Raw genomic sequence first — 144,179 nt, forward strand, 5'->3', positions numbered from 1 at the left:
GTATATACAGTCGCGAAGCTCAATACGTAGTAAGTATGCAAACATTAGATAGTTGCTCACCACTAGGATCGCTAATATTGCCTCATTACAGGCAATGCAAAATAGTACCGTCACAGTCTATTGTTTCTAGCACCCTCAAAACTCAAGCTTCGTGACTGTATATAGTAGACTGCGATATTATTAGCTACATCCTCCCTTTGCTTTCTGCAGTATGTGCATACTATAGTGCAGGGATTCACAATGCTCAAAAATGTACACGCACAAATAGCCATGCAATGGCGCAACGAGGTAAAGAGTACTGCTGTGAGGTATGCAAATATATATTCCACAATTATTGCAGCAAGTCTGGGGGGGGGGGGGGGAACTAGACTGCAGAGACTGAGTCGAAAGGTTACTCAGTTTAGCGATCGATTTTTTTTTTTTTTTTTTTTTTTTTTTCAGAATAATGTTGCTCAGATAAATTAAATATAGGTTTGTTATGTTTGGTTAGGCTACATTAGATAAATAAAATCTTAGGTTGGCATAACATGCAAAGATAGTTTATCAATCACTGAACTGAGCTTAACTTTGTTTACTTTGTTCTACTCAACTTTTGTATGTGAACAATTTTTTTGTCCTCAATTGTACAAAAACAAAATTGCGGTCGAGTATTTCAGATACTAATTTAAACCATATTCTCAGGATTTATGTCAGTCATATTACTGCTCCTGATATAACTGGTATCGAAAAGAAAGAAAAAAAAAAACTTAATAGGCTATATTTTATGTTAAGTGTTATGTTTCTGTTAATTAAAAAAAAAAAAAAAAAAAAAACATTGCAAGTTACCTCAAGACACTTTCTCAGATATTACTTAATAAAAACAAAAATTGTAAATAAATATGTAACATATTTATTTCACCGTCAGATATACAGTTTGCACTGACACCCCCTCAGTATTGTCTTGTTAATGCACATGCAAAGTGCATTGCTCAGTGCAGTCTTTGAAGCACTGCTATAGTGTATAAAATTATTGCAATATACCAAAATTATATTTTCATGCAGGAATTCTACGTTATCATACAACGCACAATTCCTGCATGGAAATATCATATGTACTTCAGCACATTGCAATATATGCTTATATAATCACTTAGTGATTTAAGATAGCGCTCATTCCGTCGAATCCTGGCCACTTAGTCACTCGTAATGAGTGCACCTCTGCACATCAGTGTGTTGGACATTGTGCCACTGTCACACATCTGTGACACAGTGCATGAGGGTAGGGAAACTAAGAGGTGGAGCTTAAACCGAGAGGATTCAATCCGGCTTCGGAATTGGAATCTGGTGTGGCTTAGTAAAGCATCAGCACATAGTGCTGAAAACCCAGGTTCGAATCCTGGTGCCAGAGAGAATTTTCCTCCACTCCACCTATCCTTCAGTATAAAGTGTATAAAGATGTCAGACCTGTGATAAAGATATACCCACCATCATGTAGCATACCTTTTATGACGAGTAAGACGAGTAAACTTTCTTCCTCTTCTCATTCTTGTATCAGGCCCCATTCCATATCAGAAACTTCGAAATAGTTCTAATTTTCACCCTCCAACTTGTAAACTTGTCTCTATGTTTTGTTCATGCTCATTAGCTTTCGTCATTAATTAAAAAATATATATTTATTTGAAAAAACAAAGTCTGTTACATAACTGAAGCTTCCTTTACTTCTCTACATAATCACCACCTACATTTAAACATTTGTCGTATCTGTTCACTAGCTTTAGAATTCCCATGTTATACTCCTCTGCCGCCAGTTCATTAAGCCAGGTGTTCACTGTCTTCTTCAACTCTTCATCACTTCCAAAACGCGTACCACCCAGAAAGTCTTTCAGCTTAGTGAAAAGGTGAAAATCGCTAGGAGCAAGGTCTGGACTATAGGGCGGATGATCAAAGATTTCCCAACCGAATTGATCCAGCAATTCTCGAGTTGAAGCAGCAGTGTGCGGGCAGGCACAGATTTTGTGGTAGCCAAGATGTTGCGACACAATTTCACCAAGCAAAGAACGAGAAATGTCAGGAAAGGCAATATGCAATTCGTCGAGTGATGTGCGCTTGTCTTGCAAGATTCTGTCGTTCACTTTAGTCTTCAGGTCTTCTGTGATGAGTGATGGGCGTCCGGGTCGAGTTTCATCGTGGACATTTGTTCGCCCATTGTTGAACATTTCGCACCATTTTCTCACATTTCTTTCATTCATTACAGTATCACCATACACTTCTTTCAATTGCCGGTAAATTTCTGCAGGTTTCAAATGTCGGGCATTCAAAAATCGAATCACACTCCTCACCTCACAGTCGGTGGGATTATCAATCACGTCGTTCATTTTGAAGTAACACAAAATGCACAATGGCGACTTGTTGCAACCAGTACTCACAACATTATGAGAACACATGTTAAGGAAGCCAGTTGACCTTCAAACAAGGAAGGGGAGTCAGCTGCGCGGCGGGTATGCACGAACGGTCGTTATTCCCTGGATCCCCCTCGTAAATTGGAAACTTACCACTGCAATTTCACCTAAATTGCACTGTAAATTATTGTTTTTAAATATTTGCAAAAATTAAGTAAACTCTACAACTCCACTAAAGTTACTGCATTCGTGATGCAAGTAACATTAAGGAAGCCGTGAAAAAATCAACAAGATTCTAGACTCATCATAGACTGGGGGAAAAAAAAAGACAGACGTATATCACGAACTGCTGGAGTATAGTAAACACAGAAAACATTTTAAAGCAATGTTGAAGATAGATATTTTCGTTTTGCAAATTTGCCGTCATTGAACAGAAACCAAGATGGAGATTTCATTGCAACTAATTAGAAATTCCTCTTTCAGCTATGTAATAAACGATCTTCGCACAAAATAAAGTACGATACACGAGTGGTATGTTTTCTTTAAATTCTCGGAAATTAAAAAAGCTCAACTACGTTTCGCTTTTTCAAACTTTTCCTCGAACATGAAAACTTCAACATACCGCTCTTGTAACGCATATTACTATTACAGTCATTTTATGCAGAAATCAGAGGCTTAAAAATTTGTGGGTTAGGCAACTGTGGCACTGAGTCATTAAATTGAATTTTCATTATTATATCATGAACAGTTTTCGTTGAGCATCAGACTCTACATGTATCTATGTAATGTAGCTCTGACTGCATTCCAGTTTCAATGACAAAGTAAATGTCTCGTTAATTTCTATACCAATGGTCCGATCTATTATGAAGAATAATAAAATTAAAGGAAATATAACTATTGACAAACCAGTCCTTAAACCATGGGAAGACTCATCATATCATGTTTGCAGTTTAGGATTTAGTGAACTGTTTTCAGAACATGTGCGGGGTGATAGGAGGAAGAAGAATAAAGTGCATAAGATTTGCTGATGATATGGTGTTGTTAGCAGAAGAGATGATACTAAGGGATATGCTACTGGAGCTAAATGACAACTGTGAGCAGTATGGGATGAAGATAAATGTAAACAAGACGAAGACCATGGTCATAGGAAGAAAAATAAATAACGTAAACTTACGAATTCTAACATGAGCTGCTGCCAGGAAGCTAAAAGGTAAACAGCAATGGGTAAGGAAGCTTTTAATAGAAAAAGGAGCATCTGCGACCTTCTGGAAAAAGAACTCCACACAAAGCACTTCACTACTCTCTCCAGTGTTGCCACGATCTACTCACGAAAATCAGGAGATTATCATAGAAAAAAACAGGAGATTACAGTAGATTAATTAAACATGAATTTCCTCTTTGTATTATAATATTAATTACAAAACACTGCACTGTAAGAAAGATGATACTGTTGTATTACTATATAGCACATCCCTAACCAATGAAATGGAACAATTTTGTTAAATATAATTACTGTCATCTGTACTCAGTGTATGTAACTAAGTCGTGCAATTTTGTTTTTACACATTAATGTCTTATTGACAATGTTTCGAATTAAAATGCATTAATCAGGAATTTTTCGTGTATTCACAAAAGATTTTCGACACGAGATTTATTTTAAAGGTGGTATTAAATACAGTACTGCATTAGCTGCGACTATAACAGACGAAAAATTATCCCCTTTCTTGCTTTTACATAACTATCCTTTAAACTGTTCATCATTTTCCCACTCTGATTTATAATATTCTGAGAGTAGTTTACTTTTCTTTCTTGCTGGGACACTTTCACTCATTTTGAAAGATCACTGTGCAAGATATGCAACACAAAAATGCCATTACCTACACTTCACTCTCTCACTGTTTCACGTGCACACAATCAGAGACAAACTTCACTACTGAAAACGTTTCGTTCTTCCTCTGTTCCCCTAGTCCCCAAAACAATAATGAAATAACTTAATTCTGTCGTCGATTTGCAAAAGGGGATACGTCCAAAATAACAAAGTGTTGGAAAATCGAAACAAAAAAATCATAACAGACTTAGAATATTAAAATGTTCATGGATCCTGAATGTATGTACCTATCCATAGTGATATGATTAAAAAAAATATATATATATATATATATATATATATATATATATATATATATATATATATATATACATGAACATTTTAATTTAACTTATAGTTTTTGCGATTTTCCAACACTTTGCTATTTTCGACATGTCTTCTTTTGCAAATTGACGACAGTTATCACATGCTTACGTTGCATGAAAAAAAGAGAGAGGGGGGGGGGGGAGGGAGAGAGAGAGAGAGAGAGAGAGGGCATGCATCCTTTCCTGGTAAGGTTTGAAACATTTTGTTCTCTATCATTCTGTAATTATGCTTAGACTATCGAGGGGATTGGAGAGACCCATAACTCTGAGCCATGTGTATAAAACACTGTCTTTATCTGCTGTGTGCAGATATCATAGTCCGCCGCTGGACTCCAGGCGAGAGACGACTCCTTGCTTCTTGTAAGCATCATTGTGGCGACGCATTATGAGCTGGGAGACAAATGAAAACATTGACATGTGTATAAGATGCAAAAATAAGACATGGTGACATAATATAGGTATGTGTGCTAAAGTAATGAGTTGAAAATCAGGGATAGAACTAGGTGACTGGAGCATGCCAAAAAGACAGGAGAAATTCCGACTTTTGACAAAAAATCAGTAGAGCAGTAGATTCAATGGAAAAACAGGAAATCTCCTGTTAAATCAGTAGAGATGGCAACACTGATGTGCACTACAATAGACTGCTACATTCTCTAGCTAAGAGGTTTGGCAACATTGGATCGTAAGGAATCTGCTTCAGCTGATCCAACCCTTATTACTGCTAACATCCAAGGGAGGGGAAAATGTCTGATCTGTTAATGATTTAATTGAAATGGAGAAAAACCCACAGTAATTATGAAAATGAATTTATCTGGTAAAACTATAAAATAGATCACAATGAAACCATATTTATTGTTTCATCATTGTATGACAAATAACATTTTTTTTTATCCAGATGCAGCTTTTGCAGCAAGCCTCTTGTCTCTCTCTTCTGCGATACTCAACTTCACACCCTTGCCACGTGGCAGTGACACGTACGGCTTCGTAGTTTTGCCAATTATGAACACGTTGTTCAACCTGTGATAGAAACAGAAAAATTAGTTTCCTCAAATAATATTAGATAGAAGAACATATATTGAACACACACATTCATTTCAGAGTCTTCTAAGGTAGAACTCAGATCAGATATAAAACATACAGGGTTTTCATTTCAAAACTTCCCAGTCTAAATAACTATGTAATTGAATTCAATTTAAACAAAAAACACGCCAATTTAGTTATTGAGAAGGAAGTCTGAAACCAGGCTTAATTGCATTTTAGATTTCGCCTCCCAACCCCAGCCACCACCACTTTGAAATCTCAAATAATGGCATCCATATATTTTTATACTTAGGCTAAATATGAAAGAGAATTCAATTGTTCATACACCTCATTCATTTGTTTTCACTTCTTTTGTTTTCTATCATCGCCTGGCAACTTGTATTTTTGTTTATCAGTTGATTGTAGAATGAAAACACAGCTTATTTTGTGTAATTTCCTAAATTTAATCAATAAGGATGATTTATGTTCTCTCTTAAAGGGTATACACCATTTTAAAATAATTTAATACACAAACACAATTATTACATGAAATGCTCAAGAAGTTTTTGTAGCTATATTTTCTTCAGCTCTAATCAACAATAACAAAAATACAGGTTTCCACGCGACAACAGAAAACAAAAAATGCGAAAACAAATGAATGAGCTGTATAAACAATTAAATGCTCTTTCATATTTAAGTACTAGCCGTACCCGTGCGCTCCGCTGCACCCGTTAGAAATAAATATAAAGTAATTACATAATTGAGGGGCTTAGAACAAAAAGCAGGTAAGTGACAGAAACCTAGTTTTGAGTAAATTACAGTTAAAGTTCTACATGCAATGGAATATTATACACTAGCTTGGTGAAATGATGCCCATATAGCAGCACTGCACAGTGTGATCTCTTACCTGATTTTATCCCAAAGAAACATCCTTTTGGGCTATCACAACACGCACTTAACTCATTTTTTTAATGTCACTTACTTGCTTTTTGTTCTAAGCCCCTCAATTAAAATAGGACATTTGATCCAGGGAACATTCGTGTTTGATAGAAGGATAAATCGTTTATTATGTTACTTAATTTAAATTGTATTAAAATTTTAAAATGCGATCACTTTGATCCAGAGACCACTCATTTGGTCATAAAAATTATTTTAGGAAATACAGAAATGTACAGAATAGCCTATCAAGTTTTCTGTGCATAAGAAGCTATTTTAATCTTACCTGTCCTCGATTCACTCAGAAGTTACTGTAATAACATTATAGCATTATGTCCATCTAGAGAAACTACACTTTCCAATGGTGAATTAATAATTAATTATACAAATCGGTTAATTTTGCTTCCGATATTACTTCATACAGACACAGAAACATTCTCTGTAGGCTATGATTCATAGCTTTCGATTGTTGTTGTCCAAGGCCCCTTATAGATGAAGTCATTTGTTTTTTATTTCATTACACCGCCTTAGATGGCGTTGTTATTGTAATTTTGAAACTCATTTATCTCATTAAATATCAGTTCTATCAAAATTTTGCATAGAATAAAACTTATCGGAAATTATTTTTAAAGAAACTTTTGTCATGTAATATTTTCCATGAAAATTAATAATAAGGGAGATATTTCGATTTAATTCAAGCCCCCTTATAGCCCCCTTTTTAAATAAAATATTTTGAATGCCATATAGCTTAAATTCTAAGTTACAACGAACTTAATTTATATTCCAATTTTCATATAAATCGGTCCAGCCATTATTGCGTGAAAAGGTAACAAACATCCAGACAGACAGACATACAAACAAAAATTTCAAAAAAGCTATTTTCGGTTTCAGGGCGGTTAATTATGTATGTTAGGACCAATCATTTTTGGAAAATCGAAAATTACCAGAAATATTTCGGCTACAGATTTATTATTAGTATAGATAAAAATATAGCGATGCCATTTGAAATTGGGGGATGAAATCTAAAATGCAATTAAGCCTAGTTTCAGACTTTCCCTTCAATATCTAAAGTGACAAGTTTTTTGTTTAAATTGAATTCAATTTAAGTAATTAGTTATTTAGACTGGGAAGTTTTGAAATGAAAATCTTTTATATAGTGCAACCAAGCATTTAACTGTAGGCCTATTGGTGAAATACAATGTCATGTCATTCTCGACAATCGCAGAGCACATGTAACATCAGACCTGCCAACCTACAAGTAATGAAATGCAGATGAGATGAGATTTAGTAATGGACAGCCTTTTAATAATAATAATAAATGGAACCAAAACATAACACTAAACTCGAAAGTTATGCGATCACCTCTAAAATGGAATGTTTCCACATGAATTCATTAACTGTTTCCTTGGGAGTTTAAAATCGCAAATTTCTTGCACACTCTACATATTGCCATCTTACCTTGTGGCGAATGTGTGACCTTGGGTATCTTTAATGTGAACGATGTCAAACGATCCAGGATGGCGTTCCCTATTCACAACTGTGCCAACACGCCCCAAGTTACGGCCTCCGGTGATCATGCACAAGTTGCCTGCAAAGAAAACAAAGTGTGGTGTTCAGAGTAAGATCATCCAACATAAACTGTAGACAACTTTTAAATAAATTGGTTGCTAACACTGCATTAATACAGTTCACGGACTAAACCTACCACCAATAAAACAGGACTATTGCTATCAACTGCTTTCGATGTCTGACCTTTCCATTCCATTCCTTCTTGTGAACAAACACTACATAATCCCATGCTTTTAAGACAAGACATGATATGAAAGGGAGCCAGCTCTATTTTGGAGACTGAACAAGATCTAAGGCTTAATTCTTGCTGCTAAAGGAGAAAAATTTTCTTACCAGAGTCGAACTTGATGCTATCCATTATTTTCGAGTTTGCAATGTCCAGCTGAACTGTATCATTTACTTTGATGACTGGATCAGGGTAGCGAATGGTTCTTCCATCATGAGTAACCAAGAAGGGAATTCCCTTTGGACCAGTCTGCACTCTCTTCACCTTGCAGAGCTTGTACTGGAATCAGAAAGAGTTACACAATAATGTAAGCGCACCAATAGTCTACAGAGTAACGCTTTCCATAGACAGAAGACAATTAAGAACGTAATATCTCGAAACAAATCCCCAAAAAATCCATCTGTATACCAGCCAGTTTTATTTTACCGAAAAAAAAAGTGGGAATCGATCCCAGAAGACAGATTTATAAACAAAATTATCGGTAATTTCATAGAAGACGGGCACCTGGTTGGATGTACTAAGTATTACCAACTTTTTTACTTTAGAGTTAAATGTTAGTGATTTTTAGTGACTTTTATATGTTAGTTCTAGGTTTTTATACGAGGTGTCGCATTGATGATGTTTCAATTTGATTGGTTATAGTTGTCATTTGTTCTAGAATTTTCGTTAATTTTGAATGGGTAATGACGTTGTTAATTGTTCTTGGTTGTTTGAAGTGAGTGGTGTTATACGGTTTTGCTGGCTAAAGCTATTGGAAGTTTGTCATTTTATGATTTTCCTTCGATTTGATTGGTTATAGTTGTCATGTGTTCTAGAATTTTCGTTAATTTTGAATGGATAATGACGTCAGTAAGTTGTTCTTGGTTGTTTGACGTGAGTGGTGTTATATTGTGTCTGATGGGTAAACATGATATTTGTGAAAGATGTGTGAACATAGAACAGAGCATTAAATTTTATGTCGATTTTGGTTCAGTTCTTTCGCTGGTGAATAAAAATTGTATCGATTGTTGACGAGAAAACTGTTCCTGTGATTCCAAGGAATTGTTCATTGAATTCTCCGTACAAGTTAAGGTGTAATAAGAGTTCAAAGAGAATTTCATTTTGTGTAAATACATGGTTTAGTTATGTGAACTTGACTGTACGACAAAGTGGTGGTTTAGTTCTTTGTTGGCTGCATGCTTTAAGTTTAGATTGCCTTGAAGCCTGTGTCATAATGCAAGTGAAGTGGTTGTCTTTGAAGACGTCAATGAGGATTAAATTTTGTTTGATTAGGTGATAAATTATTGTTTTGTTTTGTGTTTTAGTGATTTGTAGGGGTAAAGTGCGGACGAAAACTGCCAGAAAAGTACTACCAACTATGAAGTTCAAATGCCACCAAACACCATAAAAATCAGAGGTGAAAAATTAAACATATTTTCATTTTTTGAAAGGCTTTTTCTTCCTTAAAAATATGAATATATGTTTGATTTTCCATGTTTGATTTTGTAATGTTTGGTGACATTTGAACTTCATAGTTGGCAGAACGTTTTGGTAGTTTTCGTCAGCCATGTTTGATTTTGCCCGTCTTCCAGGAAATTACCAAATTATCATAGGCTGATTTCATTATGAATGGAAGATGTAAAATAAAGGAATGTAAAAAGAGTCGAGAACCAGCTTGCACACCTTCACACACAATTAATGCTTCCTCAGATGAGTAAGAAATCATTCACATTATCAGCAGTTATTTGTGCCTTAAAACTCACTTATCATCAATGAAAGCAAATATCCTTCCCCACCCCTTATGTTTTGGTATTTTAAGAGAAGAAAATGTGTTAATCTGGGAAAGCTCTGTATTTCATGTTGCAATCCTATCCAAAAAGTACAATTATTGGTTTTAATACTGTACTAAATTATTGTGAAGTTCTTTCAGAATCCTCCAGCAAGTAACTCGTAACTAGATGTTCTATAATATTGACATCAAAACATTTCTTGCCTGTGCCAAATGAGTCATGTGATGTGACAAACCAACACTTTGCATTAAACGTAACTGTACACTACACGCTTTCCTTTCTTTCTAAAGCATATGCAATCTTTGACACATTAAAAACCTAATAGAAGATCTTAATACATAACAGGCAGAGCTTAATTTAGGAGTAATATATTTAGCTATGTGTGTTTTCCAGTTCCGTAATTCCGGAGGAAAGCCTCTCCATAGATTTTAGAAGTTCTGAGCATGTACAATAATTATTCTGTATTAAATTTTCATCATAAAAACATATGCGTAGATTGTTGTGGGGAACTATGGTTTTATATAATAATAATAATAATAATAATAATAATAATAATAATAATAATAATAATAATAATTTATTGCTAGAACAGAGATAGGCCTATATAATTACGAGTTTTTAGGCTTTCATGGTGACTGATTGGAATAAGGCTTTTGAGTAATCCACCATGTCCTGGAACTTGACATGTGAACATGATAGATTACCCGAACACCTAATTCAACTCAAAATATTCCACAATGAATAGCATTTAAAACCGCAAAGCAAGCTTAAGAGTTTGTATATATTTCCACAACACAAAACACGAATTTCACTTACCTTGGCCTCTTCAGGAGTAATTCTATGAATAGTGAAACGTCCCTTAACGTCATAGATCAGCCTAAAGTACTCTCCAGTTTTCTCAATTGTTACAACATCTGCAACAATAACACGCATGAATAATGACACAAAATAACTTACTCGCACTGAAAAGTGCCTTTTCGTAAGCATGATGATCCACATTCGACAAACACAGCTACTTTTTTTTTTTGTAATTTCAGATAAATTGTTGACAGTGAGGTAACCGTATACTACAGTTTTTCCACAGAATCCACATCAGCACCAAAGTTTAATTATTCTTAAAATTATTAATATGCACTCGAAAACAATATTACGTACCCATAAAACCAGCTGGATAGTTTGGATCCGTACGCACTTTACCATCAACTTTAATTAGTCGCTGCATTACAATCTTCTTTACTTCGCAATTGGTGAGAGCATATTTCAGCCTGTTGCGAAGAAAAATAACCAGCGGAAGAGACTCCCTTAGTTTATGTGGGCCCGTGCTTGGACGTGGAGCATACACTCCACCCAGCTTGTCCAACATCCATGCTTTTGGAGCATTCAAACGCTTCAAATGCTTCTTTGGCCCACGAGCCTATGAAATTGAAAAACGAAGTTCAAAATTCGTATATAGTAAACAGAACATCTTACATCCAGCAAATCTAATGGCAGCTAAAACACACACATTCGTTATTCTTTCATAGTATATATCACAAACATACCAGAGGCTACTATGCATACCGAAGGGGCAGGTTGTTTTCATTTCATTATTATACGACATGCTTCAATTCCTCTAAACTAGAAACTACAGAGAGTTAAAGATAATATGTAGAAGTTTTCTTGCGAACGTAAGGCACATCGTTATTAACAAAACAACAAAGGATGAATACAGATACTAAATTTAGTATATAAAACACTCACCATGTTGGCAGATTAACCGGAAAAAGAAATTTCCACGACCGACAGCAGAGCACGCGTAGAAATACCAAACAGTTCTACCAACAGTTATACACATGAAGAGACCCAATCATACCAACAGCACCTCAACACGTCACAAAGTACGCATGCGTGGCCACGGTACGCATGACCGTGACAAATTTGATGTTTTCTTTTCATAATAGGTTTTTGTTTCCCCTGTTTGGCCATACAAAATGTTGATAATTTTGTGCCGCAGAATATCATAAATTAAAAATGTTTGCTAAAAATCCCGGAAACGTTTTCTTCTATAGCGTGTTCATGAAACACAAATCCCACGTAAGTCCGACGAACTCAAACCTTGGTCTTCTGCATGCAAAAACTGTTCAAGTTAATGTCGTATTTTCAGAGTACTTTGTCTCAGTAAAACATAATAATTTTGAACATTAATTATTCTTATAATTATATTGTTCTGTGTTGTTTTAAGCGAGCATCCTTGTTCCTTGCATTACTTTGACTGTTCCACTATTCGTGAACAACCTAGATCATATATGTAACAGATATGTCGGGCTTATAGGGTTTGAGGTTAACAACTTTTGTCAGGTTTACTACCCTGCCATCTAGTTGTTACATAAGGAGTCACGTCATAACTCCCATTTGAATTGCATTAGCGACTGTGCTGCCATCTCGTGTTCGTTTACGGCGGACGGGTGGCGATCCTGGTGGTTGTTCTCTTCAAAGTGCTGCCGATTTTAACGTAGCGAGGAGTTATCTGTTACATATATGATCTAGGGTGAACAATAAAATTATTCAAAGACGTTATGTTTATTGTTGGTCAAAAATCTTGTTAAATGTGAGATGAAACAGCAGTGAGCATATTACAAAGGACTCAATCCCTGAATAATGGTCATTAATGCTAAAAACGTTCAGAATATAATTATTTAAATAATATGAAGTTGTATATTTATTTTCAGCGACGATATTCTGCACTGTGAGGATATTATATAAATGTTTAAATTGTGTACTATAAACACACGATTATGAAATAAATAAATATAAATATGATTAAAGTATGATACAAAAATTAGTTATCTGTACTTCGTAACCTTCGTAACAATGAAAGGGATACTACAATTTTATAAGTTGGATTAAGGAAGAGAATTTTTGTTAATGCAATGGGATATATATTAGCGAAATTCTGGTAGCTCTGAATATGTCTTAATCAATTTATACCAGGTCCATCTTCGTATATAAATGGCTCTGATTTATACCCAGAAATTACTTACAAGCATTTTATGAATGTTTTTAATTTAATGTAATATATTATCCAATTTTTTTAAATGTTCAAATTTGTAATGTTGGTAATATTGCTACATGTAACAACTAACAAATATGGCGACATGGACAGAAGCAAAATTTCAACTTGGAAACGAAGAAGAACGAAATGACACATCGTTAGATAATATTTTACAAGAATGTATCGATGAGAACTTTGATATACCAACATTTGGACGTGTATTTGAACAGTTGCCAGTATATACAACCTCTAGGTTGTCCGATGAGAGTAATCCTGAATCATCTAGTTATATTGGGAAACTTGAAGGGCATGATGAAAATGCTGGGTAAAATCCACTATAAAATAATGTTAATGTATTAATTTTCTGTTCATTTACAGAAGAAAGAAAGACACCTTTTGGATATGGTAGTTTTGTGGAGAATCACCACTGCTTCTAACCTTGATTAAATTTTCATATAACGTTACGCCCCCTTTGTGGGCGTTTAATTTCTTATAAGTATAATCATTGTATATAGAAATGTAAAAGGGTGCATTTTGTACGATGAAAGGGTAATGTGCAAAGTGTCGTAGGTTCTTGATATAATTTTGCTACGTAATAAAATAATCTCAACTCAGGACGTAAATTATTTGTGCAAAATGGTGGGGTTAAGATTTTGTTGCAAAAAAAAATAATTACGCAAAATATTTATTTGTTTACTGCTTTTTATTTGCTAAAACATTGTTGGTAGAAAGTACAATTTTCAAATGGTGTGAAAGATGATATTTTTGTATTATTATTGTGTTGTCTTTTTAAGAAGCACATTAAAATTTTTAGTAAGTGGATATGTTTTTGTGTTTTGCAGTTACATACATCATACAATTAGTTCAGATCAGATTTACATGCATATCAATCCCGGTAAATCAAGATCTATGCCGGAAAACCCATCTCATGCCACCATAACAATCGAGACTACTGACCCGGCAACAAATACAAGAGAAATTAAAAGATATAGATGTGAATATGATGGTTGCAGTCGCACATACAGTACAGTGGGTAATTTGAGGACGCACATGAAGACACACAAGGGTATGTTACATTTTCACGCGATAATGGCTGAACCGATTTATATGAAACTATTGAATAAGTTACAAAGTATTCACGATGATGTACGAGGAAGTTTATTAATGAAAAAATATACTGACAAGCCATGGGCATTATTTTGTAGTTTTTTAAAAGTGGTCCTACACGATTTCCTAGATTTGGCACCTACTATTATTCTAACTATTACTTTTTTTGTAGCGAGAATATACTTTACTATCTGTTCGTGAATACTTGCAATATGAGAATATCCAGTTTAAGAATTACTCTATTAGTAATTTTAAAGTTATTTTACTTATTGTGAATATTTTCTTTCAGGCGAGTATAGATTTAAATGCACTGAACCTGGATGTGGAAAAGCCTTCCTTACATCATACAGTTTAAAGATACACATAAGAGTTCATACGAAGGTCAAACCTTTCGAGTGTCTGCATGAAGGATGTGAAAAAGCTTTCAGCACATTGTACAGGTAAAAATGAAAGAAACTAATTTTATTTAATAATTTGAATTGAATTGATTTAATTCAGTTGGTTTAATTCGGCAAATGACACTACAGCATAATATGGCACCGTCATAATTTAAAATAGGATAAAAATATAAAACCACCACATAATTACCATAAAATTCATTCACATTATAAGCAGTAACATGAGCTGCTGCCAGAAAGTCAAAAGGAGAATAGCAATGGCAAAGGAACCTTTTAATAGGAAAAGGAGCATCTTCTACTGACCTCTGGAAAAAGAACTAAGAGACTAGTGAAGTGGTGAAGTGCTTTGTGTGGAGTGTGGTATAGTATGGGGCAGAAACATGGACATTACGACGAAGTGAAGAGAAGCGAATAGAAGTACTTGAAATGTGAATATGGAGAAAAATGGAGTGTGTGAAGTGGACAGACAGAATAAGAAATGAGGCTGTGTTGGAAAAGTGGATGAAGAAAGAATGATGCTGAAACTGATCAGAAAGAGAAAAAGGGATTGATTGAGTCACTCACTGAGAAGAAACTGCCTACTGAAGATGCACTGGAACAGGAGAACAGTTCAGGACAGAAGAAGATATCAGATGATAGACGACATTAATATATATGGATCATATGCGGAGACAAAGAGAAAAGCGGAAAATAGGAAAGATTTGGAGAAAGCTGGGTTTGCAGTGAAAGACCTGCCATTTGGCAGAACAGAGAGAGAGAGCGTGCGTGTTGTTTTGTTTGTTTGTTTGTTTGTTTTCATCCTTTTTCAAAAGAAACCATAGGATCTGGAAATGTACAAAAACTTGCTCAGACATGTTCAAACATTTTTAACAAGAGCCAGAACAGATGAGGTCACATTGTCCCACAATTGTACCTACACCAATTTCACCTTTCTGATACTCCTACTTGTCTGTGATGTAATAATCATGATGAAGATCTGGAACACATTATTCTATACTGTCCATCCATAAACCACAAAAGAAATAAGTTAAAATCATCAGTATCAGTTGCAGAAGAGACAGCCCTGCAGTATATATTGACTACACCCCAACTCTGGCTACTAGCAGCAGGCATCTATAATGAACACCAATCAAAATACCCCTCATTTCTTGTGAAAAACAAGAACTGAAAAGACTACAGTGGACTGTAGTGGACTTTATGTTGTCAACAGACATCTGGTTACATTAAGAAGATTGATTGATTACTTTATAGTGGAACTTATTAATGATGTGGCTTAAGAAGATTGATTGATTACTTTATAGTGGAACTTATTAATGATGTGGCTTATTTCTCAAGATATACATATTAATTTTAGTAATGTAGTGTAATCTGACCGAAAATATGTCGAAACATGTTAACAAGGTACGTTAAAATTTAACACAAGAAAGTTCTTATCATACATATTCCGAAGTGATACAGTGTTAAAAATTGTGTAATCAAGATGTATAATGTAGTGTGATTTGTTCAGGTTACGAGCCCACCAGCGTCTTCACAACGGAAACACCTTCAACTGCGAATCACAAGGCTGTGTCAAGTTCTTCACAACACTCAGTGACTTGAAGAAACATGTGAGAACTCACACACAAGAAAGGCCATACAAGTAAGTAATGTCTTCTGTAACGTAATTGAAATAAATGAATCGCACTTTTTAGAAAGGAACTAAGTCAAAATTTGCTACTTTTCAGGAGAGCATAAAAACATTTTTTCATGCACATATAACAGAATAAAATATTTAAGACTTAAATTATATAAAGATAATATGGGATTGAATTTAATGATAACAGACTTTTGAAGAAAATTTTGTGCTACAATGGTATACATAAATTTCTAAATTTGAGACTTAGTTCCTTTCTTCACTGGAAATTGTTTTTGAAAGAACAAAATAAATAGATTAAGTTAACAACATTTATTCAACGCAGATCTACATGTATTTTGATTAAATTGTCTTGTTAGAAATTTTAAAATAATATTCTGAATCAAAAAATTAATTCAAAATGGACATGTTTCATAAAAAAATTAACACATGTGAAATGACTAGTGGGTCTCATTCATGGTGCGCCAGGACCTGCGTCGTAGAATATGAAAATATTTCTTCGTAAAATGCTTCAGCATTTTCATCACTGACGTCCTTCATTAGTTTCTTAAGGTTTTCAATCTTTTGGGCATTGATGGGAACTTTTTCTTCTGATATGCCTTTATTAGTTCCAGTGTCAAACTCGTAAATTCCCCTTCCCAAGGTGAAACCTATTGCTTATATAACTCTTGATGTATGGGCGAGCTTCTACAATGCCAGGACTTTCTGAGCCGTATGTGAATTCCTTTCATATAGAGGGTGTGAAATGAACCTTTCTCTCACGAGGATTCTTTGAAATTTTCTCCAATATGGTATTATTATTTTTTTTAAATTTGGGCCACCACATATCAAAGTTACTGATCAGTATTTCAGAGTCCATTTTGTAAGCTTATTTCGATTCCCGGTTAGAGCACAGGAATTTTTCCTTAAAGGGAATTATTCCTGTCTTCGTCCATGGTCTGGAATTTAGGTTAAGTTTAGATTTAAGACCTCTCCTGGCACCACATTATCATAATCATCCTATCACATCATCGGGGTAATGTAACTCCGCCTTCCAGGCACCCCAACCTCAGAAGTGGGTTACAACTAAGCCACGGCCAGGAGAGAAGACCAGAAATGTCGAAAAGACAACCTGGTGGCATTGGATTAAAAATATATATATATATATATATATATATATATATATATATATATTCTTTTATTGTATACACCCTATCGGCCCCTGTCATTGCTTTTCTGAAAATCCTAAAATCCCTATCACAAGGGAGAAAGGAGTGGCCTCGCTCAGGAAAATAATGTTTTATAGTTTTGAATCTTCCAGAAGCTGCCAGACCAAGACAAAACCTAACTATTGCATGATTTTTGTTTTGGCCGGGGCAGCTATCTGAGAACATGTGTATGTTTTCATCAAAATAGTATTTAAAAAACGAACAAACATCATTGGCTCCCTTTTGAACCTGTCCTTCGTAATACATGTGCAGCACACATTGGTTGGACTTAAGATCATGAATGCAAAATATATTAACCTATAATTGCCTCATATAGAAGACTTCTTTGAACTGGTAATTGGGGGAAGGGCAGGTTTATAATATGCTGATAACGTTCATCATGTCTTTGAATTTTAGGGGTCATCTTAGTGAAATTACTGACTCATGTATTGAGGCACACAATTTTCTCTGTTATGAAAACACTTCAAGAATAAAATAATAATGATTATTTAAACAACTTATTACCGGTACTTTATAATTACCTATACAAACATTGATTGTTGTCTGTTTAAACATGTTTCGTTCGCAAGTCTAACATTATACCAAAAATTAATGTACTATAACAGAGTTGCAAACGATATGTTGTCATATTTTCGATGTCCAAATGGTAAAGAAACGCACTAACTTCCTGACTTAGGCCTAGTTCTTTTCTTTACCGTAGCACAAACATCACAGTGATGTTAGCGACACATGGAAAGATCTGAGTAAGTTCCTTTCTTCTACAATCAATGTATCTTGGAAGTAGTAATCATTTGGCTAATAAAAACAAAAATGGCAAATTTTGACTTAGTTCGTTTCTAAAAAGTGCGATTCAAATATATTTTTATTTTCTCAGCATATTTTTTAGGATGTCAGCATATACCATTGCCTTTTAACTTTCTTTACTACAATTCCTGTGGGCACAGATATATAGGACGACCACATCGGAGATGGACTGACCAGTTCCGAATGGGAAAAATACCCAAACTGCAGTTTGGAAGATGAAGAAGAAGATGATTTTAATTTTTTTTCGCTTATACTAAATATAGCGAAAATATTGTGATATTGTAAAATAGATCTGGATTGTGATGAGCTTAGTGATGTGGCACTGCATCCTTAGAAAACATATTCACAGGCTGGGACTTTGGGTATACCACGTGTCTGGCTTATAGATTCAACATTACAAACATTTATAACTTTCGTTGCATTAGATACTGTTTGGAAATCCTTGATGATGATATCTATGGTAATTTATAAAAAATACGATCTGTGGTGCACATGATCAGGATGCGTGAAGATGATGTGGACACCTCAACAGAAAGTGTGTGCATTCTTTCATTGGTGGAAATGAAATCTGTGAAGCATACCTTAGATGTCATAATGATGTCCTTACCTGTGTGAAGATATTTTTCTACTACTAATTTAAATTGTCTGTGAAAATTAAGCCATTTACAAATAAATTTCGATTTACAAGTATTTGACCATGTCCTATATGCCTGAATTCTCTGATAATTTCTTTGATATATTGAGTTGGTGCATAAGTTTTGCGTGTTGGTACTCTTGTTGCTATGGCTTTATTTATCATTGTCATTTTTTATTTGAAGTTCAATTGTTTTGCATGAGTTTACATATCGAAGTTTTCATTTTTGTAGATAGTGAGTAGAACCCTGGATGCTAGAAAATGGAGTGTCAAGTGGAGAAAATGGAACATTTCCGACATATTCTTCTTTTTGAGTTCAATAGAGGGGTGAAAGCAGCAGAGGTGACCAGAAACATTTCCGCCATTTATGGGGACAATGCTATCGGAGAGAGCACGGCAAGAAAATGGTTTTCTCGTTTTAAGGAGGGTCTTTCGACATTAGTGACACTCCACGTTCAGAAAGACCTTCAGGTTTGATGAAGACTGTTTAAACACATTAATCCACAATGTTTCATGTCAGTGTACACAAGAACTGGCAAATGTGATGAACTGTGACCATTCCACCATCGTAAGACAAGTCCACACCTGTGGAGTAATGGTCAGCCCGTCTGGTCACGAAACTAGGTGGCCCAGGTTCGAATCCCGGTCGGGGCAAGTTACTTGGTTGAGGTTTTTTCCGGGGTTTTCCCTCAACCCAATACGAGCATATGCTGGGTAACTTTCGGTGCTGGACCCCGGACTTATTTCACCGGCATTATCACCTTCATTTCATTCAGACACTAAATAACCTGAGATGTTGATACAGTGTCGTAAAATAACCCAATAAAATAAAATAAATCGTACGACATTTGCATTCAGTGGGCAAGGTTAAAAGATCAGGTGTGTGGTTACTGCATGCTCTAAGCCAAAACCACAAAAAATCAGCGAGTGGCCATATGTGCATCTTTGCTTGCTCGTCATCTATTGGCTCGTGAACAGCATCGAACATTTCTATCCAATATCGTTACTTGTGACGAGAAAAGGTGTCTTAAGGAAAAGAAAGGAATGGTTGAGCCCGAACAAAAAAGCAACTCCCTGTACAAATGTCAGCGCGCATCCACAAAAGATAATGTTATGCATCTGGTTGAACTGCAAGGGTGTGCTGTACTACGAATTGCTTCCCCGAGTTGTGACCATCACTGCAGACATTTATTGCCACCAACTGAGACGTCTTCCATATACAATCCAAGAAAAACGACCAATAAAACTGTGTGAAGTGATGCTACTCCACGATAATGCCTATCCACACTCTGCTAACCTGACACAAAACATTATTCAGAAGTTGGGTTGGGAAATCATTCCGCACCCACCTTATTCACCTGATCTTGTGCCCTCAGATATTCACCTTTTACGCTCTCTTTCGAACTACTGTCAAGGAATGTCCTTTCCAGATGAAAATTCTCTCTGAACATGGCTTGACGACTTCTTTGACTCAAAACCACGCGATTTCTACAGGCGTGGAATCGAAAAACTACTCCAGCGTTGGCAGACTGTTGTAAATAGTGAAGGAGAATGTATTGTTGATGATTAACTTCTCTCTTATGTGTATCTGATGGGTTAATAAACTTGAAAAATCGCTACGGAATTATGCACCAACCTAATATTATACTGTATATTGAATATAAGAGGTGAAAGTGCTTATCCTTGTCTTGACACCAGTGAATATTTCATTCCAAGTTGGTAACTTCTCACCAATTTTAACTGCAATTAAGTTTCTTTGTACGAGTTATATTTACTTTCTTGTGGTAAGTGGTGTCAGTATATTTAACAGTTTATTAGGATTTACTCATAAATCTGTGACAAAGAATAATATGGAAAAGATTGTAAAATTGTTGACTCCTTCCATAGATTGACTTAGTAATCCTCCTATAACTACAGTCTGTATTATAATATATGGAACTTAAAACTGAGACGATTCTGTCCGACGCCAGGGTGGAATCCGGTGTGGCTTAGTGGATAAAGCGTCAGCACATAGAGCTGAAAACCCGGGTTCAAATCCCGGCGCCGGAGGGAATTTTTCCTCCGTTCCATTACTCTTTCATCGTTCACTGTATTATAATGTCATGTACCTAAAATAGTCTGTGCTTTATTGTGCAGATGCCAGGAGGAAGGTTGTGGCAAAGCATTCACAGCCAGTCACCACCTGAAGACACACAGTCGTACTCACACTGGAGAGCGGCCTTATCCTTGCTCTCATTCAGACTGTGAGAGGGCATTCGCAACTTCACACAGCCTCAAATCTCACTCTAAGCTTCATCATCACGAGTCTGCTGGCAACAGTGAAAATGTAAGACAAAATACGAGGGAAAGTAAAAAAGTAACCTTAATAATTGTTTTATTAATTGAATATGTACGGTAAGACTACAAACACTTCACCACTTTTAACATAGTATAACAGGAACATTTGCATTGAACATAGTTGGGACTATGTTGAAAAGTGATGAAGTGTTTGTAGTCAAAAGGTACGATCACACGTCGCTACTTTTGCAGCGCTGCAGTACAAAAAACTGCGCAACTCTTGTACTGCGACGTGTGAACAACAGTGCAACCCGAAAAGTAGCGGCTGCCGAACCTGCTGCCCGCTACTTTTCCATGCTGCGCGCAACTTAAAAGTAGCGACGTGTGAACAGGGTTCTCAGGGTTGCAGCCGCAGCATTTTTGATATCGGTTTTGTTGAAACTTTTGCTGCGGTTGCAACCAGTGTTGCCATCCAAATGTGTCAATGATACTTTCATTGTTTGGATATATTTTAATGTTAAATGTGATGAAAATAAATTATTTGTAACAGTTATTAAATACACAACACAGTCTGAGCATAATTGATGACGATATAATTCATTTTTTAAATTTTCCGTAGCATAGTTCCAAACAGGAGGGTTGCCAACATTGATTACGTGAATATACTGTTGGTTATCATTTAAGTATATAGGCGTTTTTAAAAGCTTTATAGTAAAAATAATGTCAATTTCTGAATACTAGATACGACAGAAAAGCAAATAATAGAGAAGGAAGCTTTTTGCATGGGTTTCTTAATAATGCGAACATAACCACAAAATGTATATTGAGAAGTCAACACGGAGATGGGAACCTGCAGCATGACTGCGGCTGCAAAAGTAGCGCCTTGCGTGTGAACAGACTCGCAACCTCCAGTTGCAACTTTTGCTGCACTCGGGTTGTGCAGCACGAAAAGTAGCGTGCAGCGCGCTACTTTTGGCTTACGTGTGAACACGACACGCAACTTTTGCAGCTGCAGTATAAAAGTAGTGCTGCAAAAGTAGCGACGTGTGACCGTATCTTTATTGTACATATGCAATTAATAAAACAGTTATTAAGGTTACTTTTTGACTGTCTCTCGTATTTTACAATTACCGGTACTACAGTTGGGTCGGGGTAATTTGAGTATAAAACAGTCTTTTTAAATTTAGAGACCCATAGTTTATTACCATGATAACATTTCCTAATCAGTTTTTGTTAGCACTGTGACTTTCTAGAAAGATTCTATTTTATTTTCAAGTATGTTGATCTTTTCTTGTCATAATAAGAACTCCTGGAAGAAGAAATTTGATTATAATGTGTATTATTGGAGTAAAACATGCATTAAAATCCTTATAAAATCAAATTACCCCAAATGTAGGTGAGTGTATGTAGCTTATGACAGAATACAGGTTAGGTAGGTATTGTTACGGTATGCTTGTCTTTTATTGTTATCCGACAGAATGAAAAAATTAGTCATTGTTTCCTCTATATATATTTTCTAACATCGTTCCCGGTGTATCAGAAACTTTAGTTACTGTCGTGCGCATGTGTCGATCCACCTCCACCTCTTACTTGAATGATCGAGGGGAGGGGAATAGGAGAGTGATCGTGATTCGAACGTGAAGGGAGTGTTTTGACTGGCTCGAGACGGACAATGAAGAAGGCAGAATTAGCGCAGCTGGACAGATCAGGCAACTTAAATTGACGATCCTATCCGATAAGTATACACCGGAACTACAGGCTGTGGCTGTGAGTTATGAGACAGGAATGGTTTAGGAGTTTCTTTAAAGTTATGTAAAAGGGGTTGCTGTCCAATGAAATAGTTTTGGTTATTTGTTCTTTCTCCTTAAGGTTTGTTGTGAGTCTACCTTGAGAGACATTATAATGTTAGGAGATGTTGTAACTGTTGGTTGGAAGTTTTTGGTTAATTCCCTTTTAAGATAGAGATTGTAATTAAAGAGAATATTCCTTTTGTTGAATGTTTTTCCTGTTAATTCTTATCTAAGAGATAATGGTAATAAAGGGAGGTTTTTGTTAATTTTTGGAATTTTTCCTTTTTTGGAATTCATTCTCGTTTTTTCTAGTTCCTTATTTTTTTGGATTTTTGGTGTAGCTGAAGAACCGTCACAGTATTTAAAAAAAGTTTAATTAACAAGGTAAAAAAAATGCCATCAGTACTCAAGTTCGTGATAAGGCTTATTTTGTAAATTAAAAATATCTCTCATTAAAATCAGGCAGAAAAAACACGGAATATTTATTTGTCCATCAGTCCACTATGTGTATACTATGGGGGACATAATTGTTGAGTGACTCACTATTTTCTAAGTCGAAGAATGCCACACTGAGCATGCTCTTGGCCAAAAGCCTGGTTCATACCATGAAGAAATATTCTTTTCTCTTTTCTGTTTAAATATTATATATTATGTATGTTGAGGAGAAATGAAAACATGAGAGGTTACTGTTTAGAATAAGAATAAAAATGTACAGACGTAAAATGCTGTAGTTTTTGAGAAAAAACTAACCTGAAATATGCAGAAGAACCAGGAGAATTGCCATGTTATAAAAAGCAGCTGATGTATGAAGTGAAGCAAAGCGGTCAAATGGTTAAGGTGTGTATATCTAAAGTATGGGGTTGAAGGTTCAAATTCCGACAAGATCACTTGTATTTTATGTTTTTAAACATATAAAATATAATAAAACCTAGCTTTATAAATAAATCCTTTTCATGTGGCTTAATATTAATTTGAGTTTCTAAATATTATGGTCTATTAATATTATTTACAGCATTTGTCTTAAATTCCTTCATATGAATTCTGAAACACCCAGTATATTAAATTGGCATGTTTATGAGGATTAGGCGAAGTTTCGTTAAATAAATTTTAACATATACCTAAATTATCCTACTATAGCAAAATTACCCTGACCCATCTACTGACTAGTCATACAACAGTCTTTGTTTAGTCTTTACTTGTTATTAAGAAAAAGGCTGCATTACAGCTGTCAAGATAAGAGAGGAGAGTTGTAACATAGAATGAAAGTTGCTATGGAAACATGAATAGATTTTACCACATGTAACTTAATCAGTGTTACCAACTCATTGAAGAACATTGTAGATTAACCACTGGCATAGCGTAAGAAGTAGCATATTTACCCATTGATCCAAGTCTACATTTGGGCATGGGTTCGAATCCTGATTGTGTTGATTATCTGGTTCGGTTTTTCCGAGGTTTTCCTCAACTGTAAATTGAATGTCAGGTCATCCCATGGCGAGTCCAACTCGTCTGTCACGAGTTTTATCGATGCTAAACATTATGCATGATGAATTAGGAACATTTGTATACTTCATGGCGCTTAAAAATGGTAAAATGGCTAAAAGCAACAGAGAAAACATTTTAATTTGTTCCTTTTTCTAGGTTTATGAAGAGGCAATAATATCTGACAATGAAGGTGATGGAGATCCGTTGGAAGGAGCAGATCCTTTACAAGGCAGTGAAGATAATAGTGAACCTAATAGAGTGGAATCAGGTCGTATAAAGGAGCAGAATACCTTATCTGTTACTGCAGTGTCTTCAGAAGAAAATGTTCAAGGTAAATTTATGCTTACTGTAAATCTAAAATTTCCATAGTATTTCTCTTTCCCTTCAGAAGTAGAGGCGGACAAATAGAATTTCAGACAAGTGGATTAAAGGTTGATGACTTTTATTTTGTGTATACATTTATTTTTGATTCTTGGTAGCAGAGGAAACCTCGCTACTCTTACTTAAGAATGAAACAAATTTACATCAGAATATACCAGAACCATTGCTTCCACTGTTATATTTTTAAACTGTATACAAAAGACTTACATGAATGAAATCATTTAGTATACACCCAAACAAAAAGAGAAACGTTCATTTTCTGAATTCCACACAAAAAGTTTTCTTTATAATGCCAAAGAGTAAAATATATGACGTCATTTATAAATTTCACTGTTTAAAGGAGATGTATGTAATCAGTTTTACACAAGTTAAAAAATAGTAAGCATTTGTATTTAGCTCTAGTCTGTCTTTGTATAGCAATTTCTACTAAATTATTGGATGGGTTTTCTTCGTATTCAGTATCTATGAGTCATTTTATCAGGGAACAAAAAGTTGTGCCAAGCACCTAACCTTAATTACATGTTGAAACTTTTAAATGTATGCTAATTACTAAGTATTATTTTAACCAATCTTGTATGGAATTTTGTAAGAACATTCAGGAAAACGAAGTATTATTAAAATCTATCTGCTCTTCAAAAAAAAAAAAAAATTAAGTTCTAAGAAGCAAAATTAGGAATGAAGACTGTAGAGTGAGTACGTTTAGCTTTTTCATTAAACCCATGTTGTTTTATTGCTACACTTATTTTTTTTATTTTAAATATTCTGGTTTTGAATTTGTGGTAATGTGCAACGAATAACAAGATATGTTACATGAATACCATGTGAGCTAAGTAGTAACCTTTTCCCAAACTTACAGTGCCTTTTCCATGTTTTAATTGCGTTTTTTGCCTGCGTGTTTTTCCTTTTATAATGTTTTAATTGTCTTTTTTTGCCTGCCTATTTTAAGTATTATAAATGCCTAATCATTGAGGGTCTAGTTATGCTACTTCTGAAATGTATACAGTAATTAGAAGGTGTCATTTTGTGACACTATTTTAACAGTGGATGTGCAAATAAGGACACTCCAAATTGGTATGTACCATTACATCTACAGCTTGCTGATAGAGATGCTATGAAAGTCGAAATAAGAAAATTGGTAATTTTATTAACTATCTACATACATTCGGTGGCCGGGTAGCTCAGTTGGTAGAGTGGCTGGCTACGGACTGGAAGGTCCGGGGTTCGATCCCAGGTGGCGACAGGATTTTTTCTCGTTGCCAAACTTTCAGAACGGCCCCGAGGTTCACTCAGCCTCCTATAAAATTGAGTACTGGGTCTGTCCCGGGGGTAAAAGGCGGTCAGAGCGTGGTGCCGACCACACCACCTCATTCTAGTGCCGAGGTCATGGAAAGCATGGGGCTCTACCTCCATGCCCCCCAAGTGCCTTCATGGCATGTTACGGGGATACCTTTACCTTTACCTTCTACATACATTCATTCTTATTTGCATATATGTTCAACCACATTTCTCTTTCTTTTCACAGCATTTTTCATTCCTTTTACTGAAATTAATATAAGTTCAGTACCTGATGGAAGAGATGTCATGGAAATTGAAGGCCTATCAGGAAGCAGTGTACCTGCTACAGTAGATTGCAACAGTGCTGAACCATCATCAAATTCTACAGGAATTCCTTTATCTTCAGACCTGGCACAGACGTCTGAATGTGTTCTTGGATCTGCAGTGATAGACACTGCAGATGCAATAGTGATAAGTCCAGAAATATCAGACATATCGTACTCAACACCGGGAGATGTAGTACAGGGTGTGCTTGAGTGTAATGAAAGTATCATTCACAGCATGACATCTACTGGTCCAGATGTTATATCTATTAGTAAGATGAAACAAGAAGTCCAAATGACTTCATTAGAGTCAAATCGCCCTGTTGTGAATGATTCTTCAGTTCCTAGCATTATTGGTTTCAGCAATCAAAGTACTGCAAGCTGTACAGTTGTTAGTAATGCAGAGTCGTCATCTAGTATGTCTTTTGAAGGCTTTGATGAAGCAGGCAACCAGGGAGTGGAGTCTGGTAAACAAGTAGCAGATATTTTGAGACTTTTGTCAGCAAGTGGTCAGCTACAGGGTATACAATTGACAGCGTCAATGGCTAGCGAAACAAATCCGTCATCATCAAATATTTTTGAAGCTTCTGGCGCTAGAGCTGTGGAGATTTTAAGTCTCCTTTCTGCTTCTGGACAAATACAAGATATCCAGTTTTCATCCTCGGTAGAAACAGGATCGTCAGAAAACCAATCTGATTGTTCTAGAACATCTGGAAACGTTTTGTATCTCACTTCTCCATCTTTGAGTACTAATAATATACCAAATGACGTAATGTCTTACCTTAATTCTTCAGTTGTAGATTGTAGTCAAATTGAAGATAGTGATCCAAATGTTGTAGAAATGAGAAATTCAAAAATTGTTTTACACGTCCAAGATGCTCCTGTCGTGCTTGATCCTGATAAAACTGATAAAAATGTAGGTACTGTTGCTGTTACTGATACTGCTGATTCGTCCAGTTTTGAAGCATGTAAATCTGTTGAAACGTCGTCTTGGATGAACGGTATGGATTACTCATGCACCCAGTCTTCTGTTGAAGTATTCCCCATAACTGAAGACAAACAGGAGAAAACTTGGTCAATAGCTGCTCATACTGCTACTATACCTGATTTAAATCTAGTCACACCTACTAATCAGATCATTTTTGCAATTCCTAATACAGAAAATGTCCAAGTAGCAGAAAAGGGAGATGAGATGAGAAATGTTTTGAAGGATATTACAGCAGATGCAGATATTTGCAGGTGTAATCCTTGTAAATGTGATCCGTCTCACCAAGACTGCCAAGGTTGTGTGTTACCAGAGACTGAAAAATCACCAGAAATCTTATCCAACAACAGTAAACCCAGAAAACGGAAAAAAGTTCTTCCTAAAGAGAGGAGGTTAAGTTCAGAAACAAGTTCACAATCTTCTGTTCGTGAAGAAGATTCCACAGAAATTGAAACACATTGTAATGAAAAATTAAATTCACATCATTGTAAGAAACTGTTGATGGAAAGAAGTGCTAACAAACCAGGTGCTGAGCTGTATTCGTTGACTGTACCTTCAGCAGTTGAATCATCTACAGGTGCTATACATGATGCTACAGATGATCTGGTACAGACCACAAATAATATAACATTAACTGAATCAGTTGGTGTGACACAGTCCAATTACCCCTACGAAACAAGTTCTGAGCCAAGGAAAAACAGAGAGGGGTGCAATTCGGATAGTAGTATAGCTTCCTGTAGTTCATCATTCGGTAATGATCATAACGAAAGTGCAGCTAAAAATGTTGAAAATAGTAATTTGTTAGAAACAAATAGAATATCTGGCAGCTGTAATTGCTGTGGTAAAAACACCAAGAAATGTAGGGACACAGAAGTTGAAAACAACAATAATGAAACAAGTAACAGGGAACCATGTTGTGTTGTTGTGTGCCTTAAAACTCTGGAACAGTTAAGACGATTAATAGAGAAAGGATGCTGTTCTGGAGCCGAGAACTCATTAAAAGCTCTTGCACTGCAAGTTTCAGGAAAATCTTGCTGTTCTGAGAAACACAAGTAAATTGTTTAATATCCAATCAAGTCTGATATGCACAAAAGAAAACAAACGAATATGTTTATTAGTATATGATCAACCCTTTTGGAGTTCTGTTAAAAGCTAGATGACTTGTTTTGGTACCAGATTTATGCTACACATTTCAAAGCTATGTCTGACAAAAGGGTTGATGTATAAGCCAGTATTTATACAGGGTGTCTGAAACTTCTTGCATCAAAATAATACAGGTGATAGAGGAGTCTAAATAGAGTATTTTGAGATGGGGAACCAATGGTTGAAAATGCCTGTTTCAGACATCAGAAGATTTTGAATAAGAATTATGTTTGAGGAAAGTTTGTAGTCTGTTTTGATTTTCATAACAAACAATGCCTATCATATCAGCATTTGGTGGCACTTGTTTGCAAAATATTAATACAAAACAGGTAACGGAGTGGCAAGAGATAAGGTCTTATTAGATGATTCTGTACAATACCAGGCTGCAAGTTAGAGAATTGTTGTTGGTGACCAGACAGGAGGATGGCAAATGGATTTTCGTCACTACAGACATGGTTTTTACAGCTGTTGAAAACAATATCATGGTTGTAATAGGCCTCATGTGTGAATAGTACGAACCAGAGTGCTGCATTGGAGTTAAATCGCTCACTTGAACTCGGTCGAATGTCGCACGCTCGAGTGAGATAAGATCGGTCGTGATTCGCTCATAATAAATAGAAGCACAGTACAAGGTCATCTCACCAACATGTCTTATCTTGTATGGAAGGCGACATTTAATATACACGTATGTTTTGCTCACACGGTAAAAATAAGGCTTTAAATTCTGCGTTTATGACAAACGTCTAATGGAACATACCAAAACTGTAACATGAAGTTATAAATAAAATAGTATGAAAAACTTCGATATACAGTTATTATTCCTAATTAATAATTATTCAATATTTGATTTACCACTTATATAATATGATAGGTCCATACATAGTGTTCTGCCTATATACTGCGACAATGTAGAAACGTTTTACAAAATATTATTATATAGCAGTAAATTAATAACAATATTAGTACAGAGATAACGTCACAGAAAATATAATAAAACGAATAATCATGCTGCACAACTATTACAGACGCAAAGATTGATACACTAATTTTATTAGAGATTATTATTATTATTATTATTATTATTACTAGAAAACTTGATACATTCCTTGCATTATTGTGATTGTGTTCTCCGTTTATAATAATTACATTTACATCCAATAACATCTATCAGATATGGCAAAAACAAAATCACTCCTGTGGGAGGGGGGGGGGGACATTTACCTACAACATTTATATTACATTTTAAAGCAAGTTTTATAGTTGTACTGTGGAGAGGTTAGTTAAACACTGCAAAGTTTTGAAATGATAAACATCTATGATGTTACTACACAGTTCATCACTGTAACAAGAACAAATGTCTAATGCTCGGCTTATACTGTTCGAGGATTTATTGCTCGCGACAGTTTTACCCATCATGCATGTGCGCTACCTATCGGATTATGCTATGAACTACTTGGTGCTCGAGCGAAAACGTCCGATGCAGACCTCTGGTACGAACTATAGGAAGTTCAGTACAGTAGCACAGAACTGGATAAACCATTGACAGAACTGAACTCTGATTTCGAAATAATTTAGCCTCATTGCTTGCAACCGTAGTAGTTGATAAGGAAGTAATTGCTGCCCCCTCAGTACTCTCCACACAATATTCCTCAAAGCATACATTTCATGGGTAAGTTGATCCACTTGAAAGGTCCACGTTACCTGCTGTTGTGTTAGTGTTTTGCAAGCTAGTACGACCAAATGTTGGCATGGTAGGCAGTTATTTCTTATGAGAATCAAAGCAGCTAACAAAAACATTCCTCAAATATGTTTCCCTTTGAAGATATCGTAGTATCTGAAATAAGCATTTCTGACCATTGAGTCCCTATCTAAAAATGTTCAATTTAGAATCCTCTGTGATCTTTATTATTTTGGCCCAAGACATTTCAAACATCCTGTATTTTTTTAAGATTTTTTCCTATTAATATTACAGTTACCTAACAAATATATGTAGTTTGAAGTTTACGGATGATAATATATTTTTAAAGCTGTTTTACTCATAATCATATTTTAATGGGTATATATTAAAAGTTTTCTCAACTGGGTTAGCTTCAAGTGTAAAAGAAAGGTTGACAACCTTTTAAAACAAATAACACTGTCTTATTACACTATATGGTACACTTCTTTTTTGTGGAAAAGAAAATCCCAATTTCGAAATTAACTTCTTATGATCTAGTACATTAGAAGAAAAGTTAGTGTCATTGAACGACAAAGTTTTATATTCTGCTGGGCCATGCAAAAGTAAATATAATTTTGTTGGGAGCATTTATAAACTGAGAGAAATGGAATGTGTCTGTGGATCTGCAAAATACGGTTGCACCATCGAGCATGCAACAGTCTGCAAATCTAATCATTGCAATAAGAGAAAGAAGTAGTTCATACATCAATCCCACTTAGATCCTGTGCTGCTTCAGTTGATTGGAGATGTTATTATAGTCCCGTTGCTCTAATTTCCGGCAACCAATCATGTTGCAGGTCGACTACATTTAAACATGTGCATCTTGTGATTCGCTGATGAAGACGTTATAGGCTCGATAAATACTTAACATAATCGCCCGCCATTTTGGCTCTTTCGTTTGTGTTTGCAGAAAGGACACGAGGACATTATTTGCCGCTCAATTATTGGCTAGATTACAGTGCGTTTGATTTATTATTATCATAGAGCTACGACATGATAATATTTAACGGTGTGGCAAATAGATCCCTTGTCTGGTAGCTCGGCAACAAAAGAAAAAAAATAGCGAACGATACTACCTACCTAGACTTTATAGAGCCTTCACTTCCTAAGACGTAAGCAAAGAGAAGGAGTCACGCCGGGAACAACAGCGTCGCGACTATAGTGAATCAATAAGAGTTACACACTCTAGGTGAATTACTATAGTCTGGTTGTTCTTATTTCTGGCAACAAATCACAAAATATTTCTGATCAGCTGACACAGTTTACTTGCATTGGCTGCAGATGACATTATGCCTGTGAAAAATGTACCTGCGTTGTCAGGTATAGTACATCTACTGTGAACTACTATTTACGATGAATTATTTAAACTAATGCTGTTCAAACAGCAGAAATTACAAGGGCTGTTTATAAAGTAACTTCAATTTTATTGTAATATGGTTAACAGGATTTGTTTACAGCAGTTTGTAACTACAAATTTTGATTTATCATTCTACATAGTTTTCACCTAAATTGAGACACATCATAAGTTTTTAGGCTTTCACAGTGACTGTGATTGGAATTAGGGTTTTGGGTAATGCACCCAAAATTCTAATTTCAAACTTATCATAACATTTAACAAGATTTTGAATACCACAATCATAAAAGTCTCCCTGCCTGTGACTGAAGCCAACCTTTGACACTGGACTGCAACTCTTCATCATCGTCAAAGCCCTACAATGCAAGCCACGTCTTCATATGCATGAAAAGATGATAATCACTAGGCGTCAAATCAGGGCTGTATGGAGGATGACCAAACACTTCTCAGTTGAAATTTTGCAATTCAAACATAGTATGTGGGCAGGCGTTGTCATGCAGAGAAATCACCCCAGAGCGCAACAAGATTGATTTCAGCTGCTTTTTGTCACAAGAAATTGTACCTCATAGCTGGTGGGATTTTCAATTACAGCACACATTTTGAACATGTGTAGCACTAGAAGTAATAACCGCACAATCCTCTCTGTATCACTGTTCGAAGTGAACTGAATCACACAACATTCATTGCAAAGACGGTGTCACTGTGCTAATTACTGCACACCTTGTATAAAACAGAAGTTACTTTATGAATAGCCCTCGTATTTAAGATTTGTAAAAATGATATATTTAATTGTTATAATAAATTTTTAATCAGCATGTTAAACGTGATCTCGTAATCTATTTTTAATTTCATTCTTTCTTGATTACATTTGTTTTCATTTGTGTTTAAAGAAGTATTGCCCAGTTAAAGGCTAATGGATACTTTTCTGTTGAAGTCTCTTTTCTTTTTACATGCTACAGGCATAGCTCAAGCAGTAGGCACTTTAGCCTGCTGATGGAGAGATACACTCGAGCATGGGTTCGATTCTCACTTGGATTATCTGATCAGGTTCTTTCCCAAGGCTTTCCCCAACTGTGAGGCAAATGTCATAATTAGATAGCGAATTCTCACTACATCTCGCCAAATAACATTTCACTATCACCAATTTCATTGACGCTAAACGACCTAGTAGTATGGTACAGCATCATTAAATAACCGACTAAAACATTAAGGGGACACTTCACTAAAAGTGACAATTTTTTTCCGACTCATTTTTTTTTTCAACCAAATTTTGAGAGCATGTTAAGTAAACTTTGAAGTCACAAATGTTTTTGGGTTTTGATTTTTTTTAAATTATTTTTAGAAGTATTTTCAAACCCAAGTTTTTAGTAGAAGATCTCAATTTTTAAGCTTCATTTCTTTTGGTTACATTCACAAGACACAGAGAAACATTTGTATGCATTTATTTTATGAAATAGCTCATTTATTCACTTTCAAAAATTGTTTTGAGGTTTTGAAAATGCTATTTTTTCTATAGTTAATGAAAAAAAAGTAATAAAATAAATAGCAGTCTTTCTTACAAAATAAATGCATAGAAACATGCAGATATCTCATAAATACTTGCAGTAAAAATTTTATCCAGATTGATTAATATTTGGCATAAAAATTTGATATTGAATCAAGGAAAGTAAACTTACGGAAAAATGTATTTGAAAGTAAAATGATTTATATAACACATATCTATTAAAATTCTCCTCTGCTACATTCATGTAGTAACTTCAGGGAGCCAACTTTAGAATAAAAAGTTACTAGATTTGTAATCAGAAATTTGTTTTTGACAGCTCTTTAAATGTCACGTCTCCCCACAGTCTTAATTAAAAACAATGTTGAACGTATTTGTAATCAGAATTGAAATAAATCTATTTGGGGTGTGAATATACATTCTAAAGAAGTGAAATAGTCAATAAAAATATTTTGGAAATTTTTCATGATTTTCAGTGAAGTCTCCCTTTAAGTTTGCCCTGTTTGAAGTATTAGGAATACTATACACTATATAAAAATATGAGGGTAGTGACGCTATTTAACACCAATTAATTCGTTTATTATTGAAGTCTTACTAAAATTGTTGTCTTTCCTAGGCCACCTACACTGGCTTGCAAAAGAAATGCCAATACATAATTATGTCATTTTCCGAAGACATTAGCAAACATGGCGAGGTGGAAAGCTATTTTTCTGAAATTAGTTTTTTTTAAACATGTAAATACGACTTTATAACATGTTTTGTTATTATTTAATATGAATTGATTTTAAATTATTCATATACTTTTATTTTACAACATTAATAAGAATACTACACGAAAATAGTGAAACTGCAGTTTATATGCTATTCCACAGCCTTCCTTATTATCCATGGATGCTGTCATTGTTACAATCGATATGTACGGCCAGTTATGTTTCATATTGTATTAACAAAAAATGTATCAATTTTATTATCAATATAAACATAAAATTTTATTATAAATACAGATACAGAACTGAAAATTAAATCTAATTGAAACATTTAACTACACATTTCTCCTTTACATGGAACAAGAACTCTTTAGAAAATTCAGGCCATAATTATTTTATTCCAATGCCTTCTGTGTATCTCTTTTTCTATTGTTTCCTAAGCTAAGTTCTCGTTAATATTTCAAATCGATTGCGACTTCGACTCCGCATTTCTTTTGCAGCCCAGTGTAGCAGTACATCTATCTCCCTCTGGTGACTAACATTCACACAATCTCGAGCATCCAATCACGTGTCTGAGTGTATTATAATCTGTAACTTACACAGTCTAGCTTTGTACTGCATTAGCCAAATCATGTGGAAATGCCATTATCATTGTCAGCTCCTTAAATCTTTGTGATCTCTGGATCTCTTCAGAAACGTTCTCCATTTTAACCATTTTTTTTCCAGTTCATTTACAGTTATATTATCGGTTCTGTATGGTTGTGAAACTTGGACTTTCACTTTGAGAGAGGAACAGAGGCTAAGTGTGTTCGAGAATAAGGTGGTTAGGAAAGTATTTGGGGCTAAGAGGGATGAAGTTACAGGAGACTGGAGAAAGTTACACAACGCAGAACTGCACACATTGTATAGTCTTCACCTGACATAATTAGGAATATTAAATCCAGATGTTTGAGATTAGCAGGGCATGTAGCACATATGGTGAATCCAGAAATGCATATAGAATGTTAGTTGGGAGGCCGGAAGGAAAAAGATCTTTGGGGAGCCGAGATGTAGATAGGAGGGGAATATAAAAATAAATTTGAGGGAGGTGGGATATGATGGCAGAGACTGGATTAATCTTGCTCAGGATAGAGACCTATGGCGGGCTTATGTGAGGCAGGCAATGAACCTTCGGGTTCCTTAAAAACAATTTTTAAGTAAGTAAGTTCATTTACCTAAGAAATTCAGCGTCCTGATCCAAATGATCCCTCCATCTCACCTGGAAGTCCCAATAGTTCTGTACGTCCATTAAAATTTCTTCCAAGATTGAGGACAGAATTAGTAAAAAAATGTAGTTGATTGGTTGAAGATGACAATTTGTAAGTTACATTTTCAAGACTAGACAGGGTTCTGAAAACCACGATAACCCATCCCCAAAGATTTGACTTTCATGTTTGGGTCGTGGCCCATAGGTTAATAAATGGCAGTATGATGATGATAACGATAATAATAATAATAATAATAATAATAATAATAATAATAATAATAATAATACGGAAATCAAGATGAAACGTGCATAGATAATGTATGTGATTTGAAAACATGGTTATATTGTCATCTCTAGTATTATGAATGCTGAGGGTTGTGATCTCGGTAGTAATTTCTGTTCATAATACCTAAAAGTCGTGTTAATGTAACACAAATATATAGTAGTATTAATTTTATTGCCACGATGATACCATTCATTATAACTGCTACTAAATTTAAGCATGAAATAAATAATATCCCCACTCTTCTCAATTACCTTGAGCAATGATTGCATGTATAGGCCTACCACAGTCTAGATATACAATCACGAAGCTCAGTATGTAAGGAATATGCACCCATAGATAGTTGTTAACCATCAGTATCTCTACTATCGCCTCATCACAGACAATGCGAAATAGTACCGGCACAGTCTATTGTTCCTAGTACCCTCAGCAACTCAAGCTTGGTGACTGTATATACTAGACTGTGGCCCTACTGTTTGCTTTTCTGAGTAGAGATCATAGGGATTTAACATTGCCTGAGAAACCAATGTATAAAAACAATGAAGAAATGATTTAATCAGTGGACCATGTTTAGAAATTAGCAGGCTTTGATAATATTTTATTTGTAAAACCAGGCTCCGTCATGCATTACAACAAAAGACTATACAGACAAGTAAATTCCTGAACTGTGCATGTGTGACAGGTTTTAGTAATCATAAATGACGTTCTCTTGTTTTAGAAATTGTTAAAGCCTGTTAATTTCTAAACATGGTCCACTGATTGTCATTTCTTCATTGTTTTTATACATAGGTTTCTTATATGGCAACGTTAAATCTTTATGTACTACCCAGAAAAATACATGGTTTTGGAATTATGTTCCTCTATAATAATAAGTTCAGTAAATGTTCACTTTACTCTTGGTCATTCTGTAGTCTGTTCCTAGCTATTCCATCTGCAATGGTACAACAGTGTATATAATACTATAAAGTACAAAGAAAACATTATTTACATTTTGTTTATAAATAAACTGTCACATATATGGCACAATTTATTAATAATTTTTTTTTTTTTCCAAAATATGGAGTCTTCAAAATTTCACGGCCTTCCTATTTCATAACAATGTATGAAGTGCTAGTCATGCAATAAGATTTTATAATATGTAACACTATACTGTATACGAAATATTATATTGATCTTTAATTCTAGTTTTTATGTTCCTAGAATATGTAACTTCAGAGTGTATAGTATACTACGATTTCTTTCTTCAACAAGTGAGTTATATTTACATAATTATTTTTGTAGATAATTGTACGGGATTCGCGTGATAGATGACCAACTTGACATTACCTACATTGTCTGAGTTGAGTTTGTTACTAGTCAGATGCCTTTGCAATATTCTCACTTTTGGTTCTACACATATATAAAATGCATAATTCTTTCGACAACTTCATATTTATTTCAGAAAAATTAATAATTATTATTTGAAAGAGAACAGTTTTTTTATTATACGAAATGTAAGTATTGTAATAATAAAATATCTGATATTTTGACTGAAATACTCGTTTCAAACGTCTTTGATATTGAAAAAGAGACATGGTGTATCCTTTTACAACCTTCTGTTAAAAAAAATGTTGAATGAAATGTATTTGTATTCTGTATGTAAATGCTCATTTGCTCACTCCAGAATGTTTAGTATACAACTTACACATTGTGTTTGAAGTCCTTATAAAAAAAAAACAACAAAATGGAAATGTACACAAAATCAGCTTTAAAAGCCTTTCTTTTTTCAACAGTTAGTACCAATTAAGAAATGTATTTATATAATATGATAAAAACAGACTCAAAATAATGGCGGTTATTCAAATTAAATGTGCATTTCGAAAGGGTTGAGGGATGTGCAATATAATGTTGATGTAGATTGTTTTCTACAGCACAGAGGTGAAACTAATTCGACGAACCTTCAGCTGTTGCAATTTCCAGGTATTTTTCTAGACAATTCAAACTTTAATTATTTTGTATTATGTTAAATGAATTTAATTAAAAACATAAAATGACTCAACTCTAAGTGCATCTTTTATAATTATAGAAACGAAGATAAGCAAAAGAAAGGAACATAGGCTGTGTTATCTAGTGCCATTAAACAGTAGAAATCACAGACGACATTCGTTTGTTATAAAGAATGGAGAAAAATGAAGTTTATTATACATTGTTGACCTCCATTTTGTGATGAGATGGATAACATTTAGATCATAATGTGATTACATTCAGAGCTTGTTGCTGAATTTGTCATGGATTAAAACTACGTCTGTTGAAATACGGTTTATTGTGGGAGTAGCATAGTCTGTAACATATAAAGGTAAAACTGTTTTGTTAAAATAAAGTGTTAGTAGATTATAATCTAGTATCCTTCAGTGCTCAAATTAATATAGATAATACAAAAATGTTAATATTTAAGTTATTACTTTTATTATATTGCTTTCATTATGAAATTTCAGAAAATACTCTTGCTTATTGTTTAGGATTATCTTAAACCAGGGTATTTTTCAGAAGTGGTGTTGTTATTGAATTCTTTAAGTTTTTGGTTCAGAATGGGAAACTTGATAAAATAATTTTTATCCTTTCCTTTCTACATTTTATAATGCAGTATTTCTTGTCTTTGCTAACTTCCTCTCTCTTATATAATATTAGTATTCTTTTGTATGCAATCTTCAGTGACATCTCTTAACTTTCTCAAGAATGAAGCAATAACTTGACAATTTCCAACCGAAGAGAGTTTTCTTCTGTTCACGATGTAAATATTTCTGCTTTTTATATTGTCATCTTTCTTCTTTTTTATTGGTCTGCTGTGAAACTTATTAAGCCCTGAAAGAATTAAGCAATAAATACGAAAAATTGAAATATAAATTTCTGAACTACACATGGTTGGATCTCATTAAATGTTACTACTTTAAGAAGGATAAAATGGCTATCAAAACTAGAATTAATATGAAATTTGTTTGTCACATTGTGATGTAATAATTTCTGCTATTCATTTGAATTTGAAGTTAGTAAATAATAGCGAAATGTAAAGTCTTAAAAGTTCATAGTAATGATTTCAGTGAATAAACTTACCCAGTACAAGAAAATGATATTTTAATGTTTGGGTGTAGGTAGGTTATACATATTTCCAGCTCGTTTATTTCATAAACTCATTCTTAAATTTAGCATTTATTACTAACCCATCGGAACAGTATTCATTGATTAAAAATCTCGGTGAATTAGACCTGAATTAAAAAAACGAGCCCTTTGATACATGAAATGTAAATGTTCTGTTTTGTTTAACGACGCTCGAAACTGCCGAGGTTATATCAGAGTCGCCAGTTGCTGGAATTTGTCCCGCAGGAGTTCTTATACATGCCAGTAAACCTGCTGACATGAGACTTCGCATTTAAGCACACTTAAATATCATCGACCTGGCCCGGAATCGAACCGCAATCTCGGGCATAGAAGGTCAGCGCTATACCAACTTTGATACATGAATAAATGATTGTAAAAGGAAACTCTAATTTCATGGTTATTCCATGTAACTGCATGGAAAAAAGCTTATTTCCAGAATCCCAATCAGAGATGTCCCAAAAACAATGTTGAGATGACGAGACCAATAATTTTTCAGTGCCTTAAATTTTTTTGGAGGGGGGTTTCATTTTACGTTAATTTTAGCATTTTTAAATCGAGGTTAATAGTTTAGCATATGAGTGGAGAATAAAGTAACGACTTTTATTTAAATTATAACACTGTGTCACTATTAATGCCACTTTCCGACAGGAGATATTTAGTATCGTAAGTGTTTTTGGTAAGCTTTTGTTTTCATAAATTGAAAGTTATGATATTGTTACTATTATTAAGTTTGCAATCTCCAGTGATGAGTTAAAAGCTGAAGTAACCTCTTTATCAGTAAGATGAATGAATTCCTAATGATTTCTTCCCATGTCCCGCCATAGAACAAAATAATTGGCTTAAGGAATTGGGGAAGCACATTTTGTTTGAAGCTGTGTACAAGACAAAAATTTTATAGTTATCTCTGTCACAGTCTGCACAAGCGAAAGAGGCTACTCAAATTTTACACATTTGATCTCAGAGCTTAAGAGTACAATGTTGCAACATCATTTATATTCTCTAATGGTGCTGTATATTGAAAAGAATTAGCTTTTATCGTTAATTTTAACAGTGAGGTAGAGAAATTACTCTGTATTTCATATTTACATTCTGTTTAACAAGTGAATTAACATATTGAATGGAAAAATGGCCGATTTTTAAACCAATATTTAATTCATTTTCTTCTTCTTCTTCTTCTTCTTCTTCTTATTATTATTATTATTATTATTATTATTATTATTATTATTATTATTATTATTATTATTATTATTGTTGTATGTGTGCCTGTGTTTTAAATGTAAGTCAACATTATTATTCTAGGAATACAGCATTGTATTCAACTTGTTTTTTTTTTTTAATCGATGTACAAATTTTCCTTCTAAGAGATTTTATCAGATGCCATTCCCTAAAAATATGTTTGCATATGCCGATGATAGTCCAGGAATTTAAGAACTTAGGACGACAAATATTAGAATTTAGGAACACCTCCTACAGAAATCCAAAAATAACTATCTCCAATCGCAGAAAAACAAAAGCATGCCATCCCATCTTCAAGGACACCGGGAAGTGATTAAGGACCCCCCATCCAAAAAAAAAAAATCATTTTTCGTTTTAAAAATTCCAGAATCATAAGCTTAACATGTATTGCTATTTTCTTGATTTCGGACATTTAAATGCTTGAAAATGAGGTTTTAAAAGTGACCCCTGGCTGCCATACCCATACTCATCGTTTTTTTTTTTTTGCCTGTCTTCATAACTCTTGCGGTTTTTCAATTTCATACACACTTTTGTCAGAAACTGTTTAACATAAGAAGGCTGATTTTTTGTGCATATGCATTTTATGTAGGAGTTCATAGGAGGTTCAGAATTTTTAGCCAAATTTTATTATTAATTTCAATAAAAAAAATTACATACGAACGAATTCATTAAATCAGTTCGTATAAATTAATGTTTTTCAAGAATCATATTTGAGTGAGTAACTTGCAAAATGTTTGACCTCCAATGACAAGTAAGGTTTAGAAGAACAGAATAAAAATTTTAACAGGTTGTGGTTGCTAGGTGTTTTTTTAAGTGTGCCTTTTTAAATCGATATGTGTTCTATGATTTTGCATATCATGAAATAATTAGCAATAAAAGCTATGATAATTACACTACATTACTCTTTTTAATAAGAAATTGGAGATGAATGAGTGATACAATTTTCATGATCCTAGCTCAAAATCTATTGGAGGTATAGTTAATATTGAAATTCTTGTATCTTAACATGAGAAAGGTATGTGCAAACAATGCCCAGTGCTCTTAAGAAAGTGTCGACACTACTGTATTACTTCGGAGTTAAAAAAACTAATATCATTGTTAATCTGAAGACAAGTTATTTTATTGTAACATTTTCTAGCCTGTTCGCTGTTTCAGTTTACAGGAATTGGATAAATCAGATTTGAGTGATAATGCCCTGAGTTTGAGCCTGCAAATAGTTTCAAAATATAGGAGAAATTAAATTTTAACATACGATTACTAAAACCAAAATTGCTTTAACAAATAGCTCACATTTTCCATTCTTTGCCACTCTTGATTAATAGCAAGCAGTTTGCATTAAAGAAAATATATTTAATTGAAATGAATATAAGACCTATTTTTGTAACCCTCACGTAAGGAAGAGATAGTGCCTTTGTGTAATAATTTATAATATATTGCCATCTGCAATGAGTAATATATAGATTTACTCTTTGAAGAGAAACATTCTTCTGACAGCACCACGGCCTTGTAATACACTGTGCAATATGTATTTTTATATTGTTAAACAAAGAGGTTAATATATTAATATAATCATATATTAAAATGTTAAGATTTATATTAATGTAAATCATTGAGATTAATTGACCTTCAGTTAGTTAATTGACTGAAGAATAATTTTAAGTTACCAGCAATCATGTTCATATAACAGTTTTGAACAAAATAATTTGTTTTGAATATGTGAACTTTAAATGTAGGTCTGTGCATTTTATTAAAATACTTGGATGTTGTGTTACATGTGAATTTTTATTTTGAAATATATTTTATCCTGTTAAATATTGCTCAGCTTTGGTTGTACTGTATGTGAATATACTTGGTATTTGTATAGCAGTGGCGAACCTTGTCATAGAAATCAAACATGTGGTTCAAGATGGGATGCGATTAATGCATGGTTATTCTATTGGAGGATTAATTATGCTGTTAGCAAGATGTATAGTCTGGATCAGCTTACTTAATACCTTAGGGTGCTATTCATAGACATTTCGCTAGCCCACGCTACGAGCCTGCTAAACAGGATTCATATCATATCATATCGCTAACACTGATTTATGAATACGAAAAACGTTAGTTCGCTAATCATCCACCGAAAGTCCGCACTAAGAATGTCTATGAATACGACCCTCAAGGGTGAAACCTAACCATTTTTCCCCCTTCACTACATATGTTATTGGATTATAGTGATTTTCTAGTTTGAAGGTTGAATTTTCTTTTGCTAACTTCGTTTCGAGTTTCGGTACTGAGAAATACAACTGATAGTGATTTTCTAACTGTTAGCGTGGTCATAGGAAGAAAAATATAGAAGATAAACTTGCAAATTCTAAATGAAGCAGTAGAACAAGTGGACAGCTTCAAATACTTGGGATGTACTACTGTATAAGCAGTAACATGAGCTGCTGCCAGGAAGTGAAAAGGAGGATAGCAATGGCCAAGGAAGCTTTTAATACTAAAAGGAGTATCATCTGCGGACCTCTGAAAAAAAAAACTAAAGAAGAGACTAGTGAAGTGCTTTGTGTGGAGTGTGGCATTGGATGGGGCAGAAACATGAACATTACGACGAAGTGAAGAGAAGCGAATATAAGCATTTGAAATGTGGATATGGAGAAGAATGGAACGTATAAAGTGGACAGACAGACTAAGAAATGAAGCTGTGTTGGAAAGAGTGGATGAAGAAAGAAGGATGCTGAAATTGATCAGGAAAAGGAATTGGTTGGATCACTGGCTGAGAAGGAATTGCGTACTGAAGGATGCACTGGAGGGAATGGTGAACGGGAGAAGAGTTCAGGGTAGAAGAAGATATCAGATGATAGACGACATTAAGATAAATGGATCATATGAGGAAACAAAGAGGAAGGCAGAAAACAGGAAAGACTGGAGAAAGTTGGCTTTGCAGTGAAAGATCTGCCCTTGAGCAGAATACTAAATGAATGAACTTTGGCAGCAGTAAGAGCCATTGGCAGTTGTGAAATTTTATAAAATTAAAATTGTTTTAGGTTTTTCAGCCTATTCCTGCAAGATAGTGAAATTTGAACATACTAATAATTAATATCAGTATTAATATTAATACATAACAGTTGTGTTGCGTTGTGGTTACAATTCAAGATTATAGTCAGATAAGTGTAAATATAACATATGGTGTGATACATGCACTTGGGTGATTGATAAAAATGCCATTTCACATTTTAATTAACTTCTTTCGTGTTTAGATTTTTATTACAATAATGTCAAAGAGAGCAATTAGCATGGCAGTGACTTCTTCACGAAAGAAAGCGTGTGCCATTCAGAGTACGCTTCAGAAATCTATAGTTCATATGTATAATGAACTGAAAAAAGAATATAATGAAGAAGGAATTATGCGCACGGAGACAGCAATTATAACTAGAATAGAAAAATTATTAGGAGTAAGTGTTCATAAGCATACATTTCAAAATGCCATTCGGTTTTCGGAGTTTGTACTAATAATTTCATGTGATCAAACAAAATACATTTTTAGGTTAGGTCTCGTGAATCGTAAACTGTTTAGTCAAAGCAATGAATTTCATGTTGTCAGACAAAATACATTTCAATTTTAGATCCTACTAATTTACTAATTACCAACATAATGTGTGTGCGAAAGGTCTAGGAGGATAATATAGGCCTACTCTTTTACAACTGGTTGCCCTCATGAGTGATGCCTTGTTGGTGTCACTTGTTGGGTCGGACAGTTGATTAAACAACAAACACTCTAATAAGTTTAAAAAAAAAACCTTTGTCATACCTAGACTTACTTTGTTAACCAGTAGACTGAAGTTAGTTCATGAATTATAGCTGTACTGGACCTACTTCACATGTTTTAGGAGACAGAAAATGGGGCCGAACACACGCATTTATTCTTCGAAATTGCAGAAAGAAAAAAAAATAAAAGAGAAAGAGAACTTATGTTGAACTCCATTACATTATAAAATATTGAAAATGCGTCTGCATGTAGCATTTAAAATGCAAATTATTTGTATTTTGAAATAATTGTGCATGCCTGCAATATTCGCCACTGTTGTATGGTACAATATTGACATACAAGAATTATCTATGTTATCTGGTACTTGAATATCCAGTGCATGTAATTTTACTGTATGTAGTGTAAAAGAAGACATAGCCTACCGATAATTACGTTAAAAAAGGAAAAGTCTGCGTCAGTATTTTGAGACGATTAACGTAATATAGTCATTGTTGCCATTTTGTTATTGAGATTGGAATACATTTGGGAGTTCCTGGGTTCGATCCCCGGTGCCGACAATCTTGTTGAGGATTTTTTCCTGGTTTTCCGCGATTGAATGTAACTAATTTTCAGTTAAATAAAGGCGAATGCATGGTTGAACCCCAATTACCACGGAATAATAGGCTACAGGGTGTCCAAAAAGTCTCCATACATAGGAAAGTAGGTTATTTTTATGACGTTTTATCAACATCTTAGGTTATTTAGCGTCTGAATGAGATGAAGGTGATAATGCTGGTGAAATAAATACGGGGTCCAGCACCGAAAGTTACCCAGCATTTGCTCACATTTGGTTGAGGGAAAACCCCGGAAAAACCTCAACCAGGTAACTTGTCCCGACCGGGAATCGAACCCGGCCACCTGTTTTCGCGGCCAGACGCGCTGACCGTTACTCCACAGATGTGGACTACATAGGAAATGTAAGTTCAAAATAAGAAAGTCACATAGTGTGCTCAATGTGGCCAATCCGATCTCCAGATCTCACATCCCGTGAATTTTACCTCTGGTGTCACCTTAAGTTGCAGGTCTGCCAGGAGAAAGTTCCGAACTTGCAACATCTTAAAGATGTCGGAAGAAAACGGAATGTCACGACACATCATTAAGGAGAAAAACAAGTTTTAATACCTGAACATTCCTGGTTTTTAATCAGTGTACCAAACGTTTAACGTTACCTTACATGAACATTTCCACTTTTAATTATTTTTTTCTGTGAATGGACAGTTCTGTAGTTCCAGTTGCCACCTATAGAATGAGCTGTATATCATGAAATAGCTAAAAATTGACATTTCTTGATTTCTCCCAACACTTTTCGTCTACAAGCCCTTATCGTCGATGCCTGCCATGTGACGATGGACATGTTGCAGCTTTTGCATCGGAACAGGTTAGAACATATTCACTGACCTGTGCCTGATCCTCGAAAGCCGTTATATTGAGCACATTATGTGACATTTCTATTTTGAACTGATATTCCCTATGTATGGAGACTTTTGGGACACTCTGTAGACAAAATACAACAGCACATCCTCAACAGTAAACTACAGACAGTTGCAGTATGACCTAGGAGTTAAAGCGACTATAAAATAGATACGATTGGAATTAAGACTTTGTGTAATACGAACTGAACAAGTCAAATAATTTCCTGTTGTCCAAGCCGAACACATTCTTTGGATGCAGAAATCTTTAGCTTTCAGTGGCACATTTCATTCTTTTGTATGTACAGTTCCAGAAAAAAAATGGCCCGCTTGAATTTTCTAGGTTACAGATTCAACACACTGCGCATGCTTTGTGCTCTAAAACTGTGGTACAGACGAGATCTTAAAGAATTGATATTGGGCTAATATTACTGTGTGAAAATTTATTTTATGCTCGACCATGCCGAAATGTAGTAATTATACACCTGGTAGCAGTCCTTTAATGGACCTCATTAAAGTACACCTACTCATTAAAGTACAGGCGTTTTCAGCCAATGACAACTCAGCTTACAGGTGTTCAGCCAATGAAAAGTCAGCTTTGTACCGTTATAAAACCGCAAGTATCGATTATTCTCGGATATGCAATCGAAAGAGAATTAGCGAAAAGTCACGGAGGCTGGAACTGTCGCAGAAGGTTATGTTCTGTTACTATAATAATTAGCGTTAATTGTAAATAATATTCAAATAAATTCAATTTGTCATCTCGTTTTTCAATGTCGAATTCAATAATCAAGGTTATACCAAGTTTAACGGGATTACATCAAGGTCAGTGACATTATTGTTCCTCGGAAAAAATCAATACTTTCGCGTCTGCGCACATCTCACAATTCACGACCTAGAACAAGGTCATTTCCGATCTTGTCAGATACAAATAAAATGTATACACCTGAATCATTTCAAGTTAGAAATATGGTCGAGCATAAAAAGTCATATGAAACTCGCCTATAATGGTAATTAAGAAGCTCGTATGAAAATTATGAAACTCGCTTGCGCTCGTTGCATAAACATCCATACTCGCTTCTTAATTACTATCATTATAGGCTCGTTGCATAATGTACTATTTTATTCGTTAATACTTGAGCGTAAAATATATGGTTATGATTTGAATTATATTTTGTAGGTAGATCCTAATATATCTTACTAAAATCAGCTTAGAGTTTTGTCAGTTTCGCATGGTTGCAGTATTGTTTTTTGCTGGTTGAAAAATCATTAAAAGTTCTTAATTCTATTTTATCATACATGAAGTTAATTTCCATTGAGTAAACTGTTGACTTACCAGATTTAGATACTTGCCCATCTGTCATATTTCTGCAGTGCTTGGGAAAAGTGACGTAAGTCAGTTTCCACAAATCTTTTTTGATAATTTATTGACAACTTACACTGGTTTATGTCGATTTTTTTTTCTGTATGAATTATTGTATTGGGAGAAATACGTATTTTTTTCCAAGCGAGCAGATGTTCCGTAAGTTGTCAATAAATTATCAAAAAAGGTTTGTGGAAACTGACTTGTGTCACTTTTCCCGTGCACTGCAGATTTCATCGATTAAGTCTATATGGTGTTGAAAGTATGGCCTAGAACAATGTTACTAAAAGTTGCATGAAAATAATTCAAGTTATTCTTGACACATACGTAGCCATGGTGATCTCATACGAGTCTTTCTTTTGTCAGAAGAGCAGTAGTCCGATGTAATTATTTGAAAACAATTTTATGCTGTTTATATTTCAGAACCTTAATTCCCATATTAGTGTTCTGAAAAATTATTCTCATTTAATTGGAATAAAAATAATTTCTTGCTCATGTTGAAGTCTTAGATTTTTCACTACTAACTAGAGAAAGTGCAAATCTGAGTTTGCTCATATTGCAATAAAATATTTACTCTTAATAACATTTATATTGTGAGTTAATACCGGTGAGTTATGATCTTATGAACTGTATCTGTGTGCGTGTATTGCTGTTTGTGTGTTTAATTGCGATGTTAAAAAAATATGAGAAATGTCAATAAATATGTGCCTACCAGCAGTGCCTCATATGTGTTTACAAAGAAGAATACTTTTTTTCGTATTATTGCGATATATGACTAACATTTTTCTGAAAATTTGCTGGATAATTGAAATACATGGTAACGTAGGTCAAAAGTCGCTTTCCCCAATATTCGTTCTTAGGTTCCATACTTGTACACATATACAGATGTCATAACTTGAATAAACAAATAGCTGGTGTAATAAGTGGTGGGTTGACAACCATATTCGAGCATCATCTGTTTTTCCGATGCCATGTCTCATTTTATTGTTGTTTTGTTTTATTGTGTTGGGTTGCGTCTTTGTGCAATAACTGCTAGTGTTTGGGGAAAGCGACTTTTACCCATTCTGTAGTTCAGAAGTGTACGGAATGACTGATTGTTGATAGATAATGTTGAATGGTTTGAGATATGTAATGAAATTAAATTTTATATGCCATAATGAATAAATAATTATTGAATCTTGATATATGTGTAGTCATTTGTTTCTTTCTGTCACTTGGACCCTTGAAGGACTTTCATTCACTCTCTTTTTTTCCCCTGTATAAATTATTAGTTTTGTTATTCAAGGTTTCTATACAAGATCGGCAGACAGACGCAGCATGAGAAAGTCTCTCTTTCCATATAAGAAATTTTGAATATTTGTATTTCCATGATAATCTCAAAATCTAGTAGACATATTTATTTCGAAATCTAGTAGACATAGAGTACGTCTTTCCCTGCGCCGATTACCCATTCTGGAATCCATGGTGAAACAAAAAATTACAAAATTTCAAATTCTTACTATAACAACACTGGCCACAACTGAATGTTAATATTATTAGTAGTTAGACCATGAACCAATGTAACTTGTGTGATCTCACCCAATGATGCTACCTACCTTCACTACAGGTCTGAGAGTACCGAAGTTGAGTATAAAATTAGCTGTGTTGTGAAGACTCTCTCAGTAATATCTCGGCATCTGGAACAGCTACTGACCTGTGCTACCTCTCGTTTGATTTGTAATCGCGAGTTCTGCAATATTAAAGTGTTAATAGACTTACAACAAACGGTATTTCTAACAGTGAAGTTAGTGGACAGGGGTAGGTGCGGAGAGCGAGGTAGGGATTGAGTTTAATCGTGTTTGAGGATATGACCGCGTATCCTAATACTACGACCCTTCTTTCTGGGTGATGGAGACCCTATCAGAGACTACAATAAGAATTTTTAAATACCCTTATAGCCTCCTTAAATGCAGTTCATTGACCATTTTAAAAGAATAGAATAAACGAAATAATTTAAAATGATATAATATAAAAAATAAAATGAATAAAAAACAAAATTATATAAAAATAAAATAAGCTATAATAAATGCAAGAACTAACAGGACTTTCAGATGACAGGACAGCCGAAAGAATATCTGAAGTTATATTTTATCATTTAGAAGAATTTAACTGTAGCAAGAATTTAATTGCACAGACGTACGACGGAACATGAGCCATCTTCGCAACTAAAATGGAGAGGAGAATAGAACTTCTCTACCAATAAATTGTCAGTTACAGAATGGCCAGTCAAAGACTAACATAGGCCTACTTGTATTGATTTTGCATGCTCTATTATTAATATTATATTATTTTTAATATTAGTTTCTGTCTTGATCAGCAGTCGTCAATCTCATATCCTACATACAAAAAATATCACGAGTCGCCACTGCTATAAGGGGTGTCCAGTTTCCAGGATTGAGGGGTGTCCAACATAGATGATAATATGTTGAACATGTAAAAGCATAGAAATTTGTCTGGCTGCAAGAAAATACGTCCTATATACAGAGGTGTCCAAATACAGAGGTTTCATTGTAACAACAAGAAATTAAGTACACTGTATGTTGAGGAATTGTTTTTATTGATATATATTTTTTACTTTAATTCACATCATTTACTATTATTTGATCGGCAGCCACACTTCAGACGTAAGTCCTAGCGACTGTCTCATAAAGGCACTGAACGACTCATCTGACGATGTTGGGTGTCGTTTAAAGATCTCCCTGGCTGTTTTAGAATACTTATGGACGGCTGAAACCACGTTTTTCACTTCCCTGTCGCCTTGCGTAGTTGTTGGCAGTTCTTGTTCTTGTGAACTGTACTGTGTCGTGGGCCCCAGAGGGTACACCCTCACCCAGTTGCCCTCTCCAGCTGGAGGAGACCGCCAGTCTCTTCCGTTACCCCACAGCATCGGGGGCGGGTACTTATTCTGCCCTCGAAACCCGCGGGCTTGATTCCTACTGCGATCGATTAGCAATGGGTTGTATCGAGCCCATGCATCTGCAGAGTCTTGCGGATTCCTACTGTTTATCGTTCTATGGGTATTGTCTTCTTCTTCACCGTACGCTATTGACGTCATTGAGTACGAACTGTGAGCAATATTTTGGTTTGTGGAAGAACACTTAACGGGAGTTTTTGTTCCGGTAGTTCTAGCCCTAGACTTCCTTCCACTCGATGCCTGATTGCAGGGTCCAGCAGTCCCTGAGCACCCAGGAAGACTGTGGTGACTGGCAGCTTGTAGGTTTGCGCTCTTCCTCCTCGTCCTCTGTGCGGATGTACTCTGCGTGGAACTGTGGTTCTTCTGCTGATGCCTCCTCTTCCACCTGCTTGCAGCCGCTATCACACTGAGCGTTGCAGAACTGGCTTCCTTCCTTCCAGACGAGGCGATCACTCCGCCATTCTCGTTTTCGTATTCCTCATTTTCAGAAGAACTTAGGTCGTCGGGATGCTTCTGACTGGTTGCGTTAGACCAGATTGTGAAAAGGGACAGGCCAGTGTTACAAACAGGAAGACCAAGCAGGTCAAACATATCGTGTAACATTGGCTTTTTCACAATCGGATCTATATCGCAGTCATTTCCAAGCGCAGGACTTAGATTTACCTGAAATGCAAATTGAAACCATGATGACTTACAGTTCTTTGCATAATTTTGACTTAAAGTATTTTATGGTGAAATTGTATCAAAACTTCTCTATCAGTAATAGTACATTAACATCATGAGTTATAGATAAATCTCAAAGAAGATTCGATTTTCTGGAAAATGTGTAATTTGTCAATTTTGGCTTATGTTTTGGATTTTCGTTATTCTTATACCAAATTTAATGCGTAATAAACATACCTGGGATAATTATTTATTGAAGGTAAATATCTGATAGACCTACATCGTGTTGTACTATGCATACTCCACTTTTTTGTAGAGATATCTTCCTACGGCTTTTATTATCCTCTTTATCTTCCTATTAATTTTTTTTATTTCGCATTATTTTTACTATTTTATTTATTGCTATTTTCTTGTTTGTATTATTTTTTGTATTATTTCATTGTATATAGTTACTATAATAAAATTAGAATATATCTCTGTTGTACCACATATTTTTAATAAATAAATAAACAAATAAATAAATAAACAAATAAATAAAAATAAATACATAAATAAATATTTAAAAATGGCTTTTAAGAAACCCGGAGATTCATTGCTGCCCTCACATATGCCCGTCATCGATCCCTATCCTGTGCAAGATTAATCCAGTCTCTATCATCATACCCTCAAATACATTTTTATATTATCCTCCCACCTACGTCTCGGCCTCCCCAAAGGTCTTTTTCCCTCCGGTCTCCCAACTAACACTCTATATGCATTTCTGGATTCGCCCATACGTGCTACATGCCCTGCCCATCTCAAACGTCTGGATTTAATGTTCCTAATTATGTCAGGTGAAGAATACAATGCGTGCAGTTCTGTGTTGTGTAACTTTCTCCATTCTCCTGTAACTTCATTCCTCTTAGCCCCAAATATTTTCCTAAGAACCTTATTCTCAAAAACCCTCAATCTCTGTTCCTCTCTCAAAGTGAGAGTCCAAGTTTCACAACCATACAGAACTACAGGTAATAGAACTATTTTATAAATTCTAACTTTAAGATTTTTGACAGCAGACTGGATAACAATAAAAAATAAATAAATACATTTAAATTAAATTTAAATAAATAAATAATATATTTAATAAAAGCATGAACAATTTACGATTGAAATTATAGTAAATAAAAATAGTATGCAAAACTATTAAATGGACTAAACATACTGAGTTACTAAATTAATATTAAACATAGAATTATATAAAATAAATTCAGTGAGTACAACTTACCTCTAATAGCCACGGTCTAAGACTAGAGTCAATGAGGACGTCGAACCCGTAGAACTCGAAGCAGTTGGCAGTGCTGGGGATACCAGAGAGCTGGCTGACGACAGTCAGCACTATAAGGGAAGATACTCGTTGCCATAGCAACCAGTCTGAGATCTTAGCCTGATGAAAATAACGACGTAGCTGCTTCAGGGACCATTTGCAACCTGCAACAAACATGTCATTCAAATTATATTTTACAACAGCATTAGACAGAAAAATAATTTGTGTGACAGTTGGCATTCTGTTGTATTACATGCAGAAATTCAAATTTGCGTGTAATTAGTGTGTGATGTTTCAAGTAATAAAACAGCATAGCGCTACAATAATAGGGTGAATGGTTTGGTGTCAGAGTGAGGTTTTCCATCATCTGTAACAGCTTTAAGACTATGGATCGGTGAAAATAACGAAAAAAAAAAAAACATTAACAAATGGAAATTCTGTTTTTAACTCTAAAAAATAAAATAATGTTTCTGTTTTCTAATTCTGTGCTTATTTTGGATTTATGACAATTTGAAGCCCCTCGGGACGAATTTAAAGGGACCAGCGCGTGAGTGGAGCTGCAGCCCTTTAAACTGACACTCAGCTGTCATTCTGACAGACTTTGTTCTTCATTCTAACTAATTTTACTTTTCATTCAGTTCATATTTCGTGCTGTTCTGTGGGAGAAAAATGTGATGGAAGGATATCGATACTATATATCATATACATGCTGTACTTCGATACTCGTTTTCTCGATTTGCGAATGTTCAACATTTTGTAACATTCAAAATGCTCTAATGAATGCAGCTTTTCTCCAACCTCAGTGAAATTTTACACAGAAGTCCACAAAAGCATGTGAAGCAAACTGGCACATGTGTTTTCTTCTGCTGTTGAAAATATTCAAATCACCATGTGTTGAGGATGTGATAAGTTTTAAAAGATTGAAAAATTAATAACTAAAAGAGTAACTATTTCTTTCCTCAGAAAGTAATTATAAAAATATGAGAAGCAACTGTAATATTTTACGTACATCTATCAGGAATAAATTAAATATAAATTTAAAGAAAAATTATATAAACTTTGAAAATTGGGACAATTATAGTTCGGTATTAAAAAAAGGCAACAAAAATTAATTACACGTAAACTAATTGGAATATCAAAGTGAAAATTTGTGTATTGCATTTCCACATTGTAAGAAACATGTGGTAAAAGTTTCAGATTAATTGGTGTAAAATTGTTGAAGTTAGAAATTTCATATATCCATAACCTTAAGAAGAGCAAGCGTGGTTACATGCGATAATTTTACCTTTTTATACAATTTTATAATGTTGTTTATTTTCCACAAACCTGAATAGGTCTATCTTTTACATTATCAGTGGGGATGCCTCCCCTTGACAAAATTCTGCGTATGCCACTACGCCTCTGACATTCTAATAATTTTCCATCACCACCACCACCACTACCACCACCACCACCATCATCAATAATTAGGAGTGTTATGTAGATCCACTGCTTGTGGTGTACTCTAGGTAGTTTTTGGAGAACTAAGTGGTCTGTGCTTCTCAGCACTAGCAACATCTATGAGCCTCCTAGAATAGTCTGGATCACTTTATTTAATACTCTAAGGGTGAAACCTAACCATTCTTCCCCTATTACTGCATATGCTAGTGGATTATAGTGATTTTCTAGCTCTCAGGTTGAATTTTCTTTTACCAACTTCGTTTCGAATTTTGGGTACTGACAAACACTACAACTGGCAGTTATTTTCTAACTGTTATGTTGGCAGCAACAATTTCTGTTTGCAGTAAAGGAAACGGATGAAAATGCAAACAAGTAAATATATTTTTAGGTTAGGTCTCATGAATCGTAAACTGTTTAGTTAAAGTAATGAATTTCATGTTGCTAGACAAAATAGATTTTAATTTAGATCATACTAATCCTAATTACCAACATAATATGCGAGAAGTCCAGGAGGAAAATATGCTATATCATAAATTATTGAACCATGTAGGAAACACCTCGCAACATAAAGATGAGATGTGGTCAATAGGCAAGACATTGTTATTGTTAATACTGTATTATTATTATTATTATTATTATTATTATTATTATTATTATTATTATTATTATTATTATTATTTCAGTACGTAGCATTGTGATTTTACCCTCTTTGGTGATATCTGGTATTAGTTGGCAACACTGAAGAGACGGCCAAATTAGATTTTTAGGAACTACACTTACGTGACCCTCACTATAGATTCAGGGAAATCAACGGCAAGTTAAGGGCCCTGGCATTCGACAAAGAAAGAAACAAAACTGCGTTTCTCAACCAAAAATAGAGGAGGAAACTGGGAAACAGTGAAGACAAAGGAAGAAAGGTGGAACAAAGGAGAGATTTCGAGACAGAGAGCGAGAGAGAATAGCCATTCTATTAAGGAAAATAAGAAATCGCCCATAATACCTAATTACAGCGAGGTAGTATATGTTACTATACTTTAAAATTGTGACTGTCGAGCAGTTTTGAAAAGGATCCTTCGATCTATTGACAAACTAGTAAATAAACCTTATTTTTCTTTCATTTAGGCACAAAACTGATTTCCTTAATTTTTAACAATTCCTATGTGGAATTATATATTCGATTTCAAGAAACAAAATATTGGCGTGATGGCACTGGATAAAAGTGGGGTTGAATTTTTATATGGAAGGGAAACACAAATTTTTCTTGGAGCTCTAAGTTATTTTATGTGATGCAAATCTTTTTTACTTTCCTTCTAAAATCGCGCGATCTTCTTACCTGCACCAACTCTCTCCTTCTTCTCGTTGTAGCCTGGCCCCCACTTGTTGAGAGAGCTGTTGGTCAGATGGCAGAACGGATTGGTCAAGTCGGCCATCGAGAACTTGTCCGTGCTGAATCTGGCCAGACCTTCCCTGTACAGGTACACTGTTAAGGGGTGGTACGACGGTATGCACACGTACAGTCTGAGGTCAAATTTGTATCCGCCGATGAGCAAGGGATTCTGAATGTAGCGTTGCACGATTGCATTGCTGTCGTAACACAAGTCCCCAAGTTCCTGCAAAAATAAAGATTAAAAAAAAAATCTGTATCATGAAGATGACTCAGATGATGGCAGGTAGAATTCCGAAAAGGCACTTCTTTACTATCAAAATGTGTATTTCAGGTAAATCTGGGGTAGTAGGTTATCCAGCAGAAACATCGATAAAGTAAGAGCCAAAATGTGTAAAAAAATTTCTAGGAATACCGGAGAATGCTTCTAACCTGGCAGCTTTACCAGAGATGGGAACCGATTCGAGTCTGGGAATTATTCTAGAAAGAAAAATCAAATATTTAGGTAATATTCTGTGTAGGAATGATTCGGCAGTTGTGAAAACGTGTATCTTTTGTATGAAAGCCGCTAATTGGAAATCGAATTGGCTGAATGAGCTGGAAAGTGAAATAAGCAGATTAGGTCTAAATTGGCTATGGAGAGAACTAGAGTCTATAAACACGAAAACTATTGGAAGAATAGTAAAAGAGAGAGCAAACGAAATTTCAAGACAAGATATTTTTAGTAATATGAAAGACCTAGGATCGGATCACTAAAATACTATAGGGAGGTGAAGCAGTTTTGGGAACAGGAAGAATATGTTAGATTAAATTCAAGGGAAGAGAGAACGGGAATGACATGGTGGAGATTAGGTATCTGGAGACTCAAGAATAGGCGAGGGAACGTAGAGAAGGATAAATGTCCTTTGTGTGGACTAGCTGAAGACGCAATGCATATTGCGTTAAGGTGTCAGGCAATGAATGATTTGAGAAACAGTTGGGTGGATAAAAATATTTCTACAAATAAACGCTATAGAAGCTTATAAAAAAATGTATGGTCACCTAAACGCAAGCAATCTGCATAAATTAGGAAAATTTCTATTTAGAGTTAAAATTAGATGGGAAGAGAAAGTCAAAGCTCTAACGGAGATGGAATTATAAATGTTGAGTAGTCACACGATAACAAACTAAAGAGTAGTCAATGAAGTAATAGAATAATTCTTTAGAGAGTAGGAGTTTTAAATAAAAGAGGTATAATTATTAGTTGATTATTATTATTATTTTTATTATTAGTAGTATTATTATTGTAAACAGAGGATACTTATAAGTTCAAATGTATTAATTTTTTATATACTGTATCTGTATAGAGAGTGATGGCGGATTAAGAACTGGAATGCATCTAATCCGTCATGACGTGAACAATGATTGATGAAATAAAATAAATTTCAGATAAAATACATTAAAACCTCTGGGGCCTGATTCCATTTCCAATAATAAATGTATACCCTTTACAAGAGTTATAAGATCAGGAATTGACTCACAAATTAGTTCACGCTATGGAGTAATGGTTAGCATGTCTGACTGTAAATCAAGCTGACCTGATACAAATCCTCGTTGGGACAAGTTACTTCGTTGAGGTTTTTTTCCGAGGTTTTCCTTCAACGTAGAATTTGTGGGTAACTTTCGGCATTGGACCATTGTAATTTTCTGCAGTGCCGTGTTGGAGACTTTGTCTCTCAATGAAACGCCAACTATCTTCCTCTCCATTTTCCTTTGGCATATTTCGATGTTCATCTTTTGCCTCTCTGTGAGAGCCCAGGTTTGGCAACCGTATGTTAGCATCGGAAATACACAGGAGTTAAGAGCCTCTAGTCTGAGTCTGCGGTTTACAGTGATGTAATAATAATCTAAAAAATAGCTTTAAAATTTAAAGCTGCGGTTTGTTTACGGCGATCATCGCCGGGCGCGTAATCATTGGACGCGACGCAGATCGCTGGAGGTTCCTTCTGAAGCAAATTCAGGACGCACATCGCCGCATACATGTTCAGTAATCGGTATTTAGAGAAGGCCATGTAGAAATATTGAGTTATGGCAGTAAAACAAATGAGAATTGACAGCGATGTACGCTAATAAAGAAACCACTTCTTGACGATCATTTCCAGCGTTTATAATCGCCGGCGATGTGCGTCCGGCGATGATCGCCGTAAATAAACCGTAGCTTAAAATTTAAAAATTAATTTGTAGCTTATAATTCAGTAGATGGAAACCATTCTAGGTTAATTCAACAGCCGAAAGTTTCTTTATTTGGCACAAAAAGTTAAAACAAAAAAATTGCGAACATTAGGACCAAATCAGCAGTCTCATTCAAGGCTTTTTTCCCCCCCCCCCCTAATTTTTCATATGCCACAACAGCCATCTTTCCTTAAAGTTTTATGATATTGGTGATTGAGGCGGTGATGAATCATAGTATGTAAATTTATAATCCGGAATTTGCCTTTATGTCTATGGGAAAGCATGAAAAACTCCAGTCAGATTGGTTTGAACCCGGAACTTTCCGAATCCGAGTCTGAAAGCTATCGTCTGAGCCAACTCGCTCGGTTACAGTTTTTTTAAGCTCCGATAATGACAAAACTTCAAGAATGTATTTACAAAGTGATGTAAGGTGATTTTCTACAGGGACATCATTTTATTTGTACTTCAATTTTTATTGTACCTGAGTTTTTTTAATGTACTTCTCTCCCGCCCCCTCTACTAGTAAACTTCCAACCATCCTCCACACAGAACCAAGGCCGCATATGCAGTCAAAGTCGCCTTACGGTCATAGTAAACAGTACTGAGTTAGTGAGTATGGTACCTTCCAGAAATATGTTCGCGTTTTCCAGTGACGAAAGAGCTTTCAATATTGAATCATATTTTCGCACAGGTACTGTCGTCCGTTTGCCTACGTCGCATCCCGGTTTCTCCTACCCGCTTCTACTCGCATCTCTATAAAGGCTAGTGGCTGGGCTGTCTTAGCTCTTTTCTGAAAACATTAATTTCTGTTAGGAATTGGACGTTTACGTAATATTATACAACTGTTTAAAATAACTTAAATAAAAGGGCCTCGTTAAGTAATCAACTGTCACGTGATTTCCCTCCTTTCTACGACCCTGCGACAAAACCACTTGGACGGACAGTAGATAGCATGTCTGAGTAATTTTATCATTTCGGATCGAGCAGAAGTGAAGATTAAATTTACAGTACGTAAGGTACTATTTTATAGAGTAGGTACAGAATTATTTCAACAGGAGTTACTAGTACGAAGGACGAAACTGGTAATTGGAATTAGGTACAATAGTCTATAGTGTGATAATATGCACAAAAGAACTGAAGTCTATATCGAAATGAACGGCCACCATTTTCAAAAATGTGTTTAAATATCCATATTATGATTATTTTTCAATTTAACTTCATTCTCTATATTGTACGCTGATAGACAGTATAATATGCACTGCATAATGAATACGTCCGAATGGACAGCTCAGTTCGTGAGTAAAAACACTTACTGTTAATACTGTACTGTATTTTGATTAAACAAAAACCTAATGAAAATCATCAAACTCAAAATCGCGATATTTCCTAGTTTACGTAAATGGATGTACCTAGTAAAGTGATTTGTTTGTATTTTACTCCAGTATCATCGAACTCCAGTCGTGGAAGGGGGTAGCAAACGGTGTTTTCGGTTCTCAGCCGTTAATTCAAAGGTATAGCCAGGTTAATATTAGAAATGTTAGTAAAAATAAAATGATGTCCCTGTATATCTTACATAGTTCTGACCCAATATTGAAGTTGCCTATTTATTTTTAGTCACTCTGTATTTCTTAACCTTGTTTACTCTGCTAATTTTCTTAAGAATTTCACTTTATTTACTACAGGTATTTCTCTGTTACTGATACGAATGGTCCCATCCTAACCACTTATGTCAACATAGGTGCGGCAAGAGTTTACAGCTCTTTCCCTGGCGTAAAGTCCTTGTAACGAAAGTTGAAATGCGTTAGCAAGTAAATAGGAATAGAATTGCGTGCTTCGCAACTTGTGATAGTTTGAGCGTTGCGTGCAATTCGAAACAGGGTTAAGGAATCACTGGCTGGAGCAGCCTACAGCTAAGGCGAACTTTGAGTATACATTGGACAACCCTTACCTTCTATCGACTCTGTTTAACGAACAAAATCAAGGTCTGCGTTACTATGCGGTCAACCGATAACGAGACATGAACACTCTACTTCACACGTCAAATATCTTACTCGGTTTGTAGGTCAAGAAGTTACAAGTACTGTATTTCCATAGTGAAGAAGAAATATTTGTTTGCCCCGCTATAATCGTTATGGACATGTTTTAGAAAAGGATCATCAATTTGGCGACAGTATTGTAATATAATATAATATAATATAATATAATATAATATAATATAATATAATATAATGTAATGTAATGTAATGTATGTATTTATTCACACTGCAATGGGTATATACCCGGTGGCAGTGGTAACTAATTACACTCAATAATGACAATAATAAACTTGCAAATCAAGATTTCAGGTATAACTCCCTGTAAAGTTGATTTGAATAATTTCGAGGGAAAAATTGTTCCGGAGCCGGGTGTCGGTGTCGGTTAGAGTTCCCGGGTAGCTCAGTGGTAGAGCGTTGGTCCGTTAAACCAAAGGTCCTGGGTTCGATACCCGGCTCCGGAACAATTTTTCCCTCGAAATTATTCAAATCAACTTTACAGGGAGTTATACCTGAAATCTTGATTTGCATAATACACGTCACTGTTCGTTAACAGAAAACCACAATTTAAGTCACACGGAGTTAGTGTGCACTCGAAGTTGGTTGCTTGACGGTTGTCAGCCCACTTTGAGGTGTGTGGATATAGAGGGAAAAATTGGATCGGTGTCGGTTAGAGTTCTCGGTTAGCTCAATGGTAGAGCGTTGGTACGTTGAACCAAAGGTCCCGGGTTCGATACCCGGCTCCGGAACAATTTTTCCCTCGAAATTATTCAATAATAAACTTATTACTTAAAAATACAATTAATAATAATACTAATAATTAATACTAACAATAATAATAATAATAATAACAGGAAATATCCTAAATTAAATGAAACGATCACTTAAATGTAACGTAAATATAATATAATATAATATAATATAATATAATATAATATAATATAATATAATATAATATAATATAATATAAGGGATGAAGTTACAGGAGAATAGAGAAAGTTACATAACGCAGAACTACACACATTGTATTCTTCACCTGACATAATTAGGAATATTAAATCCAGACGTTTGAGATGGGCAGGACATGTAGCACGTACGTGCGAATTCAGACATGGATATAGAGTGTTAGTTGGGAGACCGGAGGACAAAAAGACTTTTGGGGAGGCCGAGACGTAGATGGGAGGATAATATTAAAATGGATTTGAGGGAGGTGGGATATGATGATAGAGACTGGATTAATTTTGCTCAGGACAGGGACCGATGGCGGGCTTATGTGAGGGCGGCAATGAACCTCCGGATTCCTTAAAAGCCATAAGTAAGTATAATATAATATAATAGTGGATTGGAATAAACTGATGAGGATCCTAAAGAAAATTGATATGGATTGGAAAGATAGAAGGCTGTTCAGTAACCTTTATATGAAACAACGAGTCAAAGTCAGGATAGGAGAAGAAATGTCAGAAGAAGTGAAATTGGGATAGAAGTACGACAAGGATGTCCTTTATCACCTACCCTGTTCAACTGTTTTCAGAACATGGGAGGAGTGATAGTAGGAGAAAGAAGAATAAAGTGCATAAGATTTGCTGACGATATGGCGTTGTTAGCAGAAGAGGAAATGATACTAAGGGATATGGTGCTGGAGCTAAATGACAGCCGTGAGCAATATGGGATGAAGGTAAATGCAAACAAGACGAAGACCATGGTCACAGGAAGAAAGATAAAGAAGGTAAACTTGCGAATTCTAAATGAGGCAGTAGAGTAAGTGGACAGCTTCAAATATTTGGGGTGTACTATAAGCAGTAACATGAGCTGCTGCCAGGAAGTCAAAAGGAGGATAGCAATGGCAAAGGAAGCTTTTAATAGAAAAAGGAGCATCTTCTGCGGACCTCTGGAAAAAGAACTGAGGAAGAGACTAGTGAAGTGCTTTGTATGGAGTGTGCATTGTATGGGACAGAAACATGGACATTACGACGAAGTGAAAAAAAGCGAATAGAAACATTTGAAATGTGGATATGGAGAAGAATGAAACGTATGATATGGGTAGACAGAATAAGAAATGAAATTGTGTTGAAAGAGTGGGTGAAGAAAGAATGATGTTGAAACTGATCAGGAAGAGGAAAAAGGAATTGGCTGGGTCACTGGCTGAGTAGAAACTACCTACTGAAGGATGTACTGGAAGGAATGGTGAACGGGAGAAGAGTTCGGTGTAGTAGAAGATATCAGATGATAGACAACATTAAGATATATGGATCATATGAGGAAACAAATAGGAAGGCAGAAAATAGGAAAAATTGGAGAAATCTGGGTTTGCAGTGAAAGACCTGCCCTTGGGCAGAACGCTAAATGAATGAAATGAGGAATAATGTAATATAATATATTGGTGACTATTACTGGAGATCCTCGCTGCAAAGAATAGGAATAGCCATCCAACGTGAAAACGCAGCCAGCATTTTGGGAACCTTTCCAGACTCCAATATTGTTATTTAGATGTAATATAATATAATACCGGCCTATTTGTCCTTCACCTGTTAATCTCTTCATGGCAACAGAAGGAAGTTATATAATCTGTTGCTAAGAAGCGATTGCAAGAGACACTTTCGAAACTGAAGTCCTGAAGATGATTGTTAAAGTATGTTAACGAAGATAGTATAGACTAGCTACGAGTAGAAACGTTGAGTATTCGATGGAACTTGCTCCAGTATTCTCTTTACTCACAAAAAATTACACTTTGACTGGCCATGATAATGACCTTAAAGAGTGGCCTTACGAAATCGGCTTACCTTGAACAGGAATATCCCCCTTCCTTGACTCTGTCCGACGGGTTTGCATATCCATACGGCGTTGCTGTCGCTTTTTCCTTGCCGGCTGAATTCTGCAACGAGCTTCGTGTACTCCAGCGGCAGATTGTAGCCCACTGGACTGCAACACATGTTAACACACTGCATTTTATTATGCAGGAGCTTTACCTTTAATACGAAATGCATATTCTATGATCGAGTGTAAAATGTTACAACAATTAAACTTCTGACGTCTGTTGCTTAGGAACGGCAGTAAGTTACGTCACACTATTCGGCACGAATCGGAGTCACGTGGTTATCATGGTCTAGTCATGGCCATCTTGACAATAGCCTAATATAAATACATGTTCAAAATTCTAAAAAACAACAGAATTGCTGTATTAAACTTATGTTAAACATGCATTTATATATAAACTAGTGGCTTGTGCAGCAAATACTGCTGCAAACTAAGTTCGTTAGACGTTCAAATAAAAAATTTTCAGGTTTATTTTCAATGAAGAATACTTGTCTTTTTTATAGTTATTTGCTTCCATAATAATGAAACATACTCCCTCTGAATGGGTTTTTTCAGGCCAAATACTTTTTCTTGAACCTATCCAACTTCAGTTTTTGGGTTTCAACGCGAAAACGCAAGTATCAATGTCAGGACGATAGCAGTAGCTATTTCAGGTCATTGTGGATTGTAGGCAAAAGTTAAAAAAATGTCAGGTTTGCTAAGCTTTCGAACAATAGCATTTTAGTATAGCTGCTGCATGTAGAACTTGAAATGTAGAGCGTAAAATCATTTTATCCTACTAAGAGATCTTGCTGAAATGATCTGGAGACTACAACATTTTCTAGGCCTGTTATTTTATCAGTAAGTAATATCTTTTGATCTTTCCTTAGGAACTGTAATTTTTGCGCTCTCTCGAGCCAATACTGAAGACAATGACACATATCAGTATCTACACTACACCGCCATTAAGTATATGAAAAAGACCCAACCCCACTGGGTTAATAAGTATAAAAATATTTGATTTTTAATAACAATATTATTATCTTACTTAAGTTTTGTAGTTAAATATAGCAGCCACTCAGTAAATAATAGAACTGAAGATCTTAATTAAGATATTCTCTACATTTAGTTACATAACCACAAAACGTTTCACTTTCATGTCATCAATATAGCATCAATATTATGTAGGTACAATTAATGAAAAAATAGATGCATCATGATATTAACTATAATAATATTTAATTTCTAATGGTAATAATGTCATCAAACCACCTCAAGTTTCGTAGATTTGAATATCCAATACACAGCTGTACTCAGAAAATTATACACTGCAGAATCAGTTTTTAGTAACAAATTGAATTAAGCTCTAAATATGTCGGCAATCTGCAGGTCATGGCCTTCGTGTAATAGCCTATTGTTTATTGTAGTGTGTGTTTTGTTCTGAAATTCAATCAGGTCGGCCGTGATTGAATAAAATTAGTCTCAAAACTGACAACAGATGGATTTTGGAAAATAGGAAAATTATGTAGGAAAATTGACATTTCACTGAAAACTACTACTTTTCCGAAAAACTTTAGGTTCCAAGCTTCAAAATGAGGGGACATTTATTAAAATCCGTTCAGCCGTTTTCCCGTAATTTCCATTACCAGTTCAAATTATATATATAGATTGTTCAGTGTTGGCCATGTTAAGACTAAGAATGTGACCTCGCGCCGTAGCACGCTTAGTAACGAATCATTCAGGTGACCCACGATAATTGCACTGTAAACAGTTGTACAAATGTACTGTATATATCCAATAAAGAAATAAAACAAAATAAGATTTAATAATAGAACAAGTAAATTGTATTAAATTGATTTAACTCTCAATCATATTCAGAGTCCTTATAAATAAGAACAGTTGCTTAAAACTATTACCCAACTGAAAGCATAAACGTCTGACGCAATTAGTATCGTGTATTTCTTTTATTGAATATATACCTACCATATATCTGTACAATTATTTACAATGCACTTTATTTATCTATGTTTAAGTTTAAGTTCTTGTATAATTGTGTCCTTCTGCTCTATAACAATGTCTTTTGTATAAAAATACATTTGTATTTGTAAACAAATTATCTATTTCATCTCAATTCGAGAGGCGTTGGTCTGGGTCTGTGATAAGAGAAATAAGAAATTTGATTCATACAAGAAAGTAAGTCTTTCTAGCAAACACATAATATCAATGTTGCTAAGCAACTGACGTCAGATGTTGGAATTTTCGTTAACATTTTATTCATTTGCCACTCGAGCATAAACATTTTACTCTGATCCGTTGCTAAGCAAGTAACGTGAGATTCGTCTACGGCACGACGTCACATTCTTAGTCATAACATGACCAACATTGAACAAGTTTATCTATAAATATACGTTTAACATGAGTTTAATATAGCAATTCCTTTGTTTTTTAGAACTTTGAACATGTATTTATATTAGGCTATTGTCAAGATGGCCATGACTGGACCATGATAATCACGTGATTCCGATTCGTGCCAAAGCCTCAGATTAGTATGATTTAACTCATTGTCGTTGCTAAGCAAATGACGTCAGATGACATTTTCGTAACTTTTAATTCATTTGACGTTTATTTTATTTATTTGTATATTTATTACAAGATCCTTGAGCAGCGTTCATAATTAGGGAAGTATATATAATTTACAGCAGCTACACAATTTGAGTATATTACATAGTAGGCTTATATAAAATCAATAAATCACTCTAATATCACAAAAAATTAATTACTACTAATTTACCATGCATAAACAATATAACTTTCAATAAAACATTAAACCAAATTATCATCTGTATCAATTATTTTGTGACACTCGGGAGAAAATTAAACGCAAAATAAATATGGGAAATGCCTGTTATTATTCGGTTGAGAAGCTTTTGTCATCTAGTCTTCTGTCAAAAAATCTGAAAGTCAGAATTTATAAAACAGTTATATTACCGGTTGTTCTGTATGGCTGTGAAACTTGGACTCTCACTTTGAGAGAGAAACAGAGTTTGAGGGTTTTTGAGAATAAGGTTCTTAGGAAAATATTTGGGGCTAAGAGGGATGAAGTTACAGGAGAATGGAGAAAGTTACACAACGCAGAACTGCACGCATTGTATTCTTCACCTGACATAATTAGGAACATAAAATCCAGACGTTTGAGATGGGCAGGGTATGTAGCACGTATGGGCGAATCTAGAAATGCATATAGTGTTAGTTGGGAGGCCAGAGGGGAAAAGACCTTTGGAGAGGCCGAGACGTAGATGGGAAGATAATATTAAAATGGATTTGAGGGAGGTGGGATACGATGGTAGGGACTGGATTAATCTTGCTTAGGATAGGGACCAATGGCGGACTTATGCGAGGGCTGCAATGAACCTCCGGGTTCCTTAAAAGCCAGTAAGTAAGTAAGTAGGTAAGTAAGTAAGTAATCAATTATTTTGTTCATATTGCTTCCAGCAATAGGCCTACTTAACAAGCTGTTATTTAAATTTATCATTTGTATTCATCAATCTCATGCAATTTGGTAATGAATATATATATAAATATATACATATATATATATATATATATATAACATAAAAGTGATTTAATTCCAAATTTTGTTGTATTTGATGTTTTCAACCTCAATTGTTTGTTTGATCTTGTTTCATACCCATGAATTTCTACATTGATCATCCACGCTTCCTATAATTTTTTTGATATCTTGTTGGTGGTCCTTATATTATGAAAAGAATGTTATTATTGAAATCAGCATAAAATAAAGATGATTGAATGACTTAGCATAGAGAGTGTTTTACTTGTACGTACTGTATGTGCAACTCTACCTGCATCCCTTTGCAAGGTGTTGCTATCCACAGTTTGAAAACTGCTGTCCAAACGAATACACGTAATGTATATCAAAGTTTAGCCATTATTCTCATAATGTTACTCCGGTGACGTTCTCCACAATAGACTCGGTTGTGTAAATTTGTGGCCGCTCCTAGGTGTCACGTACATGTTTATGGACTAACTGAGCGGCGGAAGAGGCGGGGCGGACTATAAACAGCTCGGCTATGTATATTAAAAGGGCAGCTTTCTTTTTGACCTCCTAAGACAATTTTGGAGCCTTTACTCTGAGCTTGCGTGACTGCATTTCTTTTATGTGCCTCGATAATTTACCGTCGTAAACTCTTTTATGCACAATTTCTTTCTTTTATGCGCACGCATTGTAAGGTACTCAAAGAATTGTCACAATGACTTAAAATTTTATAAGAAACTACTGCAAGACCTCCTTCATGTCACCCAATTTCCTTGTTTGCTTCTTTTCATTCCCTTTTTTTCTCTTCTCCATCTCGATTCAATAGTTTTATCTCCTTTTTCGTTTTATCAACAGTAATCTCATTAGAGGTTTTGATTTTATCGATAAATCAAAACTCGAGTGGGATTTAATTGACTGTTACACGATTAGAAGAAAGTATATAAGGATTAGAAGTAACGAAGTACTCCAATACAATAAAATATTAACTGATTTACGAAAATATAACTGTCTTCAAATGTATTATTGTACCATCTCAACATTACAAATATTACGCTAGATGCATGCTAGATGGCAGTAGTGAGTTATGATTACTAGCAATGCCTTCTCGTCAAGAAGTTATCGATCTATATCACGATGGCAGTGTTACTAGTCAAGAAGGCTTTGTTGATTCAGTTTCATTTTTATTAAAACAGTTGCATTCCACTTCATTTATCCGAATCCCAGTAATCAACGTCACTTGACAGATGATTTTCAATAAATCTTAATATTAAACAATCTCTGATACGTGACTATCCATAATATCATATAGCAGAAGCTATAACATAATCTAAATAATATATACAAGTGTTAGAAAAGTTTTAATTAACGACGATGACATAAAAAAATAAACATGAATAATTTTAAAAGGAATAATTATTGAATGTACAATTTTCAAATTTGAATATGGTTGGTGGTTCAATTTATGTTATATTGGAGGTGTGCGTAATAGAAGTGGAACTCGTTGATGTAGGCCTACATGGTGTATTCAACTTATTCAGGATTTCCGAATGGTGCTCTTCATTTATTTGTAAATAGGATTTCAGAAGATGCATAGGTATGATCAGTGATTTTTATTAATTCTTGTTCTTGAATGCCAATGCGAGTCATATTTGAAACTGCTGTGCATCGACTGGAGTGGTTTGTAATTTTCTATTTTTTTTTGTTTTTTTTTTTTTTGTTTTTTTTTTTTTTTTTTTTTTGACGTCCAGACCAGCGCAGTGTGAAATGTTGGCAAACAAAGAAACAAATGCTAGGGACGCGATAAAATTAAACAAATGCTAGGGACGCGATAAAATTGTGCGATAAGCAGCCATGATTGGTTGAAAGACGTCATTTCGTACCGTTTTATTGGTCGAAAGTAGTGTGACGTAGTAAAAGTGTAATAGTCATGTTAAATTCCTGATATTTTTCGTCTTTTACTCTCTTTTTTAATCGATGTTTAATCTTTCGTACACTACTTTTAACACTTGAATATAAAATAATTGATTAAATGGCGATCTTACTTGTGTTAATTATGTAAGCATGTGCGGCTTACAGCTGTTTCGGTGCTACTTGACACCATCCTCAGAGCCTTCTGTGTCCCGGCGTCATCTCAACTTCGCTGCCTGTTGTGTGGGTGCGTTCGTGTGATGAAGAGTTCAGTCTTTTTTAATTTTTCTTCCACTTTCTTCTTTTTTCTGATGGTCTTCTTCCGTGTGCTTATAATTTTCCGTTTTGTTTTCCTCCATTTCACCTTCGTATTTTCCTCTTCTTCTCTTGTTTCTTCTCATCCGCTGTTTTCATTCTTATCTTCTTCTCCTCTTCCTTATTTTTATCTTCTTTCTTCAATCAGTAACTCTCGTTCTTCAACTGTTTACCAGGTCTGCCAATAAGAGACTCATCCTTAACATTCCTTATATTATGCTACCGTTACAATATTTTATATACTTGAAAATACAAATCTTTTCAACAAATTTTAACCTCAGAGCTGATGAATGGAATGTATTAAATAATACAGCATTTCCTATCGCTGATGAAATATCTAATTTCTCCGCCATTTTAGAATTATTTTATTAAAATGATAGCTTATTTGTAGCAATCGAAAAACAAACGAACAATGTAATTACATGTGCTACTATATTAATGTTTTAATCTTTAATTCTCATACGGCCAGTACGCTATTTTTTTTAATATCTACGTACGTGGGTTGCAAGGGCGCCCACAGGGGGTAGCCAGTGGTAGCAATTGCTACCACCGAGATTTTTATTTTTTACGCGTTTTTTTTTTATTTTTCTCTACGTGCACGATACATGTTTTGTCAGTCCCTCGGTAAACAATTAAAAAAAAAGTGCTTTAAACTATGAATGCGTGAACAAGGTAATTTAGATTTCAGAACTGGCTATTTTCATGTTCAATTTTATCTCTCCTCGTCCATTCATTTCCTATAATTTTCTAACCATCTTCCTACCACTGAGATTGGATTCTGCGGACGCCCTGGGTCATCCAACAAGTAATGGCCCGCTCCTACTTAGTGGAATTCAATCCAACATACTGTAATTTCTCCTCACAATGTATTTAAGAGTATATGTACGTGAAAGATCACAAATATTATCAGAAAATGCAGGCTCTAAATTTCTAAAATTTCATAACAAAATGAACTCATAATTGGACAAAAATTACAAGGTACCACAACAAGACTTATTAGAACTTAAATATCTGATAAAAGTATAAAAAAGGTTACTAATAATATATTTTAGAATTCACATTTTACTTTAAATTAAATTTTCCAAAATTTGACAATTTTCACACATTATTTCATAACTCCACAACCATTAGAGACAGAATTCTGAAATTTTGCACACAGAATTAACATGCATTTATGCAAAAGGCAGACTACAATAATGCCCATTTCTTTGAAAACAGAAAAATTAGGTCACAAAACATTATGTAAATTTTAGTATACTTTAGATAGGACAAATAAAAAATTAACTGTATTAATAAACAACTCTACATGTCTGAGAGTAGTCTACTTTTCAGAAATAAGTGTTTATTACATGCAGGAAAAATATTAAAGATGTCAGAGAGACCATAACAATGTTATGGTTACCAAATGATGTAACTACAGAATTTTTTTGTTTTGTTTTTTTTCATACTTAGATAAAAATAGTTTGAAAAACATTATTAGTAATCTTTTTTTATACTTTTATCAGATATTTAAGTTATAATAAGTCTTGTTGTGGTACCTTGCAATTTTTGTCCAATTGTGAGTTCATTTTCTTATAAAATTTTAGAAATTTAGAGCCTGCATTTTCTGATATTTGTGGTCGTTCACGTACATATACCCTTAAATGGAAGATAGCAGAAAGCAACGCGTCAAATCCAACAGAATCGAATAGAATTCATGATTTAGAATATAGTATTTATTCCGCTGTCAGAACAGAACTTCTTGTTTCAGGTATGAACGTATGTTCTCGTGAAGCCTTCGTGAAAAAACAAATGAGCCATATCCATTTTTAGCACCAATAATTGTCGCTGCAGCAGGTGATGTTCTAGGTCAAGCACGTGAAGTGTTCTTCAATGTCCAATGGTCCGTGGTCCGACGGTTTGAGTTGTGTAATCAAGGCAATAGAGGACAATTTGAAACCTTACTGTGAGAAACTCTCCAGTTAATCAGAATAAAAACTGATTTTTTTCTTTTACTCTCTTCTATTCTTTACACTTCAGACCTCATACCACCACAGTATTTTTAAATTCATCTGTCTTGTTATCCCACAGTCACTTATCACAGCACAACCGGCTGTTTATCTTCCAGGTTACGGAATAACGCCTTTCTCTTCACGTACTGCCAAAATAACTCATCGAGAACACCATGTTCCTGTCTTTAAAATGATCGCCTGGACCAAACTTATCACGCTAAAAAATTCTACGCTTATTTCTGAAACACCCTCTATATCTAGAGGGAGTATTTGGAGACTATTGTACAATAATATAAAATTTAATTTATATAGCTAAAATAATAATAGTAATAATAATAATAATAATAATAATAATAATAATAATAATAATAATAATAGGCCTAATAATAATTTTCCCAATTTGTTTCCAGCTTTGTTCGTTGGAGATATTTCCATTATCACGAGACTATGTTCTGAAGGTACTTGTGGTCTCAATATAGACAACTACACATAGAGACATTTCTGCAAAAGAAACTGACTTCTCGGGATGAGAAGAATTTAGTTAATTTCGTCTTCGTCAGAATGCAAAGTGGAACCTCAAATTTTAATTTACTTCCGTAGAAAGCTACGAAAAGAACTGCTGTATCCTTTAGTTGAGTAGTTGAATAAAATATGTTCAAAAGTTAATTTTTGCACACCACAAGCCTCGTCGAGACTCCCCTAGATCGAACTCCGGCCCATTTGGTGAGAAGTAGCCAGCTGACTTGTCGTAGCACGTATCACTCGACTGAAGTAATTGCAGTGATCATGCTCGCGAGGTGGTTCTCCAGGCCATTCCGGGTGAAAAATGTTACGCGGACACGATATACAGGAGGCCGCTAATGGTGCAACAACATGGAGTGAGAGCGAGTTGCTTGCGGTACTAACATTGGACTGGTTGGATCAGTGTTTGATGAGTATGTACTATGAATGTGAGAAATATGTACATAATAACTAAACAAGGCAAAATATGTAGATAAATATTATGTAGGGCTAGCCAAAATTAAATAAATAAATAAACAAAAACAAACAAATAAATAAGTAAATAAATAAATAAATAAATAAATAAATAAATAAATAAATAAATAAATAAATAAATAAATAAATAAATACTGAATTAATGTGAGTAACAGCTTAATGCATACCGTATAGATGTCTGGCTTCTTTGTAACTGTTTGTCAATCACCCGTTACATTTTTCTTCTAAGTTTGCCTCCTTTCAATCAACTGTAGCCTACGTACTAGCGAGCTTCTGCTGAACATTATTAAGGTCAATACTGCAGCATTCCATGCTGGGAAGAATGATTACCCAAGTGCTTACCTAAAATCATAGATAGTCCCATATATCTTCTTCATGCATCGTAGATATCTGGCTAAATTATCCTTCCTGCAAATCGATGATCCTTTCGGGATATGATTTGTAAACTGAAAGAAATAACAACAGAGGTTTTAACAAACGCAGTCTAGGATTGCAATCACATCTCTATACCATGTACTTACTTGTTCGTAAGTACAATAATATAATATACTGGTCTGCAAAAATATAATAAAATATGACAAATGTAATGTAATGTAACATAACATAGCATAAAACAATATGACATATCTGTCGTCGATTTGCAGAAGGGGACACGTCCAAAATGGCAAAGTGTTGGGAAATCGCAAAAAAAAAAAAAAAAAAAAAAAAAACATAACAGACTTAAAAATTAAAATGTTCATGGATCCTGAATGTATGTATCCATAGTGATCTAATTAGAAAAAAAAAATATATGAATATTTTAATTTATGAACTTAATTATAGTTTTTGCGATTTTCCAACACTTTTTTTTTATTTTGGACATGTCCTCATTTGCAAATCGACGACAGATATTATATGATGTAATGCACTGTAAAAACATCACAGATGAGTTGTTGAATCAGGAACATTTAATGGCTAATAGACGCTTTCTTCTTCTTCTTCTTCTTATTCTTATTATTATTATTATTATTATTATTATTATTATTATTATTATTATTATTATATACACTTGGAGCTCAGGGCTCCTAGGTCTTATCAGGTACTCCAGGTACTCGTTTGAGGATGGGACCTTGCTCTGTCAGGACTCAGGCAGAATGATCCACCTGTCAGCATTGGATTCACGAATACCACCCGGGTCATCTGTCGGACTTGGACAATCACGGCATAATTAGGGTGCAAAATGAAACAAAGCAAATGCCATCACCATTACAACAAGGGTTAGGCTCTTTAAGACCTATTCGGTCTTCAACATTTGATTTCAAAGCTGCCAACTCCATCTTTCAAATGATAATCTAGTTGATATTTTTACCTTAGTCGGTAATTAAGAATTTTAAGTGGCATTCCACTTAGTATGCGTTCCTGTTACGTGTGTGAACCGCCTATGATGCTACGTATTTATAACATACAAGTGTTAATGAACTACAAAGCAGTGTTTTCCCTCAGAGGAGGGTGACCTTGAACGGGTAGTTTGAGATTACTTTGGTACCAACATCTCAATAGTTACAATTTGTATTAGAATGACTTCACGACTTCTTAGTAATCGAGAGAATACGGACTGCTAATGGCTCATCAACAGCGTTATCATAATCTGCGAAATTTACAGACAAATCACATGATTGTACGCCACTGCATTAGTGTTGTAATCAGAACTCACTTTCTAACAAATGTTGGGCTTCTACTTTTTTTCTAGTGTTGCTAGATATCATATCTGAAAACTTCCATATGTAATAACATGGAAATTTAAATACATAGACCATGAGTTTCGTATGTCAAGTTGGTTGTCCTGGACTCCTCTACACTCAGTGAAAATATTGTGGCGTTGTTTATTAACACCTTCTATGTAATATTTTCTATTTTTAGTTCTTGTTAATTTCCTCGTCGTATTTGTGGTCTAAGAGTTAGTAGGCCTATCCAGCCAGAGGTCTTAGCAATTGAATCGGTTTTTTTAAAGGACGTAAGTCAGGGAGAGTAAATTTGTGGAAAATTGAAAAAAAAATATGGTAGAGGAAAACTATTTGGAAATACTGTATATAATTCCGGACATGTGGGCTGATAGTCTAGGTTACAGTTGTTGGTTTTTAAAGTAATTATACGCATTTTGCGGGTACTTAAGGTTTTATTGAAATTTAAATTATGAAGAAAGCAGCCTCTTTAAGGGGAGAGGATGTTATTTTTAAAATCTTTTTTCCTATTTGGTGTAAAATATTAATTTTTTGTATGTAGCCTACAGAGCTCATAGCTGTGGCAACTCAACCAAATAAAAACAAATTAAAAAAAATATTTGGGTGCCCAAATTTGAAAAAAAAAAAAAAAAAATATGCCCAATGCAGGATTGTACTAAAACCGATATATCTAAACCGTTTTTAAAGATAGATTCAAACAGTTTTTTGAAATGTATTTGCAAAAGCATGTTCTACAAATCATTTGTAACAGAATTTTGATATTAGTCCATACGTTTGTAAAATAAACAATTAAAATTTAATAACAATTTTATGATTTCCTTTCTTGCAAACAAACGGACGTATTTTTAAAATGAAATCAATTTACAAAATTCTGTTACAGAGAAAAGTTTCCTAATAGTCTAAAGAATGTGTGTTCTAAATTTCATGCATGTATCTTTAATAGTTCAGAAATTATATCCATTTTTCTGGCAATGTAGCAAAAAAATATGAAGTTACTGAAAACCGATAAAAGTGAGCGTGTGATTTAAAAATCCATAGCGCAGGAAGTTTAAAAATGACGTCTCAACATCCGATAAGGGCACAAATACCCACAAAATGTTATGCAATGCATTCCACACATATCAAAGGTTATTTTAAAGAAAACATTTTTTTTTTAATTTAATTTACCGGAAACTACAATAAAAGTGGGCGAGTGATTTAAAAATCCATAACGCAGCAAGTTTAAAAATGGCGACTCAACATCCGATAAGGGCACAAATACCCACAAAATGTTATGCTATGCATTCCACTTATATCACAGGGTATTTTAAAGAATTTTTTTTTTGAAAATTTACTCACTTTTCTCCAAAAAATAGCATCCTCTCCCCTTAAAAAAGAACAATTTTATAACAAGCAAAATCAAATACGATACAGATACTTTTGTGCTATTCTTCAATTACTTTACTGGAAATCATACACAATCAATAAACAGAATGTATAATACTTATAAATTTAAAAAAGGAACATATCATGAATTATAAAGAGAAATCAGTCTTATCACTTGGGATATACTGTTTTCCAGTCATCGTACATTGCATTACAGTCTGTAGGCCAGCTGAAAAGTTCTTCATAAATTGCCGTATGCTCACTTGAGATGTAGGGCCTACTGCTTTATTTTTTCCAAGTCTTGCACTTCTTTCTGTTTTATTGGCACTTTTCCTGTTGGGTAGACTGGACTTGTTGGTGGAGGAACAGATTCTCGCAGAAGTGCCATGAAGAATGCGTGGCTTACTAATTCATTGATACAACTAGATACTTTGATATATCTAACTCTGTCTTGTGTATACTCAAGGTGGAATAAGGTACACATTGCCAAATTGATTACCTCATTTCTTCGTTAGTGCCTTCTTTCTTCAGAAACAACAGTCTTTTTGTAATGTTTTTTTTTTCTGTTTTCAACTGTTCGCACTCAGTCACCACTGCCAATTGAATAGTTTTAAAACAATGCACGTCATTAACTACTGACCAATTAAAACACATGAGTTTTTAACTTGCTTCTATGTAGCAAACCAACGAACAATGTTATTAGCACCATTTCAAGTAAAAACGATGGGTTTATCAATGTACTTCCGAAACTACGATAAAAATGAAAATGTCAAAAATGATGACTTACGTCCTTTTAAAAAAATTAATTTCAGTTTGATATGCTGGATTCCATTCTTCTTTTTTTGTTGTTTTGTTAGTGTCCACTCTGATCAATATAACAAAACTGGTAATTCATTTCTTTACTTACTTTGTTGAGCAGGGTGCGCCTAAATGCATATCTATCGTAAAGTTGTTAAACTCTATACAATTTTTATATTACCTAATATATTATTAATGAGGTGAAATATATACATTATTTATTTATTTATATCTTATGATGTGTTATTTAGTCGTTCAACGTCCCTTGTTACAGATTTTACATATCACTGCCTTTAGGGAAGGAGACAATTCTTTGGACACACACTCTAGATATCAACACATATATGGGCCTCCACTATTCCGGGGTCAACAAAGCTAGAGCCTCCACTGAGACACAGGACAGGACATTCTCCATGCCCGAGGTGGGATTCGAACCCACGAACCTTTGTTTTGTTGTCTCACGTAGTAGGCACAATGCTCTGTAACCTGTCTTCACTTTCGGCAAATCGCTATCAAAGTGCAAAAACTCGTAAGTTCTGAGAACCAAAATTTTTAGAAATGTTTTGTGTTAAACGTGTTTGATATATGAAGAAAAGTATGATTCATAAAATTGTGTGAAAAAATTTTTGAGATAATTTTATGAAACTCATTTTTGTTCATATATCAAGCAAATTGTGAAATAATTTTGAGATAATTTTATGAATCATACATTTATTCATATGTCAAGGAAATTGTGAAATAATTTGGAAATAATTCTATGGATCATACTTCTGTTCATATGTCAAACAAATTGTGAAATAATTTTGAGATAATTTTATGAATCATACTCATGTTCATATGTAAAATAAATTATGAAATAATTTGGAGGTCAAATAAATTATGAAATAATTTGAAGGTAATTTTATGAATCATACTCCTGTTCATATGTCAAATAAATTATGAAATAATTTGGAGGTCAAATAAATTATGAAATAATTTGGAGGTAATTTTATGAATCATACTTCTGTTCATATGTCAAATAAATTGTGAAATAATTTGGATGTCAAATAAATTATGAAATAATTTGGAGGTAATTTTATGAATTATACTTCTGTTCATATGTCAAATAAATTATGAAATAATTTGGATGTCAAATAAATTATGAAATAATTTGGAGGTAATTTTATGAATCATACTTCTGTTCATATGTCAAACTAATTATGAAATAATTTGTAGATAATTTTATGAATCATACTTCTGTTCATATGTCAAATAAATTATGAAATAATTTGGATGTCAAATAAATTATGAAATAATTTGGAGGTAATTTTATGAATCATACTTCTGTTCATATGTCAAATAAATTATGAAATAATTTGGATGTCAAATAAATTATGAAACAATTTGGAGGTAATTTTATGAATCATACTTCTGTTCATATATCAAATAAATTATGAAATAATTTGGATGTCAAATAAATTATGAAATAATTTGGAGGTAATTTTATGAATCATACTTATGTTCATGTCAAACAAATTATGAAAGAATTAAACACATAAAATAAAATGGGCGACAATGGGCACCTTCTCTGACTCATTGTGATATGTTGCTATATTCATCTGTTATTTTTGAACGTGAGATCTTAAGATGTTTACGACCGTATGTCTCACGTGCACTGTGTGCAATTCTAAATATAGCCCCTTATTTGTGGAGAGGTATTATTAACACACCAGTTAGTCCCCTGTTTACGAATGATGAGAAATACAAACACTAGGTGGCTATGCACATGTAAACCGTGGCGTAGAAAGATGCAGCTGTTTGTGCTGTATTGCAGAGCGCAATCTTTTCGGTTAAAATGCTTTGTGTGGGGTATCCAGGGTGCGAATTAACGGGGGAGGGATGGGAGGATTCCCCTCTGTTGGAAAGTTATCCCTCTCTCATAAATACGTAATAATAACCCTGCCAGGGATAACTTCTATGCCCCCCACACTAAATATAATTTTGTTGTTTTAATACGAGTATACTTTATAAAATATAAAGTAAGCAAAGAAAATAATATTGATGTATTATCAACACCGGCAAGCTGACAGCAATCAATAACTTAGGAATTACACATCTTATCTTAAGCCTGCTCATGGATATAATTATTATTATGATCAAGATGCAAGATAAGCAACTCAGTGCGACCAAGCGTTGACCCGTATCGAATAAGGTTAATAATAATAATAATAATAATAATAATAATAATAATAATAATAATAATTTTATGTGTGATATTCTCTGTCTAGGATTCTATCCTCCCTCATTAGAAATCTTAATTCGCATCGTGGGGATATCCAATTTATGTTCTTTTTAATCGGTTATCTATTTACGTTGAATTAACTGTAAGATAATCTGGCGTCGATAGAATTGGTGACAGCGAAATTACATTTGTTGTCATAGGAATCAAAGGATTCCCCAATTAGATTACCTGAGATTGGCATCAAATACATCACATATTCATTATATGAGGTATCGCCACCCTCATTGAATATTATCACGACTGCTATGAAGTAGTCAATGTGTATTATCACCTTTACTTCGAGAAAAATTCGTTCTGGCACCGGGAATAGAATCCGGGACCTCTCAGCTCTGCGCGCTGAGCGCTCTTTCCAACTGAGCTATGCCGGGACACGATCCACGGTGCCGGTTGAACTCTTCTCATTGTAATGAGGATGGCGAGACCTCACATAATGAATATGTGATGTATTAAATGTTAACAGTTTTCACAAACTGTTGTTAAATATGGCCATAAAGTCATTTAAATATGCGCTCCTGCATATATGACTTACATATGTCTAAAACGCAGGTAGTAGGCCGTAAAAATTACAATGAGAAGAGTTCAACCGGCACCGTGGATCGTGTCCCGGCATAGCTCAGTTGGAACGAGCGCTCAGCGCGCAGAGCTAAGAGGTTCCGGGTTCGATTCCCGGTGCCGGAACGAATTTTTCTCGAATTAAAGGTGATTGGCATCAAAGTTGAGGAAAACCTCGGACAAACCGAACCAGGTAATCACCCAAGCGGGAATCGAACCCATGCTCGATTGCAACCTCGCGCCACATGTCTCTTTCACTAACTGTTACATCATGTCGGTGTCCCATAGTTGTTATTGCTTTATGTGGGCCTAACATTTAAAAGTACACATATTCTGTAAGAAATCTTCGCTGCTTACCGACAGAAGTCATATTAGGCTACGGTTAAAAAACGGCTTGAAAACTATAGAGTGATCAGTTTGGTAGGACTTAAAATAAAAACCTGTGGCATCGTACAAAACAATATTGATTGACAGAAGGTGTAATCTTTTGCTATAAAATATAGGAAAGTGTACCGGTACTTTTGTTATAACCAGTCTTGAATCTAGCTAATGTAAGAACTCTTTTTTTGTTCTTCTCAGTGTAAAAAAATTGACTTGCCTAGTTCTTGTATTCAGGTAAGGATTTGATGATGCTGACAAAATGTTTAATTATGTAAATTTATTGTATTTTATTTTGTAGCAAATTAAATATAAACAAAACTGTTATTCTCTAAAGGCTTATTTTGTAAATAAATTACGTAAACCTACTCCAAATCGTCGTGGAATGAAGATATTGTGACATTGAAGTATTGTATTCATTGAATATTTTCATATTTTGACAAAATTTTCTTCAATATTACACCGATCTGTATTCACAACACAACTAAGGGAATAGGTCCCACTTAACGGCAAGGAAATAAAAAGGGCGCAGCGTATTTTTCGTTACATAGGACTTCCCATTCAACAACAACGAAATAAGAAACACAGTCTTGTATCAGGTTTCAAAATATTCTCCCACCAAGCCACTTACTTACTTACAAATGGCTTTTAAGGAATCCGCAGGTTCATTGCCGCCCTCACATAAGCCCGCCATCGGTCCGTATTCTGTGCAAGATTAATCCAGTCTCTACCATCACATCCCACCTCCCTCAAATCATTTAATATTATCCTCCCATCTACGTCTCGGCCTCCCTAAAGGTCTTTTTCTCTCCGGTCCCACAACTAACACTCTATAGGCTATGCATATCTGGATTCGTCCATACGTGCTACATACCCTGCCCATCTCAAACGTCTGGATTTAATGTTCCTAATTATGTCAGGTGAAGAAAACAATGAGTGCAGTTCTGCGTTGTGTAACTTTCTCCATTCTCCTGTAACTTCATCCCGCTTAGCCCCAAATATTTTCCTAAGAACCTTATTCTCAAACACCCTTAATCTCTGTTCCTCTCTCGAAGTTAGAGTCGAAGTTTCACAACCATACAGAACAACCGGTAATATAACTGTTTTATAAATTCTAACTTTCAGATTTTTTGACGGCAGACTGGATGACAAAAGCTTCTCAACCGAATAATAACAGGTATTTCCCATATTTATTCTGCGTTTAATTTCCTCCCGAGTGTCATTTATATTTGTTACTGTTGCTTCAAGTTATTTGAACTTTTCAACCTCTTCGAAGGATAAATCTCCAATTTTCATGTTTCCATTTCGTACAATATTCTGGTCACGTGACATAATCATATACTTTGTCTTTTCGGGATTTACTTCCAAACCTATTGCTTTACTTGCTTCAAGTAAAATTCCCGTGTTTTCCCTAATAGTTTGTGAATTTTCTTCTAACATATTCACATCATCCGCATAGACAAGAAACTAATGTAACCGTTCAATTCCAAACCCTCTCTGTTATCCTGAACTTTCCTCATGGCATATTCTAGAGCAAAGTTAAAAAGTAGAGGTGATAGTGCATCTCTTTGCTTTAGCCTGCAGTGAATTGGAAAATCATCAGATAGAAACTGGCCTATACGGACTCTGCTGTAAGTTTCACTGCGACACATTTTAATTAATCGAACTAGTTTTTAGGAATACCAAATTCAATAAGAATGTTATATAAAACTTCTCTCTTAACCGAGTCATATGCATTTTTGAAATCTATGAATAACTGATGCACTGTACCCTTATACTCCCATTTTTCTCCAATATCTGTCGAATACAAAAAAAATCTGATCAATAGTCGATCTATTTTTCAAACCCACTTGCTTTGTCAATTATGTACATATACGTTGAAGTCAACCACTGTATTTGGCATTGTGAAACAGACAATAAGAGAAATGCTGTGCAAAAAATACAACACCAAACCTAGACACGAATGACACTGTAACCGGGAAACCTCTATACAGAAGTGAAATGGTTCAGGGCTCTCCAGTCTATTCTGGAATCGTGCCGAAGGTGTAATAAAAGCTGAATACGACGCGATGAGGACCGATCTAGAACAGAGCTCTGACCTCGAATTCGCGAGTTCGACTTCCTACACAGTGTATCAGAACAAATGTTACAAATGATTAGAACACGAACACAAACATTTTTATTAAGCAATGTGTACCCAGTAATGCGTTGTCTGGGCGTTGTACCCTGTAAGATTGGCAGAGAAGTCGTCGCGATATACAGGATGCCACTGCAGAATTTTTATATCATATTGCAGTGGTTCCCAAACTTTTTTCATCGCGGATCCCTTTTGACTCTAAAAAACATTCACGGATCCTCAAATTAAATTAAATAATTTAATCGCAAGATTAATATAGATGATAAATTTAATGAAATGGGGTATAGGAAACAAGTGTGTTTAAACTAATCTTAAAATAGATAGTTTTTGTGTTAAACACAATAAATTGGTAGAACAACATTTGTGAGAACATACAATTTCAATTATGAGCGGAAAATTACATCTGGCATGTGATGTCCGCCTGCGTTGACGCATTGTTGAAGGCGCTGACGAAAATTGACCTCTACTCTTTCCAGGAGATCTCTGTTGATTTGTGTGATATGTTGACGTATTGCGTCCTTTAATTCATCTAATATTCGGGGCTTATCCTCGTAAACACGTGCCTTTGGGTACGCCCATAGAAAAAAAATCACGTGGACAGGTCAGGGGATCGAGAGGGCCATGAAACATCACCAAATCTCGAAATGAGACTATTGGGAAACAGGGGGCAAAGAAATGCCATCGATGCTCTGGCGGTATGCGCCGTGGTGCTATCTTGGTGAAACCAAAAACGTTGACGATCAATACCTCTTCTTTGTAACTCAGGGATGAAAAAGGTGTTAATTATCTCAATGTAACGCACAGAGTTTCCAGTTACTGTAACCCCATTTTCTTGAAAAAAAGAAAGTAGGGACCGATGACGCCTAACTGTCCCACCGCGCATCAAACTGTTATTTTAGGGCTATGCAGAAGTTTTTCGTTAAGTGTCGCGGATTTTCAGCAGCCCAATACCGAACATTTTATCTGTTAACGGTTCCATTAAGGTGGAAATGGGCTTCATCACTCATTGCAACCATCATGTTTTCATACTGCTCGTGGAGTGCAAGCATTTCCTGTGCGAAATTTAATCGTTGGGGGTAAACCCTTACATTGAATTTCTGCACAACCACCCATCTTGTATGGGTGTAAATGTAAATCGTCATGAAAATCCGTCGTACCGTACGATTGCTGATTCCAAGTACAGCTGTATGTCTTCGAGCAGAGCGTCCTGGGCTGCGCAGTATCGCTTGTCTGACTCAACATTTTCTGGAGTACGCACTCTACGTTGGGAGCCGGGCGGTTTATTCTTCAGTATTGCATCTTTTGTTCAAAGATTGTTAACCCAACATAAGATTGTGTCACGCACGGGAACAGAATCATTGCGATTAATATTGAATCTGTAGCGAAACTCACGCCGTACCGCGGTCACCGACTCGCCATTCCTAACAAAACAATCATATGCAAACATGCGTCCACTGCTCCATGATGCCGACTACAGGTGAAATGCTATGAGTAAGGACCGGATTTTTATGTAATTACATATTAAATTCCTTTCAACCTAACCATATATAAATAACAAATCTTTGTGAATCTTGTAATTACCATTAATATAATAAAATTTTATATTACATATTTTTACATATTTACCCCACATTACATATTATGGCTTGATATTACATAAATCTATATATTTAGAGGGTTTATTCATTTTTACTTCTCTAAAAGGAAAAAAAAAAAAAAACTTCCGTTAGGGAAGTTTACAATTTGAATTACACAGATTTAAAAAGCCTTTTTACCTACCCAAGAAAGAATATATTTCGGCACGAAACACAACGTCGTTAGTTCCAGGCAAACAACAGTTATTAAATGCCTATAGTTTGAGGTTTTAGTAGGTACTCTGTTTCTTATAGGGGGCAGCTAAAATGCATGTGTCCCACATTTCCTCTTATTTTCTCCTAATTCAGTAAAGCGAAACAGTGCTTGCAGTACTGTTGTGTCATTCATTTCACTCAGTTCTCTAGTTTTAGTAATTACAGTATAAAGTGCAAGTGAATTTATCTTACTTACTTACTTACTGGCTTTTAAGGAACCCGGAGGTTCATTGCCGCCCTCACACAAGCCCGCCATTGGCCCCTATCCTGAGCAAGATTAATCCAGTCTCTACCATCATATCCCACCTCCCTCAAATCCATTTTAATATTATCTTCCCACCTACGTCTCGGCTTCCCCAAAAGTCTTTTTCCCTCCGGCCTCCCAACTAACACTCTATATGCATTTTTTGGATTCGCCCATACGTGCTACATATCCTGCCCATCTCAAACGTCTGGATTTTATGTTCCTAATTATGTCAGGTGAAGAATACAATGCGTGCAGCTCTGTGTTGTGTAACTTTCTCCATTCTCCTGTAACTTCATCCATCTTAGCCCCAAATATTTTCCTAAGAACCTTATAGTGAGTTTATCTACTGCTTTTAACTAACTAAAAAGGCCCCTGTATCTTCAACCCTAACGACAAAAATAAAATCATAGATTGCAATGGACGAAGCTTTCACTCAGATGGAAAAATTGCAATGTGTCAAGTATGCGGCAAAAAAGTCGGGTGCTCTATGAAATCACAACTGAAGAGTCGTAACTATCCTATACCTGCCACATATTGATATTAAATATTTTCATGATTTTACATATTTTGGTCCATATTCAGCTTATTTTTGTTACATAAATATGTACACATTTCACACCTTGATATTACATAAAAATCCGGTCCCTAGCTATGAGCCATGGAATGGAATGTCACATGCCGCACGTCTCTCCCTTTCATAATAACCGAGTACAAGCCATTCCAAAAACACTTGGTTCCCAAGCCCCACCTTGTGCAATCGCGCCGAGAAAAACGGTGGTATTATATGTTATTTATTTCAAAATATGTATTACCAACCGCGGATGTGTAACAAGTATCCAGTGATTAAAATCAGTGTTGTGTATTTTCATGTTAAGCAGTGAAGATGCCTAACAAGGTGAAAATGTTTGCAATAAAATAAATTAACGTATAATAGGTAAAACAAATTATCATAATATGTTGGTAAAACTATAAATTAGTTCACACCATACTTTATGATATGCTATTTAAACTGAAAGTTTTCAATAAACTTCAATATGAACTGTAATAGTAATATACGTTACAAGAGCGTTATGTTGACGTTTTCATGTTCGAGGAAAAGATTGAAAAAGCGAAACGTAGTTGAGCTTTTTTAATTTCCGAGAACATGAAAACAAACATACCGCTCGTGTATCGTACATTATTTTGTGCGAAGATCGTTTATTACATACCTGAAAGACGAATTTCTAATTAGTTGCAATGAAATCTCCATGTTGGTTTCTGTTTAATGACGGCAACTTCGGAAAACCAAAATATCTTTCTTAAACATTGTTGCTATAAAATGTTTTCTGTGTTTACTATACTCCAGCAGGCCGTGATATACGTCTGTCTTTCCCCCCCCCCCCAGTCTATAAATGCGAACTTAAAACAAACGGTAAGGTTATGTAATTATTTATTTTTTCATTTTAATATTTTAACAATATTATTTATATAACATATTGCAGTAATAACACCGGCATCTGGAATCTTGTTGATTTTTTCACGGCTTCCTTAATGTTACTTGTATCAGGAATGCAATAAGTTTCGTGGAGTAGTAGACTTTACTTAATTTTTGCAAATATTTAAAAACAGCAATTAACATTGCAATTTAGGTGAAATTGCAGTGGTAAGTTTCCAATTTATATTTATTACTATGTTAAACGTCTCTAAAAATAATATGTTAAAAGCTTAAAAGCCTAAAGCAGTAAAATGAATGTCACGCTTAAGCGGTAAGAAGAGGGAAATTGTTATATGTGTTACGTTGGGAATACTGAATGTGGTATTTCACACTTACCGCGTATTGGTTCTGTGCGGAAAACAAGCAAATACGCATGATCTCGCACAATAAAACTTTTTGCATGTTAAGGCAAGAACTTATCAATATCGCATCGTATGAGGAGAAAACCGGAGGACAGCAATGGGATAGATACACTCTTACTGAAACTATGTTGCGGTGAATTGTTAACAGTTTATCCAAAATCGTTGTGGAAATAAATAGTAATTCTTTTCCAGTGGAGATGAAAAATTTATTGCAACACTTATAGATATGGTGGATGCAATGTATAAAGTTTTCTGACAGCATGAAGCTGTAAATATTGCGACACGAATGGCTTGAACGACAGGTTGGCGTGCCGGCCTTCGTGCCACAACCGAGTAACTCCGCCCAGCCGCCGCGCCGTGGACTTGTGGCTTATCGCCTCGGCGCGGCGAGACGTTCTTTTGTTTCTCATTTACCTGAATTCCGAGTGCTAAGCCATTTCAATAAGCTATCAGCGGAACAACCCGTACAATTTTATACCATTTTCAACAATGTTCTGTTAATTCCTTTTTAAACTACAGGGAAATAATAATAATAATAATAATAATAATAATAATAATAAATATATATATATATATATATATATATATATATATATACTGTAATATATAATAAAAATAGGTTGCAGCCGCCAAATTATTCTTCAAGGAACGAGCACTCATATAAATTGAAGGAAAGAAGACAGAGGACGGACACTGAAAAGTTTTCTTTTCTCAATCGTACTATCAGGGAATGGAATGCTTTACCTGCAGACTTACTAAAGGCTTTACCAATAACCAAAAATGTATTTAAAAATAGGCTTAAGGACTTTACTAATAGACGGTAGTATATTATACACACTATTTAAAGGATGTAATGGATATGTTATTATTTGAAGTGTTGTATCAGTGAGGAAGTGTGTTGTGTCAGTGAAGTCTATTGTGTAAGTGAATTGTGTTTGTGTCAGTGAAGTTCTATAGTTCATAGTAGCTGTGCAAAGTATTTGAACAGTGAAATGTTTTGAAGTGTTAGTGAAATCAGGATAGAATCAGTGCAGTGAGTGAGTTGATAGCGAAATAAGTGTAGTGCCGAAAGGTACTTGTGCAGGTATTAACTTAAGGTTAAGATACAAATTAGATTTACTTTAAATGTTATTTTAAGTGATCGTGCTTCATTTAATTTAGGATGATCCTTTATTATTATTATTATTATTATTATTATTATTATTATTATGATTATTATTATTATTATCATTAATTATTATTGTTTTATTAGTTGTGTTTATTATTAATTGTCATTATTGAGTGTAATTAGTTACCACTACCACCGGGTATATACCTATACCTATGAATAAATACATACATACATTATTATACAGATTTTAAAAATAATTAATTTGGGTATATACGATATAGTACTTTACACTCGAAAAAATATCGAGAGTTACACATTAGTGGTCAATATACATGATCATGAAATTAGAAATAGTGAATAAATTAATAGACTATTCCATATTGTAGATTACACAAGAGCAACACAAACTTTTCAATTATGGGGATGAAATTATATAATAAGCTCCCCAGTCAATATTATAAATTACCAATCAATAGCTTCAAAACTAGATTTTACAATTGGTTATCAAATAATCCTTTTTATTCTGTTGGTGAGTTTTTCAACAAAAATTTGTATGATATTGTTTTAAATAAATACTTTTAATTGCAATTAGTTACAATTTATACATTAAGGGTGAACTGTTTTCTTTAATTTAAAAGTTTCAAATTATTTCATCTTTTCATTGCATTATTTAAATTTTACTGTTACTTTTACTAGTGTTTTTTTTTTTTTCAAATATAATATATGTTTTTCAATGTATTCTGACGAAGCCTAAAACTGTATTCTAATGGCCAAAATAAATTGAATTGAATTGAATACATTCATAGTGTCCTGTCAAAGGGCAGGTCTTTCACTGCAAACCCAGCTTTCTCAAATTTTTCTTGTTTTCTGCCTTCCTCTTATTCTCCGCATATGATCCATATATCTTAATGTCGTCTATCATCTGACATCTTCTTCTGCCCCAAACTCTTCTCCCGTTCACCATTCCTTCCAGAGTATCCTTCAGTAAGCAGTTTCTTCTCAGCCAGTGACTCAACAAATTCCTTTTCCTCTTCCTGATCAGTTTCAGCATCATTCTTTCTTCATCCACTCTTTTCAACACAGCATCATTTCTTATTCTGTCTGTCCACTTCACACGCTCCATTCTTCTCCCTATCCACATTTCAAATGCTTCTAGTTGTTTGTCTTCACTTCGTCGTAATGTCCATGTTTCCGCTCCATACAATTCCACACTCCATGCAAAGTAGGCTACTTCACTATTATCTTCCTTAGTTCTTTCTCCAGAGGTCCGCAGAAGACGCTCCTTTTTCTATTAAAAGCTTTCTTAGCCATTGCTATCCTCCTTTTGACTTCCTGGCAGCAGCTCATGTTACTGCTTATAGTACACCCCAAGTATTTGAAGCTGTCCACTTGCTCTACTGCCTCATTTCGAATTCGTACGTTTACCTTCTTTATTTTCCTTCCGACAACCATTGTTTTCATTTTGTTTGCATTTATCTTCATCCAATACTGCTCACAGCTGTCATTTAGCTCCACTAGCTTATCCCTTAGTATCGCCTCTTCTTCTACACTTTATACGCTTTATTTTCCATTCTTATTAAATGTATTTATACACGCTTTAACATCTGTGATCATATCGCGTGTTTTATGATCTCTGGGTATACCAGTAGACCGTTTTTACTGTTGTTGAGTTCCTGTTTGTTTATGATATTAGTGATTCAGGCGGTGATGAATCACGGTATGTAAATTTTCAATCCGGCATTTGCCTTTGTGACTGAGGGAAACTATGAAAAACCTCAGGCAGATTGGCCAGCCACAGTATTTGAACTCGGGTCCTCCCGAATGCGAGTCTCAAATGCTAGTGTCTGAGCCAATTCCCTCGGTAATTATTATTATTATTATTATTATTATTACTATTATTATTATTATTATTCCAGTATTTGTCCGAGAATTTACTATTCTTTTTCTCTCCGAGGCGCTACGTTATTGAACTAAAACTAGACTCTCTCGCATGGTGGGCCTCCCTGATCGTGTGGTGAACACGATGCATGGCCACCCCAGCGATGTCACAGACAAGTACAATACCAAACACCTAGTCTTGTGGAATGGAGATACCGGTACGTTACGCTTGGGAAAAGCATGCATTATCCACTGATTCATAGCGACGGACGAAAATTTCCCATTTACTTACCTAAATCCGAAGAACTCAATCGGATAACCCCAGGCGGGATTCGAACCTCGCAGCTATGGGTTACTACTCAGAGACTATGCTGATGACCTTCGCAGTTCCTCTGCCTTGTGTTGGGTGTCAACATTTTTGCTAATCACTGCTCTAGATGAAATTGAAATTCACGCACCTTGTGTTGAAGCATTTACCTACAGACTGCATTTTGAATAGTTTATTATGTATTTATAAGATATAACGAATGAATATAAGCTGTCTATAGCGAGATAGTTCTTTGTCGGAAGGTTGGAAGGCAATTTTAAAGATCAATAAACATTCAAACATTCATTCAGACAGCAGAACAATGTTGTGCATCCTGGAGACTTAATGGACTTCCTATGACAATATAAATTCCATTCAATGTATTAAATTTTGTTCAAAGCTGCAGTTTACAACATTTATTCAGAGACGATTTCTTCTGATATAATAAGGTTTTGTAGTTCTTGTTCAAATACAATTGATTTCTGTTACAAATATAAGTTTTATAGAGACTAAATTGATGGGAACTCGGCTCTCTGATCGCTTTTAGAAGCCTGGTCTCTGGTTTTTCTTTCTAGCACATGTGAAAACGAATATTTTTGTTTCTGTTCACGCGTTTGCTTCATTCCCTTACCTCTCCCCCCTCATACGCATTAAAGCGTTAATGTGCTACAAGATTTATGACCCTCATTTGATGATACCGGTACTGGCGTACAGCGTGTTGACCCCGTGTTGCACGAGTTCCACTGTATACAGAATGTATCAAAAGATCAGGTCAATCCTTAAGGAGGTGATTCAGGACCTTATTTGCAACAAAAAAATACTAATACACTTTTTTCAATATTCATCTCCGTTTCCGAGTTACAAGAATATCGTGTACCCTAACTATCCCCATTTGATTCCACACCTAATGGACCTGTCTGCTTGAAAGAAGGCAGGCTAATTGTCAGTTGCCTAGAGCAGATGCTCAAAATGTCCCCCTCTCGCACGAACACACGCTTCAGCACGTCGTCTGACCTCTCGCTGCACATTATCCAATCCGTGCTGGTGTATCTCCATTGAAGCCGTGTTAATCTTTGCAATGAGATCTTCCCTCCGTTTGGTACACTTTGTCCTTCATGCAGTCCCAGATAAAAGAAGTTCAATGGTGTTAGGTCTGGGAACCGAGCTGGCCAGGCAATGGGACCATGCTTTCCAATCCATCTACCTCGAAAATGGTGATCTAACCATTGGTGTACTATAAGTCTGAAATGTGCTGGAGCACCGTCTAGTTGATACCATAGTTGCCTGGCCAGCCCGATCCCCACACCTAACAGCATTGGACTTCTTTCTCTGGGGCTGCTTGAAGGAGAAAGTGTACCAAACGCAGATAGCAAGCAGGGAAGAGCTCGTTGCAAAGATTAACACGGCTTCAATGGAGATATACCAGCACGGATTGGATAATGTGCAGCGAGAGGTCAGACGGCGTGCTGAAGCGTGTGTTCGTGCAAGAGGGGGACATTTTGAGCATCTGCTCTAGACAACTGACAATTAGCCTACCTTCTCTCAAGCAGACAGGTCCATTAGGTGTGGAATCAAATGGGGATAGTTAGGGTACGTGATATTCGTGTAACTCGGAAACGGAGATGAATATTGAAAAAAGTGTATTAGTATTTTTTGTTGCAAATAAGGTCCTGAATCACCTCCTTAAGGATTGACCTGACCTTTTGATACACTCTGTAGTGTCGGATCGAGAAAAAAGTCCAAATATGTATTGAGATTAAGATATTTCCCAAACGATAATTTCTGAGAAGGTAAAAATAAAAGATAAAGTTAGTGTAGTATTGTATTGTATTACCTGCCAGGTCTTGAGCTGCTTGTAATGAGAGAGCGGCAAGCCACTGGTCCTCCACCACAGGTTCCAGTTGTCCCTTAGGACGCCGCACTCGCTGTATTCCCGCCACCCACGTTCCACACAGACCTACAAAAACCGACGATATTAAATTTCGTGTATAGACATGCACACATTTTAGTACAGGGTGGGCGAAAGAAACAGGCAATTTTTTTAAATAGTGAAATAAAACCGTTACTCCACAGGTGTGGACTTGTGATTTTTTTATTAGATAAACTTTTCTCAAAAATATTTGACATACTTTAATAAAACTATTACTGTACATTTTTGAAGATAAATAATTTGTAGCTAAAATTATAAATCAATATGATTTAGTCTTCATATAAAAATTATTATTTTATTACAAAACGTTAACGAATCCTGAACAAGATATTAGAATTATATTTTCCTCCAACTAACATGTATACAGGGTGTTTAAAAAATACGGGGCATAATTTCAGGTATGTATTTCCCACATGTAGACAATCAAAATAGTTCATTACAACTTGTGTCCGGAAATGCTTCATTTCCGAGTTATGGCCTTCACAACATTGAAATTCACCGGAACGTTTTTCTTTCAGCAGGTCGTTGTCATTACAGAAGATTTTCAAAATGTCCACCTCCTGCTTGAATACAGACCTCACATCGATGTCTCATTGACCTGCGAACACGATCCCAAACTCCAGGAGTATTGCGTATGTCCTCAGAACATGCCACAATTCGATTCCGAAAGGATTCCAAATCAGGCACCGGAGACGAATAAACCAATGATTTTAAATGGCCCCACAAGTAGAAATCGAGAGGGTTCAGATCAGGTGAGCGTGGAGGCCAAGCAATTGGGCCACCTCTACCTATCCATCGATCAGGAAACCTTCGATCCAAGTACCGGCGAGCCGTACGACTGAAGTGTGCAGGAGCGCCATCATGCAAGAAGTGAATGTGTTCACGATTGATCAGTGGAGAGTCTTCTAAAACATGAGGTACCGGTATGGTGTTTTCCAGGAAGTTTGTGTAGCTACGCCTGCCCCGTAAGCCTGTTTACAAGTACATGGGGTCCAACTAATCGATCACCAATGATATCGGCCCACATGGTGAGGGAGAACCGCACCTGGTGATGAGATGGAACAGTTGCACGTGGGTTTTCATACGCCCATACATGCTGATTATGCCATCTCGTGTGAACTGTGCTTCATCTGTAAATAATACTAAGGCAGGAAAGTTCGGATTTACACCACACTGCTGCAAGAACCACTGACAGAACCTAACTCGTGCAGGGTAATCTGCTGGTGACAGGGCCTGTACACGTTGCAAATGATAAGGATACAATTGATACTCTTTCAACAGTCTCCAGACAGTCGTATGAGGAACATTGACTTGTAACGCTACCCTTCGTGTGCTGATAGAAGGAGTCATGTTCACAGCCTCCAGAATCTCCTCCTGTACTTCTGGAGTTGTAGATCTTGGTCGTCCCCTTCCTAAACCAGGAGAGTTAAATTTTCCATACTCGCACAGACGGTAATGGAGACATACAAATGTCTTCCGATCTGGACATTGTCGCTGTGGGTACTTCTCCTGGTACAAACGACGAGCCAGCACAGCATTGCCGTCCGCCTTACCGTACATGAAGTGTATCTCTGCCAGCTCTTGATTTGAATACATGTCGCACAGTCTAACGCCTACACAACACTGAATGTAACCTTCGCCTCGGAATGAACTGTCAGAGTGCCCTCTTAATGTCTCCTTTGACGGCAACGACCTGCGGAAAGAAAAACGTTCCGGTGAATTTCAATGTTGTGAAGGCCATAACTCGGAAATAAAGCATTTCCGGACACATGTTGTAATGAACTATTTTGATTGTCTACATGTGGAAAATACATACCTGAAATTATGCCCCGTATTTTTGAAACATCCTGTATATTTTATCAAGTCTTGGGATTAAATTTCTAGAAATTTTTTTTTATTTATACTTATTTATTTATAATGTCGCTTTAACTTGTCTCTAGTTTTTATTATTGGGGATTAACTGTGCTAGTGTATCCATTATTCCACGGTAATTAGGGTCCACTCCGGCATTCACCTTTATTTAAATGAAAATTAATTATATTCAATCGAGGGAAACCATGGAAAAAACATTGACCAGATTGGTTGCTACCGAGGATCAAATCCGGGATCTCAAACGATACCGTCTGAGCCACTCGCTCGGTACTCATAAATATTGTTTACCACAAAATAAAACAATTTTATAATCATAGAGCAAACAGTGTCTGAGAAAAATACTCTTAAATGTGTGCAAATAAAAAAAAATCGAATTCAGTCACTGAAAAATATTTTTCATAAGTAAATCTGTGAAAAAAAAAATAATGCTAGCTATATGCACTAAATAATGCTTAAGTTGATTTATGTTGTGGTAAAATTTCATTTAGTTGTCTTTAATAGTGTTGAAATGCGAGGGTTTAAATGCTCTCAATTACATGTTCTCTATAAAGGTTGGTCCACAATAAACTGGGAACGGAAACGACAACGAGAACGGAAAATTTGTTAAAATAAATATATTTAAATGTGAGCATTCACAATTAACGAGAAGCTCGCCGGAGACCGAGAATGAGAACGTGAGAGCTGGCCAAGTTTTAACTTTTTCGTTCTCATTTCAGTTCACAGCCTACTAGATTCTCTCTGTTGCCATGGAAAAGCTATTTGATCATTGTATATTTTGTAGCAAGAAGGCCGTGACATTATTTCTTCATTTATTGCTTGTAACTAGCCCAGAAATTCAGTAGAACTACTTGCAATATATTATGCTACGTGTATGTGTGACCATACTACCACGTGAATTGAATACTTAAATATTACATGCCATCAGTTTTGAAGTTGGTTAACCTGTGTTTTTGTTGGCTGGCTTGTACTCATGAAAGGATGTCATTGGTCAGTTATACACAGATAACATCAGAATGCGTTATATCGACTTTACAGATTGTTATTGACATATATATCGATATGAATAGCTGTTTCCGTTCTCCGTTTATTGTGAATCAAAGACCTTCACGTTCACATCCTCCGCTTTCCGTTCTCGTTCTGGTTCACATGCACACGCACACTCAAGAATCACCATCCGGAAAGGTTTCTTTTTCTTTTCGCAAATAGGATTTAAATAAGGTTTGACGATGTCTACAAATCACATGAGTGTAGTACAATACCTGGAGAGAAAAGAAAGAAGTTGTCCTAGAGTGCTTTTGGGCAGAATTAAATTGAAATCATAAAAGGACGCAGTCAGTATGACAGAAACTCGCTGAAGAACATTAACTACAAAGGGATGCACCTTTGCCTGATCGACGAGGTTCTCTGTGAATGAAGAAATAACCGTGGCATGCAGAGAGTCCTCTTCTGGAAAAAATCGATGTCAAGCCACTCCCCGGAAATAGAAGTTCAAACACACGCGTCAGCCACTTGCCTAAAATTCCTACTTCTTTCTCTTCCAATCACGTCCTTACTGAGAACACGGAGTTCGCATCAATGAAGCGCCACGTTCTGTCAGTTTATCAGATCCAATCGCAAGCAACTCTGGTGACAGCTTCGATAAGAGGAGCCGGGGTTCGATGTCTTACAGATTCTGTAAGATTTATAGTAAAAAATGTGGCTTCGATTTTTTTCAAGTATTTCCGTTTCTCCATTATGCTTTGATTAGATTCCTCTCGAACACTTTGGCATTCTTTAATACCTTTTTGGATTACGCTGGCTTCGAACAGTTCGCTTTCCTTTAACATATTTTGGATTGCGTTGCCTTTGAACACTTTGACTTCTTTCAATATGTTTTGGATTACGGTACTTTCGAACACTTTGATTTTCTCCAATATATTATTTTGGGTTAGGCTGTCTTCGAACATTATGGCTTTCTTTAACATGTTTTGGATTGCGTTGCCTTGGAACACTTGGTTTTCTCTCGAACATATTTTGGGTTAGGCTGTCTTACACCACTTCGGTTTTCTTTGACATGTTTTGGATTGCGTTGCCTTGAACACTTTGGTTTTTCGCAATATATTTTGAGTTAGGCTGTCTTCGAACACTTTGGTTTTCTTTGACATGTTTTGGATTGCGTTGCCTTGAACACTTTGGTTTTTCGCAATATATTTTGAGTTAGGCTGTCTTCGAACACTTTGGTTTTCTTTGACATGTTTTGGATTGCGTTGCCTTGAACACTTCGGTTTTTCGCAATATATTTTGAGTTAGGCTGTCTTCGAACACTTTGGTTTTCTTTGACATGTTTTGGATTGCGTTGCCTTGAACACTTTGGTTTTTCGCAATATATTTTGAGTTAGGCTGTCTTCGAACACTTTGGTTTTCTTTGACATGTTTTGGATTGCGTTGCCTTGAACACTTCGGTTTTTCGCAATATATTTTGAGTTAGGCTGTCTTCGAACACTTTGGTTTTCTTTGACATGTTTTGGATTGCGTTGCCTTGAACACTTCGGTTTTTCGCAATGTATTTTGAGTTAGGCTGTCTTCGAACACTTTGGTTTTCTTTAACATACAGTATGTTGATTGCGTTATCTTCGAACACTTAGGTTTTCTTTAACATGTTTTGGATTGTGTTGCCTTCGAACCCTTTGGTTTTCTCCAATGTATTTTAAGTTAGATTGTCTTCGAACACTTTGGTTTTCTTTGACATGTTTTGGATTGAGTTGCCTTGAACACTTCGGTTTTTCGCAATGTATTTTGAGTTAGGCTGTCTTCGAACACTTTGGTTTTCTTTAACATACAGTATGTTGATTGCGTTATCTTCGAACACTTAGGTTTTCTTTAACATGTTTTGGATTGTGTTGCCTTCGAACCCTTTGGTTTTCTCCAATGTATTTTAAGTTAGATTGTCTTCGAACACTTTGGTTTTCTTTAACATGTTTTGGATTGTGTTGCCTTCGAACTCTTTGGTTTTCTTCAATATATTTTGAGTTAGGTTGTCTTCGAACACTTTGGTTTTCTTTAACATGTTTTGGATTATGTTGCCTTCGAAATTTTTGGTTTTCTCCAATAGGCCTATATTTTGAGTTAGGTTATCTTCGAACACTTTGGTTTTCTCCAACATGTTTTGGATTGTATTGCCTTCGAACAGTTCGGTTTTCTCCAATATATTTTTAGTTAGACTGTCGTCGAACACTTTGGTTTTCTTTAACATATTTTGGATTGCGTTGTCTTCAAACACTTTGGTTTCCTCCAATATGTTTTTTTATTACACTGTCTTCGAACACTTTGGCTTTTTTTTACTATGTTTTGGATTACCTGCCTTCGAACATTTTAGCTTCTATTTTATTTTCTTAGGTGTGGGTTTTCTTGGAGTAATTTGGTTCCTTTCACAATTCTCGTTCCATTACAGTCTGTTCTTTGCACAAATAAATCATATTTATTTATTTCAAGTGAATTATTTGTATAACTCAGCGTAAAAATACATAAATCTGGTTTAACTAAACTTGTTTTATATATTATCTTTCCGTAGCTTCAGTCGTACCAATATTACTTCTCAGGATATAAAAAGTTGTAGACATATGAAAGACGGAAATATATTAATTTTATATGTTTACTTTCTTTTACAATTTCACTAGTAGAAACTTTACATAACTAGACTTTAGCTCGGAAATTTGTTTCTTAGTGTGTAAAAAAAGTCTTCGTGGAGTTTTTTATATGTGGATGCTGATATGACTTTCAAAGTGTGTTGACTAACTTCTCAAAATATTTAAACTTTGTGTGTAGGCCTATTCTTCATTGAGAAATGAAACAGAGGCTTAATTATAGGCATAAAATAAATTCTATCAACTGACTTGATTCACTTTGAAATAGAGAACTGAAGGCTGTTTAGCGTTCTTTAGAACTATATATGGACATACATCTCCAACACGGAAAATCATTCAATTTTAGGACAACACTGAGGGTTACAGAAAATCGTTTTTTAAATTTCGATACGTAACTTTGTATACCTTTTATCCTTACACCTTGTATTCGGCTTTTACACATGACGGGACATGTTAGGCATGTGGTTACCTCAAGGCAAGTGCCCATTATGTGGACGGAGAGAAGATGACATTCACATTGTTCTTGAATGTCAAAATATAAAAGATATACGGATAAAATTTATAAATGAAAAATTCCTACAAATAAATAAAGAAATAGCTATAAAAACTAATGAATAATAATAACACAAAATTGCAAAAGCAATTAGGTTTATATCTTTTTTTGACTAAAAAACCTAGAATGGAAAGAATAAATGAAATAGAATTGAATGAAAAAAAGAGAAAATAAATAAATATATAAATAAATAAAGAAATAGGAAGGTGAACAAATACTGATTGTAACTACATACTAGAATGAGTTGATTCTTGCACAAAACTAAAAGCAAGTGCAAGATAAAAAAATTGTTTATTAAATATGTAAATTGTAGAAATTGTATTTAAATAATACTATATCTTTGTGTAAAAAAAAATTATTATAAAGTGTGTAATGTAAGGGTTCAATTGATTACTTGTATGTACTTTATCTGTGATCTATAATATAATAAATATCATATCATAACTAGTCATGTGGTCAAGAGACATAAGGTCAAAATTTCCAGATAATACAGAACAAAATACAAGAAAAGAGACATGCACCTAGTCCCTTTGGAAGGAAGACACATCTACAATACTTTGCGTAGAATCGGGCCCTAGTCTTCTTTATTTGTGGCTAGAACCATAACTGAGAATAGAACTGAATTTAAAAATAACTCTGCAAAGACAGATGCATGAACAGACAGTTGACAATAAATTTTCACTTCGTGCAAGGAACGCATAAAAAACAGTTAATGTAAATTGGAAACGAGTCTTCGACTATCTGATTATCTATAAAGCTTCCTTAATCATGCAATTTTCAAAACGACACAAATATATGGCTCATAATTTAGAAACCTATAATTATTTTAGACTAAAATGTGTTTACGATGCAGAAGGAAACAACTGACAGTCTACGTCAAATCCATTGTTCGATAAAGAGCGATAACATCCATCCATCTTTCTGCAAAGCTAAACAAATGAAATAAGATACACATATATATTAATTCCTTTGCTATCTCGTCATTCATAAGACCAAGGCCAGAGATTGGAGTTAATGTATTAAATCGTTTGGGAAGGAAAAGGATTCGCTTTCGTCCGTTGCGTGTTTTTCATTGACGTGACGTAAACCGGGGAATCCGACTGTCAGCTGTCTTAAAACAACCAAAAAAATACAAAAAATAAACTCTATTTCAGAAGTGGATAACCTCAGTTTGAAAATTGTCTCTGAGTTAAAACTATACTTGTCTGTGAAATAGACTGCTAGTTGTGAAACAAATGCAACTCGGTTAAAAATATAGTTCTTACTCGATCTGCTATAGTCTCAGTCAGAATTATAGCTCTACAAAACAGTGCAATGACAATTCCGAGAAACGATTTTCTCCTATCTCTTTTGTTTAAAGAAGAAGAAGTTTGTAACGGAAAGAAAAGTTAGAATACTTTGAAATGTTAATTTTCGGACGTCTTTCCTTTTACTTCCGCATTACGTAGGATATGAAGAATGGATAAAGTATTACCATAAGACAAAATATTCTATTTCTGTATATTCATAGAAATATTACACATTTTCAGCACACTTTATACCATTTTCTGCGATTTTGTGTGCCTCGTTATTGTACGTAATATATTAGTGTAATGAATTGTTTCCTTTTTTTTGTGTTTGTGTAACGTTATTAGTTTGCTTATTGTGTTTCAGTTTGGCTTGGTTTTTTTTTTTACAATTTATACTATTTTTTTACTTTTGTGCCGATTTTCTCAGAATTATGTCATATTCTTGGAACTACAAAATACACAAAAGCGGGTCTACAAAACACAAAATACAGAAAAGAAAAATGTTTGCAGTAAACAAAGACAAACAAACGAACATATTAAGCCTATAATTTAACAAGCGTATATAAAATAAAATGAAATAACTGTTCCGATTTCTATATAGGATAAGGAGGTATAATTTTAAAGAGATACAACGAACATAAAACAATATAACAATCATACAATAAATCGAATTATTGACAACACATCACCAATACCAACTATAATTATTACATTAATATTAGAAACAGACATGGAAATATTACATATTGCTCCCAAAAGTCAACAATTAAATTTAATGTACTAGAACAATACGAAATATACAAACAACATAACAGCTATACTTAATGCACAATTAAGAAGAAGATCACATACCAGTAATCTACAATAAAATACCAAAGAGTACAATAATAGACGCAGAGAAAAAGAAAAGCACTGAAAAATGGCAAAGGATGTGGTCAAACACAACAAAAGGAGCACTAACGAAGAGATTTAATGTACTAGAACAATACGAAATATACAAACAACATAACAGCTATACTTAATGCACAATTAAGAAGAAGATCACATACCAGTAATCTACAATAAAATACCAAAGAGTACAATAATAGACGCAGAGAAAAAGAAAAGCACTGAAAAATGGCAAAGGATGTGGTCAAACACAACAAAAGGAGCACTAACGAAGAGATTTAATGTACTAGAACAATACGAAATATACAAACAACATAACAGCTATACTTAATGCACAATTAAGAAGAAGATCACATACCAGTAATCTACAATAAAATACCAAAGAGTACAATAATAGACGCAGAGAAAAAGAAAAGCACTGAAAAATGGCAAAGGATGTGGTCAAACACAACAAAAGGAGCACTAACGAAGAGATTTTTTCCTTCAGTGACGGATAGGATGAAAATCAACATACCAGCTACACCAAACCTTGCATCTATACTAACTGGTCACGGGAAACTCAGATCTTATTACTACAGATTCAGAATTTCGGAAAGCCCAGGATATCCTTGCGGAGCAGCTGACCAAACAGTCGATCATCTTCTGTGGGATTGCCAAATCTTGAACCAACAGCGCAGTGTCTTCAAGGCAGCAACAAGGAGTGGAAGAAATTGGCCAATAAATTATAGGGACATCATAAAACAGCATTTGAGGTCATTTGTGCACTATATTAACGCTATAAATTTTGAACAATTGTAAATATATGTCTCAGTTTCGTAACATGCGTAAACACACTCAATTAGCAAAATATTATAAACACTATAGTTATAATTACTAAAAGTGTATATATGTAAATATTGTAAATAGAATTAGTTTCATTAAGTGAAAGAGAGTGATAGTGAAGATCCAATTACCAAAAGTGTATATATATAAACAGCGTAAATAGAACAAGTATATTTAACTCAAAGATAGTGATAGTGATAGAGAACATTCAACAGTGAATAACATAAAATAATACAACACAACAATGAATATCAACAAAACCACGGAACAGTGAAGCAAAAGACAATGGGACACCAATGAACACAAAATTGATAAACAAGTTTCAATAAACCATGTAATATGACTACGCGTTATGGGGCATGGTGATAATTAAACCGGAAAAAAAATGCACAATTAAATTTCAATTAACACACTCTTTGATATAATAAATAACACAATGACATCCAACAAATAATTATTAATAAAATTGGAATAACAATAAAATGAAATTATATTATTAATTATAATGCAATGATGGTAGGTTTTTTTATTAGATTTAGAGTTGTTTTTAGTGAATAAATATTTTTATCCATAACTGGTACGAAAACTGGTCTTTCTTTTACAGTCCTTAGTAACCTAAACAATTCAATAGCTTTATTCACAGCAGTGAATTAAAATTGTTTAAATCACTTTCTCCATGATAACCAACATATTAGCAACAATAAAAATCCATAGACAGGGGAGATGGAGGCAGGTTGGCTACGGAGGCACGTTGGCACACCTGTTTCATTTCGGTAGTTCAGCGACGGAATGCAGCATCACGCAGACAATATGATCTCTACTTTATAAAGCACGTTCCACGAAAGCATCAGACCTTTGTGATAAGCAGTAAAAGAAGGAAGTCATAAAGTTGTTTTTGCAGCAAGATAAGTAAATTTTCATCATCTCATGATTATTTTTTACAGGGTACATGTGTACTATTAGTTGAACTTTAAATACATCGTTGGAAAGTACATTTAATTGGCTCTGTTTCGTGTTAATTTAATTTCGATCATTCATTATTCTAATTCGTAATTTTAACCCAAATTAAATATCTAGACCAGAGGAAAGTTGGCACAGCTGTTAGGGGGGAAATTGGCACGGTGTTTAATTTACCCCGCTGTATTACTTTAAATGATTATATAAATTATAAAATATATAATTTACTTATTCATACAATTTGTTATTATATAAGCTCAATTTAATTGATTATAAATATTTAAAATATAGTTCATTGCAGTGAATGAGAAAATGTGGACTTATAAAAATGGAAACAGAAAGTTTGTTCGCATAAACTCCTTCTCAGACACTTTTTAATGAGACAATATGATATATAGTCATTTACAAGTTCAAAATTAATTTTTCTATCTTGTTTTTCTAGAATTCAGTTCTTCTTTTATCGAAGTGTTTAAATCTATGGTTATATTATATTTATGTGTGTTCATCGTATTGAATCGTTTGCCTGTGTAAATAAATAAATTCCAAATTTTTAAAAATCTAATCTTATGTGCAGTTTGCTCTTATTTAACATGTAGCCAATCTAATCCATACCATGTGCCAACCTGCCTCCAGGGCGGGGTAAGTTGACTCAATCTGCATGTTTAAAAATAATACAACATTTCAAATTTAAATTGTGGTGAAATCTAAATTCAAATTTCTCTCCACATAGCCAAAGAACCATTTAGAACAACCATCTTTGAGGATTTCATAAAATGCTATCCAAATTACAGAAAAAAAAATGAAATTTAAAATTTAAGCCAACTTGCCTCCCTCTCCCCTACATTCATTCATTTACAACTTCTTCATAAACGACAGATTTCATTCGCTCGTGAAAATTATCACCCTCGGTTTCGCCACGGGTATTAATATTTCTATTTAATTACTTACTTACTTACTTACAAATGGCTTTTAAGGAACCCGCAGGTTCATTGCCGCCCTCCCATAAGCCCGCCTTCGGTCCCTATCCTGTGCAAGATTAATCCAGTCTCTATCATCATATTCTACCTCCCTCAAATCCATTTTAATATTATCCTCCCATCTACGTCTCGAACTCCCCAAAGGTTTTTTTCCCTCCGGCCTCCCAATCTTTCTACTAGCGAATAAAATCTAATTTTACTCTCTTGTATTATAAATTAATATTATTTTACTTATTTCTGGATTAACAATATTTATAACGCCATCACCTCTCACCAACATACCATCATACTCCCCGCCCATAAGAGACAGTGTTACAGAAGATACAAGACCATTAGCATCGGTAGTACGACTGCTGACGATGAAGCACAACAACTTCAAAACGGCTGTTCGGCATATTTCAGGCACATTACTCTCTTTAATTATTTTAATACTCTGAAATTTTAAAGTAGTATCGTAGTTGACATTAATAAGTGTTGTAAAATGAAACGTAATTAAATAACTTTATGTTTTATCACGGCTTGCTGGATTCTAAACTACTTTGTTTTAAACATATATAATTTCAGTTATCCAAGGCCTACTGTAATGAATGACCCCACCGTCACAGAAAGTATCACCAGATTTATCTAATGTCAAGCACATAAACGTTTTATGCAAAAAATGTTAACATCGAAATTACATTTAAATTAGTCGAATCGAGCGAGTTGGCTGAGAGAGTAACGTTTGAGACTCGTATTCGGGAGGTCCTGGATTCAAACTCGGTGGCCGACCAATCTGATTGGGGGTTTTCACAGTTTCCCTCAGTCACAAAGGAAAATGCTGGATTGGAAATTTACATCATGATTCATCACTGCCTCCATCACCAATAGCATAAATATTAATAAAAATCTAACATCAGTTACGTGAATACGAGCCATCTACCGATACAACATACGAGGCGCGTCCATAAAGTAACTTTCACACTCGTCCCACAGCTAACAAACCATATGTTGCGCGAAGCGACTGCGTGTACGTGATAGAGTAATGTCCTGGCATGGCGCATGCGCTAGCGGAACTTCCCGAGTGCTCTCAGTAGCTTCGTTGCATTGGTTGAAGAGGGACGTTCCTATTCCAGCTCCCGCCGCGTGTTAAGTGCGGTCAGTGATAAAGTTTTTGAATGTACAGGGCATAGCGCCGATTGAAATTGATCGTCAGCTGTGCCAGGTCTATGGGCAAGCAGATGGTGCGTTGCTGCTGTAGACGATTTTCATCAGGACGCCAAAATGTGCATGACGAGGAGCGCAGTGGGAGGCCAACCATCATCACAGACGACCTTGTGGAGCAACGCACCATCTGCTTGCTCATGACGTTAGGCCCAAAGACCTGGTACAGCTGACGATCAATTTAAATCGGCTCTATGCCCTGTACATTCAAAAACATTATCACTGACCGCACTTAACACGCGGCGGGAGCTGGAATAGGAACGTCCATCTTCAACCAATGTAACGAAGCTACTGAGAGCACTCGGAAAGTTTCGCTAGCGCATGCGCCATGCCAGGACATTACTCTATCACGTACACGCAGTCGCTTTGCGCAACATATGGTTTGCTAGCTGTGGGACGAGTGGGAAAGTTACTTTATGGACACGCCTCGTACAAACTGAATAATAGCAAAAACGACCTACTGATGTACCCAAAGATCCTGCACACGCGATATGATCACAGATGTTAAATCGTGTACAGGATGGAAGTGGAATAACCTTACAGATTGAAAGAGACGATAGGGTACACTTAAATGAATAGAAAACCTTTATTACGTTTAGTGATTAAATGCACGGTTAATTAGAAAATTAAGTTGGAAAAGGACATAGATAATAGAATCTGCCAAGCGAGAAAAATAACTAGATCCTTCAATTGTATCCTTTGGAACAGAGAAATGAAAAATCAACTAAAAACGTATCTTGAAAACAATGGTAGAGAATGTCTTTACATATGGGTCAGATGTGTTGGACTTTGAATGCTAGATGGAGGAAAAAGTTAGAGAGCTAGAGCACTGAGATGGGTGGGTTACGTCGTAGTATGATAGTGTCTCGGTTGCAGCATGTAAGAAATGATTTTATTAGAGCAGAGATGAAAATAGAAGAAATTGTAGTAAACAGGATTGAGGAACGGATATTGCAGGGTACGGACATGTACAAAGAATGGAGGAGGAGAGATGGCCCAGACGGATAATTCATTGGTCCCTCACAGGAAGAAGGAAAAGAGGAAGGACTCGTTTAAGTTGGTGTGGTAGTGTGAAAAAAGTTATGATTAAATTTGACTTAGAAGATGGACAGTGGAATGATAGATATTTATGGCGGACAGGAATTAGAAGCAATCGCTGAAAAGTGGATAGCTGAATTAAGAAGAAGAGAAGAAGAAGAAGAAGAAGAAGAAGAAGAAGTTGGAATTTCAGCAGTCTGGCAACATTCTCGCTAACACATTCTACTCGTAATACAGATGTAAGAGGTTAATGAACTCTGTGTGTCTAGGCAGATGAGCTGCTCTCTGCCTCGACGTTGTTGCAACCTGCTCGCATCGTGCAGTGGCTTGAAATTAGAGGTTTTTAAAATTAAATTTACACGAAAACCATCCACGCTATTGAAATACGCCAGAGGAATAATTATTCTTTATTAGATTTCCTATCGATATGGATAAAAATCACGGCCCTATTCGCAATAGTTACCGAATAAGAGATTGTTAAACATTTTGGAAAATATTTTTTTTCTTTAAAAAAAGCCTTTGAACTTTCCATCAATATATTATAGTTTTTGTTACATACAACAAGAGCTATTCGCTCTGAAAATCTGCAAGGCTATTTCACTACCACCCTGTATAAATAAACTTAACACAAAAAATAGTCGTTTGACGTAAACAATTTCACGCAGGAAAGACATCTACTCATGTCTGTAAATAACTACTACTGCGTGTTCAGTTCAAAGTGTGTCATGGCTCGCTGTATGTCGTCATGTGGCTAGCCGATGAGCCTAGAGAATTCAATCTTCGTATACTTCCGCAGAAGCGTATTACCTATGTACCAGAGAAGTTGCCTAGCAAGTACGGCGTTCATTCTGAATGGTACTTACCGATACGTACGGTAACGCCAGTAGTGGCAGGAATGTGAACTGTTTGGAAACACGTACTGAGGCGAGTTTTTTTTCTTACTGTCGGGAAATGGGGAGAGGGTTAGGACGATTACTTACGTATTTGTTGACATTAACTTCAACAGTCAACATGGACACGGAGCATTTGATTTGTATTGTGGAATGTTGCCGTACGCAACCGTGATAATAAATACCCTGCGTACGACTTTCCCGCGCAAAACACAGTTCGAAAGAGGTTATGGTAGCACACAGACCGTACAGGCCGCCATCTGTTTCTACGACGTTCAAGTTATACCGTACACGTTCTCAAGTTCAGATTGAACGCCTGATTAATAGGCAACTTCTCTGACATAAAACTGAAACTCGCTTCAAATCGCTGACTCATAACAGTGACGTCATGACACACTTTGAAATGAACACCCAGTACTTATATAGGGATGGTTCTAGCAGGAAATCTTACAAGTAAACTGGAATATAATTTTGTCAGAAAAATGTCATGTTCCAGCCTTTAGTAATTATAGTACAAAAGCTATCTTTATAACACACAAATTAAAAATAAATTTATAAAATTGTACCTTAACTCATAATTTGTAATTACCTTTACCCTGAATGACATTCCTTTATTATATTTAACTATGATTCGTGAAGTCAGATTTGAGCAAGTGACATGTCGTTACTCCATAATTTGTATAAATAATTGTGTTTGGGAGAGGGGCCAAGGTTTATCGAGCGTGGCACGATATAATGAAGCAGAAGTTTCCCCTTAAATCACAAGTCCATTATGAACGAGCGGTTTTGCCGTATTGTTAGCCTACATCTCAATATCCTTGAATGGTGTGACGTGGCGTGTGCCTGTAGAAGCCACAACTGATAGTTCACTTCAATAGCAGCCATGGGCACCCATTGTAGGTATTTCAAAATGTGATATGTAGCAGCAATGTCCCCTTTCTTGTCCTCCATTTATCACTTACAATTCAGTTGTTAGTGGACGTAGACACTGCATTACATCAGATGTAGGCCTACTGAAATAACAGTGAGCAGACCTTAACCACAGATTCAATATAAGCCCTCCAAAAATACATGGTGGGGATTTTCCGAGGTTTTCTACAATATAAGGTGTAAGTCAGGTAATCACATGTCGAATCCTCGGAATCATCTCACGAAATACCACCTCGATATAACCAATTCTATTGACTCTAAATAACGTAGTATTTGATACAACGTGGTCATAACCATTTGCTTTGTATTGGAGAGAATTTGTTCATAAATTATTTTCTCCTGAGTGGTGAGCAACCCAGCATATCTCTAAATCTCTATGTTTCAGAAAAATAAGTATTATACCTGGTGTATCTCTTGTTTCTAGCCGTCGCGTTATAGGCAACATTGCATTGAATTTTATGGAATGACAACGGGATTCAGGTGTATCTTGTATAGGGAATGGTTTCATGCAAGAATAAATAAACTGCTTGAAATGACGCATATACGTCGTGGTTACCGAGACTAGAGCAATTTGGGTTTGAATCCCACCTCAGTCGGATATTTTTTATAACGTCAGACTGGAAGATACTGTACAATGAAGGGTGATCATGATAGGACGTAATATGCATTGCATAGCGTATAGCCGTATACCAATTATCAGTTAACTGTAACTTTTCATAAATGTCGTAATCGCAATTAGAGAGAAGAGAAGAAGGAAGATGTTTGAATTGTGTGAAGTTTTGGCTGGATATTTTTGTACTGCATTTCATTGTTTTATGTATTGCTTGTTGTTTGTAAATTATTTTTTGGATATTATATGGTAGTTATATGGTAGGCAATTGTATTTTGTTTTTTAGTGATCAGAACATAACCATATTATTTCAGTACAAGACCAGCTGGCTCAGTATTCTCCGACGTTTTCCTCTAGTGTAAAGGGGCCCATATACTCAAAGACTTACCTGGAGGCAAGTCTCTACATAGGCCTACTTACCTCTGGGAGGTATGTCTGAATTGAATGATTGCTTCTACATGCTCAGAATTACCTCCTAGACTTATAGTTCATCAAGAATACGTAAGAGGTCGTTGAAGTCATTATTTCCCATGGAGAAATGCGATCACTTGAGAAATATAATTCATTCATGGCTCTGCGTTCATTTGTTCCCGATTCCTTAGCGCTATTTTTAAATACTATATCTGTAGTTTCGCTTTATAAGTGTTATTAAAACTTATTTGATTTTCCATAAGCATGCTTGCAGTATCATTTGTTTATACGTTTACTTTTTCTGCCGCTCAATTTGGAGAGCGCTATAGACGGAAATTTGAAGCAGTCGTAGAAGTATGAAGAATTATCTCAAGGCCAAAAGTCTTGATACTTTTCGCCCATTCACGAGGAGACTTGCCTGTGAATTTATGTAGGTTTGCACAGACTTACTGCAGGTAAGTCTTTGCGTGCATGGGGCCCTTAAAGCTAATGTGAGGTAATTAAATACATTGACACTCCTCGGTTTCATCTCACCAAATACCATCTCGCATTCTGCACAGGTTCCACATTTTTTATCAGTGATTTTTAATTCAGAAATGTCTTTTGTCACTGTTGTATGACAGTATGATGCATGCTACATAGATGCTATATTTATGATCAGTGACTTTCATTCAGACATTACGTCTCTTATCACTGTTGTATTATACTACAATGGATCTTACCTAGATTCTACAGGGACATCACTTTATTTTTACCAACATTTTTAACATTAACCTGGCTATACTCGGAAACGCTGTTGCCCCCTTCTATTACAGGAGTTTGATGTTACTAGTACAATATGTAAACAAGTCATTTTACTAGGTATAGGAGGAGAGAAAAGTAGTGTATCCATTTATGTTGCAGGGAAATACGATATTACGATTTTCAGTTTGATCACTACTTTTACGGAATTTATCAAAATACAGCAGAGTAGTAACATTTTTTTTTTTTCAAAAACTCAACTTTTCAGGTGGCTATGTTCGTTATGTAATGTCTACTTTATTTAGCATATTAATTATTGATGTTAACATACAATATAGAGAGAGCACTTAAATTGAGGAGGTCATAAGTAAAGGGCTGTAAGTGCACTTAAGTTTCTTTTGAGAAAATGGGGTTTAAATATTTAAGCTTTCGTAAAATCGGTGAAATTTTTATTTAAATTTTAATATGTGATGCGATTAAAATATCCCTTTGCCACTAAAATTTTAGATACTTTAGCTTACACAGGATGCACTTAACTCATGTTATTACAAATGTCACTAGCATTCCTTTGCTTCTAACCACCTCAATTCAAAATAAGCTAATCTGAATTTTTAAACAAGTTGCTGAAAATGGTTGCCGTTCATTACAATGCAGGCTTCAATTCTTTACGCATATTATTAAAAACATTTTGAAGCATATTCTCTGAAATTGAATTTATCGTTTCTTGAATATAATTTTTAGTACGATATTATTAATATAGGTTCTTTCTTCTATAGAAAACGCAACCATATTTCTGAAACACACTATACACTGCAGTGTTTACTTCACTGCTTGAAGACTTCGAATGCAACAGCGGACGTAAGTTTGTGTGTCTGACGGGAGCAAGGACATTAGTGAAGGAGTGGGAGTGAAGTACATTCAGAAATGCAAGTACAATAAAAATGCAAGTAAAAATAAAATGATGTCCCTGTACATTTCTTAATAGTAATTTTTATTCAGATGTCTTTTTCATTATTATATAAAATTACGATATATTCTACATACTGTACGTTCTACATTTCTGATCAGTTATTTTAATTCATATAAGTATGTATTTGTCATTGTTGTAGAACAGTACTATTCGTTCTGCATAGGATCTACATTTTTTATTAGTTATTTTAATTCAGATTATGTCTTCTGTCACTTTTGTGTTACACTACGATACATTCTACATAAGTTCTACACTTCTGATCGATTATTTTAATTCAGAAATGCCTTTTGTCGCTTTAATATAACACTACGATACATTCTACATAAGTTCTACACTTCTGATCACTTATTTTAATTCAGAAATGCCTATTGTCACTTTAATACGATACATTCTACATAAGTTCTACACTTCTGATCACTTATTTTAATTCAGAAATGCTTATTGTCACTTTAATATAACACTACAATACATTCTACATAAATTCTACACTTCTGATCACTTATTTTAATTCAGATATGCCCATTGCCACTTTAATACAACACTACGATAGATTCTACGTAGATTCTATATTTCTGAACAGTTATTTTAATTCAGATATATCTTTCGTCACTGCTGTACAACACTGCGATATATTCTACGTAAGTTTTTTTACATTTCTGATCTGTTACTTTAATTCAGGTAAGTATGTCTTTTATCACTGCTTTGTAACAAACACTACGACACATCTACATATCGTCGTTGATTTTATGAAATCTCCTATGTGACAGTACAGAGCATAGTTTTTTTTAATTTTTCAGGAAGAAGGAAAAAGTAATTAAATATCAATAGGCCTACATAGATAGAAAAGTTGGTGAAGACTGTGATGGACATCAATGACATCAGCGAGGATCAGTGTAGGCTTATTGAGATTTAATTAATTTTTTCTTCCTGCTGAAAAATTATTCTCTGTAATCTACTGTCACATAGGAGGCTTCATAAAATCAACGACGGTATTATGTTCTACATGTAGATCAATTGTTTTAATTTAGATATGAATTTTGTCACGTTGTATAACACTATTATACTTTCTTCAATGAAGTAACGGTTAGCATGTCTGACTGTGGAACGAGCTGATCCGGATTCAAATCCCGGTTGGGACAGTTATCTGGTTGAGGTTTTTTCCGGAGTTTTCCCCTCAACTATTAATAGAAAATGCTGCGTAACTTTCGGCGCTGGACCCTGGACTCATTTCGCTGACATCATCCTCATTTCACTGAAATGGTAGTTGATAAAGCATCGTAAAATAAAATTCATTAAAAAAACATTCTACAATGTATGTTCTACATTTCTGATTAGTTAATTTACTTCAGAAATGTCTTTTGTCACTGTTGTATAACTCTACGATACATTCTACAAAATAATATTTTCTGCATCTTAAGCATTATGTTAATTCAGATATATTTAGTCATTGTTGCATAACAATAAGATAAATTCTACGTATATTTTACATTTGTGAACGACGATTTTAATTCATATATATTCTACATTGGTTCTACATTTCATTAACAATGATCTTAATCCAGACATGTCTTTCATCAATGTGTATAACGATAAATAGGATTTTATTTGTCGTGGTGTTTGAAATCCTAGGCCTATAGTCAGGGCCGGGTATGTATAGAGATCGCGAAAATCACGACATAAAAGATATACAATAGATTTTTACTAATATTTACAAATTAAGTGATTCTGATTAATAACTTAATATGCGCATAAAACTATCAGTAGAATTCTAATAGCGAAATATGAATACATTCGCCAATAATTATTACTATTGCGTCGTTTTGTAGCGAATTTCATATTCTGAGTATTTTCGGATTTTTCTTTTCACTTGAATTTGTTATATATCCAAGTTTGTGTGTGAACTATAATATAATAAATATCATATAATATATATCCAAGTAAGCTACATTACATGGTATTCCAGGAGTTCTGATTACATTAGTGAACTCAAAAGACGGAGAATTCAACATTTCACTAATAATTTGAAAGTGTTAATTTGAGGGCTGCAAGTTTTTTTTGTTTTTTTTTTTTTTTTCATTTTTAATGAATGTGAGTTAAATAAAGTCTCAATCCAACAAATACTGTTTATTGGCCATATCGCGAATCCAACGAACCTTTAATGTTAATTATTTGGAAAGTAATATTCATACAGCTCACAGTAGTAAAATTTTGGAAATATTCAACATTTTTTTCCTCCATTACTGTATCTTGTATAATAATGAAAATCAGTATGTGTAAAACACTGTCCTTTTGCTATATTCAAAAATTATTTTTACTATTAAAAACAATTATTTACATTTTTTTTCAAAATTCAGTTCACTGTGCATTGACGAAGCGTTTCCCACATAGCTAACTCAAAAACTATCCAACATTCTGTGATGACATTTTTTGTGTGTATTTATGCATGTCATATCTACAATATGATGCAAGATCACTTCTCTATCTTTGATAGATTGTCTGATAAAAATAAATTCATTAAAAAAAAGTAGTCAAATATCAGTATTTTCTTTTAACACAAAGTAAAAAAAAAATATTATTTATTAAGGAATGTAGTTCAAAGAGCATGATATTGTAAACATGAGTTTCAGAAATAAAATAAAAGACAGAGAACATGAAAAGTTAACAAGTTTATGAGTTATGAGGGAAACGCTTGATCACTGCACAGTGAACTTCCACCATTTTGAATTTTGAAAAAAATATATAAATATTTTTGCAAAATAATTGTATTTTCCAAAATTTCCATTAATCTCCGCCAAGAGTACAAATCAATCTCCAACAATCTCTGCCGACATCAATATTAAAAAACACAAATGATAAAATCAATCTCTCTGCCTATAAAGAGAGCTGTAGGGATGAGGAGAGGGGGGTGACGTAGAGCGAACAAGCTGTCCCCTCTGAGAAAATAAGAAAGTACACAATTTTATCGGCGTGGAAATTTTAAAAATATAATCCCTGATATATTCTCAGAAAAAATGTACCGTAACTTTGATAATTTAGAAAAAATTCCACTTAGAAACTCCAACAATGAAGAAAGATGCACAACATGTTTACCAATAGATTGAGAATATTATGAATAAGTACTGTAATAGTATGCAGATCTATTTTTTGGTCCTCTTAAGCGGTATGCTTTGTGTCACATCACCGCATGGGTCCTGCTGTTGGTGAATAACTAATATTGGTTTACAATAAATTCCCAATGAGGATATGACAGACCAAGGAAACCGATGATAGATAAACAAAATATATTTTTAACGATGTCTGTAAGAACTCCTGGCATCTCTAGAGAAAGCGTTAAGAACCTAACCTAACATACAACACACAACACTATAATGCCATAGGATACACATTCATGCTCGAGATAGGATTCGAGCCCAGGATAATAGCCTCCACGTTACGACAAAATCGCGCGCCTTTGTTATTGCGTACACCGCGGTTAATTCAAAAACTTAAATGACAATCAAATACTACTACAGAATCTAAAGTCTTACCTGCACCAGGAGGTTTGGCCCTGCCCCATTATCGTTGATTCGGAATACGAACGGTCCTTCGTCGAAAGCCATGATGGTCCATGCGAGTCTTGTAGAGCACTTGGGTGTAACTGGATCTTTTTGTCAGCACATTAATATAATTTATTATTAAATCTTCGCACCCGGTACCCTTCAATTATTTTGATTACTTCTATCAGTCGGATATATTTGCTCTAGGATAAATATTTGCATAAAGTTAAAAAAAGTTTGTGTTTGCTTTTGTAAAATTTCATCTAACAATACAAACAAAAAATCAGTTCCGACAGAGATTCCGGGCGTCTTGGATATATCCTGGCTACTAACCATGCGAGAGTGGAGTGCCGTATTATATTGTCTTTCCCCCAATAGTTCCCCTCTGACCTCTCCCCCCCCATTCCACCCCTCCTCCGCCCCGCCTGCGTGTTGTTCTTACCAATGTTACTACATCATCTAGAGTCGATAAGCACACGCAAAAATATATAGATATATAAAATTTAAGACGTCTTTCCAAATAACGATGTAGCGGGTTATACTTAATTTATTTCATATTTGCGAAACACGTAAAAAATATTCATGACTAATTTATGAGCCCTGAGACATAATTTCTGTTCCGCGTACCTATCAGAATTATTGAACATTTACTAAAATAGAACAGCAGTACTTTACAACTTACTGGAATCACATATTTTACACTAAAATTCAGTACGAAAAATGTGGCACAGATTTAACATTGCCTCTGAATGAAACATATCAAGTAATGTGGAGTGAGATATGAACTTCACAACGGATTGGAAATTGTAAGCGGTTCAATAAATGAAGAACGCAGATTAGGTCACGTGAGAGCGCGCAACAATGCCAGTCTGTGACATGGCCACCTTTATTATAGCGGTTAAGAACGGAAATATAGTATGTAAGGTCATGGTTTCATTACATCGCCATACAGGAATGCTTTTACTACACACAACCGGTATCGATTTAATTTTCTGAAGATGCTCTGTTCCTCACAAGACGTCTTTGACACATTTCAGACGTTTCCATGATTTTTTCTTATTTTGTTCGCCCAGAGGAAGACAAATAGAAACGAAGAGTTGGCTAAAAATAAAATGCAATAGAATGAATGTAATTTGGAAAAGTGTTTTCATTTTAGAAGTATAAAATTTTGACGCAATTCGAACAAAAAGTGTAACTGGTGACTTTAAATTAATTACGTTTAACTCTCACGAATTTTCCATCTAATAATTGTTTTCCTCAGTCGCCTAAACCTAGAGACGTCACTCATTTTATAGATCTGTGTAAGCACAATTACGTCATACTTGTCTTTTTTCAAGCCACTCCTACGTTAACATGTTTACTGCGTTTTAGTTTGGATTAGAATGAAATGTTTGTTTCTGTTTGTCAATTACCACAAACAAGAAATTTTAATGCTTTGCTGCTTTTATATAAATTAATACATCATAAACTAGATTATATTAATGTATATCATTAAATATCTTATTATATCCCACATAATTCTCCTTACAAATCTCGTATGTTTTTGTTCAAAAGTAAATAAAAATTCACATGATTATTCTCTTTATACAGTTCTCCGTACTTATAATAGGTTGCATAACTTACAATTAGGAAAAATACATTATAACTCTTTTAATACGCTCTTAAAGGGACTGTGGCCTTAACGCGTTATAAGCGGGACAGCACTATAGACGGGAAATGATTTATGACATGTGGAAAGCAATTTAGACACCAGTTCTTAATAGGAAACATATTGTATTGTATGTATGTATGTATGTATGTATTTATTTATTCACACTGCAATGGGTATATACTCGGTGGCAGTGGCAACTAATTATACTCAATAAGACAATAATAAACACAATTAATAAAAAATACAATTAATAATAATACTAATAATTAATACTAACAATAACTAATAATAATAATAACAACAACAACAGGGAACATCCTAAATTAAATGAAGCACGATCGGTTAAAATAACATTTAAAGTAATCTAATTTGTACCTTAAACCTATGTTCGAACATAAACCACGAGTATGATATGTTCATATCTGCACAAGTACCTTTCAACACTACACTCATTTCGCTGTAACTCACTCACTGCACTGGAACTACGACACATCTCACTGATTCTATCCTGATTTCACTAACATTTCAAAAACATTTCACTGTTCAAATACTTTGCACTGCCACTATAAACTATAAAGCTTCACTGACAGGAACACGTTTCACTTACACAACACACTTCACTGACACAACACACTTCACTGACACAACATAATTCTTCACTGATAGAACACTTCAATAACAAAATATCATTTACACCCTTTAAATACTGTGTATAATTATCGTCTATTAGTAAAGTCCTTAAGCCTATTTTTAAATACATTTTTGGTTGTTGGTAAAGCCTTTAGTAAGTCTGCAGGTAAAGCATTCCAGTTCCTGATAGTACGATTGAGAAAAGAAAACTTTCCAGTGTCCGTCCTCTGTCTTCTTTCCCTCAATTTATATGAGTGGTCGTTCCTTGAAGAGTAATTTGGCGGCTGCAACCTATTTTTTATTTCTCTCCAGGCAGGCTCACCTCTGTATGTTTTGAACAGTGCGCATAATCGAATTCGCGTTCTCCTGTCCGTGAGGCATTAGTTATTAGTGAAAAATGCAAATAAATGTTCATTTCATACATAAAAAAATCGTTGATTGTTGTTTGCCGTGTGTTTGTACTGCTATTATGAATGAAAACATTTTCTGTGCGATTCAAGTTACTACAGACAGCTTCGCTTGATACACCACTAAGAGCAATACTAATGTGATTTTTCACTTATAGACAGAGATTTCCGCTTTGCTATTTTGCACTATCAGACTTACTTCACACTCCACAGAATTCAAAAGTTGACTAAATTTTACAGAAAGTACAGAAACGTATTGATAAGGAGACTTTTCAATGTTAAAATCTTTTCATACAAAGAAAAGTACCGGTAAATACAACTTCCGATAGTGCTGACAGGAGGATTTGCTATTTATAATAGTTCATATGTATATCCAGATATACCTCCGCCACGCGGGAAATGCATCATAACTGAGAGTGAAGGTGGCGTAGATCAGTCATGTCCATATGGTGCCCATATGGGCAAGCGCGCGCTTTGGAGCTCAAGAGAGCCTGAGCGCTTTACAGCGAAAAGGAAAGAGACAGACGAGAGAGATAGTATATGCCGCTTGGTCGAGCTATATACAGGGATGGCCAGCACTGATTCAAAGATGAAGGGAAGAGAACTTATTAAAACTGTATCCATGTTAATTTTTAAATTTGTCTGAGAAGTATAAGTGCATTATAAGAATGTAAGTTTTAATTTTAATGCTCAATTTTCACGAGTTTCCTTTTTATGCAAATGCAGTATTTTCTCAACTTTTTACAGAAAGGTGAAATTTTCAGAAATGTTTATTTAGTAGCGTTACAGGTACTGAAACAATGTTTTCGTAAATCTAATATATCATAAATATGTATTACTGAAGATACGTATTGAAAATTTTGAGAATATTCGCATGGAGAACGTTTGTAAGAAAATGAATTAACAAAGGAACTACTGTTACACCATAAACAAAGATATGTGTCCATGTGTTGTAAAAACGTCAGCTCTATAGCTTCAGCAGATTTCGAGAAAATAATTTAATATTCTGATGATAGAAAGTTGCGCACCAATATCACCTTAAAAGTATAATGCGATAAGGGTTTTGTTATGTAATATTAGTTACAGTTGAAACATATACCTAGATAACTTTGCTCTATACTATAATATTGTTTTGATTAGTTTATTGATTACTTTTATAAGGCTAAAGATAACATCAATATCAATTCCAACTTACCATGACATACTTAATCTCTTTCTTTGGGATATACTTTCTTTATGAATGATGTTTCATTCACTTAATATAGTGTAGTTTTACTACTATGAAATTTATGTGAATATTCCTTCTTATAACTCTTTATTATGTTATTAACTGCAATATTAAGAAACTGGTGTTAGTACTTACAGACAATACAGATAATATCAAACAGCAAATAACCATATAAAATAACGACACAAAATTTCACGTTCTCTTTGAAGTTTGTACACCACTGTTTTCTTAATCCAACAGGCTCCTTATTCATATACAATTATACATAATCCTTGCTCCTTCCATACCTAGCGCTTGACGCCCGCGCACGACGTCAAGGTCAGAAAAATGCGCTTGCTTTGAGCGTATTCCGAATCTCACCGGTGAGCAATCCGATGGCATCACGGTGTTTCTAATTCCACCGATGACGTCATTGATGCTCCACCGGTGTCGCACCGGTGCCATCAACTTGCAGAGGTGGTCAGCGTATTCCGAATCTCACCTGTCCGGTGGCATCAATGACGTCACGTTGCAACGAAAATAAGGAACAAAACTGCTGGAAGAATCGATGCTGTCATGGCGACTGAGTAAGTGGTTGTCTGTGCTACGCTAGCAAAATTTTGCGAAATTTCCGTACTGCCATCTCGTTCAAATAAAAGAGATCATAAACAATTTATTTCTTGAATCGGTAGTAATAACTGGTCCGTTGACATGTTCGCTCATAAGCCATTAACATATTGTTTTTACGTTGTGCTCATTACAAACAATACAGCAGAACTAAAGCAGAACACACCGCCATGACACAACAGTACACGATGTCATTCGTCTTCTAATTTCCGCCCTATACAAGAACCAATCAGATTCACTGATGGCGGCTGATGGAGACTGCCACCACCTCTGCAAGTTGATGGCACCGGTGCGACACCGGTGGAGCATCAATGACGTCATCGGTGGAATTCGGAACACCGTGATGCCATCGGATTGCTCACCGGTGAGATTCGGAATACGCTCATAGGCAGTCTCCATCAGCCGCCATCAGTGAATCTGATTGGTTCTTGTATAGGGCGGGAATTAGCAGACGAATGACATCGTGCACTGTTGTGTCATGGCGGTGTGTTCTGCTTTAGTTCTGCTGTATTGTTTGTAATGAGAACAACGTAAAAACAATATATTAATGGCGTATGAGCGAACATGTCAACGGGCCCGTTATTACTACTGGTTCAAGAAATAAATTGTTTATGCTATCTTTTCTTTGAACAAGATGGCAGTACGAAAATTTCGCAAAATTTTGCTAGCGTAGCACAGACAACAACTTGTACAGTCGCCATGACAGCCATCGATCCTTCCAGCAGTTTTGTTCCTTATTTCCCTGCAACGTGACGTCATTGATGCCACCGGACCGGTGAGATTCGGAATACGCTGTAAGACATCACTGGCGTAGATGATTACAATAATGACGATGATGTTTTGTATGAAATATTAATTAAATATGATTTATCTATTGTATATTCTGAGTATTAAAATTAATTATATCATCTGCTAAGCTAGAGATATGTGTCGCCAATCCTCGTTGCTAGCCGCGGAGAATTTGACACGGAGTCATAATATTTCGATGTTCATGTGCCTTCGGATTTCCCAACCGTGTAAGATCACGTAAGCAACTATGTGCTTACAATGTACCGGTAATCTAAAGGAAAAAGGAAAAACTGCGCGGTAGACGGTTGGAAGATAATACCAACATCTGCTGCAGTTTAATTTGCGAGTAAAACATTCGTGACGAGTGGAGTTTGGTATGAATTGCAGGAATTTCAAGAATTTCCAGCTGTCGACTTGAATTTCCTTCCAGGAAGCCACCGCTGCTGCGATCACGAGATCGTCTCTCATGAAGGGAAATTTATCGAGAAAAACTGCCACAGTAAATAAAGGTTAACATTCATACTGGGAACTCACAGTATCTTCATGCTTATAATACATTTTGAAATAGACTATTCCCGGATCTTGTGAAGGCAAGACTATTTAGTGGTGTATCGTTAGCCAAAAGAGTCGTGAAGCAGACTTTTAAACGCAGGCGTCTCGGTTCAAATCCCGTAAAATAAAATTAAATATTTGATTATTATCAGAGAATTTAAATGAAAAAAGTGGTAGGCTAGATAATAATTGTTTTGTGCGAGATGTTTTGTCAGACGTAATATATATTATGAAGAGCTGGTATGAACAATTTCACCACGGCGATCCAGTCGCTAGAGCGCTGGATTCTAATCCTTTAGACCCGGGTTCGATCCTCGGTGCACCCCCGATTTATAAGTTGTGTTGGGCAAGTCCGTGGTCCAGGTAACATAGGTTTTTCTCCGGGAGCCCCGGTTTCCCTGCGGCATCCCAATAAATCTCCATATAATCATTTCATCTCATCGCGGGTGTAGCGTAGACCAGCCTCCTATGATGCACCCTCTGTCGGTAAATTGCTCTACATAAGTGGCTTCATGTGGTCAAGTATCCACCATTAGTAAAAAAAAAGCATGAACAATTAAGTAGTATTAAAGCAACGATAGCAATTACAATAAAAGCAATTTCTGAGAAGAAGTCTTTTTCTTCTCATAAACAACATTTCACTACTGAGCGAGGTGGTTTAGTGGTAAGACATTAGATTCGCATTTATGAGGTCCTGGGTTCAAATCCTCGGTTTAGTCAATCTAATCAGGATGAAAGAGTAATGGAACGGAGAAAAATTCTCTCCGGCGCCGGGACTTGAACCCGGGTTTTCAGCTCTACGTGCTGATGCTTTATCCACTAAGCCACACCGGATACAACTCCGACGCCGGTTAGAATCGTCTCAGATTAAGCTCCAACTCTTGGGTTCCCTCTAGTGGCCGCCCTCTGCACTACGTCATAGATGTCTATGAACGCAGGACCGAAGTCCACACATGTGCTGAGGTGCACTCGATATGAGTATCGTATGATCACTTCGTGATTTAAGACGGCGCTTATTCCGTCGGATCCCGGCCAACTAGTCACTCATATCGAGTGCACCTCAGCACATGTGTGGACTTCGGTCCTGCGTTCATAGACATCTATGACGTAGTGCAGAGGGCGGCCACTAGAGGGAACCCAAAGTTGGAGCTTAATCTGAGACGATTCTAACCGGCGTCGGAGTTGTATCCGGTGTGGCTTAGTGGATAAAGCATCAGCACGTAGAGCTGAAAACCCGGGTTCAAGTCCCGGCGCCGGAGAGAATTTTTCTCTGTTCCATTACTCTTTCATCGTATGATGACGCAGAATATCTGCATGGAAATATCATATGTACTTCGATACATTAAAATAATATATAATCTAATCAGGGTTTTAAAGATTTCGTCGTTAAAAAAAGATAAATTCCAGATTGTTTCTCATTTAAAAAAAAGATAAATTCCAGATTGTTTCTCATTTTCACTACAAAGCTATAAATTATATTTTGCAAAGCCTAAAATCCCAGTTGCACACGGTGACCGACAGATGACAGCAAAATGAAACATATGCAATGTATGCATGGACTAAAAATCATTGATTCTGAAAGTTTACCTACATGTCCAGATTACCAGTCTCCGTTTCTGATGGAGAAGATGGTCACACTTCATTTACGTACTCATGTTATTCTAAGCAATATTCTTGTTAAGGCAAGGCTCCATGTGACCTGGAACTTGTGATGACATGTGTCTTTATTGACACCACCGAATAAATAAATAAATAAATAAATAAATAAATAAATAAATAAATAAATAAATAAATAAATAAATAAATAAATAAATAAATAAATAAATAAATAAATAAATAAGTAAGTAAATAAATAAATAAAGAAATAAGTAAATAAATAAATAAGTAAATGAATAAATAAATAAGTAAATAAGTAAATAAATAAATAAATAAATAAGTAAGTAAGTAAATAAATAAATAAATAAATAAATAAATAAATAAATAAGTAAATAAATAAATAAATAAGTAAATAAATAAATAAATAAGTAAGTAAATAAATAAATAAGTAAATAAGTAAATAAATAAGTAAATAAGTAAGTAAGTAAATAAATAAATAAATAAATAAGTAAATAAGTAAATAAATAAATAAGTAAATAAGTAAATAAATAAATAAATAAATAAGTAAATAAATAAATAAGTAAATAAGTAAATAAATAAGTAAATAAGTAAATAAATAAGTAAATAAATAAATAAATAAATAAATAAATAAAATGCATGAACTATATAATCGTTCCCAACAGAAGGTTCTGATGATCCCGTAGTTAAATCGACTATAAATAAATAAGAGCTGAAAAAATAATAAAAAGATTTTAGTGTCAGGAAGAGAAAAATAAATTGGTTGGGTCACTGGCTAAGAAGAAACAATTATCACAATTAGTCGTGTAATTATATTATAATCATGTGTAGGTAATCGCTGTGTAGTTTAAAGTGGCGTTAAGTATAAAATTACAATTACAAATTATTATCATATCATCGTCCCTGAAGAGTCTTCGCAGTTTCAATGTGGTCTTAAATAAATAGCTACGTTTACAATTGTATTATCATCTTATACGTATTCTATAGAATATACTTTCTTGCTTGAAATATACGTAAAATAAAGAATTATACATACGCTTGTTACCTCATTGTCTATAAACATTCTCTGCAGTTTGGTAGTGGTGTTAAATATAGAATAATTTTCGGGAAATGGGCAACAGCGACTGAAACAAATAAGCATCACGTGATATTCGTCCTCTGCCTATTTGTTGCCAACATATTAAACAAAAGATAAACGTTCATGCAACATGTCAAGCAGGCAGTGGAGACGCTGGTGTCATCCATCATCTCCACGTCATCTCCAAGCCTGACGTCTTAACTTGGGACATTCCTTCGAACCCGCAGAGTTTGCTTAAGGTGCAGACCGCCTCTTTTTGACGTCGAGACTCGTCACGCCCGACTGAGTCTAGTTTATGTACAAAAATATTCTTCTAAGAGATCGCCTACAGCGCATTTCTGTAATGTATTAGTTATAATACAGATTTTTTCGTGAAAGTAATATTTAAAATTTTGCAGTCTACGTGACAAAATCATGAATAGTGATGAGGAGTATATTCAAATGCATATATTTGTATCGAGGCTGTGTATCTTAATGAAACTAGAATTAAATATTTCATGTTTAATTTTCGACATTAAAAGCATATTCCAAGCATATTTATAATTTTTATCGGAAGAAAAATAAAGAATGTAAGCGTGCGAATTCTAAATGAGGCAGTAGAGTAAGTGGACAGCTTCAAATACTTGGAATGTACTATAAGCAGGAAGTCAAAAAGGAGAATAGCAATGGCAGAGGAAGCTCTTAATAGAAAAAGGAGCATCTTCTGCGGATCTCTGGAAAAAGAACTAACAAAGAGACTAATGAAGTGATTTGTGTGAAATGTGGCATTGTATGTGGAAGAAGCGACTAGAACCATTTGAAATGTGGATACGGAGAGACTAAATAAGAAATGAAGCTGTGTTGGAAAGAGTGGGTGGAGAAAGAATGATGCTGAAACTGATCAGGAAGAGAAAAAGGAATTGGTTGGGTCACTGGCTTAGAAGAAACTACCTACTGGAGGATACACTGGAAGGAATGATGAACGGGAGAAGAGTTCGGGGCAGAAGAAGATATCAGATGATAGATGACATTAAGATATATGGATCATATGCGGAGAATAAGAGGAAGGCAGAAAATATGAAAGAATGGAGAAACTTACTTTTGCAATGAAAGATCTGCCCTTGGGCAGAAATAGTAATATGCGTTACAAGAGCGGTATGTTGAAGTTTTCATGTTCTAGGAAAAGTTTGAAAAAGCGAAACGTAGTTGAGCTTTTTTAATTTCCGATAATTGAAAGAAAACATACCGCTCGTGTATCGTACATTATTTTGTGCGAAGATCGTTTATTACATACCTGAAAGAGGAATTTCTAATTAGTTGCAATGAAATCTCCATCTTGGTTTCTGTTCAATGACGGAAAACTTGCAAAACGAAAATATCTATCTTCAACATTGTTGCTTTAAAATGTTTTCTGTGTTTACTATACTCCAGGAGGCCGTGATATACGTGTCTTTTTTTTCCCCAATCTATGATGAGTCTGGAATCTTGTTGATTTTTTCACGGCTTCCTTAATGTTACTTGCATCACGAATGCAGTAACTTTAGTGGAGTTGTAGAGTTTAGTTAATTTTTGCAAATATTTAAAAACAATACTTAACAATGCAATTTAGGTGAAATTGCAGTGGTAAGTTTCCAATTTATAATTATTACTATATTGAACGTCTTTAAAAATAATATGTTAAAAGCCTAAAGCAGTAAAATCAATATGTCACTTAAGCGGTAAGAAGAGGGAAATTGTTATGTGTGTTAGGTTGGGAATACTGAATGTGGAATTTTAGACTTTCCGCGGATTGGTTTTGTGCGCAAACCAAGCAAATACGCACGATCTCGCACAAAGTATGAATGAATTATAATTTTTGTAGTGAAAACTGTTTTCTAGTTTTCTGGACTTCGTTGTAGGCTCTAATTATTCACTTTAGGTGACGGCTCGTTTCCTTAATAAAATTTATTCAGAACTATATAATATTATTTTGAGGAATACGTACAAACTAATAAAATTGAGCGGAAAGCTAGTTGGTACTTCCGACTTTAAAGTGTGCGTTTTTGGGTAGTTTTCAGTGTACGATACTTATAGTTGCGAGGAACGGCTGAAGTTGGTGTGTTTGTTTGATGTTTATTTTATGGAGAGCACTATGATACAGTATATTAATGAGTTGGTCTTCCATTTTGCCTTGCACAAATGAAAAAGACAGTGTTTTTCTTTCGATTTTAATAATTTGTGCTTATTCTGCAAGCCGTTGCAGGGTTACCTTTACCTATTCCATTAGGTAGAAGAAGGTGGAACTAATACCACAAGGAAAGCCTGGAAAGCACTACATTTCTCTATGCGTATTCTGAAGAAATCTAACCGAAAGTCAAAAGAATTAGCCTACAAAACCCTTGTTCGCCCAATTATGGAATATGGAGCAGTAGGGTGGGATCTGTACAGATAAAACCAAATCGATTCAATAGAAAAGGTCCAACGCAATGCAGCAAAATATGTCAAAATGAGGAATGGACATGGTGAGGAGATAGTAAAAGACTTAGGGTGGGAACTTCTCAAGTCAAGGCGACGAAAAACCAGACTCACCGCAATGTTCAAGGCACAAATGGGACACAAAGCATGGACCGACATCAATGCTAGATTAGCAACACCATCATACTTAGGAAGGACTGATCATATTAGGAAGTTTAAATGTAGAAAACAAAGAACGGACGTGGCAAAATTTTCCTTTGTTAACCGCTCAATAGTAGACTGGAACAGCTTACCTGCGGCAATCTTTCAGGTGGTCCTCTTAAAATCAATACTTTTAAGGAAAGGTTGAGAAGATTAGACTGAAAATGTAATTGGAGGTGGAGTGTAATTATTTAAGTTGTGTCATGTAATTAATTGAGATCATATATAATTAATTAAGTTGATATGTAATTAATTAAGATGATATGTAATTTAGTTGATATGTAAATAAATTAAGGTGATATGTAATTAATTAAGATGATATGTAATTAAGTTCGGATGTTATTAATTAAGGTGATATGTAATTACTTAAATTGGTAATAGTTGGGTGAAATAGAAGTACTTATAAGTTAGGTTTACTTTTGCTTATCGTAGACATTATTATAGAATAGTTTTTATTTATAGTCCTAGGTTTATTGCATCTACTATTTATAGATTTACGTTTATTTTATTTTATTTCATTTACGTTTATTTTATTTTATTTCATGTAATTGTAATTATTGTATATTATATATCACTGCCACCGGGTGTATACCCAATTGTAGTGTTAATAAATACATACAAATCAAGGACTCCTGAATCAATTTTGTCGAGAAAATTCACCGTCAGCTAAAATAAAAAATAATGGTCCGAAGAAGAGGAATATCAGCGAAGTGCTCCAAGGACACGAAAGTAATGTGAAGGTTAATCCTATCATGTTACCGGATTGTAAATTTTGTCCCTTCACTTCATATGATGTAGAAAGGACTTTTTGTTTTTGTATGGACAGGAGAAACAAGTTGGATTCCAAAACATAACAAAGATTATTGTGTCACAAAATTCCATACAGTCGTGAAAGAAAATGAGTTGTCTATATCAAATTGGTTTTAATTACATTAGCAATAGCCAATAAGGCAATAACTAGGGAATTAAAGTGAACTACTGGCTTGTGCAGCAAATGCTGCAAACTAAGCTCATTACAATTCAAATTAAAAATTTTCAAATTTACTGCCAATGAAGAATACCAGACATTTTGGAAGTTACTTGATTCCATAATAAAGAAACATACCCCTCTGAATCGTTTTCTGTATGCTAAATACTTTTTATTGAACCTATACTATTACTATTACATCTTCGAGCAAGATTAATTCAGTCTCTACCATCATATTCCACCCCTCTCAAATCGAGTTTAATATTGTCCTCCCATCTACGTCTGCCTCCCTCAAGGTCTTTTTCCCTTCAGGTCTTCCAACTAACACTCTATACCATTTCTAGATTAACCCATACGTGCTACATGCGCTGCCATCTCAAATGTCTGGATTTAATGTTCCTAATTATGTTAGGTAAAGAATACAATGCGTGTAGTTCTACACGGTGTAACTTTCTCCATTCCCCTATGACTTCAACCCTCTTAGCCCCAAATATTTTCCTAAGCACCTTATTTTCGAACACCCTTAATCTCTGTTCCTCTCTCAAAGTTAAAATCCAAGTTTCACAACCATAAATAACAACCGGTAGCATAACTGTTTTATAAATTCTAACTTTCAGCTTTAAATATCTACACCACACCGCCATTAAATGTATGGAAAAGTCTATACCACTTGATTAATAACTATAAAAACATTTCACTTTAATAACAATATTGTTATCTTACGTAAGTTTTGCATAGACTTCTATATAGCCGTCACTCAGTAAATATTATAGAAATGAAGATCTAACTTCAGATATTCTCTACGCCTATTTATATAACCCCAAAAGGTTTCACTTTCATATCATCAATAAAGCATTAATTTGTATAATTGGTGACAAATACATCATGTCATTCACTATAATAATATTTCATTTTTAATAGTAATAATGTCATCAAACATTCTTAAGTTTTGTAGTTTTTAATATCCAATACACAGACAGCTGTACTCAGAAAATTACACACCAGAGTATCTTCTTTTTAGTAAATTCTGAAGTTTTTAGTAACCAATATTACAGAAACGTTCAGAAAAAGCTACACAAATGAAGATCGACATATTGGCATTATGTCAGCCATCTGAACTCTAAATATGTCAGCAATCCTGCAGGTCATAGCCTTCGTGTGATATTGTTTATTGTAGTGTGTTTGTATTTTGTTTTCTTTTATTCTGAAAGGGCCATTACCTATTTCTCAAGACTGACGACAGATGGATTTTGGAAAATATGAAAATGATGTAGGAAAATTTATATTTCATTAAAAATTACTATTTTTCTGAAAAACTTTGGGTTCCAAGCTTCAAAATGAGGGATCATTTATTAAGCCGTTTTCCCGTAATTTCCATTACAAGTTCAAATTATATATATATATTATATATATATATATATATATATTTTTTTTTTCTGTATGCCCAGTAATTTGAATATTTCCCACTATATTGGTAGTGTTTTGTTTTTCGTGGTATCCTTTACTATGGTAAGTTTGCTGGCGCCTCAGCTTTAGTGCATATACAGAGTATTCTGAAAAAATGTTCCAATATTTAGAGAGGAGGTAGTATGCATTAGAACAAAATAAATGTCCTTTAAACATGGTTCCTAACATTAATATCTTCTGAGCTCATTTCTCAGAAAATATTAATTTTAGGACCCATGTTTATAGGACTTTTATTTCTTGTCTTGATGCGTACTACCTCCTCTCTACACATTGGAACCTTTTTTTCAGAACATCCTGTATAAATGCATATTTCGGTATTTTTAAGTGCATATTTGCCTTATATTTTAGAATTTTTAGTGCATAAAATTCTCATCACTAATTAATTATAAACAATTCTAATGTAATACTTTTTTTTGGAGACGTGGCAACGTACCGTGCCTATTACAACACACAAGTAGTTCTATGTAAAAAACAGATCCCGCTATTTTTATTCTTCTTCTCATTGCAATATTGAAATTATCAAAAATTTCGTATAACCATCTTGACTTAATAACAAGAATACACATACTTGTCACAGAACTAAAAATTAAATATAGTGATAGAATTTCGTATAACCATCTTCACTTAATAACAAGAATACACATACTTGTCACAGAACAAAAAATTAAATATAGTGATAGAATTTCGTATAACCATCTTGACTTAATAACAAGAATACACATACTTGTCACAGAACAAAAAATTAAATATAGTGATAGAATTTCGTATAACCATCTTCACTTAATAACAAGAATACACATACTTGTCACAGAACAAAAAATTAAATATAGTGATAGAATTTCGTGTAACCATCTTGACTTAATAACAAGAATACACATACTTGTCACAGAACAAAAAATTAAATATAGTGATAGAATTTCGTATAACCATCTTCACTTAATAACAAGAATACACATACTTGTCACAGAACAAAAAATTAAATATAGTGATAGAATTTCGTGTAACCATCTTCACTTAATAACAAGAATACACATACTTGTCACAGAACAAAAAATTAAATATAGTGATAGAATTTCGTATAACCTCTTCACTTAATAACAAGAATACACATACTTGTCACAGAACAAAAAATTAATATAGTGATAGAATTTCGTATAACCATCTTCACTTAATAACAAGAATACACATACTTGTCACAGAACAAAAAATTAAATATAGTGATAGAATTTCGTATAACCATCTTCACTTAATAACAATAATACACATACTTGTCACAGAACAAAAAATTAAATATAGTGATAGAATTTCGTATAACCATCTTGACTTAATAACAAGAATACACATACTTGTCACAGAACAAAAAATTAAATATAGTGATAGAATTTCGTATAACCATCTTCACTTAATAACAAGAATACACATACTTGTCACAGAACAAAAAATTAAATATAGTGATAGAATTTCGTATAACCATCTTCACTTAATAACAAGAATACACATACTTGTCACAGAACAAAAAATCAAATATAGTGATAGAATTTCGTATAACCATCTTGACTTAATAACAAGAATACACATACTTGTCACAGAACAAAAAATTAAATATAGTGATAGAATTTCGTATAACCATCTTCACTTAATAACAAGAATACACATACTTGTCACAGAACAAGAAATTAAATATAGTGATAGAATTTCGTATAACCATCTTCACTTAATAACAAGAATACACATACTTGTCACAGAACAAAAAATTAAATATAGTGATAGAATTTCGTATAACCATCTTGACTTAATGACAAGAATACACATACTTGTCACAGAACAAAAAATTAAATATAGTGATAGAATTTCGTATAACCATCTTGACTTAATAACAAGAATACACATACTTGTCACAGAACAAAAAATTAAATATAGTGATAGAATTTCGTGTAACCATCTTCACTTAATAACAAGAATACACATACTTGTCACAGAACAAAAAATTAAATATAGTGATAGAATTTCGTATAACCATCTTGACTTAATAACAAGAATACACATACTTGTCACAGAACAAAAAATTAAATATAGTTATAGAATTTCGTATAACCATCTTCACTTAATAACAAGAATACACATACTTGTCACAGAACAAAAAATTAAATATAGTTATAGAATTTCGTATAACCATCTTCACTTAATAACAAGAATACACATACTTGTCACAGAACAAAAAATTAAATATAGTGATAGAATTTCGTATAACCATCTTGACTTAATAACAAGAATACACATACTTGTCACAGAACAAAAAATTAAATATAGTGATAGAATTTCGTATAACCATCTTCACTTAATAACAAGAATACACATACTTGTCACAGAACAAAAAATTAAATATAGTGATAGAATTTCGTATAACCATCTTCACTTAATAACAAGAATACACATACTTGTCACAGAACAAAAAATTAAATATAGTGATAGAATTTCGTATAACCATCTTGACTTAATGACAAGAATACACATACTTGTCACAGAACAAAAAATTAAATATAGTGATAGAATTTCGTATCACCATCTTCACTTAATAACAAGAATACACATACTTGTCACAGAACAAAAAATTAAATATAGTGATAGAATTTCGTATAACCATCTTCACTTAATAACAAGAATACACATACTTGTCACAGAACAAAAAATTAAATATAGTGATAGAATTTTGTATAACCATCTTGACTTAATAACAAGAATACACATACTTGTCACAGAACAAAAAATTAAATATAGTTATAGAATTTCGTATAACCATCTTGACTTAATAACAAGAATACACATACTTGTCACAGAACAAAAAATTAAATATAGTTATAGAATTTCGTATAACCATCTTCACTTAATAACAAGAATACACATACTTGTCACAGAACAAAAAATTAAATATAGTGATAGAACTTCGTATAACCATCTTGACTTAATAACAAGAATACACATACTTGTCACAGAACTAAAAATTAAATATAGTGATAGAATTTCGTATAACCATCTTCACTTAATAACAAGAATACACATACTTGTCACAGAACAAAAAATTAAATATAGTGATAGAATTTCGTATAACCATCTTGACTTAATAACAAGAATACACATACTTGTCACAGAACAAAAAATTAAATATAGTGATAGAATTTCGTATAACCATCTTCACTTAATAACAAGAATACACATACTTGTCACAGAACAAAAAATTAAATATAGTGATAGAATTTCGTATAACCATCTTCACTTAATAAGAAGAATACACATACTTGTCACAGAACAAAAAATTAAATATAGTGATAGAATTTCGTATAACCATCTTGACTTAATAACAAGAATACACATACTTGTCACAGAACAAAAATTAAATATAGTGATAGAATTTCGTATAACCATCTTGACTTAATAACAAGAATACACATACTTGTCACAGAACAAAAAATTAAATATAGTGATAGAATGTTCCTCATCGTATTCCCCAGTTTGGTGAAATCTCGTATGCAACCGTTGAAAGGAATTTATTTCTGTTCTTTTAGCATTCAACGATTCGTTTCCTCATGCGCATGTTCTCGCTTTAATAATAATTTTTATTCACTGCCTGCTGGATCGCATAGTGTTTTTATTAGTTACTAATAGCGCTGGTAACGAAACGTCACTATGACGTCACCAACAATGAGTAGCAATCATCATTATCTTTCTTCCCCAACCGCAATTATCTTTGTAATCTTGTTGGAACGTACATTTCTGTTGAAGAAAATGAACAATTTAAGCTCATTATTTGAAATCCGCTGCTGTGAAAACGCACAACTTGGAGCAAATTTAATTTTCTTCTTCTTCTTCTTCTTCTTCTTCTTCTTCTTCTTCTTCCGTTACAGAAGAATTAGACCTACGCAAATTGGTCTGAGGACTGCATTTTAGATCTTCCAATTATTCTTCTCTTCGGTTAGTAATAAAATATCCTATTTCAAAACCTTGTGTTACTAAATAAATATAAGGTTATTCAAAAGTAAGTTCCCATTTTGAAATGGTAATAAGTTTGTCAAATTTTTAGATTCCACAAAAATAAAAGCACCAATTTGTTCGTAAAGAAATGGGATTTTATTAAAACACGGAAAAATTAAATGTGACCACCACCGTGTTGTTCATTAAGAAATAGTCTTTCTTCTATGCTATAAATGGCATTATTAAGCACATTCCAAGGGATGTTTTCAATGACATCCGATATTGACTGTTTCGTTTCCTTATGTGTAGTAGGTCTACTAAGAAATATCTTTTCTTTTAGATAACCTCTTAACCAGTAGTCAGTTGGATTTATGTCTGGTGACCTAGAAGGCCAACTATTCGGAAAATGCCTGCCAATTACACGATCACCAAATGTGTTGCGCAATAGTTGTTTTTACATTATTGTGTATGTGATGTGGAGCGCCGTCTTGCATGAAAACAATGTTTTCGATTTCATGATTCTGTAACGCTGTATTGTAAAGTCTTTCAACATTTGAAAATATCGCTGCCCGGTTACCGTCACTGTCTTAGTCCATTTCAATTTATTCATAGAAATACGGTCCTACTATGAAATGTGACGTAAAATCACACCAGACAGTAACCTTGATATTATGTAAAGGTAAAAACATTGTAAAAATGATTAAAATTACTCTCCTACTGCCGTCTGTATTCTGAACAACAGTTATTGTTTATACAAGTGTGACACAGTTAACATAGCAACGAAACACGCATCGATAAAAAAAACTCCAATCCTTCTAAACAGTAATGGTAGGCTACCTATATGAAACCAAACTGCTGATATGCACAGAAGACACAGCTGTTTCAAAAATGACAACTTACTTTTGAATAACCTTATATACTGGGTGTTCAGTTCAAAGTGTGTCATGGCTCGCTGTATGTCGTCATGTGGCTAGTCGATGAGCCTAGATAATCCAATCTTCCTACACTTCCGCAGAGGTGTATTACCTATGTGCCAGAGAAGTTGCCTAGAAAGTACGGCGTTCATTCTGAAGAGTACTTGCCGATACGTACGGTAACGCCGGTAGTGGCAGGAATATGAACTGTTTCGAAACATGTGCTGAGGTGAGTTTTTTCTTACTGTCGAGATATGAGGAGAGGGTTAAGACGATTACTTACGTATTTGTTGACATTAATTTCGATGGTCAACATGGACACGGAGCATTTGATTTGTGTTGTGGAATGTTGTGGTACGCAACCGATGATAACAAATACCCTGCGTACGACTTGACAGCGCATAACACAGTTCGAAAGAGGTTATGGTAGCACACAGACCGTACAGACCGCCATCTGTTGCTACGACGTTCAAGTTATACCGTACACGTTCTCAAGTTCAGATTGAACGCCTTGATTAATAGGCAACTTCTCTGACATTAAAGCTGAAACTCGCTTCAAATCACTGACTCATCAACAGTGACGTCATGAAATGAACACCCAGTATATAAATCCAAGAAGAATTATTCCAAGAACAGTAAGTTACACATTATGGATTATATTTATGTTTTTACATTTCGTATGGGTATAGTTTGATTTACTTCTTGTTAAGGACAAAAGTAATCGTATCCTTTTTCGACTTTGCGATCCAAGTCCATATCGTGTGATATAGCCTACGTGTAATGCACGTGCTGAGAGAGTCTCTCTCAGCTAAGAAATGTTGGGATATTGCTCTGATAAAGAGCTGAATGACTCTAAATTCCTTGCCCTGCTTTTTATTTGGGGCTCATAATTTAAGACCAAGAGTTACAAAAAGAGGTTATGGCGAGTGACTGAAGTAAGGAATAAGGTACATTATGTAGGATGGTCGTTCATTACTTGTGGCTGTGCACACTATAAAAGTGGATTTAACTGTGAAATGCGATAATAGTAGGCTATCTAATAGTATCATTCTCATAAACTGCACAGTAATTATTTTTATATCTATTATACACCATATTGTACTCTGTGCTGCAAAAGAAATGTCGATACGAAATTACATCATTTTCCTAACATGGTGAAGTGGAAAGCTATTTTTCTCAGATTCGTTTTTTTTACATGTAAATACGACTTTTATAATATGTTCACGTTATTATTTAATATGAATTGATTTTAAATTATTCATTTACTTTTATTTTACAACATTAATAAGAATACTACAGTTTATATGATATTCCACAGCCTTCCTTATTATCCATGGATGCTGTCATTGTTACAATCGATATATACGGCCAGTTACATTTCATATTTTATGAACAAAAAAATGTATCAATTTTATTATAAACTAGCCGTACCCGTGAGCTCCGCTGCACCCGTTAGAAATAAATATAAAGTAATTACATAATTAAAATAGGACATTTGATCCAGGGAATATTCGTGTTTGATAGAAGGATAAATCGTTTAATATGTTACTTAATTTAAATTATATTTAAATAATTAAAATGGAATCATTTTGGTCCAGAGACACTCGTTTGGTGCAATGACAATTCCTTTAACATGTTTCTTAATTTTTATTATATGCATCCATAGTTCAATGAACATTGACATCATTTACATTTAATGTGTATACTTTATTTTACTTGTTATATGTTTCCATTGAATTATGGTAATAACTTAATTTTAACTCTTGTTTTCTACGTATTCAGTAAATGGCGCTTGGCCCACTATGGTTCTGAACCCTTCAAATAACTTAAATAACTTAAATTATATATATTATATTATATTATATTATATTATATTATATTATATTATATTATATTATATTATATTATATTATATTATATTATATTATATTGTATTATATTATATTATATAAAAAGTGTGTTGATAACGGATGTACCCCGATAAGTAAGTTTTCAATTTGTTATGGGGGCTCTTGAATCTCAGGAGGAACAAATTTTATTTTACAACAGGGCAACATAATCTGCTTGGCTCATTACCAGACATCGGATTCTAGGGCAAATGCCTATTTTGTTTCTTTAGGAGAAAAGTAAAAATAATTATTAATATTTGTGTTTCATGGAAATTGAAAGGTATTCAAAGAGTTTTATAGTGCCCTAAAATGCCCTAAAACGGTTATTAGAGCCTAATTTGTTAATATTCGCCTAAAAATGCCTAACTCACTGTAAAGTTTCGCATTTTACTCTTACTTTTTATAATTTATACATGCATTCACTGCGAAATTTAAGGCATTTATAAAGTGGAAAGTTTGCTTCACACCGGCCATGAAACCATTGATAAAGGAAACAAAATGTTTTGAATCTCACGACACTCGCAATAGATTTCACCGAATTTAACATGTTTGGAGGCACAAATGCCGACAAAGAACCAACCTTAGTTTTGAAGCAGGCAACAATCACAACATGTGCTGCTACCGATTCAGAGATATACTATACTATAAAAATGACTGTTTTCGGTCTGAAACCGATTAGCTGTACTGCCCTTCAGAGTGTCATAAAATCACAATTTTTGGAGAAAGAGTGTTTTTGAAATATTTATGAAAAGTCGTAAAACTGCGAATTAGTAGGGTAAACCGTTATAAAATATTTAAAAGAATGGCCCTCCTAGTGTTAACACTACCAGGAAATGCAACAATAAGTGGAACTTTGTATTTTTGTCCAATTGAATCTCAATAACAACGGTTCATTTGAATGCTCGTTAACAGTTGCTCTTTCCCTCACCTTATTTGTGTTGAGAAGTTTTGAGCGGTAGGACGTTTTCCTGTGAAGTTTAACGCGATAATGCCGAAAAATATAAGTGCAAAATCTACATTGATCCGGCAATGGCTAACAGAATATTCAGAATTCACTTATGATGGAAAAATAATATTCTGCAAGATTTGTAGCAAACAGGTATGTAACAATAGTTGAAATATATAAATTCTATTAATTTTAATGAGTAGGCCTATAATATTTATACATTGACTGAGCTATCCTGAGGTATAATTCTTTTTAAGACCACTACACTTTAACCTTTTAAATTCCGATAGTTAAAGTATTTGCAGGTCATTAAAATTTTGATTGTTCGAACCCACTAACTTTGTGATAGAAATACGGCAATACAACAATTAGGATTTTATTTTAATTCAGCTTACTTTACATTTTTAGATTTCGCAAGAAAAGAAGTGCCACCTAAAGCAGCATGTGCAAGGAGCGGCTCATAAGGCTAAAGCTCAGCAGAAAAATCAACTGCAACAAACTTTACTAACACAGCCTACTTCATCCAATCTCAGCAGCAATTTCTATGCTGATTTAACCAGAGCGTTTGTTGCTGCCAACATTCCCTGGAATGCAATTGAAAATCCGGTTTTAAGACAGTTTTTACAAAAATACTGCAAACAAAATATCCCATCTGAGTCGACCCTAAGAAAAAATTACTTAGACAGAATATACAATGAAACTTTAGCTTCCATTCGGGAGGATATAGGTGATTCTTACATATGGGTCTCTGTGGATGAAACCTCAGATCCTATGAATAGGTATATAGCAAATATGGTAGTAGGAAAACTTAGTCCTGATGGACCTTCGATTCCCCACCTCGTGTGTGTTAAGGAACTTTCGAAAGTGAATAGCCAAGCCATTGCTTATTTTGTAAATAAAGGCCTACAGTCTTTATACTCAGGTAATATAGGCGATTCTAAAGTTCTGTTGTTTTGTACTGATGCTGCCTCATACATGGTTGCTGCAGCTCCACTTCTTAAAACATTTTATCCTAACCTCACGCATGTAACCTGTCTAGCACATGGCCTTCACAGGGTTTCTGAAACAATCCGGAATGAATTTCCTCTTGTCAATTCGTTTATTTCTAACACAAAAAAATGTTTTTGTAAAGCCCCATCCAGGATTTCAATATTCAGAGAGAACTTTCCAGATATCCCACTCCCACCTCAGCCGGTTGTTACACGATGGGGAACCTGGATTCAGTCAGTGGTGTATTATTCTAAGTATTTTAAAGAAGTGGTCACAGTTATTGATAAATTACCTGAAACTGATAGTGCAGAGTGTGTGAAAGCAGTGAAAGATTGTCTGAATGACTCACGAGTGAAAAACGATATTGCCTACATAACATCAAACTTTTCTTTCATACCTGCAAGCATTGAACAATTAGAACGTAAAAAACAATCTCTTTGTAGCCAAATAGCAATAGTAAAGGAAGCTCAAGTGAACATACATTCTGCTTTGGGCGAAACTGGGAAAAAAGTTAAAAATAAGTGGGACAACGTATTAAATAAGAATGTAGGATTTTCATTGTTGGAAAAAGTATCAAGAGTGATATCGGGGGAAAGTGTAAATGTTCCAGTAAGTATTGATGTTTCTATTGTACCTAATTTAAAATTTGCGCCTCTCACATCAGTTTCGGTTGAAAGAAGTTTTTCTGCTTTCAAAATGATTCTCGGTGACAAAAGGCAAAGGTTAACTGTGGAGAATTTAGAAAAAATTCTGGTAGTGTACTGTGCAGATAATTATAATAAAGTCTGAGCATGGAACTGAATTTCAATAACTTAAAATGAGTAAGCTTGATACCAATAATCATTATTTCATTAGTTTCAATATATTAAATTTGTGCAGCTCTGTTTATAAATATAATATAGTATTCTTTTTTAATGTTTAAACATACTTTTTTGTGCGTATTTTAGTGTATAACTAAAAATTTCAGTGAAAGAAATAAGTATGATACCTTGATGTGCCTAAAATGCCTATTTTCATTAAAATAGAGCCTAATTTTACAAATTTCGAGCTTATTTTAGGCGCCTAAAACTGCAATTTTTAGTGCCTAAAAATCCGATGTCTACTCATTACCCAAATTTTTTGCATTGCATTTAATGCATATGTATTTTATATATTTTAACTCGATTCAATTGAGCATAGTTAAAATTTGGATTATAAAATAATGAAATGCTAAGCTAATGTATTATTACTGCATACTAAATCAATACACTCTCGTTGTTCGTTAATTCTCTGAATAAACATTATTTTAAGAAATACAGGAAACGAATACACAGAATAGCCTATCAAGGTTTCTGTGCATAAGAAGCTATTTTAATCTTACCTGTCCTCAATTCACTCAGAAGTTACTGTAATAACATTATAGCATTATGTCCATACAGAGAAACTACACTTTCCAATGGTGAAATAATAATTAATTATACAAATCGGTTAATTTAGCTTCCGATATTGCTTCATACAAACACAGAAACATTTTCTGTAGGCTATGATTCATAGCTTTCGATTGTTGTTGACCAAGGCCCCTTATAGACGAAGTCATTTGTTTATTTCATTACACGGCCTTAGATGGCAGTTATTTTAATTTTAAAACTCATTTATCTCATTAAATATCAGTCCTATCAAAATTTTTCAAAGAATAAAACGTATCGCAAATGATTTTTAAAGAAACTTTTGTTATGTAACATTGTTCATAAAAATCAATAATAAGCGAGATATTTCGATTTATTTAATTCAGGCCCCCTTATAACCCCCCTTTTAAATAAAGTATTTTGAATGCCATATAGCCTATAATCTAAGTTACGACGAACTTAATTTATATTCCAATTTTCATCGAAATCCGTTCAGCCATTATCGCGTGAAAATGTAACAAACATACAGACAGACAGGCAGACAGACATACAAACAAAAATTTCAAAAAAGCGATTTTCGGTTTCAGGGTGGTTAATTATATATGTTAGGACCAATTATTTTTGCAAAATCGAAAATTACCGGAAAAATTTTGGCTACAGATTTATTATTAGCATAGATATAAATATAAAATTTTATTATAAATACAAATACAGAACTGGAAATTTAATCTAATTAAAATATTTAACTACATATTTCTCCTTTGCATGGAATAAAATCTCTTTACAAAATTCAGGCCAGTTCAGATGTGTTTTTATAATTAATTTATACAGTGAAGTCTTCGTATCACGATAATATTTCAAATCAATAGCGTCTTCGCTCGACATTTCTTTTGCAGCCCAGTGTATGTGCAGAATGTCATCAACACTATCAGCCAATAGGAAATCAATAGTTATACTTATTAGAAAACATAGAAAAAACGGAATTGGACCTGAATCACAGACTTTAGCTTAAACTGAAGAAATCGAAGAAGAATATAATAAAATAAGAAGAAAAGAAAAACAATGTGAATAGAAAGAAGAACTAGAATTAGGAACAGAAGAAAAAATGCATATTTTAACTATGTGGATAAGAATTGGAGATTGAAATGAGAAAAGAAAAGAAGGAAGAGACAAGGAAGAATGTTGAGAGGCAGAAGGGAAAGATGGAGTAAGATAATAGCGGATTGGATAGGACGAGAAGGAGCAGCAAATGGAAAGGGGACAGGAGAGAAGCTGCAAGAGGGAGAGAAGAAAAATAATAGAAGAGAGAGAGAGAGAGAGAGAGAGAGAGTAGTAAGGATTTTAAACTGAGCAGTGGTAGTGTGGTAGCAGTAGTAGTATAGTTGCAATAGTAGTAATTAGAGCACTTTATTATACAAGCAGAACAATCCGCCATTTCTAATCCCACAGTCAAGGTGACATAACAATTTTAACAATTTTGCATGTTTGAAGTTGGGAGACAGTAAGCTTTTACTACAGTTACCTATGAAATAAGCAAATAAGGTCCCTGAGCCAAATAACGCCATGTATACCTTTAACGCCGCCCTATTAAAATTTGTTAACTACACAAGTTTTCGGTAGTGCACTACTGTAGCCTGCATTCGCTTGCAATCTAGTGATGAAATGAGTTACTAGCTGTCCGCTGACATTTGAGGAGCATCGTTTCAAAACGTATTAAGTCCCCCAGTGGACGAAATTAAATTTGTTACTTTGTATATATTTATCTTTAATGCTGTGAAGTCTGATGGTTCCAAGTCGTCATATTTGTAAACTGTGAAACCAGTACTTAAAAAATGGTTTTGTGTAGTGTTTTTAAAACTTCTCCGGTTTACGAGTAATCCAGTTTTTCGCCGTTCGTGTAAAAAAATTGTAAGTGGCACATAATACGTTTTGAAACGATGCTCCTCATTTACGAGTGACATTATATTCCATCATTTTCTGTTGTGTGTTAATAGTGAATGGCTGTTCTTATATCAAGGTAAGAGGCAATATTTTATTTTGTGTGTTGAGCAAATGATAACTATATTAAACTATATATTTTCGTGATCCTTGAACATTCTTCTATGTATAGAAAGTATTTGCTATCTATAAAATTTGAAAATGTTAGAGAAACAGGCATGTCATATTATCAAGTACTCAGTAGCGCTTTAACGCCATGTGGCGTTAAAGGTCTACAGACAAAATTTTAGGTTATGTTAGTATTAAGGCTGACAGTACAGCATCAGTCTGAAAACATCAGGAAAATCACTAAGCTTTCAACTTACAAATGTTCAGAATGTGCAGTGATGATATTGGTTCAATTGCTTATCGAACTCTTAATTTTTTTTTATTTTACATAACTTAATTTTTTTGTTTTACTTATTGGAAAACATTCATATTAAACTAAGGTAAATGCTTTTGTGTTTAATAACTTTCTACTGTGTCACATTGTCTCTTTTTTTTAAGTAAGGAGTCACTGGAAAACATATTTTCCTAATCCATCTGGTGTTTCAGTTTCAGAACAAGATTCTTTCATTAGTATTGAGTGATTTTGTATCTTTTATTAACAGAAACTCAAATTTAGTCGCTTAGTTCAATTCGTGTTGCTTAGGAAAATAATTAATTAACAATTATAAGTGTATAGGTTACTAGAAAATAGGTGGCGTTAATTGGACAACCTGTTCCTAATAACGCCAGTTTACAAGGTTTTCCTATTTGAGTTCTAATTCTTGTTCGGTAAATAATATATCCATTTTCATTGTGCTATTTTGTAAAGATAAGATTACAGTTTCTATTTCATAATTTTCGTGTTTGTACATAACTTATTTCCAGAGCAAAAGTGACTGAAATATTAAGGTGGCGTTATTTGGTACGTGTACCTTACAATGATGAAGTAAATCCTTGTTTAAGAAATAAAGTTTAAAAGAATATTAAAAACATGAAGTAAAATAAATTTTACGATCTTATCAGAGTATTACGGAATGGACTTTAACAACAATATTTGTACAGTCTAATAGTTAGGTTATTATACAATACTTCCACATTAGTTTATAACTGCAACAACGATTTTGGTTTTTCGATTTTTGTCCGCTTCAAAGGTCAATTTTGCCCCGCTGCGCTGTGCGAAGTGGAAAGCTGACACTTTGGTAGTTCAGCATTTCTATGAGCTAATACAGGAAACTATGCAGAGACTTTAAGAAAGATAACCTGCCACCATCCATCCATCGGACCATCCCACTTTCGATTTCGCCTTTCCGATAGGCAAGTAGTGTGCAACACTGGCCTATTGATCTAGACACGGAAATAGAATAATAGCACGCAATTTAAACGAAGCCACTTTTAACTTTTATTTTCCGTCCTGCAGGAAACTTACAGAATGTTTTCACATTCAGGATCTGTTTAATGAAGAACAAGGCAGAATACACACATGCTGCAGGCTCAACGTCTTCCAAGCTTGGATATTGCAGCGGTGGTATTCGTCATCAACGTCAGCCCTTCTCCCTTCTCCTCTGTGTTATTTCCTTTATTTTTATCCCATTCGTGATCTTGTCCTTTTCTTCTTTTTTCTCTTTTCCTTCTCATTATCGTTTCTCCTCTTTCTTCTATCACTCTTTTTACTTATATTCTCTTCCACTTTTAACTGGAGCGTTTTTCTGCGTACCAGTCGAGAAGAGTTCAAATTCAATTTGATTTATTTGGATAATACATTAGGTTTTCACTACATTAGGCATTGCAGCCTGAAAGAGTTTTGCACTGCCTCTTCTCGCAAGTACGTTACACCCTATTTTTTCTACGAAAATATTATAATTCAAGTTTTAAAGAAAATGAAGAACAATAAAGCCCCAGGAGAGGATTTACTGAATACTGAATTGTTTAAATATGCCAGCCAGACGCCTTCACTTTCTAAATAAGATAATGGACAGGAGATGATATACCAATATGTTGAACAAAATCAATCGTAGTTCCTATATTCAAAAGAGGAGACATAAAATCGTATGACAACTACAGAAGGATCAGTCTATTAAATACAGGTTATAAAATCTTTACCAGCATAATCAAGAACAAATTGTATAAACATTATGAAACACTTTTCGGAGAAGAACAAAATGGCTTCCGAAAGGGAAGATCATGTTGCGATGGATATTTTACATTAAAATTATTGATTGAAAAACACCGGGAATTCAACTTAGAAACACATATTGCTTTCATTGATTTGGAAAAAGCATTTGATAGAGTGAACAGAAATAAATTATTAAATGTATTAGCCCAGACCATGTTCCACAACAACTTATAGCAGACATATATAATATCCGTAAAACAAATCTAATTGCAATAAGGTGTGACAATAAATTATCTCATGGACAGAAATTCATACAGGAATAAGACAAGGCTGCGGCCTTTCACCGTTGCTATTTATTATGTATATGAATCAAATAATTAGAGAATGGAAACAATTATCTCATGGATATATACAACTCAATAGACATTTACAACTAGATTCATTACTTTTTGCAGACAATTTAGCTCTGGTGGCATCCTCAGAAGATGAATTACAACTTTCAATTTTTAATTTTAACAAAATTGGAATTAAATATGATATGAAAATCAATAAAGAAAAAACTAAAATTATGGCCTTCTGCGGAAAATACCCTGTGCATAGCAAAATATCTTTAGATTAAAAAATATTAGAAAGAGTAAATTATTTTACATATCTCGGATACACATTATCTTTTTTCGATGAAGTAGACATTTCACAGAAAATTTCTAAATACACCAAAACAATGGGAATAATTAACAACATTATGAAACCTTCCCTAGCACAAAGGCATACTAGAATTCGCCTATACAAGACCTTGGCGAGACCTGTGCTTTGTTACGGCAGTGAGGCATGGACATTGAGGAAGAAAGACGAAAGAAGAATAACGGCCAATGAAATGAAATTTATGAGATATACAGCGGGATATACGAAATGGGATCACAAACGCAATGAAGATGTAATGGAAGAATTACAACTAGAACCTGTAATTAATCACGTAAAACATTATCAGAACAACTGGATAAATCATCTGCATCGCATGCATAGAGATAGAATCCCAAAAGTCATGCTCCACTATCGTCCAAACGGGAAGAGATCTCTCGGTCGTCCAAAGAAGCGCTGGATTGAAAATTCAACTGTGAGATCGTAACAGGCCATTTGGCCTAATACTTGAAGGGAAGAAGAAGAAGACAATTGAAAATATTAAAAAAAACGTTAAAACGCGTTTTCATCTACGTCATCAGTTTTGTTGCTAAGATACTAGTAGGAATCCATTGTTGATGTAAACAGCTATTCAGTTAGGACGACATTTTGTATGCTTAACGTTTCAATATTTAAGTCGTTCTGAATTATGGATTTTCAAGACGAGAAGGAAGGCGAAGAGTTTATGGGCACACCACCAGAAGTGGCAGCAATAGTGAATATATCTTCAAGAGAACTGTTGCCTGAAAAATCTGCTGGAAGATATAAGAGAGAACATGATATTTTCTTAGCCTGGAATGAGAAGGTTAAAGTTAAACACTACACCGAAAAGGTATTGCTTGTTTATTTAATTAAAAAATCAACAAAATTTAAGGCAGATATTTCACTAATTACTATGTTAAATATTTATTTTAATTTCTATAAAGGAGTGTGAAGGGTTGAAATTATTGTTTTCTCATTTTATTTAAATTGGTGGATAATCTATTCTAATTCTCAGTCCTTCATATAAATGCGAAGCGGTTCATATTTCATTTAGGAGAGAAGATTGTAGTGTGCGGAAAGTGCGTAGTGAAAAGTGTGAATGTATTTCGAACTTTCGTAGAAAAAATATTTTTCAAAATTGAAGTGTGTTCACTCAGCACATTAACCCTGTTTGTTGTTGTTGTTGTTGTTGTTTAGTCAACTGTCCGAAGACAAGTTTGAACCTCACAAGTGACACCAATAAGGCATCACTCATGACGCAACTAAACCAGGAGATAATGAGGTAGGGTGGCCAGTTTCTTTCCCCTTCACTGAATACATCGCTGACTAGTAACATATTTCACTAATCAGACTTCAGATGCATACAAACAATTGTTCTTCCTCTGACAAATATCGTCAACTGAGATGTACTGCCTGATAATAGAGGTACATATCAGCCAGAACCTCAATCAGAGGTATTAGTAACATTAATATATAGAGGAAAATACAGATTAGGCCTACCATGTAAATCTATACAAATATAGAAACTACAAAAGTAAATGTGTATTAAACTTCAAATTATTAACTCAATTAGCTTAAGATAGGAGAAAAAAGTCAATACTGGTAATCAATCTACATCTGTCAAGTGTAGGCTCTACTTAGCTCAGGATTAGCTCTAATTAATGAGTTATACGCATATTCTGTTGTATCCTGCATAGAACTCGCATTACGAAATGCGCACTAATTCGAGTTATCATGGGGGAAAACATTTTTTCCCCCCCACGAAATTTCGGCCAGTGTATGGGATCGGTGACCACCCAGCATCGTGATGCACTTAGGGAGCTACGATTGGTAGCGAAATCCGGTTACTAAAGCCAGCTTTATCGGCTGGGGGGATCATTGTGCTAACCACACGATACTTCCATTCTGGTTGGATAATCGTCCACCTCTGCTTGGGCATGTGGATGTAAGACGAACATGTCTGGGCGCTTAAAGAGCTGTAGCGCCACGGATTATTATTATTATTATTATTATTATTATTATTAGTAGTAGTAGTAGTAGTAGTAGTAGTAGTAGTAGTAGTAGTAGTAGCAGTATCATCATTAGAGAAACTGATAAGGAATCTATTCTCTTGCAGTTTTTCAATAAAACTGACGGCTTCCTTACAAATTAAATAAAAAATTAATACTTATCGTTATTTCATGTAATTAGGAAGTCTGGCAACCCTATTGCAGTCACTAAGAGACGGAATGCTGCTATTCAGACCTGAGTCGTGTGTGTATTCGTAGGTGAGCCGATGATGCGCTGTTGCCAAACTACGCAGACTTTCAGCCTAATTTTTAAATTAACCATGCACTTGATTAGAAAACGTATGAGATTTTTTATTCATTTTAATGTATTCTGTTGCCTCATTCAATCAGCACAGTTATATCACGGCAATTATGTATATTTTTTATGTGTAATGGCAGGGTCCTTAACTTAAAATATGTTAATTATCACTTCAACGGCTTCATTCATATACTTTGATAAAGTTATGACTTCTATTTCATTTTGCATTAAAACGTGTCAAAGTGGGGTAGGCCTAAGTTTTTCATGAAAAGCTTTATACAACAAAAATTTGCTATTAAAGTGAAAAACGGAGGAGGTGAAATGTGTCTATAGTAATGACGTGGTAAATTGTTAGGTGTGTGAAAAACAAGCGAATTTTCATGAGAAGTTACTGTTCCTTATAATTTTTCGTTTTCTATTGGCTTATAATAATTACTTTCATATACTTTGATAAAGTTATGACTTCTATTTCATTTTGCATTAAAACGTGTCAAAGTGGGGTAGGCCTAAGTTTTTCATGAAAAGCTTTATACAACAAGAATTTGCTATTAAAGTGAAAAACGGAGGAGGTGAAATGTTTCTATAGTAATGACGTGGTAAATTGTTAGGTGTGTGAAAAACAAGCGAATTTTCAAACTTAGAAGTTATTGTTCCTTATAATTTTTCGTTTTCTATTGGCTTATAATTAATCTGATTTTTTCCAGGCAAAGTCTTTAAATATTTCTAAGAGGATTCACATTTTATATTTCTCATTTAATTAATTTTAGAAACTTGTTTTGCTTAGTTTTTTCAACCTAATTGCCAATTTAGTATTTTCGTTCAGGTTCTGATGTTACATTTAGCTGCTTTGGGACATCTGTGGACGATTAGTGGTTGGCCATCTTGCTGCCACTAATACGGTACGATCGGCGCTAGGTACCGGGTATTAATTAATTTCAAATGTAAGCTTTGTAATTAGAAATACGGATTTCTAGTTATGTTTCACAATGACTTTCTCACAGATTCCACTGGGCTAGAATTTAATTCAGTGCTTCGACTAAGTATCACATTTATATTAGTCTATACAAGAATAGTGAAAAGAAAATGTTACTCTGTAAAAATGTACCCATCGCAATAAGGAAGATGAGGCAAATTTTGACCCATATTCTAACCTAATCTAACATGTCGGTGTAAAATAAAATGTATCTGAAAATTACATTAGTAATATAAATATTATAATTTGCGCTAAAGTCCAGAAGATCACAAACATCATCTTCGCCCAATGGTTTGACAATATAAGCATAAATCTGCTACAATCTTGCATAATTCTCCGTTAGCATAGGCCTACAGTACAGAAATAACAAACAGTAGCAGCAGAGTTACCCTCCTGATGCCCTTCAATGTATATTAGTCCATAAAACATCAATCGATTTTATAAATGACGTCATTTGGCACGTCGTGACCGATAAATCATGGCGGACAAAACTAGTTATAGAATTATTAATCGGAACAATAATAATGACGAGCACGGAAATGCCGGAAAAGTCACAGTTAGCCCCAATAACTCCACAAATTGATATCTACAGCCAGAAATGCGGAAGAAGTTTGTGGAGATAGATGTGGCTTGCACACGGAAGAACGGTCCCACAAGAAGCAAGTCTTGGCCGAGAGCGTGATCCGAGCATGGCCTTCTCTGTATTTAGCTTAATTGCTTTCATCTTTTCTTTGTCATAAATGGCCTGCTGGCTCCATTTAAATTACCTTTATTATTAGGAAGCATCCTAATTTTATATCTGATAACGCGTCTCTTGATTTGTGTGTGAATGCAGTTGATAAGAAACACGTGTATTAATTTTATCATCCGTTTCTATTTTTGCTGCGGAATGTATAATTTTTTTCATGGCCTCCAGTAAATAAAAGTAGGTTTGCCTTGAACTACAAAACAAATTTAAAGTTCTAAAGAATTAAGTAATGATGTAATTCCGTGACTCTATTTTCGTGATTAATTTTATTTCTTATAAATAGAAATACATTTGGAAGTAATATACTATATTCTAAAGGTTAACGTACTTTTTAAAGACAAATAACGTGGACTGATTTTAATTCCTAGCTAAAAACAGTTGACTGTCGTACTTGGAATTATAGTCATCTAAGATTTTATTTTATAATTGATAATCAATGGTGCTTAATTATTACATTTTATTTTTATAGCAATATTCATATTTAATTGATTATATTTGTTTTCTATTAATTTCCGGATCCTCTTGGTCATCCTTAATTAAGGCCGGACGAGTTATTTCTCTCTCTCTCTCTACTGTCACAGATATAGTTGTTAGCAGGAAAATACGGAGGTTTTAGAGCAGAGCAGGGAATCTATTGGGCCTATTTCTCCTTTAACAAAGGTTTTGAAACTCGAGAAATCTGGTCACATTTTCTGTTATTGTGGTAACGTTATTAATTACAGTAGGCCTTGGATGATTGAAATTATAATATGCGATGAAACATGGGGAAAAACAAATTAATGTAAAATTATAATTAATTCATTTTTAACGTGTAAAAGCTTAACGAAATATTCAACTTAATTTTAATTCAATAAAAAATTATTATTCGTACACAAATGGAGTTGTTAATAAATACGGGAAATATAAAGACAGAAATAGTTAATTTAGCATAGTCTAATTATAAAGTAGGCCTACTTAACTGTGATATTAATTTCCAAATAAATGCAATTCTCTGTAATCACATTTATTACAACTAATTTCGAATCCAAATACAGTGAGAATCACGTAAGAACAACTCCTAAAAGGCTAATTTGGCCTTCTCTACAGTGTTGCCAACTAATACCAGATACCAACAATGTACAATAATAATAATAATAATAATAATAATAATAATAATAATAATAATAATAATAATAATAATAAATATGCCTGAGTGTATAATACAAATGTATCTTGAAATGAAATAGCGTACCCCTATTAAATAATGGGGAGGGATAATAGTAGAAACGACGTCTATTTTCAATAAGTTACGCCCACCCGAACACACCTCTTCCAAAATTCGAAGCTCTGTAGATCGAGAAGTTGATAAAAAAAAACGTGAGCAGAATCAAGGCGCACCAATCACGTCAATAGAAGGTGTATGTGAGATTCAGGACGAAATTTAATTGGTTGTTGTCTTATCGTAAGGCACGTCTCAGTGATGGTGGAAATGATGTCACCATGCAACTAAAATAATTGCAAATTAATACTGGCACACCGAATGAGTGAGCGATGATATTGTGAACAGTTTTCTTAACAATCGGAAATTAATTCTAGTAAGAGAGAGTGGGTCCCTATCACCACGGCATGGCGCGTCCTCAGGTTGCATATAGAGGAGACGGCCTCCAGATATGGAGGGTAGCGGCGAATATATTGAATAAGCAGTCGTGGACAGCCGATAAGGGGTGGTCCTCCAGCTTTGGGGTTGGGCGAAGGGCTAACAACCCATCACCGTAAAAAACAGATTGTTACGAAACCTAACAGTAAGCCTGAGAAGCTTTTGTCATCTAGTCTGCTGTCAAAAAATCTGAAAGTTAGAATTTATAAAACAGTTATATTACCGGTTGTTCTGTATGGTTGTGAAACTTGGACTCTCACTTTGAGAGAGGAACAGAGATTAAGGGTGTTTGAGAATAAGGTTCTTAGGAAAATATTTGGGGCTAAGAGGGATGAAGTTACAGGAGAATGGAGAAAGTTACACAACGCAGAGCTGCACGCATTGTATTCTTCACCTGACATAATTAGGAACATAAAATCCAGACGTTTGAGATGGGCAGGGCATGTAGCACGTATGGGCGAATCCAGAAATGCATATAGAGTGTTAGTTGGGAGGCCGGAGGGAAAAAGACCTTTGGGGA

At 34.6% G+C, this 144,179-nt stretch overlaps 3 protein-coding genes and 2 non-coding genes across 6 annotated transcripts; 3 read left to right on the top strand and 2 right to left on the bottom strand.

Annotated features, from left to right (window-relative positions):
* Positions 1-5,361: 5,361 nt before the first annotated feature.
* On the bottom strand, positions 5,362-11,962 carry RpS4 (ribosomal protein S4). Its single transcript, XM_069832752.1, has 6 exons — positions 11,832-11,962; positions 11,247-11,505; positions 10,908-11,005; positions 8,430-8,601; positions 7,986-8,115; positions 5,362-5,588 (listed from the first exon to the last, which is right to left on the bottom strand). Exons 1-6 carry the CDS (start codon positions 11,832-11,834, stop codon positions 5,459-5,461), a joined length of 792 nt encoding a protein of 263 aa, XP_069688853.1. The 5' UTR covers positions 11,835-11,962; the 3' UTR covers positions 5,362-5,458.
* A 1,162-nt stretch (positions 11,963-13,124) lies between these two features.
* Positions 13,125-28,707, top strand: LOC138704652 (metal regulatory transcription factor 1-like). Its single transcript, XM_069832753.1, has 7 exons — positions 13,125-13,447; positions 13,965-14,188; positions 14,519-14,669; positions 16,135-16,266; positions 21,043-21,232; positions 24,615-24,789; positions 26,362-28,707. The coding sequence occupies exons 1-7, from the start codon at positions 13,218-13,220 to the stop codon at positions 28,476-28,478; spliced, it is 3,219 nt and encodes a 1,072-aa protein (XP_069688854.1). The 5' UTR covers positions 13,125-13,217; the 3' UTR covers positions 28,479-28,707.
* On the top strand, positions 20,884-20,955 carry TRNAY-AUA (transfer RNA tyrosine (anticodon AUA)). Its single transcript has one exon. It is a non-coding gene; the product is annotated as a tRNA-Tyr (tRNA).
* Positions 28,708-48,887: 20,180 nt separating the features above from the next.
* LOC138704653 (probable tubulin polyglutamylase TTLL2) lies at positions 48,888-109,914 on the bottom strand. Of its 2 annotated transcripts, XM_069832754.1 has the most exons (7): positions 109,533-109,914; positions 88,139-88,261; positions 70,186-70,289; positions 61,068-61,206; positions 53,993-54,269; positions 51,181-51,383; positions 48,888-49,919 (listed from the first exon to the last, which is right to left on the bottom strand). In XM_069832754.1, the coding sequence occupies exons 1-7, from the start codon at positions 109,602-109,604 to the stop codon at positions 48,939-48,941; spliced, it is 1,899 nt and encodes a 632-aa protein (XP_069688855.1). In that variant the 5' UTR covers positions 109,605-109,914; the 3' UTR covers positions 48,888-48,938. The 2 variants fall into 2 exon arrangements, with proteins under 2 accessions (XP_069688855.1, XP_069688857.1); XM_069832756.1 differs by lacking the exon at positions 109,533-109,914 and having other exon boundaries at positions 61,068-61,226; positions 88,139-88,153.
* On the top strand, positions 58,680-58,751 carry TRNAN-GUU (transfer RNA asparagine (anticodon GUU)). Its single transcript has one exon. It is a non-coding gene; the product is annotated as a tRNA-Asn (tRNA).
* Positions 109,915-144,179: the final 34,265 nt, after the last annotated feature.

This window comes from Periplaneta americana, chromosome 8, assembly GCF_040183065.1.
Source record: "Periplaneta americana isolate PAMFEO1 chromosome 8, P.americana_PAMFEO1_priV1, whole genome shotgun sequence".
Classification (NCBI taxonomy): Eukaryota; Metazoa; Arthropoda; class Insecta; order Blattodea; family Blattidae; genus Periplaneta; species Periplaneta americana.

Coding starts and splice junctions, on each gene's coding strand:
- LOC138704653 (XM_069832754.1), bottom strand. CDS start 109,604: ATGGCTTTCGACGAAGGACCGTTCGTATTCCGAATCAACGATAATGGG. Junction 61,207..70,185: donor GGGACTATCTATGATTTTAG/GTAAGCACTTGG, acceptor CATGTGTTGCAG/TCCAGTGGGCTACAATCTGC. Junction 54,270..61,067: donor GGGGGATATTCCTGTTCAAG/GTAAGCCGATTT, acceptor TTATTTTTGCAG/GAACTTGGGGACTTGTGTTA.
- RpS4 (XM_069832752.1), bottom strand. Junction 11,006..11,246: donor CTATCCAGCTGGTTTTATGG/GTACGTAATATT, acceptor TTATTGTTGCAG/ATGTTGTAACAATTGAGAAA. Junction 8,116..8,429: donor TAGCATCAAGTTCGACTCTG/GTAAGAAAATTT, acceptor TTTTCTTTGCAG/GCAACTTGTGCATGATCACC.
- LOC138704652 (XM_069832753.1), top strand. CDS start 13,218: ATGGCGACATGGACAGAAGCAAAATTTCAACTTGGAAACGAAGAAGAA. Junction 16,267..21,042: donor ACACAAGAAAGGCCATACAA/GTAAGTAATGTC, acceptor TTTATTGTGCAG/ATGCCAGGAGGAAGGTTGTG. Junction 21,233..24,614: donor CTGCTGGCAACAGTGAAAAT/GTAAGACAAAAT, acceptor TCCTTTTTCTAG/GTTTATGAAGAGGCAATAAT.